This window comes from Suncus etruscus, chromosome X (assembly GCF_024139225.1).
Source record: "Suncus etruscus isolate mSunEtr1 chromosome X, mSunEtr1.pri.cur, whole genome shotgun sequence".
Classification (NCBI taxonomy): Eukaryota; Metazoa; Chordata; class Mammalia; order Eulipotyphla; family Soricidae; genus Suncus; species Suncus etruscus.
This window is the reverse complement of record NC_064868.1, coordinates 119,303,227-119,447,405: the sequence shown is the minus strand read 5'-3', so window position 1 is coordinate 119,447,405 and position 144,179 is coordinate 119,303,227. Positions and strand designations below refer to the sequence as shown.

Genomic DNA, 144,179 nt, shown 5'->3' with positions numbered 1-144,179 from the left:
AATTACACAATCCAAATCCCCGATTGTAACAGCAACAACAACCCTACACAACACAACTACACATCAGCCCTCTCTGTCAATAATCTCCCTAAAAGTTAATGGTCTAAACTCTCCCATTAAAAGGCATATTAGAGAACTGGATTAAAAAACATAAACCGGACTTCTGCTGCTTGCAAGAAACACATCTACTAATGCAGGACAGGCACAGACTTAGAATAAAAGGATGGAAGTCAATTATTCAGGCCAATGGAAAACAGAAAAGAGCAGAGACGGCCATCCTAATATCAGACCAAATTGCATTCAACCTCAAGAAAGTGATCAGAGACAAGGAAGGTCACTACATACTGATCAGGGGAACAATAGATCAAGAAGTACTAGCTCTGGTCAATATTTATGCACCTAATGTAGACTCAGCAAAATATGTGAGGCAATTACTCACAAACCTGGAGAAACACATGAAGAGAAATATGATAGTAGTAGGGTATCTCAATACTCCACTATCACCAATGGATAGATCCAGCAGGCAGAAAAATAGCAAAGTAATAAAAGCCCTAAATGAAAAATTAGAAGATCTAGGGCTAGTAGACTTATATAGGGCCCTCAACTCCCAAAAAGCAGAATACACATTCTTCTCAAGCCCACATGGAACCTTCTCCAAAATAGACCATGCCTTAGGATATAAATCTAACTTCTATAAAACCACAAGTGTAAGGATCGTCAGAAGCATCCTATCAGATCACTATGCAACAGAGGTCAAAATTGATTGTAAGAAGAAACAATGAAGAAAATCCAACACCTGGAGATTAAACAACATGCTACTCAACAAAAGTTGGATCAAAGAGCAACTTAAGGAAGAAATAAAAAGATTCCTTGAGACAAACAATAATGAAGAGACACCTTGTCAAAACTTGTGGGACACAGCAAAAGCAGTAATTAGGGGGAAACTCATAGCAATACAGGCTTATGTCAGAAAAGAGGAAAGTAACAAAATCAACAATTTAAAGGATCACCTTAAGGAACAGGAACAACTGCAGCAAAGAAATCCAACCACAACGAGAAGTCAAGAAATAATAAAAACCAGAGCAGAAATAAACAACATAGAAACCAAGAAAACAATACAAAAATCACTGAGTCCAGGAGTTGGTTTTTTGAAAAAATAAACAAGATAGACAAACCACTGGCAAGACTCACCAAAAAAATAGGGAAATCACCCAAATTAATAGGATCACAAATGAAAGGGGAGAGATTACAACAGAACCCCATGAAATACAACATATCATGAGGTTATATTATGAACAACTATACTCAGACTAAAGAACCAAGCAGAAATCGACAGATTCTTGGAAAAATACCAGCTACCAAGACTGAAATCTGAAGATCTAGAAAATCTAAATAGGCCAATCACTTCAGAGGAAATCGAAGATGTAATTAAGAAACTCCCTAAGAACAAAAGTCCAGGTCCAGATGGTTTTACAGGTGAATTCTATCAAACATTTCGAGAAGATTTACTACCATTGATCCACAGGCTCTTCCAAACTATAGAAAAGACAGGAACCCTCCCCAACTCCTTTCATGAGGCTAATATCACACTCATTCCCAAAGACAGTAAGAACAGCACCAAGAAAGAAAACTACAGACCAATCTCCCTAATGAACATAGATGCAAAAATTCTCAACAAAATTTTAGCAAACCGAATCCAGCACTACATCAGAAAGATTATACACCATGGCGAAGTGGGTTTCATCCCAGGGTTGCAAGGCTGGTTCAACATACGTAAATCAATCAACATCATACACCACATAAACAACAAGAAAAACAAAAACCACATGATCATATCAATCGATGCAGAGAAGGCGTTTGACAAAATTGAACACCCATTCATGTTGAAAACACTCAGCAAAATAGGCTTAGAAGGAACCTTTCTCAAGATAGTTATGAAAAGCCCACAGCCAACATTATCTTCAATGGCGAAGAGCTGAAAACATTTCCACTAAGTTCAGGAACTAGGCAAGGCTGTCCACTCTCTCCACTCTTATTCCATATAATCTTAGAAGTCCTAGCAATAGCAATCCGACAAGAGAAGGGAATCAAAGGAATCCAAATTAGGAAAGACAAACTCAAATTATCCCTTTTTGCAGGTGATATGATGATATACATAGAAAACCCTAAAGAGTCCACTGTAAAACTTCTAGAAATAATTAACCAATACAGCAAAGTGGCTGGCTACAAAGTGAATACACAAAAGACAGTAGCATTTCTCTACACAAATAATGAAGTTGAGGAGAGAGATTAAGAATTCAATTCCATTTAAAATATAACAAAAAATTAAATACCTAGGGATCAACCTTACAAGGGAAGTGAAGGACTTATACCAGGGAAACTTCAAAACACTTCAGAAAGAAATTGAAGAGGATCTAAGGAAATGGAAGAACATCCCATGCTCATGGGTAGGTAGAATCAATATAGTCAAAATGACCATTCTACCCAATCTCCTATATAGATTTAATGCAATACCCATCCAAATTCAGACATCATTCTTTAAAGACTTAGAAAAATCAATCATAAAATTCATCTGGAACCACAAAAGACCCAGGATAGCCAAACACATACTAAAAAACAAGAACCTGGGTGGCATCTTGCTACCTAACCTGAAGCTATCCTATAAAGCTATAGTGATCAAAATGGCATGGTACTGGTACAAAGACAGAGCCACAGACCAGTGGGTTAGAACAGAATTTCCAGACATAAGCCACCAGACATATAGTCAACTAATATTTGACAAAAGAGCCAAGAACTTGAAATGAGACAAAGAAAGTCTTTTCAACAAATGGTGTTGGTACAACTGGAAAACCACCTGTAAGAAATTGAAAATTGACCCATACCTCACCCCATATACAAAAGTCAACTCAAAATGGATCAAAGACCTCGAAATCAGACCCGAAACCATAAAGTTTACTGAGAAAAAAATTGCCGAAACACTCAAAGAGCTATATATCAAAAAAGTCTTTGATGATAGATTGCCAATGGCAAGAACTTTAGCATCAAACATAAACAAATGGGACTACACCAAACTAAAAAGCTTCTGCATGGCAAAAGAAACCATGCTCAACACAAGAAGACAGGTAACTGAATGGGAAAATATCTTTGCACTCAACATGTCCGATAAAGGGCTGATATCCAGAATAAACAAAGCACTCAGAAAGATGAGCTCCACAAAACCAAATAAAGCCATAGTAAAATGGGGAGATGAAATGAAAAGACTCATCACCAGCAGTGGATAAGAGTTCCTTTCTCTCGAGCTCCCATATGACCCAGCTATACCACTCCTAGGAATATACCCTAGGAACACAAAAATACAATACAAAAATCCCTTCCTTACACCTATATTCATTGCAGCACTATTTACCATAGCAAGACTCTGGAAACAGCCAAGATAACCTTCAACAGATGAATGGCTAAAGAAACGGTGGTACATATACACAATGGAATATTATGCAGCCGTCAGGAGAGATGAAGTCATCAAATTTTTCTATACATGGATGTACACAGAATCTATCATGCTGAGTGAAATAAGTCAGAGAGAGAGAAAGATGCAGAATGGTCTCACTCATCTATGGGTTTTAAGAAAAATAGGGGCCAGGAAGGTGGCGCTAGAGGTAAGGTGTTTGCCTTGCAAGCGCTACCATAGGACAGACAGCGGTTCGATCCCCGGCATCCCATATGGTCCCCCCCCAAGCCAGGGGCAATTTCTGAGTGCATAGCCAGGAGTAACCCCTGAACGTCAAACGGATGTGGCCCAAAAACCAAAAAAAAAGAAAAAAGAAAAAAAGAAAAGAAAAATGAAAGACATTCTTGCAATAATAACTTTCAGACACAAAAGAGAAAGAAGCTGCAAGTTACAGCTTACCTCATGAAGCTCGCCACAAACAGGCATGAGTTTAGTTAGAGAAATAAGTACGTTTTGAACTATCCTAATAAAGAGAATGTATGAGGGAAATGGAGAGCCTGTTTAGAGTACAGGCAGGGGTCGGGTGGGGAGGAGGGAGACATGGGACATTGGTGATGGGAATGTTGCACTGGTGATGGGTGGTGTTCCTTTTATGACTGAAACCCAAACACAATCATGTATGTAATAAAGTTGGTTAAATAAAAAAAAGAAATAATTAAAAAAAAGACACTTCACCGAAGAAGATCGAAAGATGGCCAACAAACACATGAAAAAATGTTCACCTTCACTCATCATTATGGAAATCCAAATCAAGACAACAATGAGGTACCACCTTACACCAGTGAGGATGGCTCACATCAAAAATAATGGAAACAATCTCTGTTGGCGGGGTTGTGGTATGAAAGGCACTCTCATCCACTGCTGGTGGGAATGCCCCCTAGTCCAACCCCTATGGAGAACAGTCTGGAGAGTGCTCAAGGAACTCAGAATTGAGCTGCCATTTGACCCAGCAATTGCTCTCCTGGGTATCTACCCCCAAGCTGGAAAACCCAAAATATGTGTGCACCCCACTATTTATCACAGCACTCAGTATAATGGTAAAGTCTTGGAACCAACCTCGATGCCCAACAACAGATGAGTGGATTATTAAGATGTGGCATCTATACACAATGGAATACTATGGCAGTAAGAAATGATTCAATCACAAACTTTGCATCAACGTGGATGGACATTGAACATATTATGTTAAATGAAGTAAGTCAGAAGATGAAAGATAAACACAGAATGATAGCACTATTCTGAAGCACCTAGAAACTACACCATATATATAACTAATATTCAAAGATCAAATAACAGGACTTAACAGGATAGAAACTCCAAACACTGTAATAACACACATATACTAGGCAGAAGTGCCCAAAACACATGAAAGAGGAACATCATAAACTCTCGGCCACACATTAAACCATAAAGAAACCAGAAACTGCAGAAACAGCAGCATAGAGTGAACAGGTATGTAATCAGCCTGTTACTGCAAAGGCTCATAATAATCTCTTAGGGATCTTATACAAGGTTACAGGTAAAGAACACCATGGGAAATCACTGACTACAACCAAAGTATTTCAAAATAATAGGTGTTAATTCCTTAAGCTTAATATATTTAAAGTAACCTCTCAGCTTTTCTGTCCAGAGGCGTTCTTGAATACAAAGGATAGACAACCTAAGATGCCATCTCAGAACTAAGCCACACGAGATACCATACCCAGGTTGCGTTACAAAATTGTCTGGACAAAACTTTTTAACACACCCTTTATCTCTAGGGCATGACCTCTTTTAGGACCTGAAGCATATGACCAGCCAACCACCGAAGCAGCAACGGTGACCTGCAGACTTATACTGCAGGGCCTACTCATTGAACATATCCAAGCAGAATAACATGCCCCCGCTCTTTTCACCTCTCTTCTCCCTCTTCCTTTTTTTTATTTCCCTATTTAATCTTATTTTCCCCTATCTTACTTTCTGCCTCTTCCAAATACTCTCCCCTATTTCCCTTCCAGGAATCCGACTACCCCTTCACCCCTCAATCCCATCCAGAGTTTCCAATTTATTAAAACTCTTCACCCTCAGTTCTTAATCTATTAGGCATCAAGACTGACCTCCTACCCCCAACGAACCAGTACCCAGCACCCGAGCAAAGGGACATCCACTCAAACCCACACCTCATCCCCGGCAGGAAAAGACAACCAACACCCCTACTGACTCATGCTGTGTGGTTCTCCCTACCAACTTATCCTAACGTGGACTGTTGCTGGATACCGGACTTAGCCCTAAAAGGACTCTCAATGCAAGAACTTTACACAAGACCCCCCTCAAATCTTTTACCAATCTCAGGAAGGGCAGGGTATGTGATGAAAAGGGGCTTGGGAACCCACACCCCACAAGAAAATCTCAAAAGACAATGGGGAAACCTATACTTCCATCATAAGTAGAAGACCTGTATAACACTACCTCTTTATTTTTTATTTCACTTTACTTAAAAGCGTTTTTCACTATACATATGTGAGCAAACATATATTTCTTTATTGCTATTTTTATGTTTTTGGGTGTGCGACTTTTTTCTTGGGTCCTTTCACCCCCAAATGCACCGGCAATATAATGAAGCACCATTTCTTCCTGCAAAGGCACACTAAAAAAGAGGAAATCCCACATATATAAACAAGTTCTTATCTACTAGGGATAAGAACTCATACTTATTTACAATACAGGGGAAACTCCCACCTTAAAAATATGTCATGTGGATCCATCTTAGACGCCAGAAGATTATACACTGACCTTCCAGACTTGAATCCTGAGCCCCAGACATAGAATCGACACAGTTCTTCACAACAGCAACAGGAACCAAAGCCCACCTGGGACATCCTGAATACTACTCGATCTCCAACATGTGCCAATATGATATCCTGACAACGAGGAAATTGGAAACAAATGCACATAAGAACAGGTTATCCTACTTTACCAACAAATGATAAAACAAACTCGGAAGACTTACCACACTATGGGCTGTGCAAAAGCCAAGAATGTGATATACAGATGACCGGCTGATAGAACCATGACCGGGCAGTATGTATTCTGGGACCAACAAGAAAGCCCTAGTCTAGGGTTTGGTCTACGTCCTTCATAACAACCATGACCTCCAATTCCAGAGTCCTGACTGAGGCAATTGCAACTGAACGGGTCTTCTGGAAACATAACGAAAGACAATATCCCAGGCTCCATCCGAGTTTCCGTGCAAGGGCCAAGACCACTAACCACAGAAGACAGATTAAAATGACATCGAGGAAACAGAACTTCTAAAATCACAAAGAAAGCCTTCATCATAAATTCCACTCCTTGTCCTGTGCACAGACTAAGACCCCTAGATTAGAGGTCTGTCTTTATCATCCAGATTGAAGCAAAAGTCTTCCATACGACACAAAAACACCAAGGGGAGAGTAAATGAACGTGAAAGGAGTCTAAAGATAATCCTATGACAATATCTTTTAAGGGTAGAGAAACCCTGTATCTTTTAGGCCAAGAGGATTGCCTTTTGAAATGACCCCAATATTTACTGTGCCTATGCAGGGGGGAGAGACAAAAAAACACTAAATAATCCTTTTTATTTTTATTTTTTATTTTTTTAGTATTTTTATCTAGTTTTTGTCGATTTCTTTGTTTGGGGGTAGATATTAAAGTAGTTGTCCATTTTTTAATTATATATTTACTTTTTCTTTCCTCTTTTCTCTTCTTCCTCTTTGCGCCTCATCATATTTCCTATCTCAAGACCATGGCAACTATGTGGTGCATATTTTTAGTGCTGCAGTACTCACTGGATATCTTATTTGATTACTCTTTTTGAACTGTTGTAGTGTCTCATCTTCTTTTCCTCATCGAACCTCAAACCAAGGATGAGAGCCTCTAAATTGCAACTTATCGGGTCTTCTGGAAACATAATGAAAGATGATATCCCAGGCTCCATCCAAGTTTCAGCGCAAGGGCCAAGACCACTAACCACAGAAGACAGATTAAAATGACATCGAGGAAACAGAACTTCTAAAATCACAAAGAAAGTCTTCATCATAAGTTCCACTCCTTGATCTGTGCACAGACTGAGACCTCTAGATTTAGAGGTCTGTTTTTATCATCCAGATTGGAGCAGAAGTCTTCCATATGGCACAAAAACACCAAGGGGAGAGTATATGAACGTGAAAGGAGTCTATAGATAATCCCATGACAATATATTCCAAGGGTATGGAAACCCTGTATATCTTAGGCCAAGGGGATTCCCGTTTCAGATGACCCCAACATTTACTGTGCCTATGCAGGTGGGGGGAAGAGACAAAAAACACTAAATAATCCTTTTTTTAATGTTTCTATTTTTTATTATTTTTAATCTAGTTTTGATAGATTTCTTTGTTTCCGGGTAGATATTGAAGTAGTTGTCTATTTTTTAATTATATATTTATTTTTTCTTTCTTTCCTCTTCTTCCTCCTTGTGCCTCATCATATTTCGTATCTCAAGACCATGGCAACTATGTGGTGCATATTTTTATGGTTGCAGTGCTCACTGGATATCTTATTTGATTCCTCTTTTTGAACTGCTGTGGTGTTTCACCTTCTTCTTTTCCCCATCGTCCCTCAAACCAAGGATGAGAGCCTAATGACTCTGCTCATAGTCGGCATAGTCGATTTTTACCCCATTATATTACCTTTCTCTTCCTCAAACAAAACCACATAACTTGATCTTTCTAGTCCCACCTCCCAACTAGAGGGGGCAGTAATGGAGGCACCAAGACCAAACAGTTATAAGACCACTAAGTAATTAACTAGACACAGAAGGGACCACACATTCTAGCAGCCCCTGGGGGGGGGGAGAGTGGAGGTATGGGAGGCAGGATGGGAGCGGTTGTGGGAGGACAATTTGGTGGTGGGAATTCCCCCGATTCAATGTAAATATGTACCTGGAATATTACTGTGAACAATATGTAAGCCACTATAATTAAAATAAAAATTATATTTAAAAAAATTCTGCAGCAATAATGAAATATGGTCTCTCTCTACTGTTCAATTCAGTTGCCACTATGCATGAGCAGTGAGAAAACTTTAGGTGTGACTACTAAAACTGAAGTAGCAAAATTTTAATTTTTCTTTGATTTCACTTTGAAAGCCATGTGCAGATATTGGTCACATATAGACTGGACTACCTAACTGTAAAAGAATTGGCAATAAAACTATACCTTTCGGGGCCGGGCGGTGGCGCTGGAGGTAAGGTGCCTGCCTTGCCTGCGCTAGCCTAGGACGGACCGCGGTTCGATCCCCCGGCGTCCCATATGGTCCCCCAAGAAGCCAGGAGCAACTTCTGAGCGCATAGCCAGGAGTAACCCCTGAGCGTCACAGGGTGTGGCCCAAAAACCAAAAAAAAAAAAAAAAAAACTATACCTTTCCTGTGTTAAAAAAAAAGGATGAGAACCTCTAGAATGACTCTGCTCATAGTCGGCGTAGTCAATTTTTACCCCATTATATTACCTTTCTCTTCCTCAAAGAAAACCACATAACTTGAACTTTCTAGTCCTGCCTCCCAATTGGAGGGGGCAGTAATGAAGTCACCAATACCAAACAGTTATAAGACTACTAAGTAATAAATTAGACAGAGAAGGGACCACACATTCTAGCAGCCCCTGGGGGGGAGAGTGGACGATATGGAAGGCAGGATGGGAGAGGTTGTGGGAGGACAATTCGGAGGTGGGAATCCCCCTTATTCAATGTAAATATATACCTGGAATATTACTGTGAACGATGTGTAAGCCACTATAACTAAAATAAAAATTATATTAAAAAAAACTAAGAAAAATAAAAAAATAATAAAAAATCAAATAAATCAAATAAGCTGAAAATGACAGAGTTCTTCTAGGGGCTTTTGACCTCAGTTTGAGCGAGGACATGAAAAAGGTAATTTAAACACCACATCAATACAGAAAGAAATATCAAATTAAATACCCAGTGAGTACTACAGCAATAAAGACAAGCACCACACAATAGTCTCAGTTCTGAAATCAAACCATGCCGGAGAACAAAAAGAAAGAGAAAGATAAAATAAAATAAAATTGGAGACATCAGCTTTAATATCTACACCAAAATAAAGACATCAATAAAAATAGATCAATCAATAAATATATATGTGGAAAAATGATTGTTTTGTGTTTTTTCTCTTTTTCTTCATGCATAGGCACAGTAACTACCGGGGATATATTAGAGGAAATCCCCTTGGCCTAGGAGATACAGGGTTTCTCCACCCCTGAAGTATACTGTTATGGGATTAACAAGAACTCATGAATTTTATAATGGAGGAGCACCTTCTACCCTGAACAACCTCATGGGGACTTAACTTAGACCTTATGTGATTGGACATCGACTGCTCCACCCCAATCTATAGATCCCAGACTTAGAACTGACACAGTTCCCTGCACCAGCACCAAGAACCAAACTCCCCCTGGGGAAGGCTCAGGCATCAACTTGCACCAGGGTAGATTCATATGACACCCTGACAAAGAGGAAGCAGCAACAATTTGATGAAAGGGAATGTTGTACTACTTTACCACCTAACAGTAAAATTAGATCAGAATACCTTCGTCATAGGATCTGTGCAAAAACCAAGATCTCTAATTACAGAAGACTGACTGACAACCTCAGCTGAGCAGACCTTTTTCTAGAACCATAAAGAAAGACTTTATCCTAGGCTTTGCCCTAAGATCTGTGCAAAAACCAAGATATCTAATTACAGAAGACTGACTTTGACAACCACAACTGGACAGAATTTCTCCTGGGACCATAAAGAAAGACCTTGCCCAGAGCATATAGTCGGTTTCATAGAAACACCCTGTATATTTTAGGCTAAGAACATTTTTTTCTAATTTCCCGAACATTTACTGTGCCTATGCAAAAACAAAACCAAAACAAAACAAAAAAAACCACTTGCCATATCTGACCTCCTCTTTTTCTTTTTCTTCTTTTTCTTTCTTTCTTCTTTCTTGCTTTCTTTCTTTCTTTCTTCTTTCTTTCTTTCTTTTTCTTTCTTTCTTTCTTTTCTTTTCTTTCTTTCTTTCTCTTTCTTTCTTTCTTCTTTATCTTTTATAAATTTTATTATATTTATAGCTTCTAGATAGGTGGCACCTTTTTTATTTACATAACTATAGAACATGAATCATCTAGTTGTGCTTCACAAATTTATATGTCTCTGTTCAAACTGAAAAAAGGAAAAAATAAGTGGATGGACCCCAGCGGCCAAATGCTTCCAGGAGGATAGAGTGGAAATAAAAATGGTCAGCCTTGGGACCAGAGAGAGAGCACAGCAGTAGGGCATTTGCCTTGCAAACAGCTAATCAAGGACTAAGGGTGATTTAAATCCCGGCATCCCATATTGTTCCCTGAGCCTGCCATGGGGTGATTTCTGAGCAGAGATCCTGGAGTAACCCCTGAGAATTGCTGGGTGTGACTCAAAAACCAAAGTAAATGGTCAGCCCTAAATACCCAAACCAATGTCATTGATAGTAGAATCAAGAGACCCAAACTATAACAAGCTATACACAAAATGGACCTGTTATGCTAGCAGTCTAGGGGGCTAAGGGTGGAGGTACAGGATGCATGCTGGGAACTATGGTGGATGGAGGTCAACACTAGTGGCGGAATGGTCCTAATTCACTGTCACTATGTAAGTGATATACAATTGTGATGTGAAATATTTGTAATAATTAAAAAATTTAAAATTAAAAAAATAAACTAGCAATATTCATCATAATACAATTGAAAATAAATGAACTACTGAAATATCACTTACATAACTTATACAACCAATTGTAATAGCAATGACAGCAATAACCCTATACAACATACCTTTCAGTCAATAGTTTTCTTGCATGTCAATAAAATAAACTTTCCCATCAAAAGGCACAGAGTAGAGGTGTGGATCAGAAAACAAAACTCATTTATTTGCTATTTATAGGAAACACATATAAAATCTCAGGATGGACACAGGCTCGGAGTAAAAGGATGGGAGACAATTACAAGCCATTGGTTTAAAAATAATCTGGGACATCCATGTCAGAATAAACTGCATACAACTTCCAGAAACTAATTAGAGTCAATACAAATACTACTTATTAATAGGGAAGCAATAGATCAAGAAGTATTAACTATAATCAACATATATGCACCAAATTTTGGGGAAACAAAGTATGTAACACTTTTTATCACAAACTTAGATAAACACATGTATGGGAATGTGATAGTAATTGAAGATTTAAACACATTACTGGATAGACCCACTATGCCAATGGATAGGCCCATCAGGAAGTACATAGAGCCCTAAATGAGAAAGCAAAAGAGATGAGACTAGTAGATTTATATAGAGCCTTCCATCCTCAAAAAGCTGAATATACATTCCTCTCAAGTTTAGATGAAACACTCCCTAGAATATATAAAAATTTTAGGAAACAAGTCTAACTTATAAAATATCACAAATAAAAGAAGCATACCAAGCATCTTATCAGTCCAAAATACCACAGAGATAGAAATTATAGGAGGATGTAGAAAAACTCTAAAACTGCAGACAGAAAAACATTCTACTTAATAACACTTGGATCAAAGAGGAAATCAAGGAAGAAATAAAGAGATTTCTTGAGACTAATGATAATGAAAAATAAATTACCAAAACTTATGGGACACAGGGAAAGTTGTAATTAGAGATACCGGCCTACATTATGAAAGAAGACAAAGATAAAACCAACAACCTAAAGGTACAACTTAAATATCTGGAAAACCAACAACAATGAAACTCAAACACGAGTGGAAAAAAAGAATTAATTAAAAAAGCATAAATCTGGGCCCAGAGAGATAGCACAGCAGCGTTTGCCTTGCAAGCAGCCGATCCAGGACCAAAGGTGGTTGGTTCGAATCCTGGTGTCCCATATGGTCCCCCGTGCCTGCCAGGAGCTATTTCTGAGCAGACAGCCAGGAGTAACCCCTGAGCACCGCCGGGTGTGGCCCCAAAACCAAAAAAAAAGCATAAATCAATGATATAGGAACCAAGTCAACAATAAAAAAATTTATGAAACCAAGAGCTGGTTGTTGGGTTTTATTTTAAGAAAATACAAGATAGGCAAACCAAGTAAAAACTATATGATCATATCAATAGATGAAGAGAAATTATTTGACAAGATCCAACACCCATTCATCATTAAAACACTCAGTAAAATAGGTGTGGAAGAAGACGTCCTCAAGATAGAAAGAGCAATCTATAAAAAGTCCATGAACAATATTATTTTTAATTGTGAAAAACTGAAAGCATTTACACTGATGCCAGGCACAAGGTGAGGATGTCCATTGTCTCCACTCTTATTGAACATAGTATTAGAAGTCCTAACAACAGCAATCATGCAAGAAAAGTAAATCAAAGTAATCAAAATTGGAAAAAAGGAAGTCAAACTATCACTATTTGCAGATGTCACGATGGACTGGAAACATTTGGTATGACATTAACTGTGCAGTCATTGGCTGGCATGGGCTTGTGATAGTTGCCATATATTGACATTGTCTGGCATAAACTGATAATGTTTGGCACCACCTGGCATTCACTAGCATAGGTTGACACAGCTTGATAAGGACTGATATAGGCTACTACAGAATGGAATAGACAGACACAAGTTGGCTTTGGCTGACACACGTCAACATAGGTTGACACAGGTATAACTACTTGGTTGTCCTGACACAGACTGAGTAGGTTTTCACAGACTGCAGTTAACTGACACGCGCTAGAACCAGATGACAATAGGTTGGTATGGATTTACCATTTAGCATTTGTTGGCACTATCTAACATGGGATGGCATTAAACTTCCCTGAGTTAACTGAGATTAATGTGAAGATGCTGGCATGGAGTAGCACCTGTGTACTTGCCATAGTACATATTGGCATGGGCTTGCACTGTCTCCCAGGTGTTAGCAAGACTGGCTTCAATCTGCATTCTTTGGAACTGGCTATCATGGAAAAGCATGGGATGGCGCTGATTTATACGGACTGGCTCTACTAGCAATGACCTGACACAAAATAGCATGGATTTGATTTTCTTACAGTGTAATTGATGGCAGGAGATTCATAAGGGTGAAGTTGTCACAGGTTGGCACTGACAGGCATATACTGGATCAATTAACTTGTCCTAGAATTGATTTGCATGGCCAACCAGACTTCTGTACTTTAGAACTCATTGATATGATCTGTCATAAGTTAGTATGGCATGGCACAGACTGACAGGGGATTTCACTGCCTGGCATTTTGACACAGACTGGCCTCAGTTGGCATTGTTTGGTACTATCTTCCATGGAGAGGCCCAAGATAGCACTGATTGATGTAGACTAGCACTAATAAATATAGCCTATCAGAGCATAGCATAAATCATCATAGACTAGAACAGACTAGCACTAATAAGCATAGGTTTGCATATATTGCTATAGCCTAGCAGAGACTGACATAGATTGGCATAGGCTTCAACAGATTATCACTACTTAATATTTATTGGCACATTCTGGGATAGTCTAAAATAAACTTACACAAATTATCATTGCCTGGCCCAGGCTGCCATTACTGACAGGATTGGATACTCACTGGCATGGATTAGACAAGCTGTATGCAGTCATACTAGTTGGTAGTTGTCATGTACTGGCACAGAATTATAATAACCAGTGGTACTTTGTGTGTTGCCACATACTGATATGGCATGGACCATACATTCATCAGTTGTCATGGTTTGGTAAGGACTGGCATCATATAGCATTAATTGGCACTATCTTACATGAGTTGGCATGGACTGATATATACTGGCATTATTTGGTATGGGTTGGTGCTGATTTGTCACCATTTGGCACTGACTGGCACATACTGACATCAAATGTCATGAGTGGGCACATTAGCATATTCTGGCTCAGTCAGGCACCTGCTAACAAGGAATAATATAGTGATGCCATCGGTTTGTAAAGACTACTATGGTTTGGAAAAGTGGTTTGGTTTAGCATTAACAGGCTGACTTAAATTGACATGGTTTGGAAGTAGTTTGGAGTGGTCTGGTAGTAGTTCTCATAGGCTGGAATGACTTCATGAGTTGGTATAGGCTGGATAAATCTTATATGCTTAGAAGAGCTGGCATATTTTTCTATAAGTGGGCAGACAGGTATGGGTTGACACACACTGGCAAGACTTCACTGTTACAAAAGGACACTGATCTAGTATTCAGAGATGGTCCCTCAACTTGTTGCACTTAGTCTCACACTTAACATCAATCCAGACATGAGTCTACCCATTTCACTGGCTGATACACAACTGAAAAAAGATCTTTGCTCATTTTTGATGGATAATTTCTCTCTCAGTGACTTACATAAAATCATGTGGTTAATCAGGTGGATCAGGTTTCTAGTCTGCCTGCTGTCTGAAAAGTTTGAGTTCTTTTAGTCAAGCTAATTGGAGGTTGGAATATTGCAATTAAATGATCACCTGCATCCAGGATTCATTGGCCTATAAGGCCACTAAACCTCACATTTTTACATTGCTCCTTATTCATTGAAAAGAGGAGATATGTTCTATGCAGTCTCAGGCAGATGTTCAAGCCTTTGTCAGAAGAAACCTATAATAAATCCACTATGTGTTCTGGAAACACATACTTCAAGCCAGGAAAAGAGGAGGCTTAGAGTCTCCTGGTCACAAAACATAAGAACATCAATTTTTATTATCCCCTTTTTTAAATAAATTTTAAATAGGTATATGTGGCAAGCTATCCTCATATAGTAAAGCTCAGGGTTGAGCCTCTCAACACTACTAAAGAAACCAGTGACTAGAAACTTAGTGGATATGTGTTGGGATTAAACATCATAAGACATAAAGAAGCTGAAGTCTACTACCACTGCATCTATGACTGATGCAAGCAAAGAATCTGAGACCTCCAAGAGAAGAAAAATCTGGAAATGCATATGTACACATCCAGAGGGAAATTGGACTGGAGACCATGCCTACCCTATGTAAAGGACTGTAGCCTAAGCACCCCCACCACAAACACAAATACAATTCTTGTCATTTTGCAATTGAGCAATCTGAGGTTTGGGATAGGTGAGTATGGGTTCCCAAACTACTGGACTGCAACCCTCTATTTCATGACTACCACAAGAAAGTGGCAGAATCACAATCTGGTGAAGGATTATATATATAAATATATATAATCAAAAAAAGAAAAGAAAAGATAAGGCCTCCATTTCTTACCACAGGCTGTCTTTACACTGACTGTATAAAAATAGGAGGTACAGTAAATGCACCCCATATACACCTCAACCCAGGCCCTTTGTTTGGTCTGTATTGTGAATTGGGGGACAAAAAATAGACTCACAATCTGAATATACTTGATATACCTGCAAAGCTTCCTTCTCTACTCCAAGTCTATAGCAGGGGTTCCCAGACAGATGAGAGGGGGAAACCTCCATCTCTGTCATGGGATAGTGCATTAAGCAGCAGAGGCCAGAGCAAAGGTCTCAGTCAGGGTGCATATATAAGGAAAACATGAGAGCAAATGAAACTGTGGAGACACAACCCTCAAGGCCCCTTCCTACTGCTATACAAAAGTACTACCCATCTTCCACTCTTAAAAAGCTGCCACCCAGAATATAACAAGTGGAGAAGTCTAGTGTTGCCTCTGAGATAACAATGCTCTGAACTTCCTTAAGGGTTCCCAATAAGCTAGGAGTCTACAAAAATATATAAGAGGTTAATTAAATAACTAAAATAGGAAATTAGTAAAATAGGAGTCATGAGATATGAGCAGAGATCACTCAAAGACTGTGTCCATAGTTTGTGTGAAAAATGCATATTTCTGCCTATTTCATTGTCATTGTATTTCTACCAAAAATGGATACAGGCTAGTGGACAGTTGATATCAAGCACCCGAAGCTTTATTTTTCCCATAATCCTTGTCACAGTACTTTTACACCAGCAATTTCCCAATATCTTTGAAACTGAGTTAGAAACCTGTTGGTATGACTTATGATTTCTTGGTATGAAAATATGAAAACAATGCATGGTTTGACATTAGGCTTTGGCACAGATTTTCTACACTCGAGTCAATAATTACCTCAAACCCTCGTGGTCATACAAGGAAAAGATCAATTATGTCTTTTCTCCAAACATCACGTGAATTATACTGAACAAATTTCTTTGTTTTCACATTGATCAATTCTTCATTCCTTGAAATCCTGTGGAGGATAATATTCTTCTTAGAGGATTGGTGGAGATTTTCCTTTAAATATGAGGCAAGTAGTGGAAGCACAGAAACAGGAACCATAGCAACATTCTGTGATGTCACACTCACATACTATGTATATCATGATGAGGAATTCCACCACAACTTTGAGTCCTTGGGACAAAAAGGCTCTTGTTGAAGCATATTTCTCATAAAGAAAAGGAATCAACAGAAGCTGAGAAGTATATGGACTAATATTTGGTAGACATAGGGTATATCAACATGATAGAATCCCATGGAATTCTAGATAGACAGACGGATGGACTGACAATGGACAGACAGATAGATGATAGATAGATAGATAGATAGATAGATAGATAGATAGATAGATAGATAGATGATAGATAGATAGATAGATAGATAGATAGATAGATAGATAGATAGATAGATAGATAGATATAGATGGATGTTGGGAGATGTTGAACCCCTTGTTGGTGATTTGAGAGTCCAGAAATATCTCCCAAAATGAGAGATTATATTCCATTCTTCCACTCCCCCCTCCTGGGGGAAGGCTAAGTGACAATTCTCCACCGCAAATAATCCAGAGGGATACAAAGGTTGGGGGACAAAAGTTGGTGAGGCAAGTTTTTTAACAGTTCTGATGCTAACTCCAAAACAACAACTGAGCCAGCCGTCAGTTCTGCCAAAAAGTTTTTCTTGCTTCACCCACAAGCTCTTTATTCTTTCCTTAATCGCCCCCACCTGGAAGATTCAGATGGGATGACAGGCAAAAACAATCTTACAAAATTACACTACAATTACCCCTTTTTAGTAAGCAAAGCAATAATAATATATAATACAATAACAATAACAATAATAATAATAATGATAATGATAATAATGTAACAATATCTAACCCCAAACCCATAGTTACAAAAGCAAAACTTTAATGAAATACATCAATTTTATAACATTAAAACATTAAATATAAAAACATTAATTATAATAATCAAAAAATATAGAATCAAATGTACTTCAAAGGATTCCAATCATAAAAAATACAAATACATAAGCTAAAAATTTTTACCAAGTTCAAAATCACTCTAAAAAGATAGGGAGTGTAGAACTCCCAAAAGTCCGACCAAAGACATTTGGTGAATCAGGGAAGATGAGTTGTAACTTGATACTGGATACAGCACTGGAACCGTTAACGATGTATTCCTCAGTCCAAAATCAGGAGGCTTGTAATTGTGGGTGAAGGAGGCGATCCACACATGTGGCGGGAAGAAATAGGGAATAATGAGGAATAATAAATTAGGGGATAAAATGTCAGGAAAAGGGAGCCATATAAAAAACATACAAGACAGACAGATACACAATAAGACATGCAAATACATTCTATACAAAATTATAGGAATAACACTCACTCATAATTACCAAAAATATTTATTGGGAAGGAATTAAAATAGAGCTAAAGAAAAAAATTAGCTGAATCAACAAAAAACGCTTTAAATATACAATAGCGGAAAAACTGCTTAGATAGATATCTTCAAATTCACAATAACAAAAAACTATTTTTTAATCAGAGTCGAGTAAATCTGCAAAAGAATTTCATGCACAATATGACTGTGAAGTTCTATAATGCAAATATGAAACAGTAAATCTATCATAATCAGTCATTGATGATGAGCAGTGTGAAAAGAGTCTACGCAAAAAGTATGGTTATTTCAAAACTATGATTATACCTCCATCCTAAAATCTACGTTGAGGGCAATAAAACAATGATGTTACAATGAAAAGTCAAAAGTTGCCAATTGAATATATCTCAATACACAAACATAAAGCAACATTAACATGATGAAGAATCTTTCTCTCATGTAGGTCTTAAGTAACATCAATATATAACAAAATTTTCTAATTAATAATGACCTAAAACAAAACTGAAATTAAGGCATAAATACATCATGCAAGCAACCACAATGGAGATTCATTGTATTCGCTCCTATTAAGCAGTCATACCTAAAAATGACCCATAAAACATTAATGACAATTGACAAATCAAGGATATGATTATTAGGTATTCATAGTAGATCTCTGAGAAGTATAAAACAGGATATATGCTGCTGTGGATTTTACCGATGCAATAGGGATTTTCTTGATCTTCTTTTCATCAAAATTGATCCAATACTGTTCTGCAGCAATTTTACAATATGGAGTACAATGTCCATATTAAACTTGACTAAAATGATTTGATACTGATGATAAATTTTATTTTTCATTCTTGTTATTATCTTCCTGAGTGAATTCTGCTAAATTGAGGTCTTCTAAAGGAAAATCCACATAAGTGTATAGTTTTTTAATTTGTTTTCCATAAAAAGCAAAACGTTGCAAATGAATTATTAATACTGGAGGTAATTTCCATAAATATGTTTTCTTTGAAAAATCCCTTTTAGTGTTGCAATTATTACAGTGAATTCTATTGTTATCTCTGAAATCTTCTTTAAAAAATTCAGTGAGGCATTCCTGTAACGTACATTTATCTGCAGACTTGACAGCCAGGGACAACTGAACATATGTTTCATAAACCTCAGACTTTTGGTAACATGTAAGACACTGTAGTAGAGATTTAAACTGTCCTTGAAAGAGATCATAATAGATTCGCAAGCCCTAAATTGTTCATATTTTTCATTGTCTATGAGGTGTATAGTTTCATCTGTTATTGAATTTTAAGCAAATCCTGATGTAGTCCTTCTATAAGAAAAATTAATAATTCGTGAAGATCCTGTTGGTTGTGTCCAGCAAATTGGTTATTGAGTAAACCAATTGTCGTTTTGAAATTTTTAAGATTAATATGCCTATTGCATCCATTTCCCATGATTTTGATGAGATTATCAAATTTATCTGCTAATTTACCTTTAAGTTTGAGCACCTGAGTCAATCATGCCATTGAAGGATTGCCCTTCTAAATTAAGTTTAATCATTGGATTTTCATATTTAAATTTAGTAATCACAGCCACTAATGGGTTTTTGGCAGCCCCCGGATCTGTGCTTCCAAAACCTCCAATTCTTGTCTTATATAAAGTCCCAAATTTAACATAAGGTATTATTACTATCTGGGCAATTGTCTCCCCCTTTTTGAGGTCCAAGTAACCGGCACGTTAATGACTACAGTAATCTCTCCCTTTGAATCTGAATCAATGACTCCTGTGGTTACTGATATACCTTTTACGTTAAGGGAACTTCTGCACAGAATCAAACCTATAGTATCTGGGGGTGGTGGTCCCACTATACCTGTGTGTAACATACAAGGGCATTCTCCTGGGTAAATTGTAATGTCCTCTGGGCAAGTTATATCAAGCCCAGCACTGCCCGCCATGGCATGTGTTAATTCATTAATTGAGATTAATCTTCTTGGGCTGGGCCGGGAGAATTATGGTTTGATGACTTTGCTCCTGATTTGAAAGGGGCTGGGGACTGGCCCTGTAGGCGTTTCCCTGTTTCATAAATGTAGGTCCCAGAGGAGTTGAATTTAACAAAATACAATTCCTTTTAATATGCCCCTGCTTTCCACAATGGTAACAGGCAAATTGTCTCCTACGGTTTGTGTTAAAACCTCTCTCTATGTTATTATTAGGGAGATTTCCAGATCTACAGTCTTTCGCCCAGTGGTGACCTTTTTTACATTTTGGGCAGAGACCTGGATTTTGGGCGACTTTTTGTCCCCAGAGGTAAAGAGGTATTGTTTCTTTAGTAATTGCAAAGGTTTGCACTGGATCTAAGTTTGCCAATGAGTGGGTCATATCATAAACATTCTTACATGCATATAAAAATGTATTTAAACCAGCTTTGTCCTGCAACGGAACCAATACCAATTTGCAAGCCAAATTTGCATTATGATAAGCCAAACATTTTTCTAGAAATTTCCTCACCTTCTCATTTTTAATTTGTATTTTCGAAGCATCTTTGAGCTTAGCCACAAATTGTACATAAGGCTCGTGGGGACCTTGAATGATTCATAAAAAGGTTCCCTCACCAGTACTGTTAGCACCAATTCTTTCCTATGAAGACAATGCAATGTCTTTAATTATTTTTGAGATTTCCTTAGGTAAAGTCGCTTGTGCCTAGACATCTTAACATTGATTTTTCTCCCATTAATAATTCATACGAGAGATTAACCCCTGCCACTCGTTTTTTTTTTTTTGTTCCATCCGGACTATATAGTTTGGATTTCACAACATCTGCATATAACATTTCCCTTTTGGTTCGCTGTTTAGATAGCAGGCATATTTCGGCAAGTTTTTTAAAGTCATACAGAGTCCAATTTGTTTTTTGACACCAAATTCTTAGTATCTCCAGACAGTATGGAGAGGTCGCCCCAAAATCTTTACATGCTTTTTTAACCATTCCACATCCTCCATTTCAAGAGGTTGATAAGGTGAAACATATACTGTCTGCAATGCAGTTGAGGCCAGATTAGCAGAAGTACCCTGCACAGGGCTCTGAGGCCTGAGGTGTGGAGTACTAGAATGTAGTTCATTGTCTGAGTTGGCACTATCATGTGAGTCCATACAGTGAACAGAATCAGGACTCCCTTGTGAACTTAGCACCGGAGGTTGGTCATCAGTGTCAAGATTTTGATTTGCATCGTGAATGTCTAAATTACGTGTCTGGGTTGATTTTTTACCGGAAAAATGCCTATACTCTTGATGCCAGTGATAAATTCATCAGCATGTACCTTAGTCTGAATTTTCGTAGGATAAATTTTTTATTGTCCATACTGCTCATCACTTTACAATTTCCACACTGTCTATTTCCTAAGCACCAGTCAATGCCTATGCATATGATAGCCATATTAGCCAACACAGAAATTCCACAAACTATAACTAATGGAGACCACTCAAACAATGCAGATATTGGAGTAGAAATATTCTTTTTTATATATATTTTATTTAAACACCTAAATTACATACATGATTGTGTTTGGGTTTCAGTAATGTAAAGAACACCACCCATCACCAGTGCAATGTTCCCATCACCAATGTCCCAAATCTCCCTCCGCCCCACCCAACACCCGCCTGTACTCTAGACAGGCTTTCCATTTCCCTCATACATTCTCATTATTAGGACAGTTCAAACTGTAGTTATTTCTCTAACTAAACTCATCACTCTTTGTGGTGAGCTTCCTGAGGTTAGCTGGAACTTCCAGCTCTTTTCTCTTTTGTGTCTGAAAATTATTATTGCAAGAATGTCTTTCATTTTTCTTAAAACCCATAGATGACTGAGACCATTCTGTGTTTTCTCTCTCTCTCTGACTTATTTCACTCAGCATAATAGATTCCGTGTACATCCATGTATAGGAAAATTTCATGACTTCATCTCTCCTGACAGCTACATAATATTCCATTGTGATATGTACCACAGTTTCTTTAGCCATTCATCTGTTGAAGGGCATCTTGGTTGTTTCCAGAGTCTTGCTATGGTAAATAGTGCAGAAATAAATATAGGTGTAAGGAAGGGGTTTTTGTATTGTATATTTGTGTTCCTAGGGTATATTCCAAGGAGTGGTATAGCTGGATCGTATGGGAGCTCGATTTCCAGTTTTTGGAGGAATCTCCATATGGCCTTCCATAAAGGTTGAACTAGAGGGCATTCCCACCAGCAGTGGATAAGAGTTCCTTTCTCTCCACATCACACCAACACTGTTTATTCTCATTCTTTGTGATGTGTGCCATTCTCTGTGGTACAAGGTGGTACCTTATAGTTGTTTTGATTTGCATCTCCCTGATGATTAGTGATGTGGAACATTTTTTCATGTGTCTTTTGGCCATCTGTATTTCTTCTTTGTCAAAGTGTCTGTCCATTTCTTCTCCCCATTTTTTGATGGGATTAGATGTTTTTTTCTTGTAAATTTCTGTCAGTGCCTTGTATATTTTGAAGATTAGCCCCTTATCTGGTGGGTATTGGGTGAATAGTTTCTCCCACTCATTGGGTGGCTCTTGTATCCTGGGTGCTATTCCTTTGAGGTGCAGACGCTTCTCAGCTTAATATATTCCCATCTGTAAATCTCTGCTTTCACTTGCTTGGAGAATGCAGTTTCCTCCTTGAATATGCCTGTAGTCTCAATGTCCTGGAGTGTTCTGCCTAAGTGTTGTTCTATATATCTTATGGTTCCCGGTCTGATATTGAGGTCTTTCATCCATTTGGATTTTACCTTCGTACTTGATGTTAGCTGGGGGTCTAAGTTCAATTTTTTGCAAGTAGCTAGCCAGTTGTGCCAACACCACTTGTTGAAGAGGCTTTCTTTCTCCATTTAGGATTTCTTGCTAATTTATCAAACATTAGGTGACTGTATGTCTGGGGAATATTCTCTGAGTATTCCACTGATCTGAGGGCCTGTCCTTATTCCAATGCCATGCTGTTTTGATAACTATTGCTTTGTAGTAAAGTTTAAAGTTGGGGAAAGTAATTCCTCCCATATTCTTTTTCCCAATGACTGCTTTAACAATTCTAGGGTGTTTATTGTTCCAAACAAATTTCAAAAGTGCCTGATCCAATTCTTTGAAGAATGTCATAGGTATTTTTAGAGGGATTGCATTAAATCTGTATAATGCCTTGGGGAATATTGCCATTTTGATTATGTTAATCCTGCCAATCCATGAGCAGGGTATTCTCTTATTTCCTGGAGCAGAGTTTTATAGTTTTCTTTGTATAGGTCCTTCACATTTTTAGTCAAGTTGATTCCAAGATATTTGAGTTTGTGTGGCACTATTGTGAATGTGGTTATTTTCTTAATGTCCATTTCTTCCTTATTACTATTGGTGTATAGAAAGGCCATTGATTTTTGTGTGTTAATTTTGTAGCCTGCCACCTTGCTATATGAGTCTATTGTTTCTAGAAGCTTTTTGGTAGAGTCTTTAGGGTTTTCTAAGTAGAGTATCATGTCATCTGCAAACCGTGAGAGCTTGACTTCTTCCTTTCCTATCTGGATTCCATTGATATCTTTTTCTTGCCTAATCACTATAGCGAGTACTTCCAGTGCTATGTTGAATATGAGTGGTGAGAGAGGACAGCCTTGTCTTGTGCCAGAATTTAGAGGGAAGGCTTTTGGTTTTTCTCCACTGGCTTGTGGTAGATGGCCTTAACTATATTGAGAAAGGTTCCTTCCATTCCCATCTTGCTGAAAGTTTTCATCAAGAATGGGTGTTGGCCTATTCAGGGTCCCAGCAAGTGGGTTCCAGTGACATGCAATTTAAAAGAGACCCCAGGTTTCCTTGTTCATGCAAGGGGCTGGGAGGGGACTGCTGAACTCTCAACTTCCAGCAATTGTGAAGCAAAAGCCTCTCAGGGAATCAGAAGCTTCTGCAGGCTACAAGTGGAGGACATGGCTCCATGCTCTCTTCGTTTGTCCAATCACAGACCAAAGTGGTGTCTTGGAAACACCCCCTCCCTCTTGACTATTTCTAAAATATAAAAGGGTCACGTATCTCCTTTGTATATCTCAGATGTATTTCCTTAACATCTATAACTCTTCGAATATCCTCATATAGTGACAATTTTGCTCACTGGATTTGTTATTTGATTGTTTGATTTTCCCCTTTGAGATCTGTTTTATAAGCAATACTGGTAGAAGAGTATCTCTGTATAGAATGCATGTTTGAACCAAGTTATGGGGAATGTTGGACTTTATTCATCAGCCCCCAGATGCACCAACAATATCTTGTGGCATTGCTTCTCTTTTGCACAGGCACATTAAAATGGGAAAATAATACATATGCAAACAAGTTCTTATCTAATAGAGATGGGGACACAAATTTGGTAATGTAATTAGGCCTTTTACCCTGAACATTGGCATAATGATTTGGCTCAGGCCTCAGAAGAATGGGCATCACCCATACACACCTGAACAATGGATACCATCTATGGAAACAACTACAATTGTCTTTAACATTACCAGGATCCAAACCTCTACCAGGGAAGACCTACCACTGCTTTGGCATTGACTTACTCCAAAGAGTGCTCCCAACACCCAGGCGACTCAGCAACAGTCTGCATGCAGGGCAGATCGCTCCACATTTAATGGTATGCTGAAACTAGAGGATGCTCCACATCAGCCTGACATCGATGAAAGTAATGTACAGAATCCAGAGTCTTTAAATATAAGAATCTGATACCAACAACAGCTAAAGTGTGAAAAAAAATTTCACCAGGTCCTTGAGAATAACTGGAGTTGGATGGACTGGTTTGCCTGGAACCCAGAGTCTGTCTTATGCCAATAAACTGAGGTGAGTCCTTTTTAGTAATCAGGTCAAGGATTTTTTTCCATTTTCGCCATTTTTCTAGACCTATGCAAACAATGGTGATTGCTACTATCACACCTTTACTTTTTTTTTTACTTTTTTCCTTTAAGGAAAAAAATACAACTTACTGAACTTAAAAACAATTGTAGTAGAATGCCTGTCTCAAATACAGGCAGGGGTTGGGAAGGGGGAAGGGGGTAATGTTACACTGGTGACGGGGGGAGTGTTCTGGTTATAACTGTAACCCAAATATGATCATGTTACTTAAATATATATTCAAAAAAAAAAGAATGAATGAGGGGACTGGAAAAACTGTCTAGAGTACAGGTGGGGGGGTTGGATGGAGGGAGAAATGGGACATTGGTGGTGGGAATGTTGCACTGGAGATGAGAGGTGTTATTTACATGAATGAAACCTAATCACAATCATATTTGTAATCAAGATGTTTAAATAAATAAAAATATTTTTAAAAAAGAATGGGTGTTGGACCTTATCAAATGCTTTCTCTGCATCTATTGATATGATCATGTGGTTTTTATTTTTCTTGTTGTTGATGTTGTGTATTATGTTGATAGATTTACAGATGTTAAACAATCCTTGCATTCCTAGGATGAAACCTACTTGATCATAGTGGATGAGCCTCTTAATGAGGCATTGAATCCTATTTGCCAGGATTTTGTTGAGGATCTTTGCATCTGCATTCATCAGCTATATTGGTCTGTAATTTTCTTTTTTCGTTGCATCTCTGTCTGGTTTAGGTATCAAGGTGATGTTGGCTTCATAAAAGCTATTTGGAAGTGTTTCCGTTTGTTCAATTTTATGAAAGAGTCTTGCCAGGATTGGTAGTAGTTCCTCTTGGAAACTTTGAAAGAATTCATTAGTGAATCCATCTGGGCCTGGGCTTTTGTTTTTGGGCAGGCATTTGATTACCGTTTTAATTTCATCAATAGTGATGGGGTGTTTAGATATGCTACATTCTCTTCCTTCAATCATGGAATATTATGAGTCCAAGAATTTATCCATTTCTTCCAGGTTCTCATTTTTAGTGGCATAAGGTTTCTCAAAGTAGTTTCTGATTACCCTTTGAATCTCTGTCATATCAGTAGTGATCTCTCCTTTTTCATTCCTAATACAAGTTATCAAGTTTCTCTCTCTCTTTCTTCATTAGTTTTGCCAGTGGTCTATCAATCTTGTTTATTTTTTTCGAAGAACCAACTTCTGCTTTTGTTGATCTTTCGGATTGTTTTTTGGGTTTCCACTTCGTTGATTTCTGCTCTCAGCTTTGTTATTTCCTTCTCTCTCCCTATTTTTGGGTCCTTTTGTTGAGCACTTTCTAGTTCTATTAGCTGTGTCATTAAGCTACTCAGGTAAGCTCCTTCTTCCTTTCTGATTGTGTGCTTGCAAAGCTATAAATTTTCCTCTCAGTACTGTTTTGCTGTGTCCCATAAGTTCTGATAGTTTGAGTCTTTATTGTCATTTGTTCCCAGGAACCTTTTGATTTCCTCCTTGATTTCATCTTGGACCCACTGGTTATTGAGTGAGGCTGTTTAACTTCCAGGTGTTAAAGTTTTTCTTCTGTGTCCCTTTGGAATTCACAAATAATTTCAGAGCCTTGTGGTCACGAAGGTAGTTTGCAAAATTTCTATTCTCTTGATATTATGGAGGTACGTTTTATGTTCCAGCATGTAGTCTATCCTGGAGAATGTCCGATGTACATTAGAGAAGAATGTGTATCCATGTTTCTGGGGATGGAGTGTCCTATATATATCCACTAGGCCTCTTTCTTCCATTTCTCTTTTCAGATCTAGTATATTCTTGTTGGGTTTCAGTCTGGTTGACCTATCCAGTGTTGACAAAGCCGTGTTGGGGTCCCCACAATTATTGTGTTGTTATTGATATTGTTTTTCAGATTTATCAACAGTTGTTTTAAATATTTTGCTGGCCCCTCATTTGGTGCATATATGTTTAGGAGAGTTATATCTTCCTGCTCTTCATACCCCTTGATTTATATAAAATGTCCATCTTTGTCCCTTACAACATTCCTGAGTATAAAGTTTGCATTATCTGATATTAGTATGGCCACTCCAGCTTTTTATGGGTGTTGTTTGCTTGGATAACTTTTCTCCAGCCTTTTATTTTGAGTCTATGTTTGTTCTGACTATTCAGGTCTGTTTCTTGTAGGCAGCAGAAGGTTGGATTGCGTTTTTGATCCATATAGCCACTCTGTGTCTCTTAACTGGTGCATTTAGTCCATTGACGTTGAGAGAAAGAATTGTCCTGAGATTTAATGCCATATTTATATCGAATTTGGTGTGTCTTTTGGTTAGACTTGTCTTAAATTAGGTCTTTCAGTTTTTCTCTGAAGACTTGAGTGTTTCTGGTGACAGGTCTGCTGTAAATCTCAAGGATGCTCGCTTGAATGTAATTACTCTTTTTGATCTTGCTGCTTTCAGAATTCTGTCTCTATCTGTGGAATTCGTCATTGTGACTAGGATGTGTCTTGGGGTATTTTTTCTGGGGTCTCTTTTGGTTGGTACTCTTCGAGCATGCATGATTTGATCATATATATTCTTTATCTCTGGAAGTTTCTCTTTAATGATGTTCTTGACCGTTGTTTCTTCCTGAAAATTTTTTTCCTGGGTCTCTGGGACTCCAATGATTCTTAAGTTGTTTCTGTTGAGCTTATCATAGACTTCTATTTTCATCTGTTCCCATTCTTTGACTAATTTTTCCACTGTCTGTTCATTTGCTCTAAGTTTTTTTCCAATCTCTCCCGCTGTATGGAATTGTTATTTATCTCATTTTCCATAGCACCAAGTTTATTCTCAGCTTCTGATACCCTGTCCCAGAGCTTATACATTTTGTCATTCACTTCGTTTACTGACTTTCTCAGGCCTGTTAGTTGACATGTTATTTCAGTTTGGAGTTTTGTGATTTCTGTCTTCATATTTTTTGATTCTTATTAGTGTTCTGTTCAGCTCAATCCATGGTTTCTTTGAGTTCGTTGAGCATCTTCCATATTGCTAGTCTAAAGTCTTTATCTGAGAGGTTGATTAGTTGGTTGGTCGTTAACTGGTCATCAGAATTGGCATCTTCATTCTCTATGTCTGATGCTGGCCTGCGTTGTTTCCCCATTGTCACACTTGTATTGTGGGTTTTTCTATGTGTTGTGGTGGTATTCATTGGCTAAATGATGCAGGCAGCCACACTCCTCTGGCTCCGCCCTTTCTGGATGAGTCAACTTGCCTCCAAGGGAGGAAAGTCCTCCATGGATGAAGCCTCACACAGGATCAAATCTTAGGCCCGAGCACGCAGCAGAGAAGACAATCCGGAGAGAAATGCTGGGCTTCAGTGATCCAGCACAGTTCTTAGTGTGATTTTTTCTTCTTGTTGCAATGGTGTTCTTTTCTTAGAAAGAGCACGTAGCAAAGCGAAGCCAAAGTGCTCTTCTGGAGCCTCTTTTCAGCCCACCCCCCAAGAGGTTCACACAACAGGACACTAGACAGACACACACAGGCAACACTCACAATTTTTCAGTCAGACCCCACTGGGTAGGCATAGTTTCGTGGATTTTCCCAGCCTGACGTCACAAACAGGGGACCTGTCTTCTGCAAAATACTGCTTATAGCTGGTTTTCATGTTATGGAGCAGTTCCTTGGCATTCCCTCCCTAGAATTGGCCTCTGGGAGAGCAAGTTTTCTGGAGCCTCTTTTCGGCCCACTCCCAAGAGGTTCACGCAACAGGACAGTAGACAGACACACACAGGCAGCACTCACAATTTTTCACAGTCGGGCCCCACTGGGCAGGCATAGTTTCAGGAGTAGAAATTTTCGATTGAAATGTAAACAGCAACCATCCAACAACAATGATATTTGTTAGTGCCAAACCAAATGGTTTACTTCCAAACAGAATAATGCACTTGAATAATGCTGAACCGATGTGTTTAATAACAGATGGCATAGTGAGCGTGAGTATCCATAGAAACCAGCCAAGGACCTCCAGAGGCAATTTCCAATAAAACATGTCACTTACAGTTACAGACGGTCCAGATTCACCTGTTTCGGGCACCATTTGTTGGGAAATTTTGAACCCCTTGCTGGTGATTTGAGAGTCCAGAAATATCTCCCAAAATGGTAGATTATATCCCATTCTTCCGTTCCCCCTCCTGGGGAAAGCCTACGTGATAATTCTCCATCACAAATAATCCAGACAGATACAAAAGTTAGGGACAAAAGTTGGTGAGGCAAGTCTTTTAACAGTTCTGATGCCAACTCCAAAACAACAACCGAGCCAGACATCAATTCTGCCAAAAAGTTTTTCTCACCTTGCCCACAAGCTCTTTATTCTTTCCTTAATCGCCCCACCTGGAAGATCCAGGTGGGACGACAGGCAAAAACAATCTTACGAAAATACACTACAGATAGATATCTGGATCCTTCTGTGGATATGGGCAGAAGAAACCTCAGAATAACCAGGGTCCTGAACAATTTTATACAATGAAACACAGCATTTTTTGTTTTGGTTTTTGGGTCACATTCAGCAGCGCTCAGGGGTTACTCCTGGCTCTATGCTCAGAAATCATTCCTGGCAGGCTCGGGGGATCATATGGGATGCCAGGATTCAAACCATCGTCCTTCTGTGTCTAAGGCAAATGCTTTACTGCTGTGATATCTCTCTGGCCCTGAAACATATCTGTCCTGGGACAACTCATTGATACTATATCTTAGCTATTGCACTTTTGGAACAACGGATAATAGTGTTCACGTGTTCTTTTTAATGAATTTTTTACCCCCAGTACCCCTGAATGAATATTTTAACATCATGGGTTAGATACCCAAAAGTGAAATATCTGGGTCATATGGCAGCTCAATTCTAATTTTACTGAGAACTTTTCATACAGTTTTCCACAGTGGTTAAACCAGACAACATTCACACCAGCAGTGGAAGAGAGTTCACTTTTCAGTATAACCCCACCAACATACATTGTTCCCACTATTTTTGATATGTATCATTATATTTAAAATGAGATATCTCATTGTAGCCTTGATTTATATTTCCCTAATTTTATATGATGCTGAGCACTTTTTCTTGTGACTACTGGTCATCTGCTTGTCTTCCTCTAAAAAGTTTCTGTTTAGTTCCTCTCCCCATTTTTGATAGGATTTTTAATTTGCTTTTGTTCATCTTTTTTAATACTTTATTTATCCTGGATATAAAGCCCTCTATGAAGTGTTGAATGCAAATATTTTCCTGTTTATTTAGCTGTCTTTTAGTTTTAGCCATGTTTATTTCCCCATGCAGAAACACTTTAATTTTTTAAAAGTAATTTTTATTTTGAACAAAGTGGATTACACATCTTTCACACTAATATTTTAGTTACAAAGTGACATTGAATCAGGGGCATTCCCACCACCAGTGTTGTCCTCCCTCCACCCCTGTTCCCAGCATCCATCCCATATCCTCTTCCATTGCCCCCCCCCAGGCTACTAGTATAAGTGGTCCCCTCTGTGCCTAGCTTGTTGTAGTTTGGGTATTGATTCTGTTGTCATTGGCTTTAGGTTTGGTACCTAAGTATGATCATATTTATTTCTATTCAATTTTCATATGGTTGTTTTGTCTTGGTACCCTCCATTATTTCCCCTCAAATTGTGAGATGAAACAAGATGGCACAAGTTATGTGGCTCTATTTGAAGGAAAGAATATTAAAAGGTGCAAAAATTAAATAAGAGAAAAAATAGGAGGAGTCCTTCTAGAGGCTATAAATATTGATTTAAAAGAAGAAAGGGAAAAAGGAAGAAAAACATAACAACAATACAAAAATATCAAACAAAACCCCTAAAAGCACCACAGCAATAAAGAGAACAACCAAACAATAAACAAGGTCCCGAAATAAAAACAAAACAACAAGAACAACAATAACAACTAAAAATTAATTTGTACTTCTTTTTTTTGCATAGGCACAATAAATATTGGGGAGATTAGAAAGGAAATTCCCTTGGCCTAAGAGATACAGAGTTTCTCCGCCCTTGAAGTATACTCTCATGGGAATAACTCCAGGCTCCATAATGCTCTTTTACTTTCCCCTAGGTCCTTTTGTGGTGTCTGGAAACTTTCCTCTCAGTCGTGGATGAGAAATTATTTAATTTGATGAAGTACCACTTGTTTATTTTTATTTTGTTGCCTTTGTTAGGGTATCAGATCATTTAAGATGTTCTTGAGGTTTAAATCTTGGAGTGTTCTGCCAATATTGTCCTCAATGTACATTAGAGTTTCTGGCCAGATATGTAGGTCTTTGATATACTTTAAAGTGATTTTCTGTAAGGTGTAAAACATAGAGTTTTATTTTCTTTTTTTTCTTTTTTTTTTTTTTTTTTTGGTTTTTGGGCCACACCCTGTGACGCTCAGGGGTTACTCCTGGCTATGCGCTCAGAAGTTGCTCCTGGCTTCTTGGGGGACCATATGGGACACCGGGGGATCGAACCGCGGTCTGTCCTAGGCTAGCGCAGGCTTACCTTACCTCCAGCGCCACCGCCCAGCCCGAGTTTTATTTTCTTACATGTAGTTATTCAGTTTTCCTAGCATCATTTGCTGAAGAGGCTAAATTTACTTCATTTAATGTTCTCAGTTCCTTGATCAAAAATGATTTGTTCATACATATTGGGTTTTGTTATTGGATATTTGATTATGACCCATTAATTAGGAGTCTATCTTTATTTTAATACCATGTAGTTTGTTTTTTGTTTTTTTTTTGTTTTTGGGTCACACCCATTTGACGCTCAGGGGTTACTCCTGGCTATGTGCTCAGAAGTCGCTCCTGGCTTGGGGGACCATATGGAACACCGGGGGATCGAACCGCGGTCCGTCCTAGGCTAGCGCAGGCAAGGCAGGCACCTTACCTCTAGCACCACCACCCGGCCCCAATACCATGTAGTTTTAATAACGATAGCATTATAGTAAATTTCCAAGTTAGGTAATGAGATACCTTTGTATTTCTTATTTTTCAGTATGATTTTGACTATTCATGGGCTCTTCTAATTCCAAATATTTTATTGGCTTTTCTAGGTCCTTGAAAAATGCCGTCTGAATTTGGATGAGGAGAGCAATAAATTTATATAATAGCTTATGTAGGACAGTCACTTTAACAATATTTTTTCTTCCAATGCACAAGCTTTTAATATTTTTCCATTTTCCAAGCTCTTAATTTATCTCTTTAATAAGTGATTTAAAGTTATTGTATAAGAATCTCTTCAAGGCGTGTCTCGCTGGGGCTGTGAGTTTTCTGTTGGAGTTGTGGATTGTGCTGGTTTCTTTGCTTGGCAGACACTTGGGGGCCTCCCCAGGCATCCCCTGACGGCTTGCCTCGGCTGAGGCGTGTCTCGCTGGGGCTGTGAGTTTTCTGTTGGAGTTGTGGATTGTGCTGGTTTCTTTGCTTGGCAGACACTTGGGGGCCTCCCCAGGCATCCCCTGACGGCTTGCCTCGGCTGAGGCGTGTCTCGCTGGGGCTGTGAGTTTTCTGTTGGAGTTGTGGATTGTGCTGGTTTCTTTGCTTGGCAGACACTTGGGGGCCTCCCCAGGCATCCCCTGACGGCTTGCCTCGGCTGAGGCGTGTCTCGCTGGGGCTGTGAGTTTTCTGTTGGAGTTGTGGATTGTGCTGGTTTCTTTGCTTGGCAGACACTTGGGGGCCTCCCCAGGCATCCCCTGACGGCTTGCCTCGGCTGAGGCATGTCTCGCTGGGGCTGTGAGTTTTCTGTTGGAGTTGTGGATTGTGCTGGTTTCTTTGCTTGGCAGACACTTGGGGGCCTCCCCAGGCATCCCCTGACGGCTTGCCTCGGCTGAGGCGTGTCTCGCTGGGGCTGTGAGTTTTCTGTTGGAGTTGTGGATTGTGCTGGTTTCTTTGCTTGGCAGACACTTGGGGGCCTCCCCAGGCATCCCCTGACGGCTTGCCTCGGCTGAGGCGTGTCTCGCTGGGGCTGTGAGTTTTCTGTTGGAGTTGTGGATTGTGCTGGTTTCTTTGCTTGGCAGACACTTGGGGGCCTCCCCAGGCATCCCCTGACGGCTTGCCTCGGCTGAGGCGTGTCTCGCTGGGGCTGTGAGTTTTCTGTTGGAGTTGTGGATTGTGCTGGTTTCTTTGCTTGGCAGACACTTGGGGGCCTCCCCAGGCATCCCCTGACGGCTTGCCTCGGCTGAGGCGTGTCTCGCTGGGGCTGTGAGTTTTCTGTTGGAGTTGTGGATTGTGCTGGTTTCTTTGCTTGGCAGACACTTGGGGGCCTCCCCAGGCATCCCCTGACGGCTTGCCTCGGCTGAGGCGTGTCTCGCTGGGGCTGTGAGTTTTCTGTTGGAGTTGTGGATTGTGCTGGTTTCTTTGCTTGGCAGACACTTGGGGGCCTCCCCAGGCATCCCCTGACGGCTTGCCTCGGCTGAGGCGTGTCTCGCTGGGGCTGTGAGTTTTCTGTTGGAGTTGTGGATTGTGCTGGTTTCTTTGCTTGGCAGACACTTGGGGGCCTCCCCAGGCATCCCCTGACGGCTTGCCTCGGCTGAGGCGTGTCTCGCTGGGGCTGTGAGTTTTCTGTTGGAGTTGTGGATTGTGCTGGTTTCTTTGCTTGGCAGACACTTGGGGGCCTCCCCAGGCATCCCCTGACGGCTTGCCTCGGCTGAGGCGTGTCTCGCTGGGGCTGTGAGTTTTCTGTTGGAGTTGTGGATTGTGCTGGTTTCTTTGCTTGGCAGACACTTGGGGGCCTCCCCAGGCATCCCCTGACGGCTTGCCTCGGCTGAGGCGTGTCTCGCTGGGGCTGTGAGTTTTCTGTTGGAGTTGTGGATTGTGCTGGTTTCTTTGCTTGGCAGACACTTGGGGGCCTCCCCAGGCATCCCCTGACGGCTTGCCTCGGCTGAGGCGTGTCTCGCTGGGGCTGTGAGTTTTCTGTTGGAGTTGTGGATTGTGCTGGTTTCTTTGCTTGGCAGACACTTGGGGGCCTCCCCAGGCATCCCCTGACGGCTTGCCTCGGCTGAGGTGAGTGTTTGGGGGCCGGAGTTGCAGATCAGGCTGACTGCTGGACCCCTAGGCCCGGCAGACATTTTGGGACCTCCCCCAGCCTGCATCAACCTGGGAACTTTGACCTGATTCAGCATTAATCTCTTCAAGGCGTGTCTCGCTGGGGCTGTGAGTTTTCTGTTGGAGTTGTGGATTGTGCTGGTTTCTTTGCTTGGCAGACACTTGGGGGCCTCCCCAGGCATCCCCTGACGGCTTGCCTCGGCTGAGGTGAGTGTTTGGGGGCCGGAGCGCGGCCGCTCCGCTGCGCTTCGCGGCCGCGCACTCCACCTCGCCAATGAGTACCACCACAACACGTAGAAAAACCCACAGCGTAAGCGAGACAATGGGGAGACTACGCAGACCAACTTCAACCATAGAGAATGAAGATGGAAACTCTGATGACCCAACAACGACCAACTACCTAAGCAGTCTTTCAGAAATGGAGTTTAGAGACGAAATATGGAGGTTGCTATCAGATATCAAAGAAAGTATAAATCAGAGCACTAATAAAAATCAAGAGAATATGAAGACAGAAATCAGAAAACTCCAAACTGAAATATCAGATCAGATAACAGGTCTGAAAAACTCAATAGACGAATTGAAGAACATAATGGATGAGTTTTCCAACAGGTTAACAGCAGCTGAGGATAGAATTAGTGCTTTAGAAGATGAGATGCATAACAACTTTACACAGCAGAAGAGATTAGAAAAAAACCTCAAATCAAATGATCAGACAATGGAAAATTTACTCAAAGAATATGAGAAGATGAAAATAGAAGTCTTTGATAAGCTCAACAGAAACAACTTCAGAATCATTGGAGTTCCAGAGACCCAAGAAGAAAATCTTCAGGAAGAATCAATGGTTAAGAACATCATCACAGAGAAACTACCAGAGCTAAAGAAAACATGTGACCAAATCCTGCATGCCCGAAGAGTACCAGCTAAAAAAGACCCCAGTAGAAACACCCCAAGACACATCCTAGTCACCATGATGAAACCCACCGATAGAGATAGAATACTGCAAGCAGCAAGATCGAAAAGGGAAATTACATTCCACGGAGCATCCTTGAAATTTACAGCAGACCTGTCACCAGAAACACTCAAGGCCAGAAGGCAGTGGTGGGACGTAGTGGCAAAACTCAATGAAATAAATGCTTCGCCAAGAATATTGCACCCAGCAAAACTAAGTTTCAGGTTTGACGGATGTATACACGGCTTCACAGATAAACAACAGCTCAAAATCTTTGCAGACTCAAAACCAGCCTTAAAAGAAAAACTGAAAGATCTACTCTAAAAACAAGACAGAACAAAAAACACACCAAACTTCTACACAAAGATGGCAATAAATCCCATGACAATTATTTCTCTCAATGTCAATGGACTAAATGCACCAGTTAAGAGGCACAGAGTGGCGAAATGGATCAAAAAACTGAAGCCAACCTTCTGCTGTCTACAAGAAACACACCTGAATAGTCAGAATAAACATAGACTCAAAATCAAAGGCTGGAGGAAAATCATTCAAGCAAACAACACCCTTAAAAAAGCGGGGGTGGCCATACTAATATCAGATGACACAAACTTTATACTCAGAAAAATTGTAAGGGACAAAGATGGATATTATGTACTAATCAAGGGATTTGTACAGCAAGAAGAAATCACTCTCCTAAACATATACGCACCGAATGAGGGTCCAGCAAAGTATTTAATACAATTGTTGACAAATCTGAAGAAGGATATCAATAATAACACAATAATTGTGGGAGACCTCAACACAGGCTTGTCAACACTTGATAGGTCAACCAAATGGAAACCCAACAAAAATATACTAGACCTGCAAAAAGAAATGGATGAAAGAGGCCTAGTAGATATATATAGGGCACTCTATCCTCAGAAACCTGGATACACATTCTTTTCCAATGTACATGGATCATTCTCCAGGATAGATCATGTGCTGGCACATAAAACATACCTCCATAAAATAAAAAAGATAGACATTTTGCAGGCTGCCTTTGCTGACCACAAGGCTCTGAAGTTAGATGTGAACTGCAAAGGGACACAGAAGAAAAAATTTAACACCTGGAAGTTAAACAGCCTCATACTCAATAACCAGTGGGTCCGAGATGAAATCAAGGAGGAAATCAAAAGGTTCCTGGAAACAAATGACAATAAAGACACAAACTATCAGAACTTATGGGACACAGCAAAAGCAGTACTGAGAGGAAAATTTATAGCTTTGCAAGCACACATCAGGAAGGAAGAAGGAGCTTACCTGAGTAGCTTAATGACACAGCTAATAGAACTAGAAAGTGCTCAACAAAAGGACCCAAAAATAGGGAGACAGAAGGAAATAACAAAGCTGAGAGCAGAAATCAACGAAGTGGAAACCCAAAAAACAATCCGAAAGATCAACGAAAGCAGAAGTTGGTTCTTTGAAAAAATAAACAAGATTGATAGACCATTGGCAAAACTCACAAAGCAAAAGAAAGAGAGAAACTTGATAACGCGTATTAGAAATGAGAAGGGGGAGATCACTACAGATACTGCAGAGATTCAAAGGGTATTCAGAGAATACTTTGAGAAACTCTATGCCACTAAATATGAGAACCTGGAAGAAATGGATAAATTTCTGAACTCATATAACCTTCCACGGTTGAATAAAGAAGAGGTAGCATATCTAAACACCCCCATCACTATTGAGGAAATTAAAACTGTAATCAAAAATTTACCCAAAAACAAAAGCCCAGGCCCTGATGGATTCACGAATGAATTCTTTCAAACCTTTCAAGAGGAACTACTACCAATTCTGGCCAGGCTCTTTTATGAAATCGAAAAAACAGGAATACTTCCAAATAGCTTTTATGAAGCCAACATCACCTTAATACCAAAACCTGATAGAGATGCTGCCAAAAAAGAAAATTACAGACCAATATCCCTGATGAACACAGATGCAAAGATCCTCAACAAAATCCTGGCGAACAGGATCCAGTGCCTCATCAAGAAGATCATTCACTTTGATCAAGTAGGTTTCATCCCAGGAATGCAAGGATGGTTTAACATCCGTAAATCTATTAATATAATACACAACATAAACAACAACAAAAATAAAAATCACATGGTCATATCAATAGATGCAGAAAAAGCATTTGATAAGGTTCAACACCCATTCTTGATTAAAACTCTCAGCAAGATAGGAATAAAAGGAACCTTTCTCAATATAGTCAAAGCCATCTACCAGAAGCCAGTGGCAAATATTATCCTCAATGGAGAAAAACTAAAATCCTTTCCTCTAAATTCTGGTACAAGACAAGGCTGTCCTCTCTCACCACTCCTATTCAACATAGCACTGGAAGTACTTGCTATAGCGATTAGGCAAGAAAAAGATATCAAGGGAATTCAGATAGGAAAGGAAGAAGTCAAGCTCTCACTGTTTGCAGATGACATGATACTCTACTTAGAAAACCCTAAAGACTCTACCAAAAAGCTTCTAGAAATAATAGATTTGTATAGCAAAGTGGCAGGATACAAAATTAACACACAAAAATCAATGGCCTTTTTATACACGAATAATGATAGGGAAGAAATGGACATTAAGAGAACAATCCCATTCACATTAGTTCCACACAAACTCAAATATCTTGGAGTCAACCTGACTAAAGATGTGAAGGATCTATACAAAGAAAACTACAAAACACTGCTCCAAGAAATAAGAGAGGACACGCGGAAATGGAAACACATACCATGCTCATGGATTGGCAGGATCAACATCATTAAAATGGCAATACTTCCAAAAGCATTGTACAGATTTAACGCGATTCCTCTAAAGATACCCATGACATTTTTCAAAGAAGTGGATCAAATACTTCTGAAATTCATCTGGAACAACAAACAACCTCGAATAGCTAAAGCACTCCTTGGGAAAAGGAATATGGGAGGCATTACTTTCCCCAATTTTAAGTTGTATTACAAAGCAACAGTTATAAAAACAGCATGGTATTGGAATAAAAACAGACCCTCAGATCAGTGGAATAGGCTTGAGTACTCAGAGAAGGTTCCTCAGACATATAACCACCTTGTTTTTGATAAAGGAGCAAAAAATCCTAAATGGAGCAGGGAAAGCCTATTCAACAAGTGGTGTTGGCACAACTGGTTAACCACTTGCAAAAAAGCGAACTCAGACCCCCAGCTAACACCATATACAAAGGTAAAATCCAAATGGATTAAAGACCTTGATATCAGAACTGAAACTATAAGGTATATAGAACAACATGTAGGTGAAACACTCCAGGACATTGAGACTAAAGGCATCTTTAAGGAGGAGACAGCACTTTCCAAGCAAGTGGAAGCAGAGATAAACAGATGGGACTATATTAAGCTGAAAAGCTTCTGCATCTCAAAGGAAATAGCGCCCAGAATACAAAGGCCACCCACTGAGTGGGAGAAATTATTCACCCAATACACATCAGATAAAGGGCTAATATCCAAAATTTACAAGGTACTGACAGAACTATACAAGAAAAAAACAACTAACCCCATCAAAAAATGGGGAGAAGAAATGAACAGACACTTTGAAAAAGAAGAAAGGCAAATGGCCAAAAGGCACATGAAAAGATGTTCAACATCACTAATCGTCAGGGAGATGCAAATCAAAACTACTATGAGGTACCACCTCACGCCACTGAGATTGGCACACATCACAAGAAAGGAAAACAAGCAGTGCTGGCGGGGATGTGGAGAGAAAGGAACTCTTTTTCACTGCTGGTGGGAATGCCGTCTAGTACAACCTTTATGGAAAGCGATATGGAGATTCCTTCACAAACTGGAAATTGAGCTTCCATACGATCCAGCTATACCACTCCTAGGAATATACCCAAGAAACACAAAAATACAATACAAAAAACCCTTCCTTACTCCTATATTCATTGCAGCGCTATTTACAATAGCCAGACTCTGGAAACAACCAAGATGCCCTTCAACAGATGAGTGGCTGAAGAAACTGTGGTACATATACACAATGGAATACTATGCAGCCATCAGGAGAGATGAAGTCATGAAATTTTCCAATACATGGATGTACATGGAATCTATTATGCTGAGTGAAGTAAGTCAGAGGGAGAGAGAAAGACGCAGAATGGTTTCACTCATCTATGGGCTTTAAGAAAAATGAAGGACATTTTTAACAATATCTCAGAGACAAGAGAGATGAGGGCTGGTAGGTGCAGCTCAGGACATGCAGCTCATCACATAGAGTGATGAGTGCAGTTGCAGAGATGACTACACTGAAAACTATCATAAAATGTGAATGAATGAGGGAAGTAGAAAGCCTGTCTCGAGTACAGGTGTAGGGGGGTGGGGAGGAGGGAGATCTGGGAAATTGGTGGTGGGAATGTTACACCGGTGAAGGGGGGGTGCTCTTTACATGACTGTAATCATACAACTATAATCATGTTTGTAATCACGGTGTTTAAATAAAGATAAAAAATAAAAAAAAAAAAAAAAAAAATAAAGTTATTGTATAGGGATTCCACTTTTTTTGTTGAGTTGATTTCTAGACATTTGCTGTTCTTATATTTATGTGTATGGAATCTGACTGTTTCTGCAAGTATTTGTTTTTAATAGAAAATTTTCAGTAAATATTAAAGTATTGGTTTAGTTGTTTCAAATTCTGCCAGTTCTTATTTGTCTAAAATGGTTCTTATCCCTCCTTTAAGTATAAATATTCATTTTACTGGATAGTGGACTCTAAGTAGGGAATATTTTTTATTCAATACTTTGAATATGTCATTTTAGGAACTGGCTCTGCTGCATTCATGAACCACCCGTCCCGGAAGAGCTCCTGATCACTCAGCAACAGAGGTGAGCTAACCCCACCCACAAAGGCCAGAGACAGATGAGCATGGCTGCTCTGCTTTGTGGCCATGCACATATTTAGCCAATAAGCCCCAGCACAACATGTAGAAAATACCACCTACAATGGGAAATCAACACAGGCCTCCACCGTGCATAGAAAATAAAGATGGAAGCCCTGATGACCCAAAAAGTGTCAACCACTTATTTAGCCTCTCAGATAAGGAGTTTAGAGAAGCAATATGAAGGATTCCCATAGAATTCAAAGAAAGCTTAAAACGAGCTGAACAAACCACAAATAAGAGTCAAGAGGATATAAAAATAGAAATGAAAAAAATGTTAAACTGAAATAACAGGACTGAATATCTTGATAGGCAAAATAAAAGACTCAGTGGAAAGCCTCTCCAACAATGACTAAGAACAGAATCAGTGAGCTGAAAGAGGAGATGCACAACTCCATACAACAAAAGAGATTGGAAAAGAGCCTTAAAGCAAATGATCAGATAATGGAAAAAACCCTCAAAGAATGTGAACAGATGAAAATAGAAGTCTTTGATAAATTCAACAGAAACAACATAAGAATCATTGAAGCTACAGAGACCCAGGAAAAAAATTCCTAGGAAGAATCAACAGTCAAGGACATCATTTTAGAGAAACTCCCAGAGCTAGAGTGCTTGCAACCAAATCCTCCATGCTCAAAGATTACCAGCTAAAAGAAGCCCAAAGAAAAGCACCCCAAGACATATCTTAGTCACAATGACAAATCCCACAGATAGGGATAGAATACTGAAAGCAGCAAGATAAAAAAGAGAAATTACATTCAAAGGAGCATTCTTAAGATTTACAGCAGACATGTCTTAAGAAATCCTCAAGGCCAGAAGGCAGTGGTGGAACATAATAACAAAACTCAATGAAATGAATTCTTTGCCTAGAATACTGCACCCACTCAGGCTCACATTCAGGTTTGAAGTGAAGATGCAGAGCATCCTCGGTCTGAGGTTTGTAGCAAGTAGAAAAAGTACAGAAAGGCCTGGGTGTTAAAGTAGTGGCAAATAGAACAATCCTGAACCTTAGTTTTCATTTAAGAATTTAAAAAAGTAGGTGCCACTTCAATAAATGCCATCTTTTATTGATCACCTTTTTTGGAAGAAAGTAAAGGACCAAAGCACACCTGGCTAACCAACAAATTTTGTTCAGATTTTGCTTTTGCATGTACAAAGAGGAAAACGGGTCTCAGAACATGATTCCTATGAAATCAGAAGAATCCTGGTTTGCTGGTCCATTAAAGATAAAACCAAAAGCTTTTGACATGACTGCAGATTGCCTGCAACCTGTTTTGTCCCAGAGAAAAGGGACAAGATGTTCTCTAGAGAAGGGGGGAGCATTGCAAAGCTAATATGTACCACCTGCATTGGTCCTGATCATTCTACAATGGATGGGCAACTCCTACCAGGCAGAGGAAAGAAGCTGTTTAGGGAAGGGGTCACTTTTAATATCTTAAAGTCTTAATTTATATTAACCTCAAAATAGTATCAGTGTCTTGGATACAATTTAAAAGTCTTTAAAGGCCTCTCAAAGTATACATTTTTAAAGTTCCATCACTTTCTAGTAATTAGTTTTACCCTAGTCTTCAGTTTTACTGGACTTAGAGTCTACAAACTTCATCAGACCATCTGTGTTCCTGGACTTTGGCCTCTCTAGAGGGAAGCCCAGGGCAAAGCTCCAGGTAAGCTGTGCCAGCACACCCAGTGCCTGTGGCACTCCAAACAGGACTGTGTACTAATTCATCTCTGTCACGCCCTAGTACTAAAGTAACACTTTACTATGAGCATCTCAACATTGGGTCAAGGATTCTTTGCCTTGCCTGCTCTAAGAGAACACTGGACACAATCTTGTTGAGCGGAGCAACTAACTTAAACATGGGGCCTTGGGAAAGTTGTTTCAAAGAAAACTCCTGCTAACAGGTATAAATAATATGGATATGTCTTTCTTAGGACTGCGTGGCCATAGCCTGGGGCAACCAGTCCTAAGTTGAATGTATTCCATATGTAGTCTCAAAACTTCTCATCTGACACGTCTTTGTCAACTTCCTTCTATAGTGTGTCAGCCATGCACACACTTCCAGTTTTCAAGTCCATAGAGGGGCTCTGCCAGCCCTTTCATACATGCTGCAAAGGACAGGCAAGAATCTGAAAGGGCACTGCCCACTAAGTGGCTGGTATGGGCACTTACATTGCCACTCCTGTGGTACTGTGGATGGTGAGGTACAAGCGCATGTGTTCAGTGAAATGAGCATCGGTATAGTCGAACATATTGGTGAAATTGTGGGACCTGTCCAGCTTAGAGTCAATGACTCCATTGCTGCTGCCCTCCAGTTAGAGATTTCAGTAAATCTTTGATGCAACAGAACACAGCTTTGCAATCAGATCTATATAGTCCTCGTAAATAAACTCCTAGTACTTGGTTTGTTGATACCCTCTGCGTATGCTTCACCAAAATTACTTTCACTGTTGAGGGCTGTAATGGTTTTACTGTCTTGAGACCCGAAATGCAAATTGTTGGGAAAGTTATCCATCATGGTGATGACATGAGAAGGCAGAGGTGCCCTTTCAGTCCACTATTTTGAGGTTAAAATACCTGTCCCTTTGTTAGAATTTTTCTGGTTACCAGCAGCCAAAACAAGCCCTCAGATAAGGGCTATTCCCCACTCTTAGCTTTGGGCAGTAGCCTTTGGTATTTGAGGATACTATAGCCTCAGTAGTGGATGCCCTCATCAGGATCAAGAACCGACATTTCATACACCAATCCCTTCATGCCTTTCATGCCACCATACACCATATCAACAATGATTTGACCAACTACTGTCTTGCCATGTTGTCTGAATTTTTAATTTTGGCCTGTTCCTTGGGTATCAGGCCGGACAATACATCTTTCAAAATTGCAGAGGAAGTACTGGGATTCCAGGCATCAACAACCAGACAGGACGCATTCTTGGTTTCAAAGAGCAAGTAGGCCACAGTGAGTAGAGCCAAGGAAAGCAAACTTGAGGGTCTTCTTGGATGGGAAGAAGGAAAGAGAATTGCAACAGGCACAGGAGCAGCTGGAGTCTCACGAGAAGTCGCCCCAAGGTTGAAAGGGACAAGTTGATTTTCTTATGCCTGATGATCCTTTTGACAGTGATAAAGGCTGGCCGGAAAACAAAAGTGTGACTTATTCTCTCCTTTATCAAATAGACCTATTTTTTCAATGTAAGGGGAAATGCTCAGAAATTACCAAGTCCTAGTTATTATAGGAACTTCACCAAAAACCTCCCAAGTATTGCAAGAAACACGTGCTGGACCCTGCTATACCTGCAGAATTCTATATTAAATTTATGGCTAGGAAAACCAGGGACAATTTTCAAACTGAGCCAGGGTTCAAAGATAGTACAGGAATTTAGGTGCTCTCTTTGCATGCAGTAAATTATGGCTCAACCACCAGCATTGCATAGGGGTCCCTGGATACCACCAGGAGTGTTCTCAGAGCACAAAGCCAGGAGTAAACTCTGAACACAGATAATTGTGGTCCAAGATCTCCTTAAGAATAATTTTTTTCTTTTCCCCAAAGAGTAAATAAAAGAAACATCGCGACATACAATTTTTCTATGTTATACATTCCTAGGCAAAAAAAATCACACCCTCACTCCTGGTGATCAATGAAAACTCACTGCCCACCTCCCTCTGAAGTGACTAGACAGCTTGCATTCAACATTTCTTCCAACCAAATGACTAGGAGGCTAAAAGACCTGCCTTCTTGTGAGGCAACCAGACAATTGGATCCCACTATTCTCATGCCCGAAAGGCAACTTAGGAACCTGTCTGGTCTTTTTACTGAGATGGCTATTCCATTTGCTTTCTACTGTATTCTAGAGCCAGAGGCACTACCAGTATGGTCTTTGTGAAAAACACATGTATTCCATGTGTATTTTGCTTTACTGGTAATCAGGGAAAATAACAATCAATAGTTAGCTCTTCTCAGGCCACTGCAGTTATTCTTCCTCCTGATCAGTGGCACTTCTACTCTAATCACTGCCAATGCCTCAAGGTGCCCTACTTCCTTGCAAAGTATTACCAAGCAAAGCTATCAAATCTTCACCTCACTCAATCCATAATAAGGGCAGTTTGGGATGAGAGTGAAATAATGAGAAGAAGGCCTTTGAGACAATGACAAAAATGGAAAATGTTGGCAGAAATTTGTTCATTGGAGGTAGGTGTAGAAGAAATATGGGAACCAGAGACCAAAGACACAGGCATAGTAGTGTCTACTAAATTTCCCACTAAGGAATAAACAATAATTGTCTAAGACTACAAAATGGTGGTTCTGTCACTTTTTCTAATGCATAATAGAGGAATTGATAAGGACAAAAGCCAAGACTCTTAGCTAAAATCAGGTGGCCTAGGTGAAACAGGTCCAGAATAAACCACCCCAACTTTTCCCAAATGATTGTCAGAAACATTAATCAAATATACCAATCTATACTTTAATGGTTCTGAAATATACTTATTAGAAATAAATTTATCTCTCAGACTACTTTGCACATTAGGAAAACAATCCAGAAATCTCCAATTGACCCAGAAGAAACAAAAGGCCACATTATTTTTTGTTTTGTTTTGGTTTGGTTTTTGGGTTACACCTGGTGATGATCAGGGGTTAGTCCTGGCTGTGTGCTCAGAAATCGTTCCTGTCTTGGCGGACTATATGGGAGGCCAGGGATCAAACCCAGGCCGATCCAGGGTCAGCTGCATGCAAGGTAAATGCCCTATTGCTGTGCTATTGCTCTGGCCCCTAAAATGCCACATTCTTAAGTAAGCTAACAAACTCCACTAGTCCTGAAATTGGAAAGATAATTCTTGGGTCCAAGAAAGTAAAAACAAACATAAAGCCAAAGCACTTGTTGCAGTTTTGATAAAGGCAAATATCAGAGAAGGTCTTGCTGCAGAGGAAAACTACATGTTTTTCCTCTACAAAAATGACAGATTGCTTTCACAAAGACTGCTCCTGAGCAAGCTAGCCACCTCAGTCAGGGAAAGAAAACCTACTGAAAGGTGGAATTCCATCAGGGGTAAAGGTCCCAAAAGGAAAGTTGCAAAGATAGGAGGATTTGTACTGAGGAACCTCAAGATTCCTGCTCACTGACATAATACTAATATAGGCAATTAATCTCCAGGAACCTCTGGCTGCTTTGGAGGTTTAGAACCTGATTGATAAGCTTCTATTAAATACCAGAATTGCATTCTCACTTCTCTTTTTCTGGATATTTGTCCCTGAAGACCCCCACTGTACATGCGCCCTCCCATATCCACTAAATTTTTTTATCCTACTTAGGGGAGCAATGGACTAATTTTTATGCACTCCTTTCTGATGGTGCCTGAGCAACTTTCTTTTCTTTTTCTTTCTTTCTTTTTTTTTTTTTGGTTTTTGGGTCACACCCAGCAGCGCTCAGGAGTTACTTCTGGCTCTACGCTCAGAAATCGCTCCTGGCAGGCTCGGGGGACCATATGGGATGCCTGGATTCGAACTGCCATCCTTCTGCTTGCAAGGTACCTACATGCTATCTCTCCAGCCCCACAGCTTTCATCTCTACTTAAGAAGACATATTTTGGCTGGGTTAAGAATGTAGGTGTTACCCGGAACACTTGTCATAGTTACTTGGCTTGGGCTTAAGAAGATAGGACATTGACCATTCACCCCGAACATTGGATCCCATCTATGGAAATAACCACAGTTTTCTACAGCATCACTAGGAATCGAACTTCTACCAAGGAAGGCCCTACTGCTGCCCTGGCATCAACTTAATCCAGAGAGGGTTCATATGACACCCTGACGACTTGGTAACAGCAGCAACCTTTCAGAGCAGGGTTCTCTGCCTTGCCACCTAATAGTGAGATGAAAACAGAAAACGCTCTGCATCACCCTGATTTCAACATAGGATCTGTACAGAAACCAGGAACTCTAACTACAGAAAACTGATAGCAACAACCGTGATTGTGAAGAGCTTTTACTGGAACCAAAGAGACTGACTCAGGGTTTGGACAACTTAGTATACTTGGAGCCCAGAGTTGATCTTATGCCAGAATACTTTATGGTTAAGGTTTCCCTGTTTTTAGGCCAAAGATTTTTCCTTTCTATTTCTCCCATATACTGCTGTACCTATGCAAACAACAATTGCCACACACATGCCTTTTTATTGTATTTTTATCTCTTATCTTAAAAAAACTTACTAAACCTTCTGCTATTGTTTTAATAAGTTTATTGTAGATAAAATAATTTTAACAAATACACTTGCTACTGAACTTTTTCTTTTTCTCTTCCATTTTCTTTTTGAAAAAAAGATTGTAGGTATTAGTGAAATAAAACTCAGTCCCCATATTGCCGATGGTAAAGGTAGAAGTGGATGCCCAGGTTTGGCAGCTCCTGGTAAAATAAAAAGAGAAAAAGAGCTCAGATAATAAGCACATTCTTTAAGCCTAGAGCTTCTTACTGTCAGGAGAAGCAATTATACATAATACCAGAGGCAAAGAGGGTCTTATGATGTTCCTTGTAAAACTCCCTGTAACTCCCTATCACTGAGTGCATGGAAACCCAGTGGGGTGTGGATGCTAGTACAAAATCTACACCTCATCACAGAGGCTAAAATTCCTACTTCCTTGTGATCCCTGACCCATGCAACCACTTCTCTAATATCCTGAGCTCAGAAGCTGGTTCACATTCCTAGATCTTTTTTAAAAAATATATTTTTATTTAAGTAACATGATCATATTTGGGTTACAGTAATAACCAGAACACTCCCCTTCACCAGTGCAACATTACCCCCTCCCCCCTTCCCATCCCCTGCCTGTATTCAAGACAGGCATTCTACTACAGTAATTTGTTTTTAAGTTCAGTAAGTTGTATTTTTTCCTTAAATAATAAGAGTAAAAAATATAGTAAAGGTGTGATAGTAGCAGTTGCCAATATTTGCGTAGGTCCAGAAAAATGGAGAAAATGGAAAAAAATCCTTGACCTGATTACAAAAAGGCCTCACCCCAGAAGTTTATTGGCATAAGACAGACTCTGGGTTCCAGAGTCTATTCAAATCCAGTCATTCTCAAGGTCCCGGTGAAACTTTTTCACACTTTAGCTATTGTTGGTATCAGACTCTTATATTTAAAGACTCTGGATTCTGTGCATTTCTTTCATCGATGTCAGGCTGATGTGGAGCATCCTCTAGTTTCAGCATATCATTAAATGCGAAGCGATCTGCGCTGCATGCAGACTTTTGCTGAGTCACCTGTGTGTTGGGAGCACTCTTTGGAGTAAGTCAATGCCAAAGCAGTGGTAGGTCTTCCCTGGTAGAGGCTTGGATCCTGGTAATGTTAAAGACAATTGTGGTTGTTTCCACAGATGGTATCCATTGTTCAGGTGTGTGTGGGCTATGCCCATTCTTCTGAGGCCTGAGCCAAATCATTATGCCAATGTTCAGGGTAAAAGGCCTAATTACATCACCAAATTTGTGTTCCCATCTCTATTAGATAAGAACTTGTTTGCATATGTATTATTTTCCCCTTTTAATATGCCTATGCAAAAGAGAAGCAATGCCACAAGATATTGTTGGTGCATCTCGGGGCCCAAGAATAAAGTCCAACATTTCCCGTAACTTGGTATAAACGTGAAATCTATACAGAGTTACTCTTATACCAGTATTGCTTATAAAACAGGTCTCACAGGGGGGAAAATCAAACAATCAAATAACTAATCTAGTGGGCAAAATTGTCACTATATGAGGATATTCGAAAAGAGTTATAGATGTTAAGGGAGTACATCTGAGATATACAAAAGAGATACATGTGACCCTTTTATGTTTTAAAAAGAAAAACAAGAAAACAAGGGCATTTGAAGACAACAGGTGATAGTTGAGTTTGAGACATGTTTTGAAGCATTATGGAACCCTATATTGTCCTTGAACTAGGGGTTTTGCTGAAGCTGATTCCAGTATCATGCAACAGTCCATAGTTTGATGGGGGCATGAGGGGCCACCAAACATGGGTCAACAGGTGTGTTGGTTGTAGTTATTTGTAGAGGCATGAGCTGGGGACCAAGAGGGAGTCTTTCAATGAGGAGCTGGATGGTGGTGTTGGGGCAAAAGGTCAGTCTTGGTGTCTACCCAATTAGGAACTGAGGATAAGGAGGGTTGAATAAGGGGAAGATAATGGTTCAGGGCCTGGGTGTGAGGAGGTAGGAGAGACACAGGGGTGAGGGGAGAGGCAATACATAAAAGACTAGACAATAAAGGTCAATTTGAGTGTCGTATCAAAATCTTGGGCATCCTGATTCTATTCCTAGGAACAGTCTAGGATCAGGAAACTTTTTGGATAATGCTTTAAAAAGTATATTTAAGAGTGAGTGAGAAATGGCTGCATGTGGGTGTTTTCAGGCAGAGTGCTGATTGCTCTACCTGCAGAGTCTCCACCGGGCTGTGCTTCTTCTGAGGAACTGAGCACCGAAAGGAAGCCCTGTCCTACCCTTCTCTGTCTTTCCTGAACTCTGGAAGGTCTCCTCAGAGCCCTGGGAAGCGAACCCCAAAGAAACTAGATTCGGAAGCTACCCAGCGAGCCAGTGAGTGAGTGAGAAATGGCTGCATGTGGGGGTTTCCAGGCAGAGTGCTGATTGCTCTACCTGCAGAGTCTCCACCGGGCTGTGCTCCTTCTGAGGAACTGAGCACCAGAAGGGAGCCCTGTCCTACCCTTCTCTGTCTTTCCTGAACTCTGGAAGCTCTCCTCAGAGCCCTGGGAAGCGAACCCCAAAGAAACTACATTTGGAAGCTACCCAGCGAACCAGAAACTGAGCACCTGAAGGGAGCCCTGTCCTACTCTTCTCTGTCTTTCCTGAACTCTGGAAGCTCTCCTCAGAGCCCTGGGAAGCGAACCCCAAAGAAACTACATTCGGGAGCTACCCAGCGAGCCAGTGAGTGAGTGAGAAATGGCTGCATGTGGGGGTTTTCAGGCAGAGTGCTGATTGCTCTACCTGCAGAGTCTCCACCGGGCTGTGCTTCTTCTGAGGAACTGAGCACCGGAAGGGAGCGCTGTCCTACCCTTCTCTGTCTTTCCTGAACTCTGGAAGGTCTCCTCAGAGCCCTGGGAAGCGAACCCCAAAGAAACTACATTCGGGAGCTACCCAGCGAGCCAGTGAGTGAGTGAGAAATGGCTGCATGTGGGGGTTTTCAGGCAGAGTGCTGATTGCTCTACCTGCAGAGTCTCCACCCGGCTGTGCTTCTTCTGAGGAAACTGATCACCGGAAGGGAGCCCTGTCCTACCCTTCTCTGTCTTTCCTGAACTCTGGAAGGTCTCCTCAGAGCCCTGGGAAGCGAACCCCAAAGAAACTACATTCGGAAGCTACCCAGCGAGCCAGTGACTCTCCTCAGAGTCCTGGGAAGTGAACCCCAAAAATACAGCATTCTGAAGCTGCCCAGCGAGCGAGTGAAAACTACGCCTGACCAGTGGGGTCCGACTGTGAAAAACTGTGAGTGCTGCCTGTGTGTGTCTCTCTGCTATCCTGTTGCGTGAACCTCCTGAGAGTGGGCTGAAAAGAGGCTCCAGAAGGCACTTACCTCCACTTCGCTACGCAGCTGTGCGCTCTTTCTAAAAAAAGAACACCATCACAAGAAGAAAAAAACCACACTAAGAACTGTGCTGGATCACAGAAGCAAGAATTTCTCTCCAGACTGTCTTCTCTGCTGCGTGCTTGGGCCTAAGATTTGATCCTGTGTGAGGCTTCATCGACAGAGGACTCCCCTACCTTGGGGGCAAGTCGGCCCATCCAGAAAGGGCAGAGCCAGAGAAGTGTGTTGCCTGCATCATATAACCAATGAATACCACCACAACACGTAGAAAAACCGACAATACAAGTGTGACAATGGGGAAACAACACAGGCCAGCATCAGACATAGAGAATGAAGATGACAAATCTGATGACCAGTTAACGACCAACCAACTAATCAGTCTCTCAGATAAGGACTTTAGAGTAGCAATATGGAATATACTCAAAGAACTCAAAGAAACCATGAATAGAATAGAACAGAACACTAATAAGAATCAAGAAAATATGAAGACAGAAATCACAAAACTCCAAACTGAAATAACATGTCAACTAACAGGCCTGAAAAAATCAGTAAACGAAGTGAATGACAAAATGGATAAGCTCTGGGACAGGGTATCAGAAGTTGAGAATAGACTTGGTGCTGTGGAAGATGAGATACATAACAATTCCATACAACAGGAGAGATTGGAAAAAAACTTAAAACAAATGAACAGACAATGGAAAAATTAGTCAAAGAATGGGAACAGATGAAAATAGAGGTCTATGATAAGATCAACAGAAACAACTTAAGAATCATTGGAGTCCCAGAGACCCAGGAAGAAAATTTCCAGGAAGAATCAACGGTCAAGAACATCGTTAAAGAGAAACTCCCAGAGCTAAAGAATATATGTGATCAAATCCTGCATGCTCGAAGAGTACCAACCAAAAGAGACCCAAGAAAAACCACCCCAAGACACATCCTAGTCACAATGACAAATCCCACAGATAGAGACAAAATTCTGAAAACAGCAAGATCAAAAGGGGAAATTACATTCAAGCAAGCATCCTTGAGATTTACAGCAGACCTGTCACCAGAAACACTCAATGCCAGAAAGCAGTGGTGGGATATAGTGACAAGACTGAATGAAATGAATGCTTCACCTAGAATACTGTACCCAGCAAAACTCACTTTCCGGTTTGACGGAAGAATACATGGTTTCACAGACAAAAAACAGCTCAGAAACTTTACAGACTCAAAACCAGTCTTAAGAGAAAAACTGAAAGACCTAATCTAAGACAAAACTGACCAAAAGACACACCAAATTTCGATATAAAGATGGCATTAAATCCCAGGACAATTCTTTCTCTCAACGTCAATGGACTAAATGCACCAGTTAAGAGACACAGAGTGGCTAAATGGATCAATAAACTCAATCCAACCTTCTGCTGCCTACAAGAAACGCACCTGAATAGTCAGAACAAACATACACTCAAAATAAAAGGCTGGAAAAAAGTTATCCAAGCAAACAACACCCATAAAAAGCTGGAGTGGCCATACTAATATCAGATAATGCAAACTTTATACTCAGGAAGGTTGTAAGGGACAAAGATGGATATTTTATATTAATCAAGCGGTATGTAGAGCAGGAAGAAATAACTCTCCTAAACATATATGCACCAAATGAGGGGCCAGAAAAATATTTAAAACAACTGTTGACAAATCTGAAAAACAATATCAATAACAACACAATAATTGTGGGGGACCTCAACACTGCTTTGTCAACACTGGATAGGTCAACCAGACTGAAACCCAACAAGAATATACTAGACCTGAGGAGAGAAATGGAAGAAAGAGGCCTAGTGGATATATATAGGACACTCCATCCCCAGAAACATGGATACACATTCTTCTCCAATGTACATGGGACATTCTCCAGGATAGACTACATGCTGGCACATAAAACATACCTCCATAAGATCAAGAGTATAGAAATTTTGCAGACTACCTTTGCTGACCACAAGGCTCTGAAATTATTTGTGAATTCCAAAGGGACTCAGAAGAAAAACTTTAACACCTGGAAGTTAAACAGCCTCATACTCAATAACCAGTGGGTCCGAGATGAAATCAAGAAGGAAATCAAAAGGTTCCTGGAAACAAATGACAATAAAGACACAAACTATCAGAACTTATGGGACACAGCAAAAGCAGTACTGAGAGGAAAATTTATAGCTTTGCAAGCACACATCAGGAAGGAAGAAGGAGCTTACCTGAGTAGCTTAATGACACAGCTAATAGAACTAGAAAGTGCTCAACAAAAGGACCCAAAAATAGGGAGAGAGAAGGAAATAACAAAGCTGAGAGCAGAAATCAACGAAGTGGAAACCCAAAAAAACAATACGAAAGATCAACAAAAGCAGAAGTTGGTTCTTCGAAAAAATAAACAAGATTGATAGACCACTGGCAAACCTAACAAAGAAAGAGAGAGAGAGAAACTTGATAACTCGTATTAGGAATGAAAAAGGAGAGATCACTACTGATATGACAGAGATTCAAAGGGTAATCAGAAACTACTTTGAAAAACTCTATGCCACTAAAAATGAGAACCTGGAAGAAATGGATAAATTCTTGGACTCTTATAATCTTCCACGGTTGAAAGAAGAGGATGTAGCATATATAAACACCCCCATCACCATTGATGAAATAAAAATGGTAATCAAAAGTCTGCCCAAAAACAAAAGCCCAGGCCCAGATGGATTCACTAATGAATTCTATCAAACTTTCCAAGAGGAACTACTACCAATCCTGGCAAGACTCTTTCATGAAATTGAACAAGTGGAAACACTCCCAAATAGCTTTTATGAAGCCAACATCACCTTGATACCTAAACCAGAAAGAGATGCTATGAAAAAAGAAAATTACAGACCAATATCGCTGATGAATGCAGATGCAAAGATCCTCAACAAAATCCTGGCAAATAGGATTCAATACCTCATTAAGAAGATCATCCACTACGATCAAGTAGGTTTCATCCCAGGAATGCAAGGATGGTTTAACATCCGTAAGTCTATCAACATAATACACAACATCAACAACAAGAAAAATAAAAACCACATGATTATATCAATAGATGCAGAGAAAGCATTTGACAAGGTCCAACACCCATTCTTGATCAAAACTCTCAGCAAGATGGGAATGGAAGGAACCTTTCTCAATATAGTTAAGGCAATCTACCACAAGCCAGTGGCAAATATTATCCTCAATGGAGAAAAACTAAAAGCTTTCCCTCTAAATTCTGGCACAAGACAAGGCTGTCCTCTCTCACCACTCCTATTCAACATAGCACTGGAAGTACTTGCTATAGCGATTAGGCAAGAAAAAGATATCAAGGGAATCCAGATAGGAAAGGAAGAAGTCAAGCTCTCACTGTTTGCAGATGACATGATGCTCTACTTAAAAAACCCTAAAGACTCTACCAAAAAGCTTCTAGAAACAATAGACTCATATAGCAAGGTGGCAGGCTACAAAATTAACACACAAAAATCAATGGCCTTTCTATACACCAATAGTAATAAGGAAGAAATAGACATTAAGAAAACAACCCCATTCACAATAGTGCCACACAAACTCAAATATCTTGGAATCAACTTGACTAAAAATGTGAAAGACCTATACAAAGAAAACTATAAAACTCTGCTCCAAGAAATAAGAGAGGACACGCGGAAATGGAAACACATACCCTGCTCATGGATTGGCAGGATTAACATCATCAAAATGGCAATACTCCCCAAGGCGTTATACAGATTTAATGCCATCCCTCTAAAGATACCCATGACATTCTTCAAAGAAGTGGATCAGACACTTTTGAAATTCATTTGGAACAATAAACACCCTAGAATAGCTAAAGCAATCATTGGGAAAAACAATATGGGAGGAATTACTTTCCCAACTTTAAACTGTACTACAAAGCAATAGTTATCAAAACAGCATGGTATTGGAATAAGAACAGACCCTCAGATCAGTGGAATAGGCTTGAATACTCAGAAAATGCTCCCCAGACATACAATCACCTAATTTTTGATAAAGGAGCAGGAAATCCTAAATGGAGCAAGGAAAGCCTCTTCAACAAGTGGTGTTGGCACAACTGGCTAGCCACTTGCAAAAAATTGAACTTAGATCCCCAGCTAACATCATGTACGAAGGTAAAATCCAAATGGATTAAAGACCTCGATATCCGACCCCAAACCATAAGATATATAGAACAACACATAGGCAAAACTCTCCAGGACATTGAGACTTCAGGCATCTTCAAGGAGGAAACTGCACTCTCCAAGCAAGTGAAAACAGAGATTAACAGATGGGAATATATTAAGTTGAGAAGCTTCTGCACCTCAAAGGAAATAGTGCCCAGGATACAAGAGCCACCCACTGAGTGGGAGAATCTATTCACCCAATACCCATCAGACAAAGGGCTAATCTCCAAAATATACAAGGCACTGACAGAAATTTACAAGAAAAAAACATCTAATCCCATCAAAAAATGGGGAGAAGAAATGAACAGACACTTTGACAAAGAAGAAATACAAATGGCCAAAAGACACATGAAGAAATGCTCCACATCACTAATCATCAGAGAGATGCAAATCAAAACAACAATGAGATACCACCTCACACCACAGAGAATGGCACACATCACAAAGAATGAGAACAAACAGTGCTGGCGGGAATGTGGAGAGAAAGGAACCCTTATCCACTGCTGGTGGGAATGCCGTCTAGTTCAACCTTTATGGAAAGCAATATGGAGATTCCTCCAAAAACTGGAAATCGAGCTCCCATACGATCCAGCTATACCACTCCTAGGAATATACCCTAAGAACACAAAAATACAATACAAAAATCCCTTCCTTACACCTATATTCATTGCAGCACTATTTACCATAGCAAGACTCTGGAAACAACCAAGATGCCCTTCAACAGACGAATGGCTAAAGAAACCGTGGTACATATACACAATGGAATATTATGCAGCTGTCAGGAGGGATGAAGTCATGAAATTTTCCTATACATGGATGTACACAGAATCTATTATGCTGAGTGAAATAAGTCAAAGAGAGAGAAAAAAACGCAGAATGGTCTCACTCATCTATGGGTTTTAAGAAAAATGAAAGACATTCTTGCAATAATAAATTTCAGACACAAAAGAGAAAAGAGCTGGAAGTTCCAGCTCACCTCAGGAAGCTCACCACAAAGAGTGATGAGTTTAGTTAGAGAAATAACTACATTTTGAACTGTCCTAATATTGAGAATGTATGAGGGAAATGTAGAGCCTGTTTAGGGTACAGGCGGGGTTGGGTGGGGAGGAGGGAGATTTGGGACATTGGTGATAGGAACGTTGCACTGGTGATGGGTGGTGTTCTTTACATGACTGAAACCCAAACACAATCATGTATGTAATCAAGGTGTTTAAATTTAAAAAAAGTATATTTAAAAAATATTTGTGCCCGCACGGTTTTGAAAAATAGTATTACTAGCAAACAAAACCAATATACGTAGGGGAGGGGTTTCCCTCCTCCGCCCACCCCCCAGGGCCCGAGTCGCCAGGACTGGCCATGAACACCTGTCTGGCGTGGGGGGTCCCAGTCTCCTGGACCCAGTGTTCAGTCCAGGAGATCTGTGGCCTGCTGTCTGACCAGCGACCCTGACATACCAGAAAAAAAAGAGGGACAGCTTTCCTGGCATGTGTGCTCTGCTGGGTCCAACTCCACATTCCTAGATCTTAAGGTCATATTCTTTGATATCCCCCCTGCATTGTGACTTTCAGTTTCTATTTGCCTTTGGATATCCTGAAACACAAGGTGGAAGGCCATCTAGACAATACTCTCCCAGGACTTTTTAGACAGCTGCCATCAGTTTGGTCTGGTTTAGCCTGAAGTTTACAGCAGTGTCAGACTTACAAGAGTATTGTTCTCCAATACTTAAGTGTGCTATTTTGTAAGCTCACTTTCAGAGCATGTCTCTGAAGAGGACACTAAATACTTTCTTAATTTTCTAGGGAAATGTGTATATAAAGTCTTTCAAAGGAAAGTTCTGGTTTGCCACTCATCTTAGGCTGACCATCAAACAAGGGACCCAGACCCTAGGTATGAACAGAGTGACCCCAGTTGTGAATCATTCAATTTCTCATACTATTAAACAATTTGGGGGATTTTTGGGTATCACTGAATACTGCATGATCTAAATTCCTGAATATGAAGGAATAGTTTGACCTTTCTCCTGAGCTATAGTTGAGACCTAGCAGAATCAAACCATTTTCATATTCTTGAACTTGCTCTTCAAGATGGCCTTGACAAACTCAAGAGGATCCTCCTCAGGGCAACAGACTTGGGTCTTCCCAAGTGACAAGACGATTTCCACCTTTTCGTACAGGAGAGGAGGGATTGCTTTAGGGATGGTTATCAAACCCTTGTCATGGCTGCCTCAGCAAGGTTTTTAAATGTGGTTGCTAATGGATGGCTTTGACCTTTTTTTCTCCAGGCTTTGTCCACAACAATCTCCTGGTACGAGAGGCTGACAAACTTATGCTGGGAAGAGATCTAACAGTTCATTTACCACACGATTTATCTGGCTCAAAAGTGGGTTATGGTTATCACCTGTTAAATGGCCAGGTCTGGATTCTTGAGGAGCCATTAATTGACATTTGCTAATATGTGGGTCTCAATTCTGCCACTCTCCTTCCAGAGGAAAGAAGCAACTCAGAACACGATTGGGTAGAACTTATTTTTCAAACATATGGGAAAGATATAACCATTCCTCTCTCACATAATAATTTCACTTGGTTTACTCATGGTAGCTCTTTTTTCGGAAGAAAATTCAAAGGTTGGTTATGAACTCATTTTTCCATGATCCTATTTTAGAAGCCCAAGCCTTGCCCCTTTGGAATTAGTGCTCAATCCTAGCTTTGTAGATTAAAATATGTGTGTGCATTGTATGTATATATAGGTATATATATACACATACTCCAAATTTTCCTTCTTTGTGCTTCATCCACACTATGAAATTTGGAATGAGTGATAATTTCTCATGACTAATGGCTCTCCTATCAAACAACACCAAATAATTGAACAATAATTGCAGTGTACTGTTTATCTCTGTTTAACAATGGCCATATTTGGGCTGGAGCGATAATATAGCAGATAAGATATTTGCCTTGTACACAGTAACTCAAGTTATACACAAAGCACCATATATGTTTCCCCATGATCTGCCAAGAGTGATCCTTTAGCACAGAGCCAAGATTGCTCCCTGCACATCTCTCGATGTGGTCCCAAACAAAATAAAAATTATTATAATTCACTGGATAGGTAACATCCCAAAATAGATCATTTCATTGCCAAAGGGACTGACAAGTAGATTCTGAAGCAAAATGGTTCTGTCCAAGAGTGCGTGGCCCTGGCTTCTTTCACTTGAGACAACTCTCTTCCAGGCTGTAAACCACAATACTTGGCTAAAGAGGACGAAGTTGTGAAGGTGCCAGGCTTTCAAGTGCTTCCCTCAGGACAGTTTTGAAATTAAGAAGGGCTGTTATGGCTTCCAGAAGCTTATATGTGGAAAGTCCTTAAGCAACTGCCTCAGACTTTCCATCTGGAGAATAAAAAAAAATTTAACAAATGGCCATAAAGCTGTTTGCAGGGTCAGGTTTATAGAAGACCATAAAGCAGATGACTTGCTCCTGCAATATTTGCCAGAACAGCAGTCCTGTGTCTTGCAGAGCTGCTTTTACTGGACATAGTTTACTATAGTTATTTAACTCTAGTTAGATTTCACTTACATGCCTAGTTACCAGATAATTCAACATGTTTTGGTCTGGAAAGACTTTCACAAGCTGTCCTGAAACATTTCCCTGCTGAACTAAGAAGACTGGAGGTCATTCAAACACTCATTATTGGGCCAATGCCCAGATTTGGCTTGCCCCAGGGACTGCAATCCAATAACTGATTGAATTTCATGTCTGGGAGTTTTTCAGGGAGTTAACTAGGGAGTTTTTTAGGCTCTTGGAATTCAGTTCCATCTCCATTGTGCCTGGGGACTTCAGGCCAAGGGCCAAGTTGAACAAAATCTATTGATATACTAGAGACATCTCAGTAATCTCAAGAAACCCACCTTCCATAGAGTTCACTGACAGATATAGAATCAGAAATGTCCCCTGGATATTTGGAGCTGAGTTCTTATGAAAAGCTACATGCAAGAACATGTCTCACTATTTTCTCATGAACAAATCTATCCAATAAATTATTCACAATATGGTCAATAAATTTGGCTAAGTTCCATAATTCCCATAAAATCTGTCAGATGGACTACCCCTGTCACTGGCACTGCCTATCTTTAATCTTGGTGACTTGATTTTTTTGGTTTTGGTTTTTTTTTTTTTTTTGGCCACACCTGGTGATGCTCAAGGGTTACTCCTGGCTATGCACTCAGAAATCGCTCCTGATTTGGGGGACCACATGGGACACTGGAGGATCGAACCGTTGTCCATCCTAGGCTAGTGTGGGCAAAGCAGACTCCTTACCACTTGCGCTACCACTCTGGTCCCAAATCTTGGTAACTTGAGTTTAATTAAATAACCTTTTTTTTAATTGAATCCTCATTCTCTATTATACAGAAGGCACCTACACTGTCTTTTATATAACCCCCAAAATCCACCAAAGTAATAACAGGCTTTACCTCAATATTATACCACCGCTGAGTAAAGAAGGGACATCTTCATAACACAACCCCCCAGAGCAGAGGGGGTAAAAATAAACTCAGATCTCTAGGACATTCGTGAACCATTTCCAACTGCCATATTCAAGAAAAAAGTACCTTATTTGCCATAATGTTTGCCAGCATATATTTGAGTTTGTATAGCTTTACTGGTGTGTCTGTTATCTATTGTCCTTTCTGCAGAAAGCTCCGTTTGTTACATCTTCTTGAAAATAGGGTTCTGGTCCTTTCTTACCTAATTTCTAATTTCTATATATGGCCTTCACACAATCTTCCTGAAAGGGATATATATATATATGTGTGTGTGTGTGTGTGTGTGTGTGTGTGTGTGTGTGTGTTTGTATAGTTGTTTACATATGGAAATCTTGGCATGTAATTCCAACATCTTTAGAAGGGGATGGGTTGTCAACTGCACCCAAGTGAGGGAAAGCTCAACCCATATCACACAGGGAAACACACCATAAGCACGGTCCATTCCAACAAAGGAACTAGCCCCCAGGCTTATCCCATGAGCTATCAACATTTTTTATTTTCACTTCTTGAGTGAAATATAATACTGTCAAAACAATCTTAAACATTATTTGGGCTTTAAACATCACAAGAGGAAGATATATACCTTCTTTGTATACTGTTTTGGGTGGTTATAAATTCATAGTATATGGGTGGTCCAATACCTACATCCATCTGAAAGTAGGTGTTGATGGATCATTGGACAGAAACCTCCTGATCTACTTGGGTTTATTTTATTAATCAATATAAAATATAAAATTTTATTCTACATCTAGTGAAATTATTAGTAGAATGAAATGAGAGGTCGGTTATACTTACTCTTTTGGGAGTGCATGCACTAGTTAGAATCATACCTGGAATCAGTTATAGGATACTTCAAATTATGTAGAATTAACTAACAAACTCCATCATGACCTTGGTTGCTGAAGAGAATGGGTTAATTTTTTTGTGATATCCACTGCTCCTTAAGCTCCTTAGCTAAAATGGTGCTATATCACCACATGGCTCTAAATTATATACTGTACAATAAAAAGAGTGTACATGCTAGCAAAATCCTCCAGGTACTGAGAGAAGACTTCTAAATTTTTCCTTGTAAGACATTTCACTTTAAACCACTTTTAAAATGCCATCATTCTGCTACCTTAAAATCTAGTGCAAGCTGAAAGTTGCCCCTCAGGCAGTGGCTGTGTTTAAAATTCTTCATAGGTCAAACCAGGGAAAGAATCAACAAACTTTCGTAGCCAGAAAACTTAAGCAATATTTCTGGACAAAAGTATCAACAGTCCTCAAGGTCTATGAGCTACTGGCAGAGCCTGCAGCATCCAAAGGACTCAGCTAAAAGCTGAAGTAAAATATTCCAGAATTGCATTGCAGATTGCTGAAGTGTCAGACACTCCTCTCAAAATCCTATCAGTAGATGTAAATATACTCAATGTGTCAACTAAGAGAAAAATATATCACTATTCATTTAAGATGAGTGGTCCAAAGTAGTTCTACTGAAAAAGAGACCCAAAACTCCCCTACACAACAACTGCTGTATAGCATCCCATTTCTGATAACCCTCCCATTCAAGTGTCCTTCCTATCTTTTAAAAGTTTATTGAGTTCACCTTGAGATAAGATATTGTTCATGACTGGATTTTAGTTCAATGTTTGAGCACCCATCCCTTCACCAGTGTCCTCTTCTCTCCTCTGGTGTTCCCAAATTCCTTCATGCTTGAGTTTCAGTTATATAATATTTAAACACCCATCCCTTTACAGTGTCCACTTCCTTCCACAAGTGTCCCCAATTTTCCTCACAGCCTGCCTCTATAGCAGACATATTTTTCCTACTAGGCACTGAGGTTTGCAATATGGTACTAAAAGCTGTTCATGCATGTCATTTTACCTCCCTTTATCACTCAGTTTTTATACACAGTGATCACTTCACACTACTCTTTGTCATAGTGGTCCCTTCTCTGACCTAACTGCCCTATTGTGGTAAGCTTTCTGGTAAGAGCCAGTCCTCCTGGCCATCGACACCTTCCTATCTTTACTCTCAATAAATCTCATGTCTATTATTCAATTTTCAGCCTTGATGAATCTGTGACCATTAGATACGCTCTCATCACATGGATTTAAACCTGTCCTAATCTACAACTGTGCAGATAGAAGGGAGGTGGGAAGGAACTTGGTAACAATGGTGGAGGTAAATTGACATTGGTGGTGAGATTGGTATTGAAATTTTATATGCCTGAAACCTTATTATAGACACATTAGTAAATCATGGTGCCTAAGTTAAAAAAAAATTGTTTGGGCCCGGAGAGATAGCACAGCGGCGTTTTCCTTGCAAGCAGCTGATCCAGGACCAAAGGTGGTTGGTTCGAATCCCGGTGTCCCATATGGTCCCCCGTGCCTGCCAGGAGCTAATTTCTGAGCAGACAGCCAGGAGTAACCTCTGAGCACAGCCGGGTGTGACCCCCCCAAAAAAAAACACAAAAAAATTTGTTTGACTCATCTCTGGATCTCTGCAGAGACACCATTCTGACTTACTTAAACTCCAGGTTTTCCAGTATTCAGGCTAACATCACCAGGACTTTTGGGGAGTGAAAGTGGGCACCCTCCCTCTGTCTTCTAATACTTCTGGAAGGCCTGGTAGCCAAAATCATGCCCACAAAAGCAGTCACCTTGTTTGTATTTAGCCAGCTCCATACAATCACTCTTTTCTCAAAAGAGATATATACCAAGCCATGAATAATCATGCTACACAGGCCTTCCAGCTGAAAATGGCAATCTCAGAAAGAGATGGTCAACCAAATCTCTGCTCTGCCAAAGTCCCACCAGCTGCATCCACCACCCATAACCTCTGTTGACAATGACCCAACTTAACCTCTTATCTAAGGTGAATATATATATATTCACCTTAAATATAAAATAATATATATAATATATAAATTAATAATATAAATATATAGCCATATATGTGTATATATAGAATTGTGGCCATGCAGCATCTCCAATTTTTAATACTGTCAATCCCATAGAAACATATCCATTTAGATGCCAGTGTGTATCTGAAACCACCTAATGTTCAGAAATAAAAGGAACAGAATGATCAACTAGAAACAAGACCTTACTAACCCTTTTGACGATGATTTAATGACTTCATTGCAAGATACAATAATTTTCACAAACTGTCTTGTTGCTCTTGCAGAATCCCGCAGTAATCTGCAGATATCAGCCAGGCAACCTGCTGTTCATCTACTGCTCGGCTGCAGGAGCCACAAAGCTGCAAGGGCTGGGTGCTGCAGGGCTCACAGAGACTCCAATTTGTAACCACCTAGGCACTGCCGCTGCCCCAGGGAGGCCTAGGAGGGAGAGAGAAGTAGAAACCAAGTGTCTTTATATTCCTACCTGAAGTCTGAAGAGAGGGAGGAGGAGGAGGAGGAAGAAGAAGAGGAGGATGAGAGGGAGAGACAGAGAGAGGGGGGGAGAGAGAGATTCACCCACCAGAGAGGATGGGGGAGGCCTATAGAGGTTTGGAGGGAGAATAGAAAATTAAGGGTAGATACAGAGCAGCAGCATCTCTTCATTGCTTTATCTCAGGCCCCCTGGCCAACCTGCCAGCGCTGCTCGAGTCAGTACCCTTGGCCTTCCCACAAATTGCCAGACTTTTTCTTTTTATACTTGGGGGCAAATGTCTATTGCACAGAGCATGTCCAGGGGCTTGTCCAGGTCCAACTGCCATTGCAGGGGGGCTGCCATTATCTAAAAGGTATTTGACTAATTACACCAATAAATTGATCTTGTCTGACATTAAGTATTACCCCAACAGAAGTCCAGTCCTAGCCATAAAAGGGGTTTTCTCCTGAAAGAACGACTTTAAGGGGCCTGGGAGACTACAGCGGAAGGGCGTTTGCCTTGCATGCAGCCATTCCAGGATGGACGGTGGTTCAAATTCCGGCATCCCATATGGCCCCCCATGACTGCCAGGAGTGATTTCTGAGCACAGAGCCAGGAGTAACCCCTGAGTGCCACCAGGTGTGACCCAAAATCAAAAAGAAAAGAAAAGAACATATCCAGTCAGGTATACAAAATTAATATCAGTTTCATATTTTGGGGCTGAAGCAGTGGCAAAGTGGTAGAGCAGTTGCCTTGCATGCTAACCTAGGACTGACTGAGGTTTGATCCCCAGCATCCCAAATGGTCCCCCAAGCCAGGAGCGATTTCTGAGCACCTAGCCTGAGAGTCATTGGGTGGCCCAAAAACAAACAAAAAATAAACCTTAATTATTATTGGCTAGTTGGGATATAAAAGACACCTCCCACCCAGTGAGGCTGGGGGTGGAGAGTTAATGTGGAGACTGTGTGGCAGTTGAAGAGGCAAATGAAGCGGCAATTTGACTGTTTTTTACTTCTGGCTATGGCTTTTCTCCCTGATTTGGACAAACCTTCAGCTTTAGCCTCTTGGACTATTTATTCTTTACATTGAATACCCATTTTTGGCCCTCAATCTGACCTTACCCTAGTCCCAAACCCAGCTCTCTCTCTCTCTTTCTCCCTCTCCCAGACTAGGCCCCTGTGCTCTTCTATAAAAAGGCTTAAAATATTTTGCCAGAGTCTTCCTTACTGGCCCCCCATGGACCTCAGTAATGCCAGCCCATGTCCATCCAGTAGCTTGGCAGTAGATTGAGGCTTATATAAAGTAATTTATATTAAAATTTTTATTTGAGTATAATAATAATGATCATCATAATAACAATGGAGAATATCTGTACTTTTAGTACATTTTGACTTGAAGATCTCAGAGAGGTAAAACAACATTTGGGAACAAAAAGTAGAAATGGGATGAAATGACAGAGATCAAATTGAATGATCGTGAAATGGAGGATTTGGGAGCAAGTCAGGGAGACAAATGGAAGAACTCTAATGTCCCAGTTCAGCCCATCTGAATTGTTCCTGTTATATTTAGCTTCCACGGGAAGTCAAATCCATGAAACCTGAATCCCTCAAGGGAAAATGGTAATGAAGCTAGGAAAAGTGGCACAACACTGACCTTAAAAAGCCTCTGGACTGTGATAAACTGACCCAAAGTGAAACTAGTAGGAGAACATGTCAGCAAATCTCAATCCAAAGAAAAATCTGAGGATAAAAGAATTCTATTTGCGTTGCTAGGTAAGTGGAAGAGTAAGATCTAAGTCTTTCTAAGAGAAGAAGGAAGAGGAGGATGTACTGGGAATTTCCCTAGGTTTTGTCTGAGAAAAACTCCAAATTGATCTTCCTTAATGTGATCATATTGTTAATTCACTAGTGCCTGATTCCACACTGTATTGAGCTGCTGTTCCATTGGGAAATAAGCTTGTAGCTATATGAAAGTGATATTTGTCTGTGTCATTATTCTATTTGGATTCTATTATTTGTATAGTATATGGTTTTGTTACAGAGAGTTTGGAACCAACTTTGGATTACTGTGAAATGCCTGTGAAAAATCACACTGTCCTCTGAAACTCTTTGATGTTATAGCTCTTTTAATTTTACAGCTCAATGTAGTATACCTCTGGCTATAACAATCACTGAAACAATAACCTCTGCATTCTTGACAGCACCTATTGTTCCACACACATCACCAATCTCTGACCTATAATTCTCTCTATCTATATGTAGTTATAGATAGAGATATAGGTTTACTTATATTCTGTTTGGATATCCTTTGCTTGTACCTACCAAATGATTACCTGTTTAATCAATTAATGGTTACCTGTGTCTAATAAGATCATGGATCAAACCATTGATATTCACAATGGCCATATGTACCACTCCTCCATTAAAGTCCCCTTAGTTATTTCTTTTACTTCATTAGTTCATTGGAAAAGCCATTTAGAATACCTATAGGAAGCTTATTGAAGACCTGGATTATCCAGCCCTTGCTTTTTCATGCCCTCTTTACTTGGCCTCCCTCTTTCTCTACTTCTTAATCTGTCTCCTCTTTCCAGGTATACACCTAATCTGACCCCTAATTCTATTATTCCCTTAACAATAATATCATATATAGCTGGTACCCACTCCACTGATCTTATTTTTCACAATTTACCCTTTATTCTTGCTTGTTCTTTCAATGCAATATTATTAAAAAGTAAGTACTATTTTCCAATAGGTTATATCTATATAAACATTTGCACATATATAATATATCATTACATAACATATTACATTACATTACATATGGAATGCAGTGTCATAAGGGGAAATGATTTTCGAGGAAGAAGTGAGGTGTTGAAAAACCAAATTCATAAATTGGATATTTGTTGAATTTTCTTAAAATTTAGAATCTTCAGAATACTCATAAGTTCAATGTAGGAATAATTAAATTCTTCTTCATGATGTAAAACCTTTCCCTACCTCATCCTAGTTGTATTTCATTTATCTTTTTTCTTTGCCACCCTTGGTGTGATATTTTTCAGGTATTTTCCTTACAAAGCACAAAACTACTTCCTAAGAAAATCTGTTGGATATTTAATATCCCTTGAAATAAAAAGAGATAAATAAATCATAATTTATTGTGGGAACAGTGATTTTTACTTCAATAACAATTTAACATGTGTTTTTGACACCATTGAATTCAATGATACCTTTCATGAGGCATCCAACATTATAGAAGAATGTTTCTGTTTTTAAACAAATTAAAAAGGGTTCTGACTATACAGTGGAGTATACAGTGATGCAAACCATCTGTATTGGAGAATGTGTACCATGGGAAGTTGTAGTTGTTTCTGGCAGCTTATAATGTCCTTAGTAATTTGACTTTGATATATTGATGCATGAAGACAAGCAATTTGTCACATGGGAGTGTTAAGTATTGCCATGAGCTGCCAGCATGAGAATGTTCCCAAGAAGTCAGAGAGTACAGAGGGAATAGAAAAAAATTAAAGAATGATAATGACATGGGACAAAATGAATATCTCTAAAGAAAGTGAACCAGATTGCTACAATGCAGCAATTGGGAACAAACTAATGGGAGAAGCACTTCAGAAGTCAGCAGTACGTGAAGCAGAGCGGTGATAATATCTGGGATGAGAGACTATGGAATGAACAGAAGAAGCGTGGATAAAGTGACTAGTATTCTTCAAGATAAATTCAACTAGTCCAGTTTACCTTGAAAAGAACCACTTCAATACAGCCTCTTCCTGAAGATAGTATCCCCATGTGTATCTTCTCTTCCTGTTCAAGGCCAATATCTGAATATCTGGATTATTTGAGAGCACTTAAACTGTCGACTAAATATTTTCCTTCAATGTTTTATTTTATTTTTTGTAAATAAAGACTTTAATAGACTCGCCACGAAGCACACAAAGTTAATCACGGTTAAGTGTCAGTCATACAATGTACAACAGCCTTCACCAGTGCACATTTCCCACCATGCCCCCACTTTATCTCCCACCCTCCCCCTGCCCTACTTCTGTTTGCCTCTGTGGCAGAATATTTTCTTCTCTCTTCTTTTGTTTTAGACACTATGGTTTGCTTATTAGTGTCAGGCAAACATTTTACCTCCTTTCATTATTCAGTTCGTGTCCAGAGTGATCATTTTCGACTATCATAGTCACAATGGTCCTTCTCTAATCTAACTGCACTCCCCCACTATTTGTGGCAAGTCTCTACCATGAACTCTTCCTCCTCGCCCTCATTTCTATAGTCTCTGTATATTACTACCATACTATCTTTTTTTAATTCCACAAGTGCGATCATTTTATGTCTGTCCCTCTCCCTCTGATTCATTTCTTTCAGCGTGATATTCTATCCTGAACAAGTAAATTTTATAATTTCACTTTTCCTGACAGCTGCATACTATTCCATTGTGTATATTTATCAAAGTTTCTTTAGCCATTCATCATCTGTTCCTCCAGCTCTTGTGTTGTTTTTAGATTTTGGCTATCATGATTGAACAAAGAAAATAGGAGTGCAGATATATTCTTTGCATTGTGATTTATGAAGAGGTGACAGAGTGGTTTGGAGGTCTACAACTACTATTGTGTTGATTTATATTCATATCTTTCTGCAAAGTTCTTTTTTTGGTGGGAGGTCACACCTGACAGCGCTCAGGAGTTACTCCTGGCTCTACGCTCAGAAATCGCTCCTGGCAGGCTCGGGGGACCATATGGGATGCTGGGATTTGAACCACCATCCTTCTGCAAGCAAGGCAAACTCTATACCTCCAAGCTATCTCTCTGGCCCCTCTGCAAGTTCCTTAACAGTTGTTTTAAGTATTTTGCTTACCTCTCATTGGGTGCATATATGTTTGTGAGTGTGATTTCTTCCTAATGTACATATCCCTTGATTACTAAAAATGACTCTCTTTATCTCATAACCTTTTTTAAGCCTGATGTCTACTTATTCTAATATTAGCATGTTTACCCCAACCTTAAGCTATTTGTATGATTGAAGATTTGTCTTCCAATCTTTGACTTTTAGTTTATTTGCTTGACTACTCAAATGTGTTTCTTGCAAGCAGCCATATGTTCCATTCAATTTTTAAATCCATGATGCCAGTCTGTGTCTCTTAATTGGTGCTTTTAGTCCATTGACACTGAGATAAATGATTGTCATGTAATTTTGTACCATCTTTTTTGTAGAAGTTTGGTGTATTTGGCCTTGCCTTAAAGTACCCTTTCAGTTCTTCTTTTAAAGTTTGTTTTGAACCTTGAATCTTTAAATTCCTTGTCGCTTCTTTTATCGTGAAGTGTATTTTTCTTTCAATCTTAATCAGTCTGTCTAGGTAAAATATTCTTGGTGAGGTATTTATTTTGATGAGTTTTTTCACTATATCCCACCACTTGCCTTTGGTACAGAAAGGTTGCTGGTAATAAAACAGCTGTAAATCTCAAGGATGCTACTTTGTGTGTAATTTCCTTTATTGATCTTGATACTTTTGGTATTCTATATTTATAATTTTCATCATTCTGATGAGGATATTACTTGGGTTGTTCTTATTTGGGTCTTTGTTAGCTGATACAATTTGGGCATCTGGGATATAGGTCCATGCACTCTTCAGCTTTAGGAATTTCTCAGCAATGATTTCTTTGACTGTTTCTTCTTCTTCATCTTCTTCTTCTCCTCCTTCTCCTTCTCTCCCTTCTCCTTCTACTTCTCCTTCTCCTCCTCCTCCTTATCCTTATCCTCCTTCTCCTCTTCCTCCTCCTCCTCCTCCTCCTCCTTCTTCTTCTTCTTCTTCTCCTTCTGTTGGTTTTTGGGCCATATATTGCAGCACTGAGGGGTTACTCTTGGCTCTGCACTCATGACTCTTTGTGGTGAGCTTCATGTCGTAAGCTGGACCTTCCAGCCATCCTCTCTTTTGTCTCTGAGAATTATTGCAAATTTGTCTTTTATTTTTCTTAAAACCCATAGATGAGAGAGACTATTTTGCATTTATCTCTCTCCCTCTGACCAATATCACTCAACTTAATAGATTCCATGTACATTCATGTATAGGAAAATTTCATGATTTCATCTCTTCTGATGGCTGCATAATATTCCATTGTGTGTATGTACCACAGTTTCTTTAGCCATTCATCTGTTGAAGTGCATCTTGGTTGTTTCCAGAGTCTGGCTATTGTAAATAGTGCTGCAATGAATATAGGTGTGAGGGAGAGTTTTTGTACTATATTTTTGTGTTCTTAAGGTATATCCCTAGGAGTGGCAAAGCTGGATCGTATGGGATATCAACTTCCAGTTTTTGAAGGAATCTCCATATCGCTTTCTATAAAGGTTGGACTAGATGGCATTGCTTCTTAATAGGTGTTTTCTTCCTGTCTCTCTGGGACCACAATGTTCTGTATTGCTATTTCTGTCACTATTCGCTTATTTTGATGATTCTTTCCATCTCCTATATGTTAATTTTAGGACTTTTGGGGAGCACACCTGGTAATGCTCAGGGGTTACTCTTGGCTATACATTCAGAAATCTTCCCTGGCTTAGGGAACCATATGGGATGCTGGGGGATCAAACTATATAGCTCATCCTAGGTTTAGCACATGCAAGCAAATGCCTGCTGCTTGCGCCACCACTCCAGCCCCTATTTTAGGACTTGTTTTCCCATCTTCTGCTGCTGTCTGAATGTTCTGCAACTCATGAATTCTGTCCTCAATAGGTGCTAGTGAAAACTTACAGTGAGTTTCTTCATTTTGCCAACCAAGTTTTTCAGTTATGTGTTCATATTTCTAGTCTCTATTTTCTTGAATCTTATTGGCTGCCCATTCCACAGTTTCTTTGAATTCTTTAAACACCCACAATATTTCTTCTCTAAAGTCCTTCTCCAAGAGACTGTAGAGGTGACTAATATTACTTGTGTCCTCAGAACAACTAACTTCATTTACTAAGTGTATTGAGGTTCTGCATCACTTTCCTAGTGTGATATTTTCAGTGTGGTGGTGTTTTTATATTTCTTGTGGTGGGGCTCCTTTCCTAGAAGAAATGTGTTGCCACAGTGCAAATCAGTATGGCCACAATCTTCTTGGGAGCAGTGATCTGGCATGGAAATGGCTCTTCTGAGTCTCCAAGAGTACCTTGTTACTGGTCTGCCTGCTTCTGTTTCTTGGGACTGTATGGCTGGGAGGGAATCCAGGTGGGGTTATTGAAATATCTCTCCCCTTATTCTGGTGCTTCTCTTTTTCTCAGAGTGCACTGACCTGAAGTGAAAATGGCTCTATGAGTTACAAAGAGAACCTCGCTCTTGCTCTGTCTGTCTACTAAATTTTATTTTGATTGTCCTTTAGAAATTTGTTCCACATTTTTGAAGCGAGTCCTGAAACTAAACTTAAACTTTTAAGTTGGTCATATTCTGATTGCCATAAGAATATATTAATTAATGTAGTGATTAATTAGTTTGGTGATTAACTAGTAATTTGTTAGTGAAGTAACTAACTTAAGGATAGTCCCCAGAAAAGAACAAATACCTTATTCTTTACAATGCCCCATATATATTTATTTTTGTCTTATGAGTTGTGTTTTATTTTTGATTGGAGTTCTGCCACATTTTTCTCTGTGAGTCATTCACTTTTTTTGAAGAATTTATTAAATGGCAGGTATGTAGTAGAACTCTATATGTTTTCTTTGTGGATAAGTGGAGCCTGAAGTATCACAGGAAAGAATATACAACAATCACCATTAAACAATGATAGTTGTTTTAGTTAAAGTTCCTTACTTGTATCACATATATATCCTTATTTTTTTGAAGTTGATGATCCATGATATATGGACACGCCACAAAAAATAGGAGTTGGTTTTGCATTTGACATAGCAATTCCACTTCTTGGAATATAACCCAAGGTCTCAAAACTAAAATGAAGACATGACATTTGCACCCCTTATTTCTTTCAGCCCTATCCACAGTAGCAAAAATCTGGAAAGAATCCATTTAGAAAAAAAATGCAGAGTAAATTAACTCTGCTGCCATACGCACAGTAAGATACTACTGATCCATAAGAAAAGATAAAAATCATGTAATTCACTGCTACATGAATGAATCTGGAGAGTTTCATGCTGAGTGAAGTTAGTCAAAGAAAGAGGCTGACACTGAATGATTTCTTTCATGTGTAGTATATAAAGGAACTTAATGCTGGAATAATGAATATACAAAGATAATGGAAACAAAGAGTACAATAACTGGTATTCTGTAGGAAACACATTGCTGCAGGTGGAGAGATAGGACAGGGAGGGGACAACAACTATGGTGGCGGGAAATGTTTGACTGCAAGAACGAGATGGTGGGCCCGGAGAGATAGCACAGCAGCGTTTGCCTTGCAAGCAGCTGATCCAGGACCAAAGGTGGTTTGTTTGAATCCCGGTGTCCCATATGGTCCCCCGTGCCTGCCAGGAGCTATTTCTGAGCAGACAGCCAGTAGTGACCCCTGAGCACTGCCGGGTGTGACCCAAAAACCAAAAAAAAAAAAAAAAAAGAAGGTGCTGAAAGTTGGTAAAGTGCAATGCATGAAACCCTGTCCTTAACAGTATTGTAAACCACAGTTTAACCACTCTTTTAGAAAGTACCTCTCAAACTAGAGGTTTTATGGCTAAAATCTCCAGGAACTCTTTGGACAAGCCACCTTATCTTAAGCCTCTGTACGTCTTTCTAGCAGTCCTGGCAGCCATACCCATGATCCAGAGCTGAACATCATGCCTGCCTATCAACTTGTCTCCATAATTTTAAAAATGATTTCCCAGTAAGAATACAAATTGGAAGCCACATAAGCTCAACAAATAAAACCAACAAAATTCTCAACTAGCAATAAACATAAAAATTGTCATTTCTTGTAATGAAGCCTATTATATCTCACAATAAGTTCATGATATAAAAATTGTTACATCTTGCAATGAGGCCTGACATGATGGTAGAGCGAATATTACACTAGTGGTAGGATTGCTGTTGAACATCTAATGCCAGGAAAAAAAATATTATGAGCAGCTCTGTAAACCATGGTGTTTAAAATAAGTAATTTTCTGTTTTTGTTTTGGGGCCACACCTGGAAACGCTCAGGGGTTAATCCTGGCTCTGTACTCATAAATTGCTCCTAGCAGGCTCAGGGGACCATATGGGATGCCAAGGATCGAATCTGGATCTGTCCCCAGTAAATTTATTTTTAAAAATGCCTCATGTAAGGAGACAAGTAGGTAGGATGTAAATGGGGGATAAGATATTGGTGGAAGGAAGTGGTCATTAGTGGAAGAATGGGTGTTGAAATGTATGCCTGAAATCCATAAATAACTCCTGAAACCCAGTAATGAATAACTTTATAATTCCACAGTGACTAAATAAAATAAAATATACTGAACTCCTCTTGTCCTTGGCTTCTAGGCTGAGAGACTCGGACAGCTCTGGACTCTATGCTGGCCAAGAAATACCATGTTGGGAAGAGAAGGACAATCAGTGAGATTAACACAAATTTTGTGCAGAAGACAGAATATCTGTCCCATCTACCCTTTAGTTTCTCATCTATGTGATATATAATATACTCTTTTCTGGAGTGTGGGTAACTGTGGAATCTTTTTATCATAACTTTATGATAACTTTAGCTTAACAACAATAATGGCATGACAAAAAGGCAGCAAAGACATTCAGACATTCTTCCCTCTTCCTACTTTCTGCCTTCGTCTGGTTACTCCGACTCAAGCCCTGGACATTTAGGCCAAGGCCATGCCTTCGGAAACAGCTCAAAACCATATTCAGAAAGAGAAGACTCAAGTAGTTTGTGGGAGTTAACGATAGCTATACTTTCAGTTTATTTTTGTAAGAAAGGCCCCCATTTTTCTTTGATCAATGAATGCTGTCCTCTGTATCTTAGTCCTTCTGTGAGATTATACTTGTGTCCATGAGAAAGCTATGGAATATTCCTGGCGGGGGGCAGTAACCAAGACTTCCTGAGGAAAAAATGTGCATAAACCTTAAATTTACTTAAGAAAGAGATATAAAACATCAAAGTATGATTTCTGAAAGATGTCTGCTTAGGCCTACTGCATAGACTTACAAAGGAACATCTAATAAGGAAACAAGTTTACCTGTCTACTAAAGACAACTGAATATGAAGAAGCAGAGATAATTTTGGAGGGAAAATGTCCAAATGGGATAGTATGGCAATGATTCCCAATGCCATGGAGATAAGGGCCAGGAGGACCAATTCATGGTAGGAAGTTTACCACAAAAAGCAGGGAAGTACAATTAGGGCAGAGAAGGGACTACTATTACAATGATAGTTTGGAAATGATCATTCTAAATAAGAACTGGATGCTGATAGGATATAAAGAGATATGCATGATACCCCCTACAGTAACAATATTGCAAACCATAGTGTCTTAAAGTAAAAAAAAAAACAAGAGAGAGAGAGAGAGAGAGAGAGAGAGAGAGAGAGGAAAATGTCTGCCACAGAAGCAGGCAGGGAGGAGGGGGGGAGAAATGGGGATAATTGTGGTAGGAAATGTGCATTTGTGAAAGGTGTTGAACATTATATGACTAAAACCCAATCATGAACAACTTTGTAAGTGTATCTCATGATGATTTAATTAATTAAAGAGTTCATTTGAAAAGAAAAGAAAATTTCAAATGAGATGAAATGACAGAGATAACATTCTTGCCTTCAATAAATGAAGAGTTGTAAACAAGCTCAAGGAAACACGGTTTCCTTGGACTTAATGTTCTCAAATCCACACGTATGAATTCTCTCAGCTGTGCTCAGAATCTCACTCCCAGTCCAATCCATAAAAAAACAGACCCTTGGTTATATGGCAGTAGGAAAAAGAAACTGTGAATGAAGTAAAATAAGAGTTTTACAGACTGTGATCATGGGGTCAATGGTAGAATCAGTGTGATAAGGTGAAACTGTCAATCCAAATATCTGTTGAGTATTGAAAGATTTCCAAGTAAGTTCCCAGGAGAGCTGTAAGTGTGATAAGGTAACTAGAAGGAAGACATCATAATCACAATATCCTATATCTATGACGTGAGAAATCCATCAAAATAGCTGTTCCTTATTTGGGATTATCTACAAACCTGCATTTTATTCATTTTTTACCATGCGTGTGGGCGAACGAGCCTATTCAAACTCATCTTTCTTCTGCAAGATGATCTAGTTACTCACATTCCCTTAATTACTGAGTGACTATTTTGAAACCTCATTGGACTGAGACAGAACAATTACTAAAGTAATGATTTATAGAGCTATTGCTGCTCTATAAGGTCAATAATTATATAGAGTTTTGTCCCTTTAGCAAAGGGCCAACACAATATTACGTCTTCCTGAGGTAATTATTTCATGGTGTCTTCTTAAAAAACCTCATCAATTCGACAGGTCCTATTACTTTCTATATGTGGATGGCTAATTTCTATTATTCATTCACTAATTCAATCATCAATCATCTACTGAATGCAACCCAGAGAACACAGTGATTATTTGCAATTTATCATTCAAACAGAATTTTTTCACGTGGAAAGGGGCTTGATATATATTTTTCTTCAAGCAGCAATCATAAACTGAGATTGTCCTGGGCAGCTGAAACCGCTGTTGTAATACTCTGGCAAGTATGACGGAGCTGTAGAATAGAATCATAAAATCACTCTGCCCTGAAAGAACATTTAAATCTAGTAGACTGGCAACGCACTGATATATAAAAACATACTACTATTAGAAATTGATAAACGCAGTGAAAGAGTTCTGGATAAAAATACATTGGAAATTTATTTTCACATTGAATCCCAAAGATTGATTAGCTATTCTCAGAAAAATAAAACAAGAGGAGGAAGGATCAAACCACAGAGAAAAGACCTTGGTGAACTGCTCCAGGAAATGAAGTTATCAATATAGAGACAGCAATTACCTCTCAACAGAGAAAAGGAAAACAAAATTTCATGGAGCAGCCAAGAGAACCTCTCTCTTGAGACACCAAGAAAGAAGTGAGTGACAGATTTCTCTGTGTCTGGGTTGGGGGAAAAGCTCTCTGAGCTAAGAGACAGAAAGACTTTAGACTTCACACTGGGCCTGGTGGCAGAATCCCAAACAATGTGATACGATAAGCAGTGAAACCTGCTGGGTTTGGATCACACCCATGAACTTTCAACTATATATCAGAAAAAAAAAAAACTCTAGTCAGTAGGCAGGCAAAGGGATTAACAAGAAACTATAAAGAGAAAGGAAAAACCTTACTTAAAAACAAACAAACCAAAAACAAACAAACAAAAAAAAACACCTCAACATATTCATTATTGAAGGTAGAGATAGAGTCTGGGATATATCTCAGGTCAAGACTTTTGACACTAGATGGCGACAAAGAACTACAAAAATAGTGATTTAGTCGCTCCCCCTCTCAAAACACACACACACACACACACACACACACACACACAAAACTTCCTCTCCCATTTCACACCATACCTTCGGCCAAGGATAAAATAGAGCCAAAGTTCTCAAGAAACTGGAAATACAAAATTTTGAAGTGGATAACTGGCTTGAAAAATCTTGATGAAACATTGCTAACTACAAAACCAGAGCCACATATATAGCTACAACGGAGCTACAACAGCAAAGAAACACCAGCCTCAATGATTTCAGAGAATAGCCCAAAAGATGCTACCACAGCCAACAAGCTTTATAACCACTCAAACAAATATTTTATAATATCCTTGAGGACAATGTTGATGTTAATGAACTATGATACTGGCTGTCAATAATTCACAAAAATGTATGAGAGAGAAATGATAAAACTGAAATTAGAAATGATGAAACTGGATAGCACAATTGGTGAAATTAAAATTTCAGTGATAGCTCTAGTTGCAGCATGACAACATTTGAGGAGTGAGTCATTAACCTCAATGATACAACTCAAAAAATTCCAAGAAAACAACATAAGATATAAAAACACTGATGAACTTTAAACAATACAAGAGAAAATTAGAAAATGAGATCCAGAAGAACAGTAATAGAATCAGGGGAGTCCCAGAAAAATAGGGAGAGAGAGACAAAGAAATATTTGTCAAGGAAATAATCATATCTAAGGATTACGAGAGTTAAGGAACTCATGCACCCAGATCCAAAAGTCTCAAAGAAACCCAAACAGAAAAATGTGAAGACATATTCGCATCAAAAAGATAAATGTCAAAGACTGAAAGTAGCATGGACAAGGAAAGAACTCACATGTAAAGGACTTCCCATAAAATGAGGCTATAAAGGTCAGAGAAGAATGGTGAAATAGTTTAAAAACAAAAACTCAATAAAAGAATTACTTCACAAAAAAAAAACCACTGTCTAAGTTATCATTCAGAATAAGGAAAAGATAAGAATCTACAAGGACAAGGAACAATTGAGGGTATTCACAGTCTTAAAACTAGTTTTGGAAGAGGCTTTAAAGGAGTTTCTTTGAAAGACAAGACAAAGTTCATAAATACTAATAATTTATATAAAATTATAGCAATAAATTCCATCACTTCAATGGTCACACCTATTGCGAACAGCCTGAACTCACCAATCAAGAGGAATCAAGTGGAAAGATGGGTCAGAAAATTGAACCCAACTTTCCACTACCTTCAAGAGGAACTTCAGAATAACCATAGTATATAATATATAGTATATAGTATATGCAGGCTTAAAGTTAAGGGCTTTGCTCTAAGATCTGGCACAAGACAAAGCTTCCCCCTCTTAACTCCTATTCAACATAGTACTAGAAATATTTCTTTTTTTTCCCTGTTTGATAAACTTTCTTTTCTTTTTTTTATTTAAAAAACTTTATTACATACAAGATTGTGTTTGGGTTTCAGTCATGTAAAGAACACCACCCATCACCAGTGCAACATTCCTATCACCAATGTCCCAAATCTCCCTCCTCCCCACCCGACCCCCACCTGTACTCAGGACAGGCTTTCCATTTCCTTCATACATTCTCATTATTAAGACAGTTCAAAATGTAGTTATTTCTCTAACTAAACTCATCCCTGTTTGTGGTGAGCTTCATGAGGTGAGCTGTAACTTCCAGCTCTTTTCTCTTTTGTGTCTGAAAGTTATTGCAAGAATGTCTTTCATTCTTCTTAAAACCCATAGATGAGTGAGACCATTCTGCATCTTTCTCTCTCTTTCTGACTTATTTCACTCAGCATAAGATTCCATGTACATTCATGTATAGGAAAATTTCATGATTTCATCTCTCCTGATGGCTGCATAATATTCCATTGTGTATATGTACCACAGTTTCTTTAGCCATTCATCTGTTGAAGAGTATCTTGGCTGTTTCTATGGTAAATAGTGCTGCAATGAATATAGGTGTAAGGAAGGGATTTTTGTATTGTATTTTTGTGTTCCTAGGGTATATTCCTGGGAGTGGTATAGCTGGGTCGTATGGGAGCTCGATTTCCAGTTTTGGGAGGAATCTCCATATTGCTTTCCATAAAGGTTGAACTAGACGGCATTCCCACCAGCAGTGGATAAGAGTTCCTTTCTCTTCACATCCCCGCCAACACTGCTTGTTCTCATTCTTTGTGATGTGTGCCAATCTCTGGGGTGTGAGGTGGTACCTCATAGTTGTTTTGATTTGCATCTCCCTGATGATTAGTGATGTGGAGCATTTTTTCATGTGTCTTTTGGCCATTTGTATTTCTTCTTTGTCAAAGTGTCTGTCCATTTCTCCCCATTTTATGATGGGATTAGATGTTTTTTTCTTGTAAAGTTCTGTCAGTGCCTTGTATATTTTGGAGATTAGCCCCTTATCTGATGGGTATTGGGTGAATAGTTTCTCCCACTCAGTGGGGGGCTCTTGTATCCTGGGCACTATTTCTTTTGAGGTGCAGAAGTTTCTCGGTTTAATATATTCCCATCTGTTAATCTCTGCTTTCACTTGCTTGGAGAATGCAGTTTCCTACTTGAAGATGCCTTTAGTCTCAATGTCCTGGAGTGTTTTACCTATGTGTTGTTCTATGTATCTTATGGTTTCGGGTCTGATATCAAGGTCTTTCATCCATTTGGATTTAACCTTCATACATGATGTTAGCTGGGGGTCTAAGTTCAATTTTTTGCAAGTGGCTATCCAGTTGTGCCAACACCACTTGTTGAAGAGGCTTTCTTTGCTCCATTTAGGATTTCTTGCTCCTTTAGCAAAAATTAGGTGATTGTATGTCTGGGGAACATTCTCTGGGTATTCAAGCCTATTCCACTGATCTGAGGGCCTGTCTTTATTTCAATACCATGCTGTTTTGATAACTATTGCTTTGTAGTACAGTTTAAAGTTGGGGAAAGTAATTCCTCCCATATTCTTTCTCCCAATGATTGCTTTAGCTATTCTAGGGTGTTTATTGTTCCATATGAATTTCAAAAGTGCGTGATCCACTTCTTTGAAGAATGTCATGGGTATCTTTAGATGGATAGCATTAAATCTGTACAATGCTTTGGGGAGTATTGCCATTTTGAAAATGTTAATCCTGCCAATCCATGAGCAGGGTATGCGTTTCCATTTCTGCATGTCCTCTCTTATTTCCTGGAGCAGATTTTTATAGTTTTCTTTGTATAGGTTCTTCACATTTTTAATCAAGTTGATTCCAAGATATTTGAGTTTGTGTGGCACTATTGTGAATTGGGTTGTTTTCTTTTTTTTTTTTTTTTTTTTTTTTTGGTTTTTGGGCCACACCCTGTGACGCTCAGGGGTTACTCCTGGCTATGCTCTCAGAAGTTGCTCCTGGCTTCTTGGGGGACCATATGGGACGCCGGGGGATCGAACCGCGGTCCGTGCGCAGGCAAGGCAGGCACCTTAGCTCCAGCGCCACCGCCCGGCCCGGGTTGTTTTCTTAATGTCCATTTCTTCCTTATTACTATTGTTGTATAGAAAGGCCATTGATTTTTGTGTGTTAATTTTGTAGCCTGCCACATTGCTATATGAGTCTATTGTTTCTAGAAGCTTTTTTTGTAGAAACTTTAGAGTTTTCTAGTAGAGTATCATGTCTGGAAATATTTCTTATAGAAATTAGACAGTAAAAATCTATTAAGAGCATCCAGATAGGAAAGGAAGAAGTCAAGCTCTCACAGCTTGCAGAGGACCTGATACTATATTTAGAAAATCCTAAAGACTCTACCGAAAGGGGGCCAGAGAGATAGCACAGTGGTAAGGTGTTTGCCTTGCGCAGCTGAACCAGCACTGACAGTAGTTCGAATCCTGGCATCCCATATGGTTCCACATGCCTTCAGGGGCAATTTCTGAGCTCAGAGTCAGAAGTAGTCCCTGAGCACCGGCAGGTGTGACCCCCCCCAAAATAAAATTAAAATATGATCTTTGTTTTAAAAAATATACTACAAAAAGCTCCTAGAAACAATAGATTTATATAGCAAAGTGACAGACTACAAAATTAACACATAGAACTCAATGACTTTCTTTTTTTGGTGGGGCAGCACGCAATTGAGCTCAGGGGTTACTCCTGGCTCTGCACTCAGAAATAACTCTTGGCTTGGGGAACCACATGAGATGCCAGGGATCAAATTCAAGCCTGTCCTGGGTTAGCCGCATGCAAGGCAAATGCCCTACCGCTATGCTACCATGCCAGCCTCTAAATGACTTTCTTATACACAAATAGTGATAGAGAAGAAATAGATGTTTAAAAAAAAGCCCTGTTCACAATAGCACCACAGAAATTCAAATACCTTGGAATCAACTTAAATAAATAAATGAAGGACGTATACAAAGAAAACTACAAAACACTACTTAAAGAAATAAAAGAGGACGCAAGAAAATGGAGGCATATACTTTGTTCATGGATTGGGAAGATTAACATCATTAAAATGGCAATAATCCTCAAAGCATTGTATATATTTAATGCAATCCCTCTAAGGATACCAATGACATTGTTCAAAGAAGTGGATCAAACACTCCTAAAATTCATTTGTAATAATAAACTTCCACAAGTAGCTAAAGCAACACTTAGAAAAAAGAAGATGGGAGGCATCAGTCCCCAACTTTAAATTGTATTACAAAGCAATAGTCATTAAAACAGCATGGTATTGAAATAAAGACAGACCCACAGATCAATATAATAGACTTGAGCATTCAGAGAATGACCCCAGACAGACAACTAATTAAACTTTTATAAAGGGGCAATAAACACAAAATGGAGCAAGGAAAGCCTCTTCAACAGTGGTGTTGGGACAACTGCTCAGTCACATGCATAAAAGCAAACTCAGACTTCTATCTAACACCATACACAAAGGTCGAATCAAAATGGATTAAAAACCTTAATATCAGACTTGAAACTATAAGGTATATAGAAGAAAATTTAGGCAAAACACTTTATGAAAATGAAACTAAAGCATCTTCTTATAGGAAACATCACTGCCCAAATAAGTGGAAGCAGAGATAAACAAATGGGACTAAAAATCTAACCCCATCAAAAAATGGAGAGAAGAAATGAACAGACATTTCCTTGAAGAAGAAATACAGGTGACCAAGAAACACGTGGAAAAAATGCTCCACATCACTAACACTCAGGCAGATCAAATAAGAACAATAATGAAATAACATCTCATGCCACAGAGACTGGCACATATCATGAAGAAAAAGAAAATCCTTGGGGGAGAGAATAAAAAAACAAACAGTGCTAGCATGGGTATTTTGATAAAGGAATTCTCCTCCACTGCTGGTGGGAATGCTCTCTACTTCAACCTTTTTGGAAAACAATCTGGATATTTCTCAAAAGACTGGAAATTGATCCAGCTATACTACTCCTAGGGATATACCTTAAGAACAAAAAACACAATGCAAAAAAGCCTTCTGCACACCTATATTCATTGCAGTGCTATTTACAGTAGCCAGAGTCTGGAAACAACCCAGATGCCCAACAACAGATGAGTGTTTAGAGAAACTATTGTGCATATATATAATGGAAAATTATGCAGCTCTAGGGAAAGTGAAGTCATGAAATTTGCCTATACATGGAAGGACATGGAGACTATAATACTGAGTAAAAAGAGTCAGAGGGAGAGAGATAGGCATAGAATAGTCTCACTCATCTGTGGGATGCAAGAGGAATAAAAGACAGTATGGTAATAATACCCAGAAACAATGGAGATGAGGGATGGAAGGACTGGCCCACGATATGAAGCTAATCACAAAGAGTGGTGAGTGCAATTATAGAATTAACTGTATTAACAACTACCATGACAATTATAGTGAGTGAAAGAAATAGAATGCCTGTCATAAGACAGGCAGGTGGGGGGGAGGAGGAAAATGGAGAACATTGGTGGTGGGGAAAAGATACCTTGGTAAAGGGGGGTGTTCATTCGATGACTGAAACTTAACAATAAACTTTTTTGTTGTTGTTGTTTTGGGAACACATCCAGCAGCGCTAAAGGGATACTCCTGGCTCTTCACTCAGAAAATGCTCCTGGTAGGTACAGAGGACCATAAAAGATACTGAGATTCAAACCACTGACTGTTCAAATCAGCTGCATGCAAGACAAATGCCCTACCACTGTGGTATCTCTCCAGCCCCTAAAAATGAACATATTTTAACCATGGTGCTTAAATAAACAAAATAATGTTTTTAAACAGTCAAATGCTTGAAAACTATTCTACAAGCAAATGATTATCTAAAAATGAACAGGAGTAGCCATACCTATATCAGACAACATAGATTTCAAATTGTTTAATGTTATAGGGTCAAGAATAATCATCACCAAGTTTCCTATATATTAAGAACTTGAGATTTTTAATGTGTAAGCACCTAATTAAGGACCATAAAGATATTTAAAACAACTCCTCTTGCACAGAAGATGTCACATGTAAATGGGAACTGAGTCCAAGGCAGAAGTGGATCTGCACACTACGAGAGGAGCACAGCTGCTCTCTTAGCTCAACAGCAAAGCATTTTCTCTAGTCAGTGAACCCAGCACTACACATAAAAAAAAACACCACGGCACTGCAAAGGTGACAATGAGGACATTAAGCAGCACCCCACCGTGCTTGGTAAGTGATGATGGTGGTTCTCAAGACCCAACTAGAACCAGCTACCAATATAGCCACTCTAATAAGAAATTTAGAAAGGGAATGTGGAGGATGGTCAAAGAACACAAAGAAACCATGGAACTGAAATCAAAGAAGGTGCAAGAGGATATAGGAGTAGAAATGAGAAAATATCAGACAAAAGTGAAAGAACTGAAAAATTTGGTAGGTAAAATGGAAAACTCACTGGAAGGACTCACCAGCAGAGTAACAGCTGCTGAAGACAGAATCATTGAGCTGGAATATGAGCTGCAAAACAACTCAGCAGAGGAGGTTGGAAAAGACCTTTAAAAATAGAAGACATGGAAAGATTCTCAAAATAAGCTGACAACAGAACTCTCTAAGCTAGGCAGGGACTCCAGAACCAGCAGTGATTACCGAGTGCAGAGCTGGGAGTAACTCCTGAGCACCGCTGAGTGTGGCCAAAACAACAACAACAAAAACAAACAAACAAAAACAAAATATATAGGCAGGGTTGGAGGAGGAGGGAAATGGAGGACATTGGCGGTAGGAAAGTTGCACTGATGAAGGGGGTGTGCATTTATAAGTGAAACTCAATCATGAATATGTTTGTAACCATGGTGCTTAAATAAAGAAATTATTATTAAGATAAGTTCAAGAGAAAAAATATAAGAATCGTTGGGGTACCTGAGACCCAGGAAGAAACCCCCATGAAGAATCAACAGTCATGAACATAATTGCTGACATGTTTCCATGGCTGAAGATTACACTAACTCAAATCCTGAAATCTGAAGAATAACAGTAAAAGACCAAAAAAAGGGATCCCAAGGATCACAATGATTCAAAACATAGAGATGTATTACTGAAAGAAGCAAGATCAAAAATATAATTGCATACAAAAAAGCATTCTTAAGATTTACAAAATATTTATTACAAGCAATCCTATAAGCCCAAAGGCAGTGATGGGATGTAGTGGGAAAAATACACAGCATAATGAATGCCTCGCCAAGAAAACTTCACCCAGCCAAACTTTCATTCAGGCTTGAAGGAAGGATATACAGCTTTATAAATAAAGAACATCTCAGAAACATTACAGACTAAACGGTCTGCTTTAAGGCAAAAGAGACAGAGAAAACACACAAAACTTCTACAAAAAGATGATTTTAAAAAAACATGACAATCATTTCTCTATGCCTATGGTTTATTTGCACCAATTAAAACAAAGAAGTGGCAAGTGAATCAGAAAATTGAACCCAAAATATTTCTGCCTTCAAGAAATACACATGAATAGTCAGAGAAAAGACAGACTCAAAGTCAAAGATTTGAGGAAAATTCTTCAAGCACAGCTTATAACAGAGGCTGGGTGGCCATACTAATATCAGAAGACACAAACTTTAGGCTTACAATGGCTGTAAGAGACAGAGAAAGTAACTTTATACTAATCAAGGGTTGTGTACATAAGGAAAAAATCACACTCCTAAACATAAATACACCCAAAAGGGACAAGCAAAATACTTCAAACTACTGCTAATAAACTTAAAGAAATACATTCATAGCATCACAAAAGTAGTGTATAAATTATATATACATATATAAAATATATATATACATATATAGCTCTTCATCCCCCAAAAGCTAAATACACATTCTTTTCCAATGGACATGAGACATTCCCCAAGATAGATCATATGCTGAGCCATAAAACATACCTCCATAAAATTAAGAGGACAGAAATTGTATGAACTACCTTCTCAGATCATAATGTACTGAAAATAGAAGTGAATTACAAACACACATGGAAAAAGCAAAAAATAACTTTAAAACCTGGAAACAAAATAGCTCACTACTGAACAATATATAAATAATGAAAGTGGATCAGAGAGGAAATCAAAGATAAAATCAAAAGATTCCTGGAAACTAATGATAATAAAGACACAAATTATCATAATTTATAGACACAGCAAAAGTGGTATTAAGAAGAAAAATTATAGTTTTGCAAGCTTTCATCAGGAAGGAAGAAAAGGCCTACATAAATATCTGATGGTCTGGAATGATTGAACAGAACTATCACTACTCAGGAAATTGAAATGGTAATCAAAAGGCTTATCAAAAAATGATCAGGCCAAGGTTGATTCACTGATAAATTAATTGAAACCTTTAAGATGGAACTACTGCCCATCCTTTTCAGGCTCTTCAAGGAAACTAAGGAAACATAAACAATCACAAACTGTTTCTATGAAGTTAACGTTGTCTGGATACCAAAATAAAATAGATACACCAGGCAAAAAAAAGAGTTAGAAGCAAATATCTTTGAAGCAAAGAGTTACAAGCAAATATCTTTACATATGTAAAGATCCTCTTCAAAATAACAGTAATAGAATTAAACATTTTGTCAAGAATGTTATACATCATAACACGTATGATTTATTTCAGAATTGCAAAGATATATTAACATAAATAAGTTAAACTATATAATACACCATATCAATAAAATAAAAAGTAAAAATCATATGATCACATCAATAGATGCAGAGAAAGCACTTGACATGTTCCAGCACCTAATCTTGATAAAAAAAAAACACTTTATATGACTGAAACCCAATTACAATCATGTTTGTAATCAAATTGTATAAATAAAGACATTAATAAAGAAAAAACTCTAGACAAGATTGTAATTGAAGGTACTTTCCTCAATACAGTCAAATGCATTTGCTACATGCTCATTGAAAACATTATGATTGATGGGGGAAAACCAAAATCCTTTCCTCGAAGATCCAGCACAAGACAAGTTTGCCTTTTTTTTTTTTTTTTTGGTTTTTGGGCCATACCCGGCATTGCTCAGGGGTTACTCCCGGCTGTCTGCTCAGAAATGGCTCCTGGCAGGCACGGGGGACCATATGGGACACCGGGATTCGAACCAACCACCTTTGGTCCTGGATAGGCTGCTTGCAAGGCAAACGCCACTGTGCTATCTCTCTGGGCCCAAGTTTGCCTTTTTAACCACTTCTATTCAATATATTACTAGAAGTACTCACCAAAGATTTTAGATTTGAAAAATATTTCAAGAATATAAAGATAAGTAATAAGTCAAGATCAAGCACTCACTCTTTGCAGATGACAGGATAGTCTACTTAGAAAATTCTAAAGGTTTCCAAAAATACTCTAGAAACAATATGTTTCTATAGTAACATTTCAGGCTACAAAATTAATATGCAAACATCCATGGTTTTTCAATATACATATAATGAAAGGAAAGAAATATTAAAAAACAAAAATTAATATGCAAACATCCATGGTTTTTCAATATACATATAATGAAAGGAAAGAAATATTAAAAAAAACAATCCCATTCACAATTGTACTTCTGAAAATTAAGTACGTTGGAATCAACTTAAAGAGATGAAAAGTCTATACAAAAGAAACTTCAAAACAATGCTTCCCGAAACAAACAAGGACTCAAGGAAATGGCGACATAGATCCTGTTCAAGGTTTGGAATCAACATAATTAAAATGACCACTCACAGCACTGCACAAACTTAATGTGATCCTTGTCAGAATACCCATGACATTTGTCAAACAAATGGGTCATACACTCTTGAAATTCATATGGAACAGAAACATCCACGAATAGCTAAAGCAAACCTTGGACATCATTTGCCCAAACTTTAAACTATACTATAAAGCAGTCATCATTTAAACAGCATGGTACTAGAATAAAGAGAGACCTTCAGATCAAAGGAATAGACTTGAATATTGTGAGACTGACCCCCCAGGTATATGATCAATTAATCTTTCATGAAAGGGCAATAAATACAAAGTAGAGCAAGGAAAGCCTCTTCAACAAGTAGTGCTGGGAAAACTGATCAACTAAGCACACCACACACACACACACACACACAAAAGCTGAACTCAGATCTCTCTTTAACAGTGTGCACAAAGGTCAAAACTAAATATACTAAAGATCATGATATCAGACCTGAAAACAAAAGGTATAGAGGAAAACGTAGATAGAACACCCCATGGCATTGAAGCTAACAACATCTTCCAAGATGAAACACCACTGGCCAAACAGTGAAAGCAATGATAAATTGTACTACATTAAACTGAGAAGCTTCTTCATCTCAAAGGAAATGGTACCTAGTATACAAAGACTATCCACAAAATGGAGGAAACTATTCACTGAATATCCAGCAGATAAGACATCACTACATAAGATATATAAGATATACAGGGCACTGATAGAAATTAGCAAGAAAATAACTTTTATTCCCATCCAAAAATGGGGAGAAGATGTGAATAGAACCTTCCTCAGAGAAGAAATACAGATGAACAAAAGGCAATACAAATGTTCCATATCACTAATCTTCAGGGATATGTAAACCAAAATCACAATGAGATATCATTTTACACACAGTGAATGACAAGCATCACAAAGATCAAGAACAACCAATGCAGTGCCAATGCTGAGAGAAAGGGCCTCTCAGTCCCTGCTGTGGGAATGTAGACTGTCCTAGCCTTTTGGAAAAACATTGTGGATATTCCTCAAAAAACTAGAATTGAGTTTCCACATAATCCAGTAATATTACTCCCAAGGATATACCTAGGAACCGAAAAACACAATTCAAAAATGTCCTCTACATTTCTATGTTTATCACAGCACTATTTACAGTAGCCAGAAACTAAAAACAACCCAAGTGTTTGAGACAGATAAGTGGATAAAAAACTGTGGTACATCTACACAATGGAATACTATGCAGCTGTTGCAAAAATAAAGTCATGAAATTTGCTTATCCATGGATGATGATGTGGATAGTTTGATGCTGAGTGAAATGAGTCAGAGGGATAGGAAGGGACATAGAATAATCTCAATAATTTGTGGTATGTAAGAAAAATGAAAGATAGAATGATAATATCCAGAGATTATAGAGATGAGTATCAGAAAACAGTTATTGGTAGGAAGTTTGCCACAAATAGTGGAGCACTGCAGTTAGGGTAAAGAGTATTACACTCTGACATGATAATTGAAACTGATTACTTTGTATGTGAACTGGGTGCTGAAAATAGATATAATGTTATTCATTATACCCCTTTCTTATCAATAGTACAAACCACAGTGTACAGCACCACCAAAGTAGTACTCGTAATGTAAAAAGCAACAACAGATAACATGTAAGCAAATGTGCATGACTGTGTTCACATAAAACTTTACTTATAAAAACAAGAATGAAAACAAGACTTAAGCCAGGAGTAGGCTGCCAACCTCTACTGAAAACTAGTACTTATTTTTGTTCATGCAAAATGAAGCCAACTGTCTCTCCTTTGATATTTTGTTTTGTTTTGGGCCACACTGCCCAGGGCTCAGGGCTGACTCTAAGTTTTGTACTTGGAAGCATTCATGGTGGGGCTCAGGGATTGGGGGTTCCCAAGATTAAATTCAGGTCAACTCTATGCAAAGCAAGCATGCTTCCTGCTGTACTATCTCTCCAGCTCCAAACCCATCATTTGAAAATCATGCTCACTATATGCCTGCCAGATACTGTCATTTGTCCAGCTCCTGACACACTTATATTTATTTAGAATTCAACATTTACTTCACAGTCTATCTGTAGTTTACCCATGTGATTACCAAGTCTATTAAGGTGTTTAATATATCACCTGACAGTGCCTTGACTCTTCTGTTCCAGTGATTTGTACTTCTATTCCATTTCAACAACCAAATATTTTAGGGATTATTATATCACTGATATCTTTAAGTTAATATGCTTCTCTAACAAATATATTTGCCTAGGCTTTTCAACTCTTTACTACTAATTAAATATGTCTCTTGACATGATAATACTTTTATTTCTTCCCAAATAGTTGGCCCCACCATCAGGCTAGGGGACACCACTATACTCTCATACTAGAATAATAAACCTTGTTGTTCCCCTTTATTTCTCTTGTGCCTCTTTGACTACTAAACCTGGGCCCCAGAGAGATAGCTCAAAGGTCTTTGATCATACTTTATATGCAGTAGGCCAGATTTTAATCTCTGGAACTGCATGATCACTTAGTACTGCTAGGAGCAGTCACTGAGCACAGATATGAGAATAATCCCTGAGAACTGCCAGTGTGGCCTTTTCAAAGCAAATAAAAAGTATTCCACACCTGAATTAATTAAACTAGAAAAAACTGATTTTGAGCCACTATACACTCATAATTTTATATCCTAGCTGGGGATTCATTAATTCCTGTAGTCTACTTTTAAATTTTAAATTAAATATTTAAATTTTTTTTGTTAAGCTTTATCTTAGGCAAGATATGGTATCATAAAGAGATTTGCAGCTTAGGTACTAGAAAGACCTGAGATTGATATCTATTCCATCATTTACTAATGGTCTATAGCAAACAATTAAAGTTCTTTTCATTTGACTAAAATAGAAATAATAAAATGTACTTTGTATGTTAAATATGTCCATGTGTGTAAAACAGTACTCTTTCTGACACCAGAAAATGCTCAATAAGTTATAGATGTTAATGGGTACATTCAACTATGCATCCTACTTCTTTTTTTTTTTTTTTTTTTTTTTTTTTTGGTTTTTGGGCCACACCCGGTAACGCTCAGGGGTTACTCCTGGCTATGCGCTCAGAAGTCGCTCCTGGCTTGGGGGACCATATGGGACGCCGGGGGATCGAACCGCGGTCCGTCTCCTAGGCTAGCGCAGGTAAGGCAGGCACCTTACCTCCAGCGCCACCGCCCGGCCCCAACATCCTACTTCTTAAAAAGATCTCTCTTATATGTGGGATATAAAGAGGCATAGTAAGGAAATAATAAATTTTCAAAGATAACAGAGTCTGAAACCTGCTCTATAGAACTGTGCTAGAGGTGAAGATTGGGGTGAGGTGACTGGAACCATTGTGGGGAAGGGAAGTGGGCTAAAAGTGTGGTATTGGGTTGTTGGACCAATAAAAAATACCAATAACGGTATTGTAAATCAAGAATCTTAAACAAAATGATTTTTAAATATTATGTATATCTTAGCTTAATTTCCCAAGAAAATAGAGCAATGGTTTATGCGTTTTCTGCTCGGACCATAAAAGCACTGAAAGTAATTTGTTTTGACTTCTAATAACAATGCTGTTCATTCTAATGTGAATTCAGTGCAATCTCAGAGTAGCAGGAGGGAGAGATAGAATGAAATCACCCAATCTGCAAGTGTGTTGGTATTGTTTGAAATAATGGATCATTTCCAGAGAGAACATAAATTCATGTCTCAAATCAGTGTATAAGGAAGAAAAGAGAATCCAGCACTTAACTCTTGTCTTTCATTTATCTAAGGTTTGCCTGCTGGTCTACATTCATTATTTCATATTTCCAGGTACCATTCTTGTCTTCCCTACCTGTTGACTGGCTATCTCTAGTTTTGTATTCATAAAAAAGCACCAAGGTTCCAAGTAAAACACAGGAAAACAATAATAACAACATAGAAAAATAAAAAGAATAAAAACATAAAAAAAAGGTTCCAATATGTAAGAGCTGCACCCTGTAGATCTGTCAGAGTCTCCTGAGAGAATGGAATGTCTCAGAAACAGTACCTAAAGTGCTCTTAGACAATTAGGCAATTAGGTCAAGAAGATATACTTGTGAATAAAGGGCATGTGGTAGAAATGGAGAATGCCCTTGATTCCTTCCATTATGAAAGCTTCTCTTTCATTGTAATCCCGTCTTCCATTTTGTCAGAAGCAGAGAAATGGCTCCTTTTACTTAGGGTTATTACATAACCCTCCATATACTCCATCTTCTCCACCTTCCACTGTAGTCTGTTTAAATATCTCACCTTGTTCACTGTATAGGTCCCTTCCTCTTCATTTTTATATCTATTCATCTCTTTGCTTTCATTAAAATATATTTACTTGCCTGGTCACAAGAAAGGGAGGCATTGTAGCATTGGTGCTACATGCCTTGTGTTAACAAATCCTGAGACCTAGGAAGGCACCAAGTTTAAAAATGATCCTAACTGCCCATGGGTGCTATTACAGAAACTTTTTCCAAATAGTCTGTACTCTCAGAGAGGATACTTGAAAAAATAGCACCTGTAAGAAAAGATGCTTGAAAAAAATAACCTGTACTCACAAGTATTAGGGCCCTGAAAAACTTTGGTTGTCTGTTCATGAAGCATTCAGGAAATAAAGGGATGTAACATAAATATTAATCGAAACATAATTTTAGCTGACATTTTAAAGATTACTCAGATATATAAACATATCCTATGAGGATTATTTGTGTAGATTTAAGTATTTTTATTTAGTTTTCTAAAAAATATACTCATCTTCTGATTTAACTTTGCTCTTAGCCTATGTGCAGTCATAGTAAGGATTAACATTTCAGGCCCCAGTTCAATATGCATAAAACCAAAGATTCTGAACTGAACTTGCTACTGAGAAACTTCTGATAGCAAAAAGCAGCTTCAAAAGTGAAGCTGCTCTGTGTCAAAATATATTTTGAACAATTTGCCCCTATACGATTTTTTTTGGTAAAAATTAATTCTGTCTGAATAGTTTTATTTAAAAATTATGACATCAAGAAACTGAGTATAAGTATTCCACCTTTTTCTTTGAACAAACAGAACAGAGTTTGAATACAACTTGACTCCTTGGTCTCTGTTTCCCATAGACACATCCCATGTACACATCTTTCAAGGGAATCCCCAAAATTTCATAGTGTAAGGACCAATCAGTCGTGACACATTAGGGCCCTGTTTGTGACTCAAGATCAACATTTAACCTCCTCAGGCCAGGACAGCCATGATGTACACAACCACTATATGACCGCACATTTTTTATGTCTTTGTACTTCATGACACCATAAATTTAGTCACTTAGCCACACAAGAAACACCTCCAATCTGCAAATGTTCAAATGGGAAAGCAAAGAAGAACCCCACTAGGTTTAGTGAATGCAAAGGGTAATCCTAAAGACTCAGTAACAAACAGCTATATAACCTTTACAGAGGAAATGTTGAGTAAAATTTAGGAGTTCCAAGAAACCTTGAAATGGATAGTCAATAAAACACAAGAGGAGATGAGAGCAGAAATGAGAGAACTACAAACATAAGTGACAAAAACTAAAGAATTTGGTAGGTGAAATAAAAAAAAACTCACCAGAAGAACTCACCAACAGAGTAATGTCTGCTGAGGACAGAATCAATGAGTTCCAAGCTGAGTTACAGTAAACCTCCAGACAACAGCAAAAGCCTCAAATATATGCGCAGATGATAAGAAAAATTTTGGGATGAATTCAAGAGGCACAATGCAAGAATCATCAGCTTCCCAGGGATAGAAAAATAACTTTAATGAAGAATCAGTAATCAAACACTTCATTGCTAAGAAGCTCCAAGATATGTAGAGTGAATGCACCCATATGCAGAAGACCTAATAGTACCAGCTAAAAGAGGTCCAAATAAAAATACTTCAAGACCTCTCTCCGTATACCCACCAACACTGATTGTTCTTGTTCTTTGTGATGTGTGCCAGTCTCTGTGGCATGAGGTGGTACCTCATAGTTGTTTTGATTTGCATCTCCCTGATGATTACTGATGTGGAGCATTTTTCCATGTGTCTTTTGGCCATTTGTATTTCTTATTTGACAAAGTGTCTGTTCATTTCTTCTCCCCATTTTTTGATGGGATAATATATTTTTCTTGTTGTGTTCTGTCAATACCTTGTATACTTTCAATATTAGCCTCTTATCTGATGGGTATTGGATGAATAGTTTCTCCAATTCTGTGGTGGCTTTTATATCCTAGGCACTATTTCCTTTGAGGCACAGAAGCTTCTCAGCTTAATATATTCCCATCTGTTTATCTCTGCTTCCACTTGTTTGGAAAGTGCTGTTTCCTACTGCTGGTGGGAATGCCATCTAGTCCACCCTTCATGGAAAACAATAAGGAGATTCACAAAAAAAAAACTGGAAATTGAGCTCCCATATGATCCAGCTATACCACTCCTAGGGTATAGGCCCCTAGGAACACAAAAATACAATTCAAAAATCCCTTCCTTACACCTATATTCACTGCAGCACTATTTACAATAGCCAGATTCTGGAAACAACCAAAATGCTCTTCAACAGATGAATGGCTAAAGAAACTGTGGTACATACACACAATGAAATATTATGCAGGCATCAGAAGAGATGAAGTCGTGAAATTTTTCTATGTCTGGATGTACATGGACTCTATTATGTAGAGTGAAATAAGTCAGAGGGAGATAGATACAGAATAGTGTCACTCATCTATGGGTTTTAAGAAAAATTAAAGACATTACTATAATAATGCCCAGAGACAATAGAGATGAGGGGCAGAAGGGTCGGCTCACAATATGAAGCTCACCACAAAGAGTGATGAGTACAGTTATGGAAATAACTACACTAACAACTAGCATGAGAATGTCAATGAGTTAGAGAAGTAGAATGCCTGTCTCGAATACAAGCTGGGGTGGGGAAGGGGTGACATTGGTGGTGGGAATGTTGCACTGGTGAAGGAAGGTGTTCTATTTATGACTGAAATCCAACTACAATCATGTCTGTAATCAAGGTGTTTAAATAAAGATATGAAATATAACAATAAAACTTATTAAAATCGAAAAACATATTGCACAAGTCTTTTTAAAAAATCACCCTAAAATAAATAGGAAAGGCAAACAGCTCTTTAGAAAGAGGGAAAAGAATGAAATAAAGAAAGGGAACATTAAGTGAGCCCATAAATCAGGTGAAGTTATTTAAAAAAATTTCTTTTTAGTTTTTGGGTCACACCCAACAGCACTCAGGGGTTACTCCTGGCTCTAAGCTCAGAAATCGCTCCTGGCAGGCTCGGGGGGACCATATGGGATGCTGGGATAAGAACCACCACCCTTCTGCATGCAAGGCAAATGCCTTACCTCCATGCTATCTCTATGGCCCCTCAAAAAAATTTAACCAACAGAAAACTTCTCACAACTGGAGAAAATAAAAAGTAATAAGTGCCCCATGTCTGTACTGAATAGTTCTACTTTAAAGGCAGTCTGCATGTATTTGTGGGTCCATTTCCAAGTATCACTGGTTTGATGAGGGGCCCTGAACCACAACTTCATTCTCAGAGATCAGAAAAGTGTGGATGTCCATTCTCACCCACCATCATTTTCCCAGCTCATCAAGATGAAGATTAGAGCCAGGACACAGGTTTACTAAGCATAGGCTGATGGTTTTCTCAGATGATACCACTGTGAGGTGAAGTATTCATATGCCAAACATCCTGTCTTTCCAAAATCTGCCTGTCTGATCAACAGGAAACTTTAGCACGACCCACTATATACTCATAAAGCACTTTTCACAAATATTCAAACTCAGTAAGTCCTCCTAAGAGTGAGACATCAGAATGATATAAATTGCCAACTTTAGAGGAGGTCTCTGCATTTGCCCCGTGTACATTCTTTCCGTACTTCTCCAAACAGACTTCTATATTATGAATCTGTTCTTTGAACTCTTGCTCTTTTTTTTGTTGTTTTGTTTTTGTTTTAGTTTTTGGGTCACAACCGGCAGCGCTCAGGGGCTACTCCTGGCTCTGTGCTCAGAAATTGCCCCCGGCGGCTCGAGGGACCATATGGGATGCCGGGATTTGAACCACCGACCTTCTACATGCAAGGCAAACGCTTTACTTCCATGCTATCTCTCCGGCCCCGAACTCTTGCTCTTTTAACTTTGAATCACCAACTAGAGCAGTTTTCTGTCTGCGTTGTGTCTGGAACTCCATAATTGTTATTTTATCATTGCCAGGTTCACCTCTTCTTGATGGAGACTTTGCTGCTGATATTTTTCCTGCAGCTCCTCAAGTTGAGTCTGCAGGTCCATTACTTTTGCAGTCATTTCTTCTTCAGGAGCATCAAGGATTTCTTCATCTTTTAGCTATTCTTTTCAGATAATCTTCTTTCTCTGCAATTTTTTTTATTTAACCATTTTGTCTCTTCTTGATGGCTCTCCAAAAGCTCAGCCTCTACTTCCTGGGTTTTATCAATGGCTTCTTTTATGGTCACCTCCAACTCCTGTTCTTTTTTAATGTTTTTTTTTTACAACTCTATTGTTAATTTTTAATAAAATCTTTATTTAAGCACCATGATTACAAGCATGATTGTAGTTGGGTTTGCCAGTTGCGTCGTAAAATCCCTCGTTAGCCGTTTTAATATAGAATTGTGCTTCAACTCAAGATCTTCCTGTTCCTGTCTTATTCTTTCTTCCATTTCTTGCTCATGTTCTTTCTTCATTATATCCAATTCCTGCTAATACTCTTTTGTTTGTTTGTTTGTGTTTGTTTTTTTCGGGCCACACCCGTTTGATGCTCAGGGTTTACTCCTGGCTAAGCACTCAGAAATTGCCCCTGGCTTGGGGGACCATATGGGACGCCGGGGGATCGAACCGTGGTCCTTCCTTGGCTAGCGCTTGCAAAGCAGACACCTTGCCTCTAGCACCACCTCTCCGGCCCCCTGCTAATACTCTTTCCTCAGCACTTGATCTTTCTGCAATTTGACCATCTCCTTACTAGGTTTCTGCTTCTCTTGTTCTGCCTCAGCTAATTTAAATTCCAGGTTACTGTGCTTAGTCTCCCAGTTACCAAGTAATCTGGGTTGAACTGAAAGTGATTTGTACTTTTCATCAGCACTTTCTTCCAATGTATTTGTGGATTTTCTCTTTTCTATTTGCTGCTATAAAGCCTGTAATTTTTCATATTTAAGGTCAACTCTTCCACTTCAGTCCTATGTGCTTTCTTCTCTCTTAACAAGCATGAATCCAGCTCTTTAGTCTTTAATCGTTTTTTTTTTCTACAGCATCTGACAAGCTAGTTCTTTCTCCTGAAGGGTTTTCTAAGTATTGTCATCCACATTTTCTGAGTTTTGTTTTGCTCTGTTATTTTTGTCTCCCTTTCCTTCTACTTGCTGAGATGCCTCCAAGGAATATATGTTTTTTCCTTAAATTCTTCCTGAAGATGACTAATCATAACTTGATCCTCATGTTGCTTTGCTTCAGCAGGTTCTATCGTTTTTAAGAATTCTTTCACCAGGAATTCTTAACATAACCAGACTCTCAATCACATTTGAAGGAACAATACACAACTTCATGGATAAACAACAGCCCAGGGATTTCATAAACTCAAACCATTTTTACAAGGAAAAATAAAGGAGCTACTTTAAGACAAGACGAATCCCTCAAGCATGCCAAGATCCTGTGGATATATGGCATTAAACTTCATAAATCTAATCTCTCAGTGTCAGTCAGCTAAATGCACCATTTAAGGGACACGGAATGGCAGGATATATTAGAAAACTGAGGGCCGGGCGGTGGCGCTAAAGGTAAGGTGCCTGCCTTGCCTGCGCTATCCTTGGACGGACCACGGTTCGATCCCCCGGTGTCCCATATGGTCCCCCAAGCCAGGAGCAACTTCTGAGCGCATAGCCAGGAGTAACCCCTGAGCGTTACCGGGTGTGGCCCAAAAACCAAAAAAAAAAAAAAAAAAGAAAGAAAGAAAACTGATACAGGGGCCAGAGAGATAGCATGGAGGTAAGGCGTTTGCCTTGCATGCAGAAGAACAGTGGTTCAAATCCTGGCATTTCATATGGCCCCATGAGCCTACCAGGAGCAATTTCTGAGCATAGAGCCAGAAGTAACCCCTGAGCGCTGCCAGGTGTGACCCCCCCAAAAAAAAGAAAACTGATACAGATATTCTGCTTTCTGCAAGAAACACATGTGAATAATAAGAGCAAAATCAAAGTAAAAATTTGGAAGAAAATTCTTCAACCAAACAACTCCTTCAGAAAGGCCCCACTGGTAATACTAGTATAGACACAAACTTTGGACTAAAAAATATAATAGACAGTGAAGGTTATTTCTTAATGATAAAGGGTTGTCAGGAATAACTTACATTTCTAAACATGTATGTGCCTAACGAGAGATCAACAAGATACTTAAAATAAATGGTAATAGACTTGAGGCAAAAAAACATTAAAAGCAACACAATAGTAGATGGAGAGAAGAAATGGAAGTAGATGTATGTAGGTCTCTTCATCTTCAAAAAGCTGAATATACATTCTTCTCAAATGCACATAGGGACAATCTCCAAGATAAACCTCATGTTGGAACACAAAAGATAGTCAATAGAATAAAAATTATTCCAACTATCTTTTCAGACCATGATGCACTGAATGAAAATAGAAGCTAATCTCAAAAAGAAATCAACTAAAATACCTGGAAACTCAATAGCTAATTACTAAACAACCACTGTGTCTAAAATAAAAACAAAGATGAAATTAAAAAATTCCTGGAAAAAAAAAACGAGAATGTAGACACAACCTACCAGAACTTTTGTGACACAGAAAAAGTGATGCTATGAGGAAAGTTCATATCTCTGTGTATTCATCAGGAATAAAGAAAGAGTCCACATAAATTACTTGACTGCACAACTTAAGATACTGGAAAATGACCAACAAAAGAAACCCAAAGCAGGCAGGAGGAAGGAAATAATAAAATTTAGAGCAGAATTTAATGAACTGGAATATAAACAAAAACAACCCCAAAGAACAAGTAGGCCATTGCATTTCTTTGAAAAAAATAAACAAAAATTTTTTGAAAAAATAAACAAGATCAAAAAATTAGTACCAAGATTCACAAAGAGAAAGAAGAGCCTAGTAAACTGAATCAGAACTCAAAGGGTGTCATCACAACAGATACCACAGATATTCAAATGATCCTTGGAGACTATTAGAATTTTTATGGCATAAATTTAAAGAATACCTCACCAAGAATACTTTACCCAGTTAGACTCTCATTCATATTTAAATAAACAAACAGAACTTCATGGACAAACAACAGCTCAGGAACTTTATAGACTCAAAACCAACTTTAAAATAACTGAAGAAAAGCTTTAAGGTAAGACAAAGCCACAAACACACCAAACTTCTACAAAAATATATCACAAATATATATTGCATGGAGAAATAACTCCTAAAAATTTTTATTGTTCACTACTAAAAAACCAGTGGGTCAGAGACTAAATCAAAACATTCCTGAAAACAAATGAGAATGCACACAAGAGCTATCAGAATTTCTGAGAAACAGAAAATTAGTATTAAGAGGAAAAGTTATAGTATGCAATCATCCATCAAAAAGAGAGAAAGGACTCTCATAAATAATTTGCCTGCACAGCTCAAGAAATAGGAAAATGAAAAATAAAATAAGCCAAAGGCCATCAGGAGAAAGGAAATAATAAAGCATAGAGCAGTAGTAACTGAGCAGGAAACGCAAAAAAAAAAATCACAAAGATCAATGAAAGCAAGAGTTTGTTCTTTGAAAAATTAACAAAATCAATAAACCATTCGTAAGATTCATAAAGCAAGAGAGACAGAACCTTATTAAACTTAACCAGAAATGAAAGGAGGGATGTCAAAAACAGACACTAAAATTAAAAGGATAAACAAAGATTACTTTGAGAATCTTTATGCCATGAAACAAAAGAAACTAGAAGAAATGGATAATTTCATTGTTTCTTCCAACAAGTCAAAGGTTGAAATAAGATGATTTGGAATAGCTAAACAGAACTATCAATATCAAGAAAATTGAAATGTGGCAGGAGTAATAGCACAAGGGATAGAACATTGGTCTTGCATGCTGTTGACCTGGTTTTTATCCCCACCATCCCATATGACCTCCCAAGCCTGCCAGGAGTTATTTCTGAGTGCAGAGCCAGGAGTAACCCCTAAGTGCTGCCAGTTGTGGCTCAAAAAAAAAAAAAAAAAAAAGAAGAAGAATAAAAGAAAATTGAAATGGCAATCAGAAGTCTCGTCAAAAACAAAAGCCTAGGCCCTGAGGTATTCACTGATTAATTCTTTCAAATTTTTAAAGAGAAACTATTGTCAATCCCTTTCAGGCTCTTCTAGAAAATTGAAGAAACAAAAACACTTCCGCACAGTTTTTATGAAGCTAAACATCACCCTGATATTAAAACCAGAGACACCACAACATAAGAGAAATACAGGCTGATATCCTTGAAAAACACAGATTCAAAGACCCTCAACAAAATAGTAGCAAATATAATCCAACAATTCATCAAAAAAATAGGACACCATTACCAAGTGGGATTCATCCTAGGGATGCAAGGATGGTTTAACATCTGCAAGTCAATTAACATAATATATAAATAAAACAAAATAAAAATTGTATTATCATCTTGCTAGATGCATAGAAAGTATTTGACAAAATCCAGCATCCATTAAAGATAAAAAAAAAACTCTCAATAAGATGGAAATTGAAGGAACTTTCCTCAATGTATTCAAAGCCATCTATCACAAACCCATAGCAATGGGAAAAAATTAAAAACATTTTCTCTAAGATCTGGCACAAGACAAGGTTGCCTATTCTCACCATTCCATTGAACAAACAAGTAGAAGTATTTGCTATAGAAGATAAGCAAGAAAAATACATTCAGAAAATTTAGGTAGGAATTAAAGAAGTCAAGCTCTTACTTTTGTGAGTGACATATTATGTTGATAAATTCCTAAAGACTACCTAAAAAGCTTCTCTAAACAATAGCTTCTTATAGAAAACGGCAGACTATGAAATTTACATGCAAAAGTGAATGGCTCTCCTACAAATAATGAAAGAGAAGAAAGAGGTATTATAAAAACAAACTCATTCACTAATGTGCCTCAGAAAATCGAGTATTTCAGAATCAATGAAAGTGGTGAAAGAACTATACAAAAAAAAACCAACAACAACAACAACAAAACACTACTTCAAGAAATAAAAGAGGACACAAGAAAGTGGATAGAAGCAAATTCCTTACACAAGGATTGGCAGGACTAATAGTAAAATGGCAATAGTCCCCATAGCATTATACAGATTTAATTGAATTTTGTTTGTTTGTTTTGGGCCACACCCAATGATGTCCTGGGGTTACTCCTGGCTATGCGCTCAGAAATCGCTCCTGGCTCAGGGGACAATATGGGACACTGAGGTATCAAGCCACGGTCTGTCCTAGGTTAGTGTGTGCAAGACAAAAGTCCTATTGCTTGCGCCTCTGCTCCGGCCCCTAGATTTTATTGAATTCTTATAAAAATACTCATGACATTTTTCAAAGAAATATATCAAACACTCTGAAATTCTTATGAAACAATAACTAATGAATGACTAATCCTTGGGGAAAAGAAAATGGGAGCCATCACTTTCTCCAATTTCAAACTCTACTATGAAATGGTAGTCATTAAAACAGATGGTATTGGAATAAAGACACTCAGATCAATGGACTAGACTTGAAAATCTTGAGACTGACCCTCAGGTATATAATCAATCAAACTATAATAAAGGAGTGAGAAATACAACATGGAACAAAGAAAGCCCTTTAACAGGTGGTGGTGGAAAAATTGATTGGCTCAAGCAAAAAAAAATGAACTCAGGCCTCTTTTTAACACCATGCAAGAAAGTGAAATCAAAATATATTAAAGACATTGATATGAGACCTAAAACTAATGGTTTTAGAGGAAAATGTAGGCAGAACTCTTCATGGCATTGAAGCTAACAGCTTCAATGATAAAACACTTCTGAACAAGCAAATGGAGATAAACAAATGGAGCTACATTAATATACAAAGCTTCCAGAATGCAAAAGAAATTTAGAGGGAAAAGGAAATGTAGATGGATCAAAAAACAAAACCAAAGGTAGTAGGAGGGAAATAGTAATAAAAATAGCAGAATTGGACAACATAGATATCAATAAAGCAATCTGAAGTATCAATGGAGCTTAAAATTGGTTCTTCAAAAGAATAAACAAAATAGCTAATTCTTTAGCTAAACTGAAGAGAGAAAAAAGTGTTCAAATTAACCAGACTAGAGATAAAAAGGGAGAAATTAAAATGGCCCCTAAAGTAGTTCAAAGTATAGAAAGAGGTTACTATGAACTTTATGATCTTAAGATGGAGAAACTAAAAGACATAGATAAATTCTTAATGTCATGTAATTTCCCAAAGCTGAATAAGAAAGAAATTAAAAGGATAAGCAAACTGATCACAAGAAGGAAAGTGAAAGATTAAGAATCTACCCAAGAACAAAAGTACTGGTCCAGATGGGTTTGTTGTGGGTTCTATCAAACTTTCGGAGAAGATTTATTATCTTTACTCTTTAAGCTTTTTCAAAACATAAAACACACAGGAATTCTTCCTAATACCTTCTGTGAAACTAACATTATACTAATACTCAAATCAGACAGAGACATTTCCAGAAAAAAATGTCAAACTAATCTCTGTGATGAACATCAATGCCAAAACCCTTAGCAAAATCTTAGTAACTGAATCCAACATCACATTAATTAAGTTATACATGTTGATCAACAGGGAATCATCCCAGGGTTTTGGGTATGGTTCCATATATGCAAATCAATTAACATTATACGTTACATTAATAAAAAGATAAGTACCATATGACCATATCAATTGATGCAGAGAAAGTTTTAGACTAGATCACACATCCATTCATGATAAAAGAAAACAAAACAGGAATTGAGGGAAGTTTCCTAAAATTTGTAAGGTCCATCCATAACAAAATAAGTGATGACCAGGATACAAAGACTGACCATAAATTGGTAGAAACTATTCACCCAATACACATTGATAAAGGGATAATATCTAAGGTACTTAAGGCACTAGTTCAATAATAAGATATCTCACACTAGAGAGACTAGAAAACATCACAAAGAAAAAGAACAAGTGTTGGCTTGGATGTGGGATAAAAGGACCCTCATTCACTTCTGGTGAAAATGCTGTCTGTTCCATACTTTATGGAATACATTTGGTATCTCTCAAAAAACTAAGTGGGCTTCCACATGACCCAGCAATTATGCTTTTTGAGATCTAACACAAAAACTATTTAGAAAAGCCATTTTCACTTCTGTTTATTGCAGTACTATTGAATAATAATTAAAACATGAAAACAACTCAAATATCCAAGAACAGATAATTTGGATAAAGAAACTATGGTACATAAACACAATGGAAGACTACTATTCTACTATAAAGACAAAATCATGCAACTTTCTGCTACAAGGATATATCTGAAGTAACATGCTGTGAGAAGTCTGTAAATGGACAAATAATGGGTATTGTCACTAATCTATGGTATATAGAATATGACAAGGGAACTGAATGCATCAATGATGACAAACCCTTTGCCTTAAATTCTGAAATGAGAGTGTCATGGAAGGAGAGAAATGGAGCAGAGGATAAAGATGATATAGTCTTGAAATAATGTAGTGGTAGTGATCACAAAACCTGTAATCAAACATCTAGTGGTCTGGTATCTGTAAATAGCTAAACCTCTAGATCCAACAGTACTATAAAGTTAGGGCCCAAAACTGCAATAATTAAGCTTTAAAATTTTTCCTATGGGGGAACTGGATTCGATTCCCCACATCCCATATGGACCCCTGAGCACTGCCAGCACTTTTGAGTGCAGAGCCAGGAATAATGAGTGAGTATGGTCAGGTTTGGCCCAAAAACAAAAAATAAAAGTATATCCATCACATTAAATTAAAAACAAATAATTTTAAAATGAGATAGAAGGAACTTTTTTATTTCTCTTCTTTGTTTGATTTTCAGCTACACCCAGCAGTGCTCAGAGGTTACTCTTTACTCTTCGCTCAGATATCACTATTAGCAAGACTTGTGAACCCGTATGGGATTCTTGGGTTGTATCTTGGGCATGCAAGGCAAGTGCCCTACCCACTGTACTATTTACTTATTTACTATTTATTTATTGTACTCCATTTACAAGACATTATCCTAATATAATTAGAGCCATTTATTTGTTTTTCAGATTGCATCTTTGTTTTATTCAGTTTGCTCCCAAGGCAAAATCAATAGTAATAGGGATCACAAACATTTTGATTGGCTCACAGTCTGATCAGTAAAACCTGAAAAATAGAAAATGTTACAGGAATTGCAAAGCAAGTACTCCCTGTGTTCACTGACATGATAGCAAATGAAAAGACTAGAAATGCAACAGGTGTGAACATTCACATCAACACTGTCACTGCTTGCCTCTAGGCCATGCTGAGAGCTGTTGCAAACCCTTCGCCTGTCACCAGAGCTTTCCTGGGACAGCAAATTCGGCTTTATGTCACTCTTACTGGATCTGCTCTTGCTGCACCTGGGTGGTCCCTATTCCCACAGTGCTGGCTGGCATAGGTGGTCAGGATTTCCGCTATCTGCTTGGTTTCTAGGCTCATTCGGGCTTCCTTGAGCCAATCTTGGGTCACTGGCCTAGAGTCATTCCCCTTTCAGCTGATTACAAATTTGGCTGCCAGCTCCAGATCGCCATACTCAACGCAATTGGAGGCATAGGAGAATAATTTAGGTGTGCTCAGATCCTCGGGGTGCAGCTCAGCATGTGTCTTCAATTGCTACGGTGGGGACAGGAGGACTGCAAGTAGGAGAGGAAATATTGATACAAGCTATTTATTTCCTTCTTTTCTTTCTTTTTTTTTTAATTTTATTTGTGGTTTTGGTTCACATGCGCAGGGCTCAGGGGTTCCTCCTGGCTCTATGCTCAGAAATCGCTCCTAGCAGGCTCGGGGGACCATCTGGGATGAACCACCGACCTTCTGCATGAAAGGCAAACGCCTTACCTCCATGCTATCTCTCCGGCCCCAAGCTATTTCTGATCTCATCAATGATAGCTACCCTTCGTGCCAACTTTCAGACATTATAGAAACGAACTGTCAGGGTCTCCTCATTGTACAAATTCACTCTCAGTGCAGCTGGCTTGGATGGCCTGGACTGCACTCCACAGTGGAATGATGGGCTGCTCTGTAGAGGCCATCTTCATGCTATACTTGAGTGCTTCAACTGACAGCCACAGCTGGTGCACTTTCCAGGCCTCCTCTTCAGCAACGGCATGGCTCTAAACTGCCTGTTCAATTCCTCTCAGCCTAGGACAGGCGGTGTTTCCATCCCAAGTAAAGTTGTCAACCTGCTCCTGACTGAGCCAGCGGAGCTGTAATTCTTGATCAGCAAGTTTATCAGACAGGTCCGGCTCAAATTCATATTTCAGTTCCTGTTCCTACACCCTCCAAATATCTCCTAAGTGATCAGGGTGGGCACGAAGCTGAGTTCTCATTTCATTCTCTATGGCATCTCTGACTTCCTCTATCTTTCTGTCCTGTTTTATGAGGTAAATTGAGGCCTTTGAAATAGTTCCCATTTGTATCAAATATTTCTCATTTTATCTTAATTATTTTCTGTTGCTGTTGTTTTCCCATTGTCTTTCATATGTTTTTCCCCTCCCCTTGGGGTGGGACTTGAATTAGATTTCAATAAATACAAGGCAAGAGAGCTTAGCTGAGAGCTTTCATCGAGGCTTGTGGTTCTGTGTGTTGACACAACTGGCTTGCGGGTGAACCGCTTATAGTGTGAGTTTTCTTGCCTGCTATAATCTCCATATCTGTGTGCATTACTTATTGCAGAGAATTGTTACAGCTTCCCCTGTAATCTCTGGATAGGGAGTACGGGATATCCTTTTCCCTTCTGGGAACAGTGGGATAACCAAACCTCAACCCAATACCCAAAGAACATCTCATTACACTGTTCAGTCTGTATTTCACATCTGTGATGCTCTATTGCTTTTGCCAGTCAAATGCCTGCTTTTCTTCCAGCTTTTATTTTGCCCAGGCTAATGTAATGTGCTGCTTCTCTTTGGCTTTCTGCTCTGCCACCTCTCTGTTGAGCTGTTCTATTTGGCGATGCACATGAGCAGTCAGAAAGTTCAGATCATCTGTAGACAGCCTGTCAGCTAGGCCAGAAATACTTTTCCCTTTCCACCCTGGCTGGCTGGAGGCCTGGAGTAATACTGTCCATTTCTCGTCTGATGTCACCCTATGCCTGGACCACCAAGTCATGGTATGGAGACACAACCTTGGCCTGCCTGGAACTTTTGGGCCTTTTGAACCACCTTATCCAGGTCCACTATCATGCTATGATGCTTTTCCTCTGCCGCAACTACATGTGGCTTGGCCCCAGCAACTTCTTTTTCTTGGTCTTTCTCAAGTGTTATTTCATTTTCTGTAAATGGTCTTTTGTTTGTTTATTTGTTTTTGTTTTTTGTTTTGGGGCAACACCCAGTGACATTCAGGGGTTACTCCTGGCTCTGGGGTCAGAAATCGCTCCTGGCTCGGAGGACCAAATGGGACACTGGGGGATGGAACTGGGGTTCGTCCTAGGTCAGCCGCGTGCAAGGCAAATGCCCTACTGCTGCACCACCGCTCTAAATGGTCTTTGGCTCTGAGAAAGGCATCAACAGCCTCATTGACCACCTTTCTGCATTCCTTCAGCACACCCTCCACTCTGCACCACTGAGCTGCTTTCATCTTACCTGAAATCTCTGAACTGTCCATGGTTGCTTTCAGTGCGCTGGAATATGTGTTCACGACCTACACCACAGCCTTCTGAGCTGCAATGGCCTGCACAATGATTGAATCAGTGAAGCCCAGTGATTCTTCCCAGTTCTTGACTAGAGACTGAACCTTAACTTGTTCTTGCTTTTCCCATTGTGCAAAGCGGGCTGCAGCTTCTTCTGGAGATCGCTCCCCTTACAGAAGTTGAAGATGCTCCCGCTGAAGCTGCAGGCTTGTGCTTTCTTTCACCAATTTCAGTTTTTATTTTAGTTTTTTTAAACTTAATCGATTGATTGGTCGTTGGGCCACACTCAGCAGTGCTCAGGGGTTATTCCTGGCTCTGCACTCAGAAACCACCCCTGGCAGACTGGGGGACCATGTGGGATGTTGGGAATCGAACCAGGTCCCTCCCTGGTTGACCGCATGCAAGGCAAACATCCTACCACTGTGCTATCTCTCCAGCCCCAATTTCAGTTATAGTCCTTAAGCTAAACCCCAGGGGCTGGGACCGACAATGTGTCACATGTTAAAGCTGGAGACTCTCTGTTTCTGAATTTGGGGTGCAGGTAGTTTAGATTCTTTCATAACCTCTGATATACTAGAAATCTTCATTGGAACAGGCTGGACCTGCTTCTTTGGCACTGGAACATTGTATGGTGGGGCACCAAGAGTCATCTCAAAGAGTTTGTGTGAATAAGCTATGGTTTTCTCAACACTTTCTCAAAAGTGAGAATCCCATTTGGCAGATAGGATAGTGCCACCAACAAACGAACTGCCAGCTCCAGCAATTTTGCCAGGCATCAACCCAGAACTAACTACGGCATGGTTGTAATGGACGAAAGATATATTTCCCACAGAGACAACTCTGGGCCACACAGTGATGCCCGACAGTTGACAGGTCCACAGCCTCTTAGCAGGGTGGAGAGCGCTAAGAGTTTTAATTAGAGCCAATTATCACAAACCCACACCTAAAATCCAACATCATATTCAGATGTGAAAACTGAAAGGCTTGTTTCTTTTGTTTGTTTGTTTTTGGGCCACACCTGGTGATGCTCAGAAGTTACTCCTGGCTATGAGCTCAGAAATCGTTCCTGGATCAGGGGATCATATGAGATGCCAGGGATCAAACCCAGGTTCGTTCTGGGTCAGCTGCCTGCCGGGTGAACACCCTACCACTGTGCTTTTGCTCTGGCACCTAAAAGTCTTGTTTCTAAAAATTAAGCACAAGACAAGGTTGTGCACTGTCACAACTATAAGTTAACAGTATCCTTTCTTAGCAAGAAAGATATATGAGGACATGTGAACATATCCTGTTGAAAAGAAATCAGGTTCCTGAGAAACCCTCCACTTGAAAACAATTCCTGATATGGGACTGTTAAGAGCCATTTTCCCTAGACTCCACAAAACCATATCACAGATGGAAGCTGCTCCCTGGATCTTACCCCTCCCTCACCTACCTCAAAAGATTTAAAGAGGACATATAAATTTCCTTTGAATATTTATTTTAGATATACTCCTTTAATAGGCATAACCATTATCAAATATCTTCTTTTTTAACATAATTTTTATTTTAATTGTAGTGGCTTACATATCGTTTACAGTAATATTCCAGGTACATATTTACATTGAATCAGAGGAATTCCCATCACCGAATTGTCCTCCCACACCGCTTCCATCCTGCCTCCCATATATCAAATATCTTCTTATGTAGTGGCAACTTCCCCTAACTTCAGGATCTGTTCAATATGAAATACTAGTAGATAAGTCTCTCTGGAGACTGTTGGTTTTGACACCTCGGACCCCCACATGCATTAGTAATACCTTGTGGCAATGTCCCTTTTTGCATATGCACATTAAAATGGGAAAGGTTAATAGTTGCAAACAAGTTCTTATCTAATAGAGATAGGAACACAAAATTTTTATACCGCAGTGGGACCTTACACTTGGCATAGTGACTTGGGTTAGACTCCAGTTGATTGGACATTGACTATTCACCCTTGAATCATGGATACCACCTACAGAAGCAAACAAGGTTTGTTTTGTTTCCTACATCAGCACCAGGAACATAAATCTACCAAGGAAGGCCCCACTACCACCATAGCAATGACTTACTCCAAAGACAGTCCTTATGTCACCCTGTCAACCAAACGATAGCAAAAGTCTCCTTTTAGGACAAAACTCTCTACAATACTAACTGATAGTGAGATGGAACCAGAAGACACTACACAGCACCCAGACTTTGACATAGGACCTATACAGAGACCAGTATCTATAACTACAGTTACTTGACAGCAACAACTGTGATGGTGAAGAGCTAACCACCGAGAATGACTATCGGGTTGGAGGACCAAGTATGCCTGGAGCCTTGACTTGGACTTATGCCAAAATACTTCGGAGGTAAGATTTCCCTGTTTTTAGGCCAAAGGTCTTTCTTCCCAATTCCTTCCATATTTTACTCTGCCTATGCAAAAGACATCTGCCATACACACACATCTTTTTTGTATCTCCCATCTTAAAGAAAAAAGGGGGGTAGCATACTAAACCTTCAGATATTGTAATAACTTTATTGGTGATAAAAATAATTTCCACAAATATAACTGCTAATGAACTCTCTCCCCTTCTTTTTCCATCCTTTTTTAAAATTTCTCTATTTTCTTTCTATTTTTTAACAACTTCACTTTCTGTCATCCTGAAACAAATGTATTATGATCAGTTATGTCAACTATGTGATACATTTTCTTTTAATAAATTAAAAAAAAGAAATCAAACTACTGGTATTTGAAGATTATATGATTCTAAATATAAAATACAAAATACTCTCTTTTTAATCCTAGAAAAAGTAAACTTGTACAATAAGGTGCTAGACTAAAGTCAATGCAGAAAACACTGGCATTTCTTTTTCTTTCTTTTTTTTGGGGGGGTCACACCCACTTGTGCCACCACTCCAGCCCCAACACTGGCATTTCTTATGCAATCAGTAAAGTAGAAATGTAGAATTTTTTAAAATCAGAATCACTGTTATGCATCTAAATGGCATGTACTATGAATCAGCTTAACAGAACAGGTACAAGATTTATACAAATAAAACTATGTCAGTTTTAAAATAAATACAACATACAAGGAAATGGCAAAATATATTTTCTGATCATGGATCTGAAGGATAAATATTGTCAAAATTACTATTGTACCCAAAGCATTACACAGAATCAGTGAAGTCTCCATAAAATGTCTTATGGCATTTAAGGGACATGAACCAAATGCTGTGAAAATTTATATGGGGTGGATTGGAGAGACAGTACAGCAGGCAAGGCACATTGCTTGCACCTGGCTGTCTTGGGTTTAATACCTGGCACTGCATATGGTCTCCTGAGCCCTACAAAAATGTTCCCTGAGCACAGAGCCAAGAGTAATCTGTGAACACAGCTAGGTTTGACACAATTCCTGAAAAATATATGTAGTAATTAACCCACAAAAATCTACAAATAAATCCTAATAACAATTGGGAAGAATTTCTTTCCCCAACTTTAAATTATACTATATAACTATAAAAACCAAGACCACAACAGCGTGGTACCAGAAATAAAGACAGGTATTCAAGTCAGTGGGATCAAGTTGAAAACTAATCTTCAAAAAACAATCTAGGTATATGGAGTAGATCTAAGAAAGCCTCTTCAATAAACAATGATGGGAAAAGTGGTCAGTTACATGCAAACAAAAAATTCATCCAGACCCACTTATCATTCAATACACAAAAATCAATTGAAAATTGATTGAAGAATTCTAAAGCATCATCAACAAATGATAATGGGGAACTGTTCAATCACATTAAAAACAAGTTTAATTCAGACCCAGTTGTCCATGCTTTCACAAAAGTCAATTCAATATTGGCAAAAATGCTTCTATATTAGATCTCAATCCATAAATTGTATCAGGGAAAACATACGCATAACTCAAAATGGAGCATCTTCAACGACTCTGCCACTGGCCAATAAAACAGAAGCATAGATGAACAAATGGGCTGATATCACATAAAGAGCCTTCTGCAAAACAAAAGAAATGATTAGAACAAAAAGACTTACAAACTGGGATAAAATATTTGATCAGCACTCAACTTATAAGCAAGCTATATAATATATTGATAAAATTAATCTTAAAAATAAAAGATGAACTTTCATTTCATCAAAGAATATATAGATTGCAATATGTCTATAAAAGGTGTTATTTATTATTTGTAATCATGGAAATTAAAATCAAAACAACATTGAGTAAGACTGGCACACCATTTGCCTTGCACTCATCTTACCTGGGTTCGGTCCCTAGCATCTTCTATCATGCTCCCCAAGCCTTCCAGGAGTGATTCTTGAGTGAAGATCTAGGACTAATCCCTGAGTACTGATATATGTGCCCCTCCCCAAAACACACACACACCAAAAACCAGAATATAAATAACTAATCATTCCTGAGATGGGTGTTGGGGATAGCAGAACTTTAGTTATGGTTTGTTAGAATATTGAGTGGTTTAACCTCTATGGAAAATAATATGGAAACTTCTCAATAAATTAATAACTGAGCATCCATATGGTACAGCAATTCTATTTCTTGTCATCTACCCCAGGAGTCCAAAATACCACTTAAAATTTTTAAATATTTGCTCAAAATGACATTTCTACTTCTATATTCATTGCAGCACTATACACAATAGCCAAGATTGGGAAACAACCCAAGTGTCTAAGAATAGAAGAATGAATAAAGAAAATGTAGTATACATACACAGTTGAATTTTACTTAGCTATAATAAAAGATGAAATCATGTAATTTGCTGCTATGTAGATGTAATAAGAGGGTATCATGAAGCATGAAAATGTCCAGAAGTAGATGTACAGGCACAAAAATTTTGTCTTACATATAGTACATAAATAAACATAGTAAAGGAATAACAAATGTCCAAAGGCAACAGAACCTATAAAACTATAAAAACCTATAAAAAGTAGTTTACCAATGCAGGAAGGCAGAAGAGAGTAAGTAGGAGAGGACCGTAAAACATTGGTGGAGAGACTCTAACACTCCAGTGGTTCATGTGGTGTTAGGGCATTTCATGCATGAAACTTTATCACTAACAGTATTATAAATCAATAAAAACTGGAAAATTTTGAGGCCAGAGTGACAGCACAGAGATAGGAGGTTTGCCTTGCACACAGCTGACCTTGTCAGTCTGGGGTTTGATCCCCGGCATCCCATATGGTCCCCTGATTCTGCCAAGAGCAATTTCTGAGTGCAGTCAGGAGTAACATCTGGATGCCACTGGGTTTAGCCCAAAAACAAACAAAAAACTGGAAAAAATAAAAAATTACTATGAAAAAAGTTAGAAGTATTATCAAAGTTACACCCCATAATTAAGATCTTCAAAAATATCAGATTTTCATATAAACACTAAACTTGATCTTACCTCCCACACCAAAATTAATTCCAGGGATAGCACAGTATTCTACACACATTTTACTGTTTTGTATGTGTATGTTCTTTTTAAAATAGAGAAAAACACAGGCAAATATTATTGGTGCACTTTATAAATATTTATACAAGACTGTAAGTTTTAAATTAACATAAAATCAACAAAATTAAAAAGTCAAATTTTCTAGCAAATATTTAAATCCTTGATTACTTTCATTTCAATTATCATGTAAATATAAAAGCCAAATTTCAAATAAAAACAATATAGTTTTTGAATATCAATGCAGAATACTCTATAAAATATTTTTTAATTTTCATTGTGATCAATGTGAATTACAAGTCTTTCACAGTTATATTTAAGGCACATAGTCACAGTGAATTAGGGCCATTTCCACCATCAGTGTTGTCCTCCCTCCGCCCCTGTTCCAGGCATACATCCCATACCTCCCCCACTCTACCCCCTGGACTGCTAATACAACAGGTTCCTTTTGTATATAACTTGTAGATTGGGAATCTTGATTCGGTTGTTGTTGACTTTGAGTTTGGTATTTAAGTCTGATCATTTTTATTTCCACTTAATGTTCATGCTACTATTTGCTCTTGGTGCCATCCACTTTTTAATTTTTTTCCTCAATATATGAGGCAGAACAAGATGATTCAAGTTCTGTGGTTCTGTTGGGTGGGGGGAAGAAACAATGATAGGAGGAGTCCATCTAGGAGCTATCAATATCAATTTAAAAGAAGAAAGGGATAAAGAAAACAAAAGAAGCATTGACAAAAAACATAGCAGCAACAATAAACAACTAAACATCAAGAAGAAAGAATGAAAGAAAGAAAGAGAGAGAAAGAAAGAAAGAAAGAAAGAAAGAAAGAAAGAAAGAAAGAAAGAAAGAAAGAAAGAAAGAAAGAAAGAAAGAAAGAAAGAAAGAAAGAAAGAAAGAAAGAAAGAAAGAAAGAAAGAAAGAAAGAAAGAAAGAAAGAAAGAAAGAAAGAAATATAAAGATATAAAGAAAGAAAGAAAGAAAGAAAGAAAGAAAGAAAGAAAGAAAGAAAGAAAGAAAGAAAGAAAGAAAGAAAGAAAGAAAGAAAGAGAGAGAGAAAGAAAGAGAGGAAGAAAGAAAGAAAGAGAGAAAGAAAGAAAGAGAGAAAGAACAAAAGAAAGAAAGAAAGAAAGAAAGAAAGAAAGGAAGGAAGGAAGGAAGGAAGGAAGGAAGGAAGGAAGGAAGGAAGGAAGGAAGGAAGGAAGGAAGGAAGGAAGGAAGGAAGGAAGTAGGGCTGGTGTGGCAAGGTTTTGTGGGGTTTTTTTTGTCTTGTTTTGCATAGGCACAGTAAGTATTGGGGAAATTAGAATGGGGATTCCCTTGGCCTAAGAGATACAGGATTTCTCCACCCTTGAAGCATAATGTCATGGGAACAACTACATGCTCCAGACATGCTCAATGTCAAACTCCAAGATCTTTTTATGGTGTCAGGAAATGTTCTGCCCAGTTGTGATTGTCAAAATCAATACTCTGTCATTAGAGGTTTTGGTATTTGCACAGATCCTAGGACGAGGTCTAAGATAGAGTCTTTATGGTTACAGAATTTCTGCTCCATCTCAGTTGTTGTGTTCCATCTTCTGTAATTAGTGATCTTGGTTTTTGCACAGATCCTAGAACGAAGCCTAGGATAGAGTCTTTAGATACAGTTCCAAAACTTCTGCTCAGTCTTGGCTGTCTAAGTCAGTCCTCTGGAATTAGATATCTTGGTTTTTGTACAAATCCTAGGCCAAAACCTAGGCAGGAATCTTTCTTATTGGTCTCATAAAAAGTTCTGCTCAGTCGCCAATTGTCAAAGTCAGTCTTCTGTAATTAGTGATCTTGGTTTTTGCACAGATCAAAGGATAGAGTGTCTTCTGATTTCATCTTACCGTTAGGTGGTTAGGTAAGTCACCCTGCTCTTAGATCAAGTTGTTGCTGTTTCTTCACCATCTGTGTGTGATATTAACCTGGCTTAAGTTGGTGCCAGAACAGTATTAGGAACTCCCCGGGGGAGTTTGGTTCCTGGTGCTGTTGCAGGTGCTGTTCCTGGTGCTGTGTTGGTTCTATGGTTGAGATCTGGGGTTTGAGGCTGAACGATCATTGCCCAATTACGTGGAGTCTAATTCGAGTCCCCATGACAAATGTTCAGGGTGGGAGGTGCCCCTTATTATAAAGTTTATGGGTTCTTATCCCTAATAGATAAGAGCTTGTTTCTGTGCATAAGTTTTCCCCTTTTTTAGTGTGTCTATGCAAAAGTGAATGGTGCCATATTAGATTGCTGGTGCATTTGGGAGTAAGAGTTATACAATCTCTCTGCCCTGGTTTTGACCTGAGATTTTATCTCAAGCAAAACCTTTTCTTCTAGAATTTCATACTAAGCTGAAGCAAAAAAAAAAAAAAAAACTTGAAAAAAATATACCTATATAAATTTAAAAATTAATAATAATAAAAAATAAAAAAGGATGGAGGCTACCTTTATCTTTGGGTATAAACATAATACTAATACTAAGAGGTATGACTATTGAGATATTAAACATACAAGGAAAATATAGATATTTCCATTGAGCCTTTTGAGATATTCTTGGGGAAGGTGAGATCCATGGCACATTTTCATCCCACATAAAAGTCTTATTGAGTTTGAACAATGGTTTACAGCAGTTAAGGAATCAGGTAGTGTCCTTGAGTTGAGGGTACTTCTGGAGCTGAATCCAGTAGTATACAACAGTCTGCACCCAGGGATGTGTGTGAGAAGGGCCACATAGAATGAGTCAGCAGGAGTGGTGGTTGCAGCTTTTTGGCAGAGCATGAGATGTGGGACTGAGAGCATGTCCTTTCACTTTGGGAGCTGGGTAGTGGCTTATTGGGGCAGTTAGGTCTTGGTACCTCATGAGTTAAGAACTGAGGGTACAGAGGGTTAAATGGGGAGGAAAAATGGATCAGGTTTGGGAGGACAAGAGGATAGAAGTTCTGAAGGGGGGAGGAGGGATAATATATAGGAGAGGTTATATACAATATAGGCATGGATTGTTTATAATATAGATTGGGTAGACATAGGGAAGTCCACTGTATTCAAACACATGCCCACTTGTAGACAGACATTAGAGATCTATTCTTAGGTTTTTGTTGGAGGCCTGACCCTCATGGTCTGGGTCTGAACACTTAAGAAATAATTGGGTTAAGAAAAGATAGTAAATAATTAGCTAAAATATAGAAAAGAAGAGAAAGGAGAAAAATAAGAGAAAAAAGAGAAGAAGAAAATATATATTTTAGAAAAATGGGTTGAGGGCTGGAGAGATAGCATGGAGGTAAGGTGTTTGCCTTGCATCCAGAAGAACGGTGGTTCGAATCCCAGCATCCCATATGGTCCTTTGTGCCTGCCAGGGGTGATTTCTGAGTGTAGAGCCAGGAGTAGCCCCTGAGCGCTGCCGGGTGTGATCCCCCCCCAAAAAAATGGGTTGGCACCTTGGCATGGAAAGGTTTTCTAATTTCTAATCACTTCAGCACTTCATCAATGGCAGGAATAAACTCTGCTAAATGAAATATTTTAAAAGTAGAATTATTCATTAAAATAATTATGGCTTAATTCTGAAAGAATCTTTTTACCATTCCTTCCCTATGTTATTGTTGCCATTGTTGTGATGTTTAGGGGTTGTCTAACTAGTTGTAATGATTAAACACAGTTGATTGTTTTACACTGAATATCATTCACACACTGATGTGATGCCAAGTATCACAAAAGAAGTATTACTGAGTTTACACTCGACGTGGCAAACAAACTCTTGGCCTCATGTTTACATGGCAGGCTCTTTATCACTGAACTATCCCCAGGTCCCCAGAAAGAACATCACTTCCACTTTTGCAAACCATTAGTATAAATATTTAACAGTTCGACAGTTTCATAAGTACTTTTCATAAGTACTGAAGAGGTATTTGACAAAATTTTACATCCATTGACTATATAAAATAAACTTAGACTAGATTTATGTTTGCTTAACATCCTGGCTTTGAAAAGACTTTAACATGTATGCATTAAACAGACATACATGACAAAGGGACAGAAGACAGCCAAATATATAAGGAAACTTCAGCCTAGGAATAGAACAACACAGTTCAAATCCTTAATGGAAACATTTGTACTAGACAGATGGTGTAGCAACAACTGGCTAGAGACATAACACGACACCCCTATAACATTCTTTATGCCAAAATTAATTCTAGCTGGATTAGTTTTTTAAGAAACTGAAATAGGAGCTGGGCGTGCATCTCAGTGGTAGAGAGCATGCCTTGCATGTGTAAGACACCACATTTCATTCCTGTCCAAATATGGTAGGAAACAAATTAGTTAGATATATTTATGACATATATATTTATAACAGAAAGGAACTTTATTTGCTTGCTTGGTTTTTTGATTGGTTGTTGTTGTTGTTGTTTTTGTTTGGTGCTCAGGGCTTGCTCTTGGTGTTGCCCAAGGTACAATGTGGAAAACAGAGAACAAAATTGCACATAATGCCAGTGCCTTAACCACTGTACTATCTCCCCAGCACAGAAAGGAACATTTAAAAGCTCAGCAGTGCTACTGATAGGTATAGAACCTGACATATATGCATAAGACCAAGAGTTTAATCAACAGCAGTCTGCCAGTATGATGCTCAACACCACACACAGAGTGTTCAGCTCATCCAACAAAATGTGTTTGCACTGCAAGACAGAAGGATAACCTGAAGACATTTAGTTCCATCTTGGGCATTGCATAGTTCCCCCCCCCAAACAACTCCTCAAATGATCTCGAGCACAGAGTTTGAAGTGGTACCCCAGTGTAATTGCCAAATTAAACCACAAAAGGAACAACAGCAAAGTGAAAAGAAATGGAATAAAATTAAAGGCTAAAGACCATTTCAACCAGATTAAAAAGTATAAAATTCATAATAAAAAACTGATAGATTTGGGGCTGGAGAGACAGCATGGAGGTAAAGCGTTTGCCTTTCATGCAGAAGGATGGTGGTTCAAATCCCGGCATCCCCTATGGTCCCCCGTGCCTGCCAGGGGCTATTTCTGAACATAGAGCCAGGAGTAACCCCTGAGTGCTGCAGGGTGTGACCAAAAACAAAATAAAAAGAAAGAAAAGGAAAAACTGATAGATTTGACTACATTAAAATAATCTGCTGGGCATTCGTTTTGTGGATGAATCTGGACAATATTGTACTGAGTGAAGTGAGAAAGACAGGGTCAGACACAGAATGATTGTTTTCAGATGTGGGATATGAAGAAATATAGTAAGAAAATAAGAAATAGCCAAAGGCAACAGAAAATGAAAACTAATTTGTAGAATTGCACTTACATAGCAGAAGTGTTTGAAGTGGTGGACAGCAGCATTGAGACTTTGGTGGAGGAATGTGGACACTGATGCAGGGGATGGTACATTATGCACAAAACCTTATTGATAACAGTTCTGTAAATCATTGTGCCTCAAATGAAATTTAAAAAAATAATAATCTAGGGACCGGAGAGATAGCATTCAGAAGGATGGCAGTTCAAATCCTGACATCCCATATGGTACCTTGAGCCTGCCAGGAGTGATTTCTAAGTGTAGAACCAGAAGGAATCCCTGAGCGCTGCCGGGTATGACCCCAAAAAAGTTTTAAAAATCTATAGGAGGGGCCGGGCGGTGGCGCTCGAGGTAAGGTGCCTGCCTTACCTGCGCTAGCCTAGGAGACGGACCGCGGTTCGATCCCCCGGCGTCCCATATGGTCCACCAAGCCAGGAGCGACTTCTGAGCGCATAGCCAGGAGTAACCCCTGAGCATCACCGGGTGTGACCCAAAAACCAAAAAAAAAAAAATCTATAGGAGAAAACATAGCTAAACATATAAACTTAGATTGATCATCAGATATTTAAATGTTTGTTTCTGAGGCCACATCTGATGGTGCTCGGTGGATAATTCAAACTCAGTGCTTGTGACCACAAGCATTTGTTCTGACATTTCTCAGGGGGTAAAGCAGTACTGGATACCAAATATGAGGCCTCTTGCATGCAAATTATGGGTACATGGAGCATTTTTTTCTGTCCTAAATATTTTTAAGTACACAAAATTAACAGGAACTTAAACAAATTCCAATGTGAGAAAAAAAATTTCCAGAAACCATATAAAGGCTACAACTCAAATGCATAAAATATGCAAATTAATGCAGAGGAAAATACACAATAACAATAAGATGAGATAGAACAATATTGGATATTCAAATTATAGCGCTGGTTTCCATAATGTATAAACAGTTCTTATAACAAAGGTCAACAGGTGAAAAATATAGATTTACAGTTCACCAAACACAAACAAAAATGAAACAAACTGGGCCCGGAGAGATAGCACAGCGGCGTTTGCCTTGCAAGCAGCTGATCCAGGACCAAAGGTGGTTGGTTCGAATCCTGGTGTCCCATACGGTCCCCCGTGCCTGCCAGGAGCTATTTCTGAGCAGACAGCCAGGAGTAACCCCTGAGCATCGCCGGGTGTGGCCCGAAAACCAAAAAAAAAAAAAAAATGAAACAAACTGTACCACAGGCATAATACAGGTTAAGCTTGCTTCACCTAAGGCTGGCCCTGCTTTCATCCCCATCCCCATGATTCCCCAAGTTGTGCTGAGAGCAACCTCCAAGAAGAGTCTGGAGAAATCTAGAAGAACTGCCAAGTGTGACCCAATTCCAACCCTTCACAAAGATAGAAAACTGCTTTGGGAAGGTCAAAATTACTGAAGCTCACCCACATTGAGAGACATACGTTTTAATTGTGATACCTTTTCACCTATTAAATTGTCAACTACATAAAGGTTTAGTAGGTACTTTCAATGAGAGGAAAATAGGCACCCATAAGTTTCTAATTCGGGTGTAAATTTTGTATAAGCAGTACAGAGATATAATTTTTACCAAGTTGTATAATTAATGGCCTAGCAGTTATTAGCCCTCCTGTCACAGTCCCACATCTGCAAAATGATGTTTCCAATGTATTTGTAATATTGTTTGCAATAGCAGAAGTTCGAGACAATTATATACCAGTCAAATAGAGAACAGTTTATGGAGTTGGAGAGATAGTACAGCGGGTAAGATGTTTGCCTTACATGCAGTTAACCTGGGTTTGATTCTGTGTATTGCATATGGTCTCCTGTACACCACCAGGTATGATTTTTGGGTGCACTTTCTGAATATGACTCCAAAACAAAAAAATAGAAAACAAATCAAGTAAACAAAATATCTATCTGATTTTGAGCCACATCTAGAAGATACATGTCAAAAAAGCACAAGTTACTATTTCTTTTTTTTTTTTTTTTTTTTTTTTTGGTTTTTGGGCCACACCTGGTAACGCTCAGGGGTTACTCCTGGCTATGTGCTCAGAAGTTGCTCCTGGCTTGGGGGACCATATGGGACACCGGGGGATCGAACCGCGGTCCGTCCAAGGCTAGCGCAGGCAAGGCAGGCACCTTACCTTTAGCGCCACCGCCCGGCCCTACTATTTCTTTTTAATGTGTCTGAGATTTTTAAAAAAAATTTTGGCCATAATCCACAATGTTCAGGTACTATTCTTGGAGAACCAGGCACTGTCAAGGATCAAACCCAGGTCTTCCACATGCAAAATGTGTGCTATAATCTTTAGAGCTCTCTCCTCAACCCAAAAGTGGTTGTTTCTATTTTTTTATAATGTATAGTTATGCCAGGCTTGAATTGGGGGGGGGGAATTGTGCCACGCCCAGTGATGTTAGGGGTTACTCCTGGCTATGCACTCAGAAACCACTCCTGGCTTGGGGGACCATATGGGATGATGGGGGATCGAACCGTGGTCCATCCTGGGTTAGCACATGCAAAGCAAATGCTTGCGCCACTGTTCCAGCCTCCAAGGCTTGATTTTTAACTTGTTGTTATTATTGCCTTAAGTAGTACCAATATTACTGTTTTATAATTGTAGTGCTGCAGCACCTCAGAGTACCAGAATTCCCCCACCACCACCATTGTCCCATGGTTCTACACACACATAAATCTTTGGACCACAGTTGTATTGATACAATTTAAGGCTTTTTCCCCATTGGGAATTGTCTAAAACATGAATTCATCCTTTTATAAACTAGGTCATCTAGTATTTGTCCTTCCTCTAACATTTCACTGAACATGATGCCCTCCAATTTTTCCCAGTTATAGCAAACTTCATGATTTCTTTTTTTTGTGTAGCTGCATATTATTCCATTGCTACATATACCAAAGTTTTATTCTGCGTTAGAGAGAAATTGGGCCATACCCTGCAGTATTCAGAGCTTACTACTGACTCTGTGCTCATGAATCTCTTCTGGTGATGCTCAAGCAAATCATATGTAGTGCCAGAGATTGAACCAGGATTGGTCTTGTGCAAGACAATCCTATATATAACCAACCCCTATATAACCTGTTTATATCCATTCATTTGTCATTGGACATTAAGTTTCTTTTCATATCCTGGCTATTGTATTTATCACTACAGTGAACAGAGGTGTGCATATATCATTTATAATTAATGTTTTATGTTCTTAGAATAAATGGCAATAAGTGGGCCACTGAATTATATAGAAGTTCTAATTTTACTTGTTTGACTAATCTCCATACAAATTTCCATAGAGTCTGAACCAGGCTATATTTCTACCAACAGTGAATTCAGTTCTTTTTTCCACCACATTCCTGCCAATAGTAGCTGTGTTCCATCTTTTTAATAAGCCATTCTTGTGTTAGATCAGGGAATCTCAAACTCAATTTACCTGGGGGCCGCAGGAGGTAAAGTCAGGGTGATCCTTGAGTGCAAAGTCAGCAGTAAGCCTTGAACATTGGGGTGTGTGACCCAAACAACTAAACCAAAACAAAACAAAAAAAGATTCCTCTAGGGCAGGGCCACAAAATGTTGTACGGAGGGCTGCGAATGGTTCGCGGGCCGTGACTTTGAGACCCCTGGAGATGATATCTCATTGCTGTTCTGACTTAAATTTCTCTGATAACAAATAATAATGAACATTTTTCATATGCCCACTGTATGACCATATATTCCTTCAAGGAATTGTCTGAACAGAACATTTTAAAGAGCAGAGATATAAAATTGTTTCTCCACTGAGCTCTACCCACTGCCACCCAAAATAACCCAGACAACTGAACACAGCAACTGGCTAAAGGAATAGCCAGAGGAGAAAGGAAGCTAAAATCAGGTTAAAGGGGAATACCAAAGAGGTACTCTAATAATCTCTTATCCTATTTCCAAATACAGCACTCTGGTCAAAATATAGGTGTTGAAATATAAAACTGTTTTCTTTTTCTTTTTTTTTTCTTTTTCATGTAGGAAAGTTCAGGGATTATTTCTGGCTCTGTTCTCAGGAATTACTCTTAGTAGTGCTGCTGAGATCCTATTTAATATGATGTATCTAAGAACAGTTGGCTACATATAAGGCAAACACTTTCTACCCTATATTATCTCTGTGGCTTGAATATTTTTTTATTTAAAGCATTGTGATTTCTAAAGTTATTCATAGCTAAGTCTATAATTTTTGTTTCCAATTTATTCACATTCATTCGCATTGAATGTTTATAATGGTAGCCCTAACTGAACACATTGCTAAATTTCTAAAAATCAAGTTGAATTTTGTTGCTTTGAATTTATGTATTTATTTACCCTCATTTTCCCTTTGTTGTTGCAATGACTCGAGTCAAAAATATAGTTGCTATACTCACATATTTGATTGTGGTGCTCAATTGTGGTTGCACACTTTAGTTGCTGTGCTTGCACATACTTAGTTGCACTTTGACAGAGATGTGATGCCAGGAATCTCAATGATCTTAGCAATGACACTGGAATTACTTTCAGCATATGAGGCAGTGCTGGGACTCAAAGTTGATGCCTCATAGCTGCAAGACAGGAATTTCACCACTGACTTCTCTCCAAATTTCTAATGGAGAATTTATTAAACACAATTTTTTAAGCAACTTTCCTTATCCCATAAGTTATCCCATAACTCCACAAAGAGTAGGAGGAACTATAGAAATAGTACAGCAGATAAGAACACAACAGACCCAAGTTTAATCCTTGGCATCCAATATGTTCTCCCAAGCATTTCCAGGAGTAATCCCTGAGTCTACACTGGGTTTAGTTACTGCCAGGAGTGAGCCCGGAACACTGCCAGGTATAGACCCAAAGCAAAAATAATTTTGTCACCTGTTTATTTTTATTAATACAACCGAAGCAGTTTTCCAGTGGCATATCTTAAAGGAAAACAATGTGATTAATGTTAAAATAATAACACAGTTTATTAAAATTGTCACAACAAGTAATGATTAAAACAAAAATATAGTAGAAAAATCTCATTGGATAAAGAAACTATGGCACATTTATACAATGGAATACAACTTAGCCATAAGAAAAGACAAAGGCATGCAATTTACTGCTACATGGATGGACCTGGATATTGTTGTGCTGAGTGGAGTTAGTAAGAGAGAGAACAGCACAGAATGATCTCACTCATATGTAGTATATAATGAAACATGATGGTGGAATAATGAATACCCAGTGACAATGGAGACAAAGAACATGAGAACTGATATTCAGTAGGAAACATGCCCCTTGAGAGAGCAGCAGAATAGGGTGGGAGTGGGGAGTGGTAGAGGAAATTATTCAGCCAGGAGAAGGAGGTGGCTCTGAAAGGTGGTCAAGTGTTATATGTATGAAACCCTGGCAGCAACAGTATCTCTTAGAGCAGGAGCGGTGGCGCAGGGCACAAGGCATCTGCCTTGTGCGTGCTAGCCTAGGACAGACTGCAGTTTGATTCCCAGGAGTCCCATATGGTCCCCCAAGCCAGGAGCGATTTCTGAGTGCATACCCAGGAGTAATCCCAGAGCATCACCAGGGGTGGCTCAAAAACAAGCAAACAAACAAACAAACAAACAAATAAATAAATAAATAAATAAAATAAAAAGTGCCTCTTGGGCCAGATTGATAGCACAACAGGTAGGGTGTTTGCCTTGCACTCGGCCAACCTGGGTTTGATCTTCAGCATTCAATATGATCCCCCAAGCACTGCTAGCAATGACTCCTGAGCGCAGAGCCATGAAAAAGACTGAATACTGCCTGGTGTGACCCAAAACCCAAAAAAAATCATATAGTGCTTCTTGTAGAAGCAGAGTGGTATGGGCAAATGGGATTGGGAGAGTTATTAGCTGAGGGAACTGGACAACTGGTGAAGGGATTGGTGTTGAAACATTGTGTACCTGAAACCTAATCATGAATAACTTAATTTCATAATGACTATATAAAATTAATTTTTTAAACTTTATTTATTTATTTATTTATTGATTGATTGGTTTTGGGGCCACACCCAGAAGTGCTCAGGTACTCCTGGCTCTGCACTCAGAAATCTCCCTTGGCAGGCTGGGGGAAAGCATATAGGATTCTGGGAATCAAACTGGGTTCCTCCCAAGTTGGCTGCATGCAAGGCAAATGCACTACTGCTGTGCTAGCTCTCTGTCCCCATAAAAATTAATTTTTAAACAGTAGAATATCAGATCCTAGTAATTAGATTAGTTAGCTAATGTTGCCTCACATATTTTTATCATAAAAGCTCAACTTTGTACCATTCCTTTTTCTTTTTTTGTGGTTTTGGGGTCACACCTGGCAGCGCTCAGGGGTTACTCCTGGATCTATGCTCAGTAATCACTCCTGGCAGGCTCAGAGGACCATATGGGATGCCAGGATTCAAACCACCGTCCTTCTGCATGCAAGGCAAATGCCTTGCCTCCATGATATCTCTCCAGTCCCTTTGTACCACTTCTAATATTTTCCATTTTATGTTTGCCACTTCCCTTTTCAGATATTTCATCATATAAAGTCTCTATGCTATGTTAAAATTTTGATAAGAGATAATATCAATGTATAAAGTAGGTGTGTTTAGACATATAATTGACTCACAGCTGATAAATGTCTCCACCCAAAAATTATTAGTTTATTCTAATCACACATTTCCTAACCTAATATTGAAAATGGTTGTGCACTGAAGGAATTGAACAACTTTCTGAAGAAATGAGTGTTAGACAACTTTGTAACTCATGGTGTTTCAATTAAAATATTATTTTATGGGGCCAGAATGATAGCACATCGGTAGAGTGTTTGCCTTGCATGCGACCAACCCGGGAAGGACCCGAGTTCAATCCTCACCATCTCATATGGTCCCCTGTTCCTGCCAGGAGCAATTCCAGAGTGCAGAGCCAGGAATAAGCCCTGAACTTTGCTAGATGTGGCCCCCATACCAAAAATATATATTGTTTTTAAAAAGTGTTGTGCTGCTCATTCAAGACGAATTATTATATTAACAGTGTTTATTGAGACTGATAAAATGCTAATTATAGTTCAATATTAACTCTTTGATGTCATTTCTCATCCCATTGCATAGCAAATAAGAGCTAGTTTTTACTGAGCATTCACTGCATAGCTGACGCTGGAGGACCTGTTTTTCATGCATTATCACATTTTAGGATATAACCACTCTATAAGGCAGAAAGTGTTGCTGTCATCACTTTATTAGAAGAAAGAGAGTGAAGTTAAGTTTGACCAAGATTATAAAGCTGATATATAGTAAAGCATGATATGAAGCAAGACAAATTACAGAGTCTGATTTCAACCAATAAATAGGGGAAAAAATTGTCATTGTTGTTGTTGATGGCTAGGAGGAGCAAATATTGCAGTAGTAACTAGGTTTTGTAAAAAAAAATAAGGTTGAAAATAAATAAGTTTGAGGGCCTCAGCAATAGTACAGTCACCTTGCATGTGGCCCACCCAGGTTCCATCACCTGGCATCGCATATGAGCCCTTGAGCCTAGCAGAACTGTTCCCTGAACACAAAGCCAGGAATAAGCCCTCAGTACAGCCAGGTCTGGCCCCCAAAACAAAAAGAGACAAAACAGCTTAAAATGTTCTTTGCAAATTTAATCTGGGGACCAAGAGATAATACAATAGGTAGGGCTCTTACTTTGCACATGATCAACCTATGCTCGGTCTCTTGCATCCCATATGGTCTCCTGAGCACAGCCAAAAGTGATTCCTGAATTCAGACCCAGGAGTAACTCATAAGATTCACCAGATGTGCTCCCCCCAAATTGAGATTGATATGTGGATATTACTGAATGAAATATTTTGCCACTCCCAGCGGTCTTCAGGACATACTCCTGACTTTACTCTAGGGGATCATATGGGTTTAGGGGACCATGTGGAGTACTGAAAATTGAACCTGGGTCAGTTGCATTCAAAGTAAGTGCCCTTCCTGCAGTACTATCTCTTTGGTCCCTAAATTTCTTGATTTCAGAATTTCTTTAAATGAATAATAAGAAATGAGACACCTATGGATTTAAGTTAGACTCTGTCAATATTCTATGTATCTGTAAATGACATTTCATTAAATTACATTTGAACCTCCTAGCAGTTTTGTAGCTTTGACGCTTTTATAATAAATGACCAAGAGAACTAGAATGAAAAAATGAGAAACATTCTTGACTGAAGGGAAAAAGAGCCTAGAGATACATTAATACAATGTTCTTTGAGAAAACTCTGCCCTGGAAAGATATATTAACAGCTTGAAGCAACACACTTTGTATGCAGGACCCACAGGCTTGATCTCCGGCACCATGTAGTGTCTCAAGAATTTCTAGGAGTGACCCCTTACCATGAAGCCAAGAGTAGTCCCTGAGCACTATTGGGCATAGTCCAAAGAACTAAAACAGGGGCTGGAGAGATAGCACAGCAATAAGGCATTTGACTTGCAGCCAACCTGGAACAGATCCTGTTCAATTCCTGGCATCCTATATGGTCCCCCAAGCTTGTCAGGAAGAGTTTGTTTGTTGTTTGTTTGTTTGTTTTTGGGTTACACCTAGTAGTGCTCAGGGGTTACTCCTGGCTCTGAGCTCAGAAATCGCTGCTGGCAGACACAGGGGATGATCTGAAATGCTGGGATTTGAACCACCATCTGTCCTAGATTTTGCTGCATGCAAGGCAAACACCCTACTGCAGTGCTATCTCTCCAGTCCCTGACAGGAACAAATTCTTTTTTAATATCTTTATTTAAACGCCTTTATTCCAAACATGATTGTGATTGGGTTTCACCAGTGCAACATTCCCATCACCAATGTCCCAAATCTCCCTCTTCCCTCCTCCCCCCCTGCCTGTACTCGAGACAGGCTTTCTACTTCCCTCATTCATTCACATTGTTAGGATAGTTCTCAGTGTAGTTATTCTCTAACTGCACTCATCACTCTTTGTGGTGAGCTTCGTGTAGTGAGCTGGAACTTCCAGCCCTCCTCTCTTTTGTCTCTGAAAATTATTGCAAGAATGTCTTTTATTTTTCTTAAAACCCATAGATGAATGAGACTATTCTGCATCTATCTCTCTCCTTCTGACTTATTTCACTCAGCATAATAGATTCCATGTCCATCCATGTATAGGAAAATTTCATGACTTCAAATCTCCTGATGGCTGCATAATATTCCATTGTGTATATGTATCACAGTTTCTTTAGCCACTCATCTGTTGAAGGGCATCTTGGTTGTTTCCAGAGTCTGGCTATTGTAAATAGTGCAGCAATGAATATAGGTGTGAGGAAGGGATTTTTGTATTGTATTTTTGTGTTCCTAGGTTATATCCCTAAGAGTGGGCTAGCTGAATCGAATGGGAGCTCAATTTTCAGTTTTTGGAGGAAACTCCATATCGCTTTCCATAAAGTTTAAACTTGACAGCATTCCCAGCAGCAGTGGATAAGAGTTCCTTTCTCTGCACATCCCCGCCAGCACTGCTTGAGGAACAATTTCTGAGCACAGAGCCAGGAATAACCCCTGAGCATCATCGGGTGTGGCCCAAAAACCAAACAATAAATAAAATGTTTAAAAAAAGAACTAAAACAAAAGAGACTTAATTATTCTGTATACAAATAAATAAAAATTCTCTCGTGGTGAAGAAAACAATCCTTATCCTACACAATATTTATGAAAGCACAATTCTAATGAACATTAATATACCTAACACTAGAAGTCAGTCCAAAGAGTACAGGTTTTACATTCGGGTTGCCAGGGTTCAATCTCCTGCATCACATGGACATGGTCATCTGAGATCAGCAAGCCAGAAGTATCCCACAAATACCATCAGGCGTGCCCTAATTTCATTTTGTGTGTATCCCAAACTAATTTTAGTTTTTGCTTTTGTTTTTGTTTTGGAATCACACCCAGTGGTATTTAGGCTTAATACCTGGCTCTGTGCTTAAGAATCTCTTATATTCAAGGCTGTGTTTATGGATCAAACCTAGGTCAGTCGTATGCAATACAAGAATTTTATCTGTCACAGGATATTTCTGGTCCCCTTGTATGGTGTTATACTTAAATTATATTAGGGGCCAGAGCGGTGGCACAGCGACAGAGCGTTTGCCTTGCACCCAGCTGACCTAGGATGGACCGTGCTTCCATCCCCCGCGGTCCCAGATGGTCTCCCAAGCCAGGAGTGATTTCTGAGCACATAGCTAGGAGGAATCCCTGAGCATCACTGAGTGTGGCCAAAAATTATATTGGACAATGGCAATTCTAAATTCATAATCTTCACATTTTGAGTGGAGATTAATACTACAAAATAGATAAACTGATAAATTAAGCAGAACTCCTCTGAATTGCACACAAGTCATTTTCTCTTACTTTCCTCCAATTTTTTTTTTTTTTTTGGTTTTTGGGCCACACCCGGTAATGCTCAGGGGTTACTCCTGGCTATGTGCTCAGAAGTTGCTCCTGGCTTGGGGGACCATATGGGACACCGGGGGATCGAACCGCGGTCCATCCAAGGCTAGCGCAGGCAAGGCAGGCACCTTACCTTTAGCGCCACCGCCTGGCCCCACTTTCCTCCAATTTTTAAAGTAATATTTTGTCTATAAGATCTCTGAAAGTTCCTCTTGAATAACTGTGGCCTGATTATCACAAAATCTATCCTTCAATTTGGCCCCTAAACAAATGCAGATTACCTATTTTCTCTCACTCCTAGAGAAATGTATCTCTTTTCCACATCTGACATCAGCTATTTCTTTTATGCTATTTCTTTAGATTTATGGGTGGTAACAATTCTTATTTCTAGTATTAATCATGATCTTTCAGAGAATAGCAAGACTATAATTCATGCTCTTATGCAATTGGTGAAATATGCAAGTGAAAAATAATGGAAGCCTATAATTTAAATCCTTTTGGTTTCTTAATCTAAGGTTTTGATATCTGAATTTTGATTAGTAATATATGGTTAAACTTTAACTATAAAGTAGATCTCTATAAATTAACATGAAAATCAAGCTTTATCGACTGCAAATTTATAAATTAACAATTGAGACTGTAACTCAAATTTGAATCTTTTGCTTATGCATAAACACTACACAACATATCATGCTAAATGCATTTTTTATTTGTAATGGCCTGTTACAAATAGTAAGGACTTTGTATGTGTGTGTGCATGTATTTTTGCAGAAAATCAAAACTAAGCTTCACTCCATACAAGATAAGCAGCTAACCACTGAGCTTCATCCTCAATCAAAATTCAGGACTTTTTCTCTAGATTAAAAGCCAATTAACTACATATGACAAATTATCCCTCTGAAAACATTTTTTCGACCACTTAAATGCCAGAAAGCATTTTCAGTTTACACATGAGCTTATCTAAGTAAAATGAATTATATTCTACCACCTCTTGGTTGTAAATTATGTCTAGAATCTTTTCTCTCAACTCTTGTTACCTATTTTTGTAATAATTGTGAGTTAGAGGCCATAGTGATAGTAGTGTGGGCAGGGCACTTGCCTTGCACACAGCCAACTCAGTGCATCATTGGTTACTCAAACCCACCAGAAAAAATACTGAGCACCTCAGGAGGTGGCTAAAACCAAAAAAAAAGTATATGAGGTTAAAATATTGCTTCTAAGCAGTTTCATTGACTCTTTCATATGGTGAAAATAATGGAGAAGGTTTTTTTATTCTAAGTATTCAAATTGGAATGGCATAGTTCCTCTGAGTGGAAGTTAACACTGTGCATTTCCTTACTGTATGTATATATGTGTATACACACACACACACACACACACACACACACACACACATATATATATATATATATATATATATATATATATATATATATATATATATATAACTGGGGCCTTTCTCTGCTCCCCTGGTTCACTACACAATTGCCTATCACTACCAAGTATCTCCTGCAGCCACGTCCAGTTTCATCTTGCTATAGTACTGGCTAGCAAATAGAAACAAGAAAAAGATAATGCTACTTAAGAGAAGAGATAAGCATCAAAAATAAATTTGGTGTTAGGTAGTTAATGAAACAGTTTAATAAGCATAATAAGCAAAAATTTATACTCAGCATAATAAGACATTTCAGAGAGTTAGGTAAAAATTTTATAATGATTTCTTGTAAAAGGAGATCCTCGTAAAGTTAACCCCTGCAATAATTATATTTTCTTGGAAGATATATAATCATGTTCATTTTATCACCGAGAAAAAGAAATGCTGATTGAACTGTCTTCTGATAACATTATGGTGGCCAGACATAAAATGGAACTATTATCAATTGTTGATATCCCTCAAAAAAGAATATCAACTTCTAAATTAGAATATTTCATATTTTGACTGATTTTTAATTTTCTACTTGTGTTAAAAGATATTTTAACAATGTTGCTAATTAAAAACCAAACAGTAATAAAATATATTACTGCAGTGAACAATGTTCTAGTTATGAATATCACATTTTCTAACCTCTAAGCAGCAAAAATGTCAGACTAGTGGAAAACTGTAATTTTATAACATTACATTTAATAAATACAATACTGTCTACATTGGGTTTTACTTCTACAAAACCTGTATTCCAGCAGGCCCATGAAGCATTTCAATTTCCCTGTCCACATGTATAAAAAGGTTAAAGAACGTAGCTCTAAACATTGTCATAAAAAACAGGAGCTAAATCTCACATATAAAGAATGTTGTCCATGTACCACTGTACTAGGAAAAAAGAGACATCTTTTTTTCAGTGTATAAGAGATGTCCTGAGATGCCTGGCGTCTGTACCTGACTCTGTGTTCAGGGAACATCCCTGTTGATTTTGGGAAACTATATGTATTGTCAAAGTTAAAACTATCTTGACCACATGCAAGTCAAGCACTTCCAATCTAGGAGTAGAAACCTTTTATGACAATAATGTCAAGAGACTATTTCTCCTGTGTACATAAGTTGTTCTTTAAAATTTAATTTAATTTTGGAATATATTTACTTAGTGTACAGTTAAAATGTTCAAGCATATGTTTGTTGAAAAATATTTAATTGAATCATTCTGTTCATAACATGAGTCTGATATTTGTATGACATTCACTTCCATGCATGTGAAATTCAATTAGTCTTTTGTGTTGCTCATATGTCTTCTGCCAATTTAACTATTTTCCAACTGTAAATACCTAGCAGGATAGAAAAATGCATTCCTCTCCAACACGTTGCCTCAGTTAAATATAAAGTAGTCCTATAAAACTGGAGAAATTATTCACAATGGACAGTGACATTAAAACATAGTTTTACCTGCTTTTTCATTTCTGTTGTAGTTATGATATATCACATACTAGATTCTGATGCTTGCTGGAGTTCACGCATGCTGTACAAACACTGTTTTACGTGATGAGAAGTCACACATTAGGTTGCATTACTCAAGCACAGTTGTATTCAGTACTTTCCTGGGGTTAAATACTTGATTGCAGTTCACTAATGTGACTTTCAGGTCATAACTATATTTCCAGTATTTCAGGGGATCTTCAGGCCACTGAAGAGTTGGCCCCAACACGGCAATGTGTGGAACCACAGAGGTACTTTATTAAAAGGAAGCAGGAGTCCAGGCTACACATTTCTTCTAGTCAATGAGCCCCAGCACAAGATATAGAAAACACTACCACACTGCAAAAGTCAGAATGGAGAAACAATGGAGGGTACTACCATGCTTAGAGAATAAAGATAGTAGTTTAGAAGATTCATTGAGAACTAGGCACCTAGTTTCCACTCTGATAAAGTCTTTGGAGAGGAAATGCAAAGTATGTTCAAAGGGCTCAAAGAAACTATGGAATGGAACAAATACATGAACAATCAATAAGACTCAAGAGGATATGAAAGTAGAAATGAGAGAATTTCAAACAAAAATAGTAAGACTGAAACACTTGGTAGACGAAATGAAAAACTGACTGGAGGACCTCAACAGCGGAGTAACAGCTGCTGAGGACAGAATCAGTGAGCTGAATATGAGCTGCATAACACGTCCATACAAGAGAAAAAGTTGGAAAGAGCCTTAAAACAAATGAACAGAAGATGGGGGGGGAAGCCTCAAAATCAGCACTCAACAATAGACCTTTGGGATAAATTCAAAAGGAACAACATAAGAATCATTGGGGCCCTAGAAGGCAAAAAAATAAAACCCCATGAAGAAGAAACAGTCAAAGATCATTGCTGAGAAATTTCTAAACTTGAAGACTGCATGAACCCACATTCTGGATGCCCCAAAAATACCAACTTAAAAAAAACATGCCAAGGAACATTCTAGTCACAATATGAAAACCAAAAATAGATTTAGAATACTGAGAGGAGCAAGCAAGATCAGAGAGGGAAATTGCATACAAAGAAGCATCCTTCTCTGTTGCTGGACCAAAAGGAGTAGAAGCGCCATCCCTGTCCAGACCAAATAATTTTGGGGTCCCTCGAGGGCGTAGGGAGCTCTGGAGGGACAATGTTCTCTCTGCCATAATATCATGCAAAGACATGCTGCAAAGAAAACAGCAAACAAATGAAATTAAGTCTGTGATGTCAGCAAACTATCACAGAGATGAACAGCATCTAGTCCTAAAATGGAACTTGGACCAACCGTCAAACAATGGGGAGCATCTTATTTGAGGGGCACACCTGGCAGTACTAAGGAGTTTTTCCTACCACTGTATTCAGGAATCACTCCTGGTGGTGGACGAATGGGATGATGAATTTCAAACATGGGTGGGATGTGTGCAAGTCAAGCATCTGCTGGACTATCACTCTAGCCCCTAACATAGGATTTTGTTTTGTATATTGGTCACTGGGTTTTATGTGTAATTCTGGTGGAAGTAAGTTTGAAATAGACTTAGAAAATAGGGACCTGAAAGCAGTGGTGAGATGTAGTGACAAAACTACAATGAAATGATAGTTTAGCCAAGAATACTTTAACCAGCCAGAATTTTTTTGTTTTTGTTTTGTTTGGGGGTCACACCCGGTGGCACTCAGAAATCGCTCCTGGCAGGCTCAGGGGACCACATGGGATGCCGGGATTTGAACCACCATCCATCCTGGGTTGGCCACGTGCAAGGCAAACACCTTACCTCTGCCCCATCCAGCCAGAATTTCATTCAGGTTCAGAATGAAATTGATTCACTGCTTCACAGAAAAACAACTTGACAGCCATAAAACCAACGTTAGAAAAACCTGTAGGGTCTATTTAAGGAAATTCCACAAATACATCAAACTTCTATGAAAAGATGGCAAAAAAAATATCATGACAATCATCTCTCTCAACATAAACAGACTAAAGGCACCTATTAAGAGACACACAGAGTAGCAAAATGGAACACAAATAAAGCAGTTCAAAAATGCAAACATCAACTTTCCTATCTAAGTTTGTTCTCTAGAAACCAGTCCCCATTCTTACATGCTTACCAAAATCACTTCATTACCATAATCTCAATTGCAGTAAAATATGACTTGTGATGAATATCAGTACATACTTTTCACCTATACCACTTCAGAGCTATTTCAGAAACTGAGAACAAGAATGAAGAGTATCCGGCTGGAGAGATAGCATGGAGGTAAGGCGTTTGCCTTTCATGCAGAAAGTCGGTGGTTCAAATCCCGGCATCCCATATAATCCCCTGAGCCTGCCAGAAGCAGTTTCTGAGCATAGAGCCAGGAGTAACCCCTGAGTGCTGCCGGGTGTGACCCAAAAAAACAAAAAAACAAACAAATAAAAAAGAATGAAGAGTATCACAAAACATGTTCGTACTGCTCTGATCAGCTAGAAACTGTCAAGAATTTGGGGGCTCTGAGTCAAAATATGCCATCTTAATCATCTTCAGGACCAAATATATATCTTATGAATCAAGTGCAGCAATTGCCTTCCTTATTCTTAACTTTCAAACACACAGGCAATTGTGCCTATTGATAATATGGCACAGCTCTCTATAAAACTATAATTGATCTTTCTGGGAAGAGAACCATTGCCCAAGAAACACAGTGTACTTCTGAAACACATTTATCTCCAACTACTGGTATGTGCCAAATAAAGGCCAGACTCTTCAGTTAATCTGGCAACCAACATCTTCACAATTTATATAACTGATATTATGCTTACATTCTTTTTACTGAATCCCAAGTCTCTCCCAAAATATATTCTAGGGCCCAGGGAGATATCTCAAAGGGTAAGTTTATGCATTGCATGAGGGAGACTATGCACCATACCTGGTATCATATGGTCCCCTGAGAACCTCAAGACAACCCATGAGAACTGAAATTAAAGTATACCCTAAGCCCCTTCAGATGTGCCCCTCCAAAAAAGAGCACTCTAACCTTCCTAAAGATGGCATGAGTTTTCATATCAATTCTGCCTTCCTGTTACTGGATTTTGTTTTGTTTACAATTTTTCTATTCAAAGATGTCCTCAACACGGCTAACATAATGACTATAAATGCAACTCTGACATTGTGATTACCTAATGGCTTCCATTTTCTTTCAGAATAAAGTCAGATTAGGCCTTTTGTGATCTGACCTCTTCTTGCTTACCTCTCCAAACTTATTCATTACTCTCTACCTTGTGCTTGAAGCTCTGGCACTTTAAACTGCTTCTTTTACTCTATTTGCAACATGTTACTTCTTTTATTGTTATTTTATAGTATATTTGCTTATTTGGAGGGACTACAACTAATCCTCTAAGATCACTCCTGACAGTATTTAGAAACCATCCTCCAACAGTACTTGGGTTACTATGTGGTTATAAGGGATGGAACAAAGATCTCTCACATGCAAAGCATATGTGAAAACTTTTGGGCTATCTGCCCAACCACATACCACTTTTATTTCTGGCTTTTTGTTTTGTTTGTTTAGAGTTGTCTTTTAAATGTTAGTTTCTAATGCCTTCTGCACACCTATATTCATTGCAGCGCTATTTACAATAGCCAGACTTTGGAAACACCCAAAATGCCCTTCAACAGATGAATGGCTAAAGAAACTGGGGTACGAGACCGGAGAGATAGCATGGAAGTAGGGTATTTGCCTTGCATGCAGAAGGATGGTGGTTCGAATCCCGGCATCCCATATGGTCCCCCATGCCTGTCTACAATTTCTGAGCGTAGAGCCAGGAGTAACCCCTGAGCTCTGCAGGGTGTGACCCAAAAACCAAAAAAAGAAAAAAAAAGAAAAAAGAAGTATGGTACATATACACATGGAATATTATGCAGCCATCAGGAGAGATGAAGTCATGAAATTTTCCTATACGTGGATGGACATGGACACTATTATACTGAATAAGTCAGAGGGAGAGAAATAGACACAGAATAGTCCCAACTCATTTATGGGATTTAGGAAAAATAAAAGACATTATTATAATAATACCCAGAGACAATAGAGATGAGGTTTGGAAGGACCAGCCCGTGATATGAAGCTCACCACAAAGAGTGCTGAATGCAGGTAGAAAAATAACTATATTAACAACTATCATAACACTATTAATGAGTGAGAGAAGTAGAATGCCTGTCTCAAATACAGGCAGAGGTGGGGGAGGAGGGAGATGGGGTATTGGTAGTGGGAATGTTGCATTGGTGAAGGATGGATGTACTTTTTATGACTGAAACCCAACTACAAACATGTTTGTAATCACGGTGCTTAAATAAAGATATTATTTTAAAAATAAAATGTTAGTTTCTTTATTTCTTCAAAGAAGTTTTAACTGTTTTGAGGCCTTATTACTTTTTATGTGTTATCAACAATTAACATCCTAGACCTAGATGGTGCTGTTTTTGGTTGGCCAATATAATTTATGAATATAGATTATAATTGTTTATAAAATATTAGAAAAATATTTTCTTGGGTTATAGAGTTAGTAGAGAGCTAACTGTGCTTGTCTTGTATTTGACTGACCACATGTTAAATTCTGGCACCACATGTAGTCCCCTGAGAACCACCTAGGATCATTCCTGAGCAGAGAGTTAAGAATAACCTCTGAGCACCATGGGCTATCGCCCAAACACCAACCCCCAAAATTTATTTGCTATAGTTCTTGCCTTAAGAATTCCTATAACTGACAAATGACCCAGCTGGTAAACAGATGATATAAACTTGAAATATTGATAGACTATGCAAGAAATGCCTCAGTAACTCCCACCTCCTTTATCTACCTAATTACTACAATATGTCCTAGACTCAGTTCAGGAACCATCACTTGTTTCTTCCCTGGTGTCTTCTTCTCAAGATCTGAATGAAACATGTCCCATGCATCCTTCTTTAATACAAAATACAAAAGTCTGTCATTGGTTTGAATTGGTTTGGGAGGTTCTGAAAACTCCTGTGATCAGTAGGTGGTGAAGAGTGAACAAGTTCATTTGTCTATAAGGACACAAACTAAAGGCTATGACAGTGTATGAGCCCACATTACTGACAGGAAAACCCCCACTGCCAAGGAAACCTAATAATATGCACAATTCCTCATTCAGCTTTAGCCAGTTTACCTTACCCTAGAAAATAAATCTGACTATTCTTATAAGGAAATCACTCAAATTTCCCTGTTGCCTCTTTAAACATTCCGTAAAACTTCTTGTTGCCCAGTAGCCTTTGGAAAGTCTTTCATAGCTTACGAGACACTGTATTTCCCCAAGCTATGAATAGTTTCCCTTTGAGTAAAAGACCTCATATTCACTACTAATTGCATTAGCTTTATCATTTAATGATGGAGAAAATATATGTATCTTGTGTAGCACACAAGAGGATCTTCATAAATGCTTGCTGATTTTATTAACAACTAAATAAACTCAATTGCCTCATTTCCTTCCCAAACCAATACCCCTGCCTGAATCTGACAATGAGGAAGCACATTGGGAAGGAAGAAAATCTGCTGCAAATACAGTTAAAACACATTGAGAAACTTCAATGCAATCAAAAATCACTATGTATAAATGTTTCTTGCCAAATGTTGTTTGGGCATTTTCATTGAGCAAGCTGACTATTCCAATGATAAATGATTTATATACTATGTAATTTCATTTTTATTTTCCCTTATTTTATTGCATAATGCTATGGGTTTCCACATTTGGTTGTGGTGGACTGTCGGTCACATATTTGTGGGAGTGATTGATGCCAGGGATTTCAGTAGGGGTGGAACTCATGGCCACATGTATGCAAGGCTGATGCTCTTCCACTGAGCCACATCCCTGGGCCTCTGACTAATATCTTATTGAGGTTATTTATGTATGTATCTGTCTCTCCCACAATATTAAGAGATACTTGCAGACCAGAGAGATAGTAAAGGGGTAGTCCATTGATCGTATGTATTCCCTGATTTGATCATTGGCATTTCATATGATTCAGTTAGTTTAATCAGGTATGATAATTGTGCAGATCCAGGAGTAATTCCTGAGCAGTCAGTTAAAACAACCCCAAAAATGAAATTTGCACCAATGTAAATGGATCTTTAAGGTATTATGCTTAGGGACCGGAACAATAGCACAGCGGTAAGGCGTTTGCCTTGCAAGCAGCCGATCTAGATGGACCTTGTTTTAATTCCCCAGCATCCCATATGGTCCTCTGAGCCAGGAGCAATTTCTGAGTGCATAGCCAGAGTAACCCCTGAACATCACAGAATGTGGCCCAAAAAGCAAATAAAAAAGGTATTATTTTTAAAAACAATAGAAAAAAGAAATAAAAAGATGACATGAGTTCACTCAAATGTGGTAGAGAAACAAAGCAAACACAATCGAAGTTTATGAAATTATGAGAAGGAAAGGTAATCAGAGGTGAATAAAATGGGTATAAAGGATTAAATTATATGGTAATATATGAAAGCTAGATGATTTTTAGTAACCCTGATGTAAAATATATGGATGATGAATTTTAAAGATATAAACTACAAAAATGTGATAGTACAGAAAGTAAGACTTTCTTCTTACACCACCTAACCAATACAATTTGATACCCAGGCCCATATAACTGTCCATCGGCTCCACTAGAGCTCATTCCTAAGCAAGGAACAAGGTATAGGTCCTTAGCATCTCATAGTGTGGCCTCACTAAAAAAGAAATAAAATAAATTATGATTATATAAAGCAATGATAATGAATCTCAGCAAATATATATAAACATTTAGAATTTAATATGTAATAATTGCATCATGTCAAAACATGAGCAGAAAATGAGTATTCAATAATGATATTAGTACAATTTCCTTCATTTCTGAGGGTTATAATATCTATTTCCTTACATATACACTAATAAAATATAATGAACCAAAGATCAAAAGTAAAAAAGAAAAACTAGAACTTTCATCTGACAATGTTGAAGTAAAAAAGATTTCTAAGAAACTCACAAAACCCAGAGTCTCAGGGGTCTCAAACTCGCGGTCCACAGCCATTTGCGGCCCTCCATACAACATTTTGTGGCCCTGCCCTAGAGGAATCTTTTTTGTTTTGTTTTGTTTTTTTTGTTTTAGTTGTTTGGGTCACACCCCCCAATGTTCAAGGCTTACTACTGACTTTGCACTCAAGGATCACCCCAACTTTGCCTCCTGCAGCCCCCAGGTAAATTGAGTTTGAGACCCCTGGTAGATGGTAAAAAATAATAGATGTGACTGTAAACAAATTTAAGTTTGTACAAGGATAGTATAAACAAAAAAAAGAAGTGTTTTATTTAAAAACTAATGAACATAAGGGCCGGAGTGATAGCACATTGGATAGTTTGCTGTGCATGCAAGAAACCCAGGTTAAATCCCTAGCCTCACAAGTTGCTGAGGATCAAAAGAAGCAACACCCCAACACATAGTAACCCCAGAAAACTGCCACGTATAACTCAAAACAATAAACAATAATACTGTCAGTTTGGGGGAGGTTTACAGGATCAAATCCTGAAATTCACATATAAAGTGATGCATCATTGATCTACATCTCCTGTTCCATATAATTTTACTCATCAGAAAACTACTGTGTGTTTGTAAATGTAAAAATGATATTCATAAATATCAGTAATATACTTTTATACATGTCCTTTATATGTAAACATACAGTAAAATCTGTCTATACATGTAAAACATATTTTGTTCAAAGCATCTCACTAAGCAGCTCATTATAGCTATTTTTTCTTTTTATTTAAACACTGGGGTTACAAAGTTGTTCATGATTGAGTTTCAGGCTTATTATGTATACCACTATTCACCCATGCACATTTCCTGTAGCCAATGTCCCCAATTTCTCTCACACTCTCCTTCTGCCAGCCTCTAAATCTGGCATTTTACTCTCTTTTCTCTCTCTTCCTCTATCTCTCTCCATTTTTTCTTTTTGGCCAATGTGATTTCAGCTGTAATTAATGAAAGGGTATTGTGCCTGTCACTGTTCAGCATCCAGGTATTATCTAGTGATCAATTCAATTCCAGCTATCATTGTCATAGTGGTCCTTCCTCTATCCTATTTGCACTACTCCACTACGAGCTTCCTTTTTTTTTTTTTTTTTTTTTGGTTTTTGGGCCACACCCGGTAATGCTCAGAGGTTACTCCTGGCTATGCGCTCAGAAGTCGCTCCTGGCTTGGGGGACCATATGGGACGCCGGGAGATCGAACCGCGGTCCGTCCGAGGCTAGCGCAGGCAAGGCAGGCACCTTACCTTTAGCGCCACCGCCCGGCCCCCACTACGAGCTTCCTAACCTGAACTGAAGCTCCTGGCCATCATCTCTATTGTCTCAGGATATTACTACAACACTATCTTTTTTTCTTATATCACAAAAATGAATGAGATTATTCTATATATCTCTCTCTGATTCATTTAACTCAGCATCATACACTCCATATCCATCCATGTATAAGCAAACTTCAAGGCTTCATTTTTTTAATTATCTTTATTTAAACACCGTGATTACAAATATGATTATAGTTGTATGACTACAGTCATGTAAAGAACACCCCCTCTTTCACCAGTGCAACATTCCCACCACCAATTTCCCAAATCTCCCTCCTCCCCACCCCACCCACACCTGTACTCGAGTCAGGCTTTCTACTTCCCTCATTCATTCATATTGTTATGATAGTTTTCAGTGTAGTTATTTCTCGAACTGCACTCATCACTCTATGTGGTGAGCTTCATGTCATGAGCTGCACCTACCAGCCCTCATCTCTCTTGTCTCTGAAATACTGTTAAAAATGTCTTTCATTTTTCTTAAAACCCATAGATGAGTGAAACCATTCTGCGTCTTTCTCTCTTCCTCTGACTTACTTCATTCAGGATAATAGATTCCATGTACATCCATGTATAGGAAAATTTTATGACTTCATCTCCTGACGGCTGCATAGTATTCCATTGTGTATATGTACCACAGTTTCTTTAGCCACTCATCTGTTGAAAAGCATCTTGGTTGTTTTCAGAGTCTGGCTACTGTAAATAGCACTGCAATGAATTTAGAGGTGAGGAAGGGATTTTTGTATTTTATTTTTTGTTCCTCAGGTATATTCCTAGGAGTGGTATAGCTGGATCATATGGGAGCTCAATTTCCAATTTGTGAAGGAATCTCCATATCGCTTTCCATAAAGGTTGTACTAGACGGCATTCCCACCAGCAGTGAAAAAGAGTTCCTTTCTCTCCATATCCCTGCCAGCACTGCTTGTTTCCCTTCTTTGTGATGTGTGCCAATCTCAGTGGCGTGAGGTGGTACCTCATAGTAGTTTTGATTTGCATCTCCCTGATGATTGGTGATGTTGAGCATCTTTTCATGTGCCTTTTGGCCATTTGCCTTTCTTCTTTTACAAAGTGTCTGTTAATTTCTTCTCCCCATTTTTTGATGGGGTTAGATGGTTTTTAACTGTTGTGTAGTATTCCATTGTGTATATGCACCACAACTTCTTTTTGTTTGTTTGTTTGTTTTTGGGTCACACCCGGCAGGCTCAGGGATTACTCCTGACTCTACACTCATAAATCGCTCCTGGCAGGCTCGGGGGACCATATGGGATGCCAGGATTCAAATCACTGACCTTCTGCATGCAAAGCAAATGCCCTACCTCCAATGCTATCTCTCCGGCCCTGCACCACAACTTCTTAAGCCACTCATCTGTTCTTGGATGCAGGGCGGAATAGGAATCCAGCATAAATGGTTATGATATAGGCCACACATGTTGGCCAGGACAAATAAAGATGTTATCTCCTGAAGAAGCCTGCCTGTGAGTTTTCTTTTTTTTAAATTTTTTAAATTTATTTAAACATCTTGATTACATATATGATTGTGATTAGGTTTTGGTCATGTAAAGAGCACCCCCATCACCAGTGCAACATTCCCACCACCAATGTCCCAAATCTCCCTCCATCCCACCCCACCCCCACCTGTACTCCAGACAGGCTTTCCAGTTCCCTCATTCATTCACACGATTATGGTAGTTCTCTGTGTAGTTATTTCTATAACTGCACTCACCACTCTTTGTGGTGAGCTTCAGGAAGTGAGCTGGAAGTTCCAGCCCTCCTCTCATTGTCTCTGAGGATTGTTGCAAAAATGACTTTTATTTTTCTTAAAATCCATAGATGAGTGAGATTATTCTGCCTCTCTCTCTCCCTCTGACTTATTTCACTCAGCATGATAGATTCCATGTACATCCATGTATAGGAAAATTTCATAACTTCATCTCTCCTGACGGCTGCATAATATTCCATCATGTATATGTACCACAGTTTCTTTAGCCATTCGTCTGTTGAAGGGCATTTTGGTTGTTTCCAGAGCTTGGCTATTGTGAATAGTGCTGCAATAAATATAGGTGTGAGAAAGGGGTTTTTGTATTGTATTCTTGTGTTCTTAGAGTATATCCCTAGGAGTGGAATAGCTGGGTCGAATGAAAGCTCAATTTCCAGATTTTGGAGGAATCTCCATATCGCTTTCCATAGAGGCTGGACTAGACGGCATTCGCACCAACAGTGGATAAGAGTTCCTTTCTCTCCACATCCCTGCCAGCACTGATTGTTCTCATTCTTTGTGATGTGCACCAAACTCTGTGGTGTGAGGTGGTATCTCATCATTGTTTTGATTTGAATCTCCCTAATGATTAGTGACAAGGAGCATTTTTTCATGTGCCTTTTGGACATTTGTATTTCTTTTTTATCAAAGTGTCTGTTCATTTCTTCTCCCAATTTTTTGATGGGATTAGATGTTTTTTTCTTGTAAAGTTCTGTGAGTGAGTTTTCTACCCGCTGCTCTCCTGAACCCAGATACCCGCTGGCTGGAGGAGTTGCATACACGTGGTCCTGGGCTGGAGGAGAAAGGCCTCCATCATCATCCACCACCATCAAAGCCCATCCAAAGGGCTTAATGCAACACTTAGGCACTTGGGTTGTTTCCAGATTCTAGCTATTATAATAGTGCTAAAATGAAGAGGACTTTAACCTATTGTGTTTTAGGATTCACTTTTGACCTTTGACTTTGAGTTGGTTTTTGCTCTGAATATTCAAATGTGTTTCTTGCAGGCATCAAGATACCAGCAAGATGTTAGCTGGTACTCTTCAGGTATCTAGGATGTGGACAAGGGTTCTTCTACACTGGGAACTTCTCAGCAATAAAATCTTTGGTTTTCACTCCTTCATGGGCGACAGTTTTCTTACTGTCTCTGTAAGATCAGAATATTCTTACGTTGTTCCATGAATTTATTCCAAAGGTCTATTGTCATCTTATTTTGAGAATTTTTCCATCTTAGTTCATTTATTTTAATGCACTTTTCTTTTTTCTTTTTTTTTTTTTTTTTTTGGTTTTTGGGCCACACCCGGTGACGCTCAGGGGTTACTCCTGGCTATGCGCTCAGAAGTCGCTCCTGGCTTGGGGGACCATATGGGACGCCGGGGGATAGAACCGCGGTCCGTCTCCTAGGCTAGCGCAGGTAAGGCAGGCACCTTACCTCGAGCGCCACCGCCCGGCCCCTTAATGCACTTTTCAACTTCTTCTATTGAATGGAATTGTTATGCAGCTCATCTTCCAGCTCATTGTGTCCTCAACAGCTGTTACTCTGCTAGTTTGGCCTTCTAGTGAGTTTTTCATTTTGCTTACTAATTTTTAGTGCTGTTATTTCTGCTTGATATTTTCTGATTTCTACTTTCATATTTTCATACAGTCTGTTGGCTGTTCATTCTATGGTTTCTTTGAGTTCTTTGAACATCTTTAACATTTCCTCTCTAAAGTCCTGATCAGAGCCTATATAGATGGCTGATGCTAGTTTGTTTCAGAACTTTCATCTTCATTCAATAAGCGTAGTGGGGTTCTGCATTCTTTTCTCATTGTAACCTTGGCAATGTGTTGGTGTTTTTGGTGTGTTGTTTTGGGGTTCCTTGACTAGAACAAATGTGTGGCTGTGGAGCAAAGAAAAGCAGCCATGCTCTTTTCTAGGTGCATTATCCTGAGTTTTCTGATCCTTTTGATTTTAAAGCTGCCCAAAGTCACCAGATCTTCTCGTCTCTTGTCTTGCTTGTTCAAGGTCATGCTTTACTCTGGGTACATAAACTTTAGTTCAAAATGCAGGCTGTGCTGAATCCCTGCTTGTGTCACCCTGGAATAGATTCTGGTACCAGGCAAAAGGATATACACAAGCAGAGTGGTACCCTGTCCTTACTGTCACTGCTGGCCATCTTGTAACCTACCGTGTCACAGACACACTGCTGCTGCCCATATAGCTAGATCGCAAAGCCCTTCTGCCTCACAGCCTCGCCTATGCTGCATTCCCTTGGCACTGTTGTCTGCAGCACTCAAATTCAGTCATCCTGATGTGCCTTTGCCACACTCCACATCTCTGAGTCCTGCAATGGGACTAAGTCAGGGCACCACTCTCTGATAGTCTACTGGCTCCAACAGCACTGCTTCCAGGCTTTACTCTCACTGCTAGCCATCTTGTAGCTGTTTTTTTCACAGACACACCACTGCTGCCTGTATGGCCCAGTCTGAAGGTCTTCCTGCTTCACTTAGCCTTACCCCTACTACACTCCTTCAGTGCTAATGTCCGTGTTCTGCAAGCTCGCCCACATAGATGGGCCCTCCCCACTCTTAGCAGCTCCCAGCCCTACTGTCGGACAGACTTCTGTCTCTAGCAAACTGCTAAGTAGTCACTTCGAGCACTGCTACCGTTGCTTAAGACCACCACTGCCACCATGTTTTTCTTTGGCAATCTCCTTAGGAGTCTGATTGTTGATCTGGTTACTGGCTTCCACGTTGTCTCCAGGAATCTGGTGCCCCGCTGCCAGAGTCGGGGATTTAGGGGATTTCATACTCTGGACCATATGGTGATGAGTGCTCTCTGAATCTCCAGGCTACTCCACACAGCTGCTGCTGTAGCCGCTGTTGCTGTTGCAGTCCCTCTGTCAGTTTGCCTCAATCTCCTGACTATTTCTTATGAGGGTTCTGTAACTTGGGATCAACTAGAATTCTGTCAATTCTGTATTGTTCAGATACATGAGCATAATTTGAAGATTTCTTCTATTGTTCATAATTATGTGTTGTTCAGATATATAAGAATTTTTCTGAAGATTTCTGTATTTAATGTAGAAATGTTAATGATCATAACTGTTATAAATGCTACTATCACATAAAGTATTAATGTTCCTACAATTGATGGAAAATGTTTACCAAAAATCATATTTCATGATATTTCATTTAGTATTGCTTTGATTGGGACCTCTTTTCAGGATAATCCAGTTTCTTTTTGTCAAAAGAGCTTATAGGATCACAAGCACAATTATGAAATGGTTTATCTTTGACTCCACTCCCATCTGCTCTGCAGAAGTTATAAATAATCCTTCTTAAATTCTCTCAAGTATTTCTGGCAATAAATACCCAAAGGCTATTTCACATATGCTTTGTAAATGATTCTGCTTTACTACCTTGTGGAACATGCCATTTTCCTCCGTTAATGCTGTGTCTTGTTTTTGTTATCACAAAGAGCAGCTTGTATGCCAACAATGCCCAGTAAGGATAAATGAGTTGAGGCCTCAATTCTGGTTGTCAGAGACACTAAAGTACCAAAAGAGCTACTTCCAAGCTGCTATCACTAATATCTTAGGGACTCTTTTTCCTTCATTCTTACATTTATCTATTAGTCCTTTGGGTTTGAACTCCAAAACATATCTTGACATCTTTTCAAGTTCACAATGGTTAGGTTACACCTTGTTTTACCCAAAACAAAGATCATCCCTGGTTTCTTTGTATCTGTTTGTTTACCACTTGGTTTTACCCAAAATCAGATATTGATTTTACATGTCTCAAGCAATTATGGGTGAGACTGGTGTAGGATAGCCTGAGCTATCTTACCTTACTCTTACCTTACTCCACCATTTGAGTGTGGGCTCAGTACTCAATAAAAACTACAGTTCTGGCAGGTAGCTCTGGCTCAATATGAGGTATAAGATTGCCAGGCTACACATGTTTAACCCTTAGCCTGGTCTGGATAAATTCCTCTGGTGACCCCGCTTCAGACCCACTCATTCAGCGTTGGAAATATAGTGTTGAGGGCATTTTTACATCTGGTGCCCAATGGGGATCAAGGAAACAGAGAAGACTCCCAACAACGGTGAGTAACTTGACCCTGTGGTGGATAATCACCATGACAACCCCTTGAGTTGGACTGAATGTGTCGTGCCTTTCACTGGAACATGGGTGCACATGACCCCGCTTCTGAATGGCTTCATGTTGTTCTGGTCCATCTAACTGCATTTCTTGCTCTGGACTGTACGTATCAGACTCCCTATAGATCTCCTAGGCATATGCCCCAAGAAGAGAAGGGTGCCTTTCCAGTGGTAATGAGTTCTCCATGTAAAGGTCTACTGGCACTAAATCAGAGACACCCCCATCTTCCAAGGAATGATGAGCCAGCTAGCACCTCTTCAGACTCAGAGTCTGAAAACGGCTCAACAAAAGATACACTCATACCCCAAATCCAGAGTCAGATGAACAAGCCTGTGCTGGCAATCCAAGTCCTCCACAATCCATGATGACAGAGGCCCCCTCAGCCAGGATTGTAGCAGGCAGTGAAAGGGAGAGAGCTGAAGACTCTGGGCAGCATCCCAGATGCCAATGCACACCATCTTTCTTCTACTGAAGTTGCTTTGTGCAAGGACCTTGCCTCTTCAACCTGCAGCAGCTTATCTAACTCATTAATGGGGTAGAAGTCAAAGAGACAGCCCCATTGGAGGGGGATCAATATCAAAGAGATGAGTGGGTCCCCCACCCCATTTTCAACCCAGATACTGAAGGCCTTTTATTCCAAGTTCAAACCCTAGTTTCTTTGTATCTGTTTCCCACATTATTTTACCCAAAACACAGATTGTTTTACAAGTCTCAAGCACACCTGGGCAGAACTGATTCTTGCATGTCATGAGCTATCTGTCCTTACTCTATCCTTACTTCCCCACCTGTGGATGGGCTCAATACTCAATAAAAATGACAGTTCTGACAGCAGCTCTGGCTCAATAAGAGGTAAAAGATTGCCAGACTAGATGTATTTCACCCTCAGCATGGTTTGGATTAAGTCCCACAGTGACCCTGCTTCAGTCCTGCTCACCTGAGGTTGGAAATGAGGTGTTGGGGGCATTTTACACACAAAGATGATCTTTGCCAAAGTCATTGTCATCTGTTTTTGTTGTACTAAAAAATCCATACTGATTTAATCTCTCTATGTCCACTCACATCAATCAAATACATTTCTCATATTTAATAAATACATTTAATAATTAATAATTTAAATTTAATTTAATTTAATAATTTAAATACATTTAATAATGTTTTAATAAAACATTAAAATATAAATGGTCAGGAGGAGAGATTGTATGTATACCTGTTAGATGCTCGCCTTGCACACATCTGGTTTTTATCCCAGACAATGCATATGTTCCTCCTAAGTACTACCAGAATTGATCCCTCTGCATTTCCAGGTATGGCCCCAAATTAAGAAAAATTAATTAAAATTAGAGATGGAGCAATATTCAACAGGCTAAGCAGGCTTTGCATGAAGAAAATCTAGATCTAATTTCAAAACAACATGGTCCTCCAAACATCACAGGAAGCAGCTCTCAAGCATTGAGCCAACAATGGCCCCTGAACACCATCATGTATCAATCTCACAAAAAGTTCAAATAAAAATGAAGAAACTAATTATTATAATTTGTGGAAAACAGAAAAGATGTATTAAGAGTAAATTTTATAGTTTTGCAAGTATTCATCAGGAAGGAAAAAGGATGTACATAAAAATGACACAGCTTTAAAAAAATGAAAATGGATTTTAAAAGAACCAAAAAATTGGGCAGACATAAGGAAATAATAAATCTTAGAACAAAACTTAATAAACAAGAAACCCAAGAAAACCATCCAAAAATTAATGAAAGCAAAAGATGATTCTTCAAAAACATTAAAATTATTGATAAACCATTAGCAAGACTCACAAAGAAAAGGAGAGGGAGAAACTAAGTAAATTAGAAATAAAATGGGGGAAATTACTACAGTTACTAAAGAAATACAAAGAGTGATCAGAGATTACTTTGAGAAACTTTATGCCACAGAACAAGAGAACCTGGGAAAATGGATCAATTCTTGAACTCCTATAAACTTCAAAGTTTGAACCAAAATGATCAGGAATACCTGGCCAGACATATCACTATTGATGAAATTGAAATGATACTCAAAAGTCTTTTCCCAAAGAAATTCCCAGCTCCAGATGGAGTGAATTCTTTCAAATATTTAAATAGGATCTACTACCAATTCTTTTCAGGATCATCTAGGAAATTAAAGAAAGAGAAACACTCCCAAATAGTTTCTATGAAGTTAACCACCTGATACCAAAAGAAGACAGGGATGTCAGCCAAAAAAAAAAAAAAAAAACCACAACCAGCTAAGGCCCATATCTTTGATGAGCACACATGCAATGATCTTCAACAAAATTCCAACAAATAGGACCCAACAACTAACCAAGAAATTCATACACCATGATCAAGTAGGATTCATTCCAGAGATGTTAAATGGTTTAACATAAGCAAATCAATCAATGTAGTACACCATATCAACAAAAGAAAAAGATCATATGATCATATCAATCGATGAAGTGAAAGCCTTTGACAAGGTCCAACACCCACCCCTTCATGATAAAAACTGTCAACAAGAAGGCAATGGAAAGAACTTTTCTCTATTAGTCAATGCCATTTACTAAAAGCCGATAGCAAATATTATACTCAGTGGGAAAAAACAAAACCCTTCCCTCTA

At 38.9% G+C, this 144,179-nt stretch overlaps 1 non-coding gene and 2 pseudogenes across 1 annotated transcript; 1 reads left to right on the top strand and 2 right to left on the bottom strand.

The window, feature by feature from the left end:
• The first annotated feature begins 15,763 nt into the window (after window positions 1-15,763).
• On the top strand, window positions 15,764-15,892 carry LOC125999814 (small nucleolar RNA SNORA51). Its single transcript, XR_007492283.1, has one exon. It is a non-coding gene; the product is annotated as a small nucleolar RNA SNORA51 (small nucleolar RNA).
• Window positions 15,893-41,541: 25,649 nt separating this feature from the next.
• Window positions 41,542-92,600, bottom strand: LOC125999028 (citrate synthase, mitochondrial-like; annotated as a pseudogene).
• An 8,291-nt stretch (window positions 92,601-100,891) lies between these two features.
• On the bottom strand, window positions 100,892-140,200 carry LOC125999027 (MICOS complex subunit MIC60-like; annotated as a pseudogene).
• Window positions 140,201-144,179: the final 3,979 nt, after the last annotated feature.